The 139,357-nt window shown below is 52.3% G+C and overlaps 5 protein-coding genes, 1 long non-coding RNA gene, 1 other non-coding gene and 1 pseudogene across 13 annotated transcripts; 5 read left to right on the top strand and 3 right to left on the bottom strand.

Moving 5' to 3' along the window:
- The first annotated feature begins 1,278 nt into the window (after positions 1–1,278).
- LOC138419451 (interferon lambda-3-like) lies at positions 1,279–3,656 on the top strand. 2 transcript variants are annotated; one of them, XM_069552330.1, is made up of 6 exons: positions 1,279–1,563; positions 1,667–1,854; positions 2,126–2,203; positions 2,969–3,112; positions 3,218–3,301; positions 3,389–3,652. In XM_069552330.1, exons 1-6 carry the CDS (start codon positions 1,554–1,556, stop codon positions 3,485–3,487), a joined length of 603 nt encoding a protein of 200 aa, XP_069408431.1. In that variant the 5' UTR covers positions 1,279–1,553; the 3' UTR covers positions 3,488–3,652. The 2 variants fall into 2 exon arrangements, with proteins under 2 accessions (XP_069408431.1, XP_069408430.1); XM_069552329.1 differs by having other exon boundaries at positions 1,331–1,563; positions 2,969–3,301; positions 3,389–3,656.
- Positions 3,657–23,261: 19,605 nt separating this feature from the next.
- SYCN (syncollin) lies at positions 23,262–23,720 on the top strand. The gene has a single exon (XM_069552413.1). It carries the CDS (start codon positions 23,262–23,264, stop codon positions 23,718–23,720), a length of 459 nt encoding a protein of 152 aa, XP_069408514.1.
- A 2,171-nt stretch (positions 23,721–25,891) lies between these two features.
- NCCRP1 (NCCRP1, F-box associated domain containing) lies at positions 25,892–29,781 on the bottom strand. The gene is made up of 6 exons (XM_069550754.1): positions 29,433–29,781; positions 28,422–28,484; positions 28,282–28,333; positions 27,355–27,450; positions 26,613–26,751; positions 25,892–26,479 (listed from the first exon to the last, which is right to left on the bottom strand). Exons 1-6 carry the CDS (start codon positions 29,722–29,724, stop codon positions 26,339–26,341), a joined length of 783 nt encoding a protein of 260 aa, XP_069406855.1. The 5' UTR covers positions 29,725–29,781; the 3' UTR covers positions 25,892–26,338.
- Positions 29,782–42,272: 12,491 nt separating this feature from the next.
- On the top strand, positions 42,273–44,060 carry LOC138418118 (uncharacterized). Its single transcript, XR_011248416.1, has 2 exons — positions 42,273–42,630; positions 43,636–44,060. It is a non-coding gene; the product is annotated as an uncharacterized lncRNA (long non-coding RNA).
- Positions 44,061–45,070: 1,010 nt separating this feature from the next.
- On the bottom strand, positions 45,071–92,855 carry PAK4 (p21 (RAC1) activated kinase 4). Of its 6 annotated transcripts, none has more exons than XM_069549044.1 (11): positions 92,643–92,785; positions 61,761–61,870; positions 57,031–57,101; positions 54,981–55,235; positions 52,043–52,504; positions 51,424–51,861; positions 49,453–49,586; positions 49,101–49,227; positions 47,879–48,004; positions 46,531–46,665; positions 45,071–46,044 (listed from the first exon to the last, which is right to left on the bottom strand). In XM_069549044.1, exons 4-11 carry the CDS (start codon positions 55,182–55,184, stop codon positions 45,889–45,891), a joined length of 1,782 nt encoding a protein of 593 aa, XP_069405145.1. In that variant the 5' UTR covers positions 55,185–55,235; positions 57,031–57,101; positions 61,761–61,870; positions 92,643–92,785; the 3' UTR covers positions 45,071–45,888. The 6 variants fall into 6 exon arrangements, with proteins under 6 accessions (XP_069405145.1, XP_069405146.1, XP_069405148.1 ...); XM_069549045.1 differs by lacking the exon at positions 92,643–92,785 and adding an exon at positions 65,209–65,438; XM_069549047.1 differs by lacking the exon at positions 92,643–92,785 and adding an exon at positions 65,209–65,395 and having other exon boundaries at positions 61,761–61,907.
- Positions 81,311–81,383, top strand: TRNAG-CCC (transfer RNA glycine (anticodon CCC)). The gene has a single exon. It is a non-coding gene; the product is annotated as a tRNA-Gly (tRNA).
- Positions 92,856–106,012: 13,157 nt separating the features above from the next.
- On the bottom strand, positions 106,013–121,222 carry ACP7 (acid phosphatase 7, tartrate resistant (putative)). Its single transcript, XM_069552327.1, has 13 exons — positions 121,109–121,222; positions 119,852–120,128; positions 115,659–115,859; positions 115,161–115,343; positions 113,923–114,046; positions 113,631–113,693; positions 113,416–113,530; positions 113,212–113,319; positions 113,039–113,096; positions 112,876–112,943; positions 112,680–112,751; positions 108,039–108,176; positions 106,013–106,397 (listed from the first exon to the last, which is right to left on the bottom strand). Exons 2-13 carry the CDS (start codon positions 119,970–119,972, stop codon positions 106,332–106,334), a joined length of 1,317 nt encoding a protein of 438 aa, XP_069408428.1. The 5' UTR covers positions 119,973–120,128; positions 121,109–121,222; the 3' UTR covers positions 106,013–106,331.
- Positions 121,223–127,849: 6,627 nt separating this feature from the next.
- LOC138419447 (ferritin light chain pseudogene) lies at positions 127,850–128,554 on the top strand (annotated as a pseudogene).
- The last annotated feature ends 10,803 nt before the right edge of the window (positions 128,555–139,357 follow it).

Here is a 139,357-nt window from a genome sequence, read left to right as displayed (position 1 = left end):
TACCTTTGGAAGCATAATTATGCATTGGCGCTCATAGATATTCCCAGATGAGGGCTGTGGTCCACCCTCTCCAGGACTCCACACTTTCTGTTGGAGAAGTGCATTCCCTCCAAGTCCAGATCTAGCAACACTGGGGCTGCTGAGTGCAGTAGTTACTCGTCTGCTGTCAGACAAAACTCAGTTCACATCCTGCCCTCACTAGTTATTTGCTGTGTGACCTTGAACAACTTTCTTAACCTCTCCGAGTCCCTTCAATATCTTCTGTATTTGAAATGTAGGTAAGCATGGATGTCTTTGGATGCTATCACGAGCAAGGCCACATTGCAGCAGAGACATAGACAGGCTCACAAAAGGAGGAGGTTCTCTCTCTTTTCCTTTTGCACTGACTGTTCCCTTTTCTTAGAAGGCTCCCTCTCAGATCTCCACAGAGCTCCCTCCCTCACTTCCTTTAGGGCTGCCCTCAAGTGTCATTTCATTACCTTATTTAGCGCAACTTTCTTTTCCATTCTACTCTCGACCCTGGCTCATTTCTTTCATTTTCCATTATCTGATGTTATCTAACATAATACATCCCACATGCCTAATCCCCCCATCCCATACTCTCTGGTACCTTTTTCTTGTAAATGGCTCTGTGAAGGATCATTTTATGTCTTTCATTTTTTTCAATCCTGTTTTCTTGGCACCTTAAAAAGAATCTGACCGAAAGTGAGGAGTAAATAATTACTTAGTGAATGAAGGCATTTTTCTCAAACCCGTCTGATTTCTCTGAAGTCTTAGTCACACCCCAATCTCAGCAGATCCTCCTATTCCAGGGTCCCTCTGTGCCTGAAAATCAGAGAACAGGTTCGTGCAGACTCCACCCCTCCCCCATTCTGTCACTATCCATAGGTGGGGAGGAACTGGTCTCTCTTAGTTCTAGAGTGTTTCTGCCTTTCTGACTCCCTCTCCCCCCCCTCAACAGCACCCTTGGATCTTCTCTCATCCTCTGAACAGCCTCCCTCTTGGAAGGTCCATGTTGTTCAAGGTAACACTTTCTACGAGTGCCTTTTCCTTCTATTCCCCACACTGGAGCATCTGCAAAAAAGAAAATCCCTCTGTCCCCTCCCCACCCAGTCCTAAATCAGCCTGGTCTCTGCAGGAGACCCGCCCTTGTGGGGCTGAAGCTACTCCAGTCCTGATTTTGTCTTCATTACTCACTTCCTCGGAAGTGAGCACCAATCAATGTCAGTTTCTCTTTCGCTCAGTTGCTCACCTGGCTCACTGGCTCCGCCCTGCTCTGGGCTTTCCAGGGTTAGCCTGTAGCTGTGTTTTCACTTTTCCTACATCAGCTGGGATTGCCCAACTGCACAGGCTAAAAGCTGCACCATGGAGCTCAGGCAGCAGTTACACCTCAGACCAGACAGAGCTGGAAGTTCAGAGACACGAACGGAGCAACGAGCCGAGATCCAGAAGAGGAGGCTGAAGTCAGAGACGCCAGACAAGACTGAGATCCCAGGCAACAGCCTCCGAGTGGACACTTGATCCCCGATTCTGACAGACACCAGAGAGCAGGAATGAAGCTGGGTGAGCCCCCGCATCACTGTCTGGGACCCTCACCTCCCCAGAGCCTGCACCCTCACTCCCTGACGCCCTCCCTCCCCTCACCTTTCTATCCTTCCTTAACCAGACATGGCCCCAGGCTGCACGCTGGTGCTGGTGCTGATGCTGATGACTGCGGCGCTGAGCAGGACAGGAGCAGTTCCTGTGCCCTCTGCACCCAGGGCCCTCCCACCTGCCAGGGGCTGCCACATGGCCCAGTTCAAGTCTCTGTCCCCTCAAGAGCTGCAGGCCTTCAAGACGGTCAGGGATGCCTTTGTGAGTCTCCCCACCCCTCCTGCAGTGGGTGAGCCCCCAGCCGCCTCCTGTGGGCTCCTAGACCACCTGGGCTGCAGGCGGGTCTGCCCCCCTCCACGGGGCTGACCTCCCCCCTCCCCGCAGTGGGCGACCCCCTGTCCTGCACTGGATGAGCCTCTACCATCCTTTGGGAAGTGAACCTCCCGCCTCTGTTGCTGGCCATCCTCCGGTCTCCCTGCCCCGCCCCCCACCGTCCCTCCCGCTGTGACCCGACCTTGCCCTTGCTCTCTAGGAAGACTCGCGCTTGCAGAAGGACTGGGACTGCGGCGGCCGCCTGTTCCCCAGGACCCGGGACCTGAAGCACCTGCAGGTGAGCAGGGAGAGTCAGGCCCGCCTGCCCTCAGCTGCCCTGGCTCCGCAGGTGCCCCCTCACCTCCTCCTTCTCTCCCTGCCCTCCCCAGTCCTCTCCCACCGCTTCCCCTCAGCCAACCTCGTGGACTGTGTCTCTCACCTGCCCCTGCCTCCCCTCCCTCTGTCCCTTCCCCTGCCCCCCTCAGCTGCTCCCCCTCCTGCCCCCCCACCTATCCCCTCACCTGCCCCCCTCACCTGTCCCCTCACCTGCCCCCTCACCTGCCCCCTCACCTGTCCCCTCACCTGCCCCCTCACCTGCCCCCTCACCTGTCCCCCCACCTGCCCCCTCACCTGGCCCCCTCACCTGGCCCCTCACCTGCCCCCTCATCTGCCCCCTCACCTGCCCCCTCCCTGCCCCCCACCTGCCCCCTCACCTGGCCCCCTCACCTGCCCCCTCCCTGCCTCCCTCAGCTGCCCCCCTCAGCTGCCCCCTCACCTGTCCCCTCACCTGCCCCCTCCCTGCCCCCCTCACCTGCCCCCTCACCTGGCCCCTCACCTGCCCCCCTCACCTGTCCCCTCACCTGTCCCCTCACCTGCCCCCTCCCTGCCCCCCTCACCTGCCCCCTCACCTGGCCCCTCACCTGCCCCCCTCACCTGGCCCCTCACCTGCCCCCTCACCTGCCCCCTCCCTGCCCCCCTCAGCTGCCCCCCACCTGCCCCCTCACCTGGCCCCCTCACCTGGTCTCTCTCACGTGCAGCTCTCACGTGTCTTCTGTCTCCTCAGGTGTGGGAGCGCCCCGTGGCTCTGGAGGCAGAGCTGGCCCTGACGCTGACGGTCCTGGACGCCATGGCTAACTCGTCCCTGGGCCGCAGCCTGGAGCAGCCCCTTCTCACGCTGCAGCACATCCACTCCAAGCTCCAGGCCTGTGTGAGTGCTGGGGCCCCAGGCCGGGTCTGGGCTCTGACCGCCTGGGCGTCCCCCTCGGTCCCCGGCTCCACCTCACAGCCTCACCCCTCTCTCCTCTGCCCCCAGGTCCCAGCTCAGCCCACAGCAGGCCCCAGGCCCCGGGGCCGCCTCCACCACTGGCTGCACCGGCTCCAGGAGGCCCAAAAGAAGGTGAGTGAGCGGAGAAAGCAAACCGATGTCCGGGGCAGCTGGGATCCCAGGCGTGGGAGATACTGAGCCGTCCCCCTCTTCCCTCAGGAGTCCCAGGACTGCCTCGAAGCCTCCGTGATGTTCAACCTCTTCCGCCTCCTCACCCGGGACCTGAAATGTGTTGCCAGTGGAGACCAGTGTGTCTGACCCTGGAGACCCGCCTGCAACCTGTCCCACCCTTTTAGATATTTTTTATGCACCAACTACCTCCACTGAATTACTGGTTCTAGATTTCTATATTTTTATTAAGCCCCTAAATTATATTTATTCTTGTACTTTTTATACAATGTGTGAAAATAAACTATTTGTTCATGACATTGACCTTGTTTATATGTGTCTGAATACGTGACTGCGTATGTGGCAGGGGGAATGGGAAGAGAGAACCGAAGAGAATATGAAAGAACAGGGACTGGCCTGGTGGCACAGTGGAAAAGAATCTGCCTGCTAGTGCAGGGAGTGTGGCTCAGTTCCTGGTTGGGGAGGATTCCACGTGCCATGGAGCAGCTAAGCCTGTGGGAGCAGCTCCTGAGGTAGCACTCTACAGCTCACATGCTGTGGGCCCTTGAGGTGCAACTGCTGAAGTACATGCTCGCAGGGCCTGTGCTGAGCCACAGAGAGACCCCTGCAATGAGCAGCCCATGCACTGAAACAAAGAGTGGCCCCTGTTTTCTGCAACTAGAGAAACCCTGCATGCAACAGTAAAGACCCAGTGCAGCCAAAAATAAAGAAGTAAATCATATTTAAAAAGAGACTATAAAAGAATGAATGAGCAAGGAGTGCAAGAATCACTAAGGATTTTTCCAACCACCACAAGGGGAGATTTTATTGCACCATAAGCTGTCATTACATTAAGAAATAAGATGTCTAGAGGTGGCTGGGTCTGGGTCAGATCAGTGGGACAATGTCTTTATCATGGACCTACAGTCTGTATCTGTGAGTATGTCTAAGGATATGTGTTAAAATTGTGATTATGGTTCATTCACCCCAACTACCTGTGGTTCTGAACGTGGGATGGCTTGTCAGATTGGACATTTGCTGGGAGAATTATCACAGAGGAAGTTATCATCAAAAACTATTTAGTTCCACTGTGAGCATTGTTCTATGTAGACAATTGTGTTGGCTACAAATCATTTTGGTTTCTGATCTATGTGTCTTTCATTTCCTTTTCTTGCCTTATCGGAATGGATAGGACTGCACTATTATGTTGAGTAAGAAGGGTGAGAGAGAACATATTTTCCTTCTTCCTGATCTTAGGGGGAAAGCATTCAGTTTCACCACTGAGTGTAAATGTCAGCTGTAGGGTTTTTTTTTTTTTTTGTAGATGCTCTTTTCTTTCTTTCTTTTTAAAAAATTTATATATTGATTTGGCTGTGCCAGGTCTTAATTGCTGCATGTGGGATCTAGTTTCTTGACCAGGGATCAAACCCTGGCCCCCAGCATTGGGAGCATGGAGTCTTACACTGGGCCACCATGGAAGTCCCAAGATGCTTTTTTTTTCAAGTTGAGGAAGTTCCTTTTCATTCCTATTTTTTCTAAGAGTTTTCAAAAATCATAAATGAATGTTTGTGTTTGGAAAATGTTTTTTCTTCATTGATATGATCATGTGATCTTTTTTTTCTTTAGCCTGTCTTGGTGAATTGTATTGATTGGTTTTCAAATGTTGAACCAATCTCGTATGCTTGGAATGAATCCCTTAGGTGGTAGGGTATAATTCTTTCGATGTGCTGCTGAATTCTATGTGCCAACATTTTGCTAAGGATTTTTGTGTCTGTATGCATTACTTTACTTTGTGTAATAACAAGTTCAGACTATTCTTTAAGCCAGTCGAGTTAAAACTTACTGTGTGCTCTGCTGTCACTTCAGTCACGTCTGGCTCTGCGACCCTATGGACTGTAGCCCGCCAGGCTTCTCCGTCCATAGGATTCTCCAGTCAAGAATACTGGAGTAGGTTGCCATGCCCTCCTCCAGGGGATCTTCCCAGACCTGGGATTGAACCCACCTCTCCTGTGTCTCCTGCATTACAGGAGAATTCTTTATTGTTGGGCCACCAGGTAAGCCCAAAACTTACTGTTACTTGCAGCCAAAAGCGTCCTTAATGATACACGTGGAAATGAAAGGCAGGTTTCCCACAGAGCTGACGAATTCTGGCTGTATGAGATTGTTATGCCTCCACCATACCCAAGCCTGTAAAGAGCCCTCATAATCAGTATCATGGAAGCGGGGCAGAAGATGAATAACCTGGAGCTACAGTCCAGGTGAACAGGCTCTTCTGCCTACCCCAGTCTCTATGACATCGCTGTTCCTTCAAACCTCTGTTTCTTGAAAGTTTCACTCCAACTCTTTCAAGTCTTCTCTGCTTCCTCTTATCAGTGACTCCATCATGTCTTTTCTCTCTCTCCAAACAGATTGCTTTGCTCTCTTCCTCACAGAAGCTACCAGGTAAAAATTCCACATCATCTATACCACACCCTACCTGTCCCCACCCTCCTCTTGCTTCCCCATCAAGATCAGTGAGCCGCCTTTCTTCCTAACTTGGACCAGTGCCTGACCCTGTTCCCTCTTATGTCCTTCCTCCATAAATTATCCTTCTCTTAGCCTCCATTTTCTCAAACTTCCTTTCTACAAGTACCCGCCCATTGGTAGTCTCCTCTTTTATTAAATCCCTTTCTTAATCTGTCCTCTTTTCTGCAACTGTTTCTCCATCTCCCTTTACCGGCTCCACCTCTTTCTCGACTCCAGGTCTCTGTAACCCCTACCGTCGGCTTCTGTTCCCAGATCTGCACTCCCCAACAACAATCTCCTTACAGCTAAATCCTGCATTACTTCTCCAGTTCTCACCCTAGAAGACTTCTCAGCAGCAGCTAACCCATTCCTCAGTAACTCCTTCTTGTAACTCTCTCCTACTTTGACCTTCGCGATACCACGCTCTTCTTGTCTTCTTTCCATGTCTGCCTGCTTCTTCTCAGTCACATTTTCTGGTTCTCTTTCTTCTTCCATATCTCTTGAATACTGGAGTGTCTCAGGGGCCTATCCTAGATTCTCATTTCTCTTCTCTATACTCTCTTTGGGGTCTTCTCACAAATCCTCATAGATTCACCAACTATATTCTCATTGACTACTTTTGCATCAGCCTACTTAACCTGGGTTATGCTTCAGCAACAAATGACCCTCAAACCAGATGCTTATAACAACAAAGGTTTATTGCTTACTCATGCAACACAACCGTTGTGAGTAGGCTGACTCTCAGCTTCTCACTGGGATCCAAGATGAAGGTGCAGTTCTATCTTGGACTTTGATGGTCTTAGAGAGAGTAGAGAGACAAGAGCACATGATGGACTAGTCACTGGCTCTTAGAACTTCTGCTCAGAAATGATACAGATCACTTCACTTCCATCCCCATTTCATTGGCCCAAGCAAGTGACACAGCCATGTCTGAGGTCAATTGGGTAGAGATTAATAGTTTCCCACAGAAATGGATTCCTCTCTTTGGAAGGTGAGAAGATATATTTATTTACTTTTGACGTGTGTCTGGTCTTAGTTGTGGTGCAGGGGCTCTCATTTTGCAGAGTGCAGGCTTAGTTGCCACACAGCATGTGGGATCTTAGTTCCCAGACCAGAGATCAAAACCGCATCTGTTGCATTGGTAGGTGGGTTCTTCATCATTGGACCACCAGGGAAGTCCCCGGGAAGAAAATATTTTGAATGATAAGGCAATATAAAACATCTTAAGTTCTTATCTCCAACTCTGACTTTAAAGACAGGATAAATTAGCATTATTATTGTGCATAGAAATCAGCTCAAGTTCAGATCTAAACTGGACCAGCTGATAAGCCAATAGTAACAAAGACTGTCCCTGAAAGTTCCCTTGCCATCTTCTGAATAATGGTCCTTAGAAAGGGATTGACTGGTGGAAACTCCCATAAGAAGAGCTAGTCCACAGGGCTGAGAAGGCAGGATCAGCGTCCACTCTCCATGGTTCTGAACACCACTGACAGCTAGAAGAAGGTGGTTTCTTCCATCACTGGGAGCTTGGTGACTGCCTGTTAACTTCTTCAGCACTTACAGATTTTTTAAAATGGCATATTGTCATATCACATGTGGTTGGAGAACAAATGGAACAATCCTACTGTGTGTGAAATGCAAATATGTTTACAGGGATTTTTTCTTTTTCCTTAAATAACAGAAAACTTCAATTCAACTTGCTTAAACAATCAGGACATTGTAATTTCATACAACAAGAAACCTGATGGTAAGATAGATCAGGAGTTGGCTCATTCAAAAAATCACACTAATGTTATTAATAATTCAAATTCTTCCCATCTTTCAGCTGTGCATTTCAGCTGCCTCCTCAGGTTTGATCATCTCAGGTTGTAAGGTGGCTACCACAGTTCCAGACACTAAATCCTTGGGGCAGAAAAAGGAAAGAATATCCATGTGTCCTGCTTATCACTAAGGAAAACCTTTCCCAGAAGCCTCCTAGCAGACTTCCCTGTAACCCCACACCAACAACTCATTAAGAAGAACAAATCCCAGGACTTCCCTGGTGGTTCAGTGATTCACAGTCTGTTTCGCAGTGCAGGGGATGTGGGTTCAATCCCTGTTTGGGGAACTAAGATCCAACATATCTCAGACCCTGTGTGATGCAACTGCTGAGTCTGCAAGTCACAGCTAGAGAGCTCATGCACCGCAACAAAAGATCCTGTGGGCCAAAACTAAGACCCGACATAGCCAAAGAAGTAAATAGTTTCCAAAATTTGCAATCCTCTGTGCTGTGCTTAGTTGCTCAGTTGTGTCTGACTCTTTGTGACCCCGTGGCCTGTAGCCTGCCAGGCTCCTCTGTCCATGGGGATTCTCCAGGCAAGAACACTGGAGTGGGTTGTCATGTCCCGGTCCGGGGGATCTTCCCAACTCAGGTATCAAATCAGGGTCTCCTGTATTGCAGGCAGATTCTTTACCAGCTGAGCCACCAGGGAAACCCCAGTGGTCCTGATATCCCAGTGCCTGACTTTCCACCTCTCCCCCCAGCAAATATCTCCTTCCAACATATCGTAAATGTGCTTACTTACTGGAACTTCCCTGGCAGTCCAGTGGTTAAGACTTTGAGCTTCCACTTTAGGGGGCATGGGTTTGATCCCTGGTTGGGGAACTAAAATTCCACTTGCTATAATGTGGTCAAAAAATAAATAAATAAATAATAAAAATAGGGACTTCCCTGGTGGTCCAGTGGCTGGAACGCCATGCTCCCAGTGTAGGGGGTTCAAGTTTGATCCCTGGTCAGGGAAGTAGATCTCAGATGCTGCAGCTGAAGATCTCCCGTGCTGAGATGAAGACTGAAGACTCCATGTGCTGCAATTAAGAACTAGCACAGCCGAATAAATAAAATAAATATTTTAAAAATTAAAAAAATTCCAGCTCAATCCTATACCCACTCCAGCTACCACATTTTTCTGCCTCCTTGTATTAGTCAGGATTCTTCAGAGGAACAGAACTCTGGCTGGATACAGATACAGATATAGACTATATATATATAGTTGTTTAGTCACTAAGTCATGTCCAACTCTTTTGTGACCCCATGGACGGTAGTCCACCAGGCTCCTCTTTCCATGGGATTTCCCAGGCAAAAATAATGGAGTGGGTTGCCATTTCCATCTCCAGAGGATCTTTCTGACCCAGGAATTAAACCCACATCCCCTGCATCAGCAGACGGGTTCTTTACAGCTGAACCAGCAGAGAAGCCCTAAATATATACACACATATATATTTATTATAAGGAGTTGGCTTATGCACTATCGAGGCCAAGTCCCAGGGTCTTCCATTGGCCACCTGGAGACCCAGGAGAGCTGATGTGTAGTTCCAGGCTAAGTCCAAAGCCCTGAGAACCAGGAAAGCCTATAGTATAAGTTTCAGTCCCCAAACCAGGATGCTCGCGACTCAGCAAGAGCCAGTGTTCATCTCGAGTCTGAAAGCCAGAAAAGAGCACAATCTCAGCTCAGTGCAGTCAGGCAAATGGAGTTCTCTCTTACTCAACCTTTTCCTTCTATTCAGGTCTGCCATTAATTAGATGAGGTCCACCCACTGTAGGGAGGGCAATATACTTGACTTACTCTACCACTTCAGATGTAATTTAATCCAGAAACACACTCACAGGCATACCTTGAACAATGTTTGGCCAAATGTCTGGACACCCCATGGCCCAATCAAGTTAACATATAAAGCTGACCATCACATGCCATTTTCAGCAATGTTTGTCAAAAGAATTGTCTAGGGACTTCCCTGGTGGTCCAGTGGTTAAGAATCCACCTTCCATCGCCAAACCCAGTGGTTGATACTCAGACCAATGTTTCCTGATGTTTCAGCAGTAATTGACACGGGTGCTCATTCTCTGATCTATGAAACACATTCTTCTCTGGTTCCCACTTTCCTGGTTTTCCTTCTCTCTCTGGAGGTTCCTTCTCAGTTCCTTTTCTGATTTTCCATCTCCTGGAACATCCAGGGCTCATCACAGTGCTTATCTCTCATCTATCTGTGATGCATGTATTTATTCTCATGGCTTAGAACCCAATCCCATCTCTATAGTCACGGCTTTGTGGCGGATTGAATTCTTGGTACATATTCTTCCCCTTTCCTGCATTTAACCCTTCCCATGGTCTCATTGAAGGCAGAGTTTACTTCTCTGTCCCTTGATTTTGGACCCAGCCATGTGACTTTTTAAAGCTAATGATATATATATATATATATATATATATATATATATATATATGCAATGATATACAACAATGTGCCTATTCTCAGTCCAGTCCTCAAGAAGCCTCATGGGTTTCCTGTTATCTCCTGGGGTTTTGCTCTGATGCTGAGAAGAGCTCTCCTGGCTTGCTGCTCTCCTTTAGCTTGGCCTCAGACCTGAGCCATCCAGACCCTCAGCTTGAATCAGAGCCACCCAACTGAACCCAATCGGAATCATCCAACCCCAGAGGTCAGCAGAGCCATCCCCAGCTCATCTGCAGAGAGCTGAGCTAAGTCAATGGTTACTGTGTTTTTGTGGTTGTTTATTACACAGCACACACTGACTGATACACCTCCCAAACTTAGCTTTCCAGACCTCACTCCTGAACTCCAGGCTTACACATCAAACTCACTACTGAACAACTCCATTTGGATATCTAATGGGCTTCTCAAACTTATCATGCCGGAAATGTAACTCCTGCTCTTCCCCACCCTAAACCTGTTTCTTCTGCAATCTTTCTTATCCTAGAAAACGGAAGCTCCATGTTTCCAGATCCCCAAGCCAAAGACCTTGGAATCATCATTGGTTCCTGTCTTTCGCCCATCTCCCACATCCAGTTAGTAAGTCCAGTTGATGCTACTTGTAAGAATATACTGCACTGGGCCCTTGCTTACTTCCTCACTGGCCCCACCCTGCTCCTGTCCACGCTCTCTCAGCTGGACCATGGCAGCAGCCTCTTCCCTGTGCTCCCCAGTCCTGCTGTGGACCCTTAGTCTGATCCCCACATGAAGCCAGAGGAAATCTGCAAATACCTGAGTCAAGTCAGGCCCCTCCCCTACCCAGAGCGCTCTTCTGGCTCCATCTCACTCACAGTGTGTTCACTGACCAATGAATAAATAAACCAAGTAACCACATACACGCCAAAGTAAAATCAATCTTTAAAAAAAACCAAATGGGTTTGCATTACCCTAATGATTAGCGGCCATCTTTACACGTGCTTATTAGTCATTTGCATAAAAATGAGTCTTTAAAAAATGTTTTGCCCATTTGGCTGCATCAGGTCGTAGTTACAGCACAGAGACCTTTGTTGCATCACGTGGGACCTATCTGCTGCAGTGCATGGACTCTCTAGTGGCAGCACTGAGGCTCAGTAATTGTGGTGTGCGGGCTTAGTTGCTCCACAGCAGGTCTTATCTTAGTCCCTGGACCAGGGAATGAATTCCCGTCCCCTGCATTGCAAGGGGAATTCTTAACCACTGGGCCGCCACGAAAGTCTCTGAAACGAGTCTTAGAGGGTCAAAATCAAGGTGTCAATAGGGCTGACTCCTTAGGGAGAATTCTGGGAAAAATTTGATTCCTTGCCTATTTCAACTTCTAGTGGCCCCTATATTCCTGGGCTTGTGGCCTATCTTCAAAGAACATCACTCCAGTCTCTGATTTAGCAGGCATACAGATAATCCAGGACAATCTCCTCATCTCAAGATCCTTAATTCGATTACATGTGTAGTTTCTTTTGCCAAGTAAAGGTCACATTCACGGGTTCCAGGATGAGGACCTGGATATCCCTGGAGGCCATTATCAGCCCACCGCAGTCAGAATTCCCTCTACCGTACACAGGTGGGGCCCCGATGCTGGGAAAGACCCTGATGTTGGGAAAGATTGAAGGCAGGAGGAAAAGGGGACGACCGAGGATGAGATGGTCCGATGGCATCACCGACTCGATGGACATGAGTTTGAGTAAACTCCGGGAGTTGGTGATGGACAGGGAAGCCTGGCGTGCTGCAGTTCATGGGGTCACAAAGAGTCGGATGAGACTGAGTGACTGAACTGATACCGATCCTGATCAGCCTACCACAGTCAAAATTCCCTCTACCGTATGCAGGTGGTGTAAAGGCTGAATTCCTCTTTCCTCCCTGGAGATTTGTGTCCTATGTGACTGTCTCTCATCCCTCAATCTGCCTCTTACCCAAGCAATGTGACTCTACCTCAATATCTAATCAGTATCTAATACATCAATATCTAATCTTCCTTCAGGAACAGGAAACTTGACTTTCCACCAGGCATACGGCTGATCTTTTTAAAATTTTTAATTAATTAATTTTTGGCTGTGTCGGGTCTTCATAGCTGCACATGGGCTTTCTCCGGTTGCAGTGGGCGGGGGTTACCCTCTAGTTTCAGTGCACAGGCTTCTCATTGCGGTGGCTTCTCTCATTGCAGAGCTTGGGCTCTAGGGCACGCGGGCTCAGTAGTTGCGGTGTGTGGGCTTAATTGCTTCATAGCACGTGGAATCTTCCTGGACCAAACCAGTGATCAAACCAGTGTTCCCTGCAATGACAGGCGGATTCTTCAACACTGGACCACAAGGCAAGTCCACGACTCGATTTCTCATGGCATCGTAGGCTCTCCTATAACTAAGTTCTGACAGTAGGGTGGAGACAGGCGTATCATGTGTCACTTCTAGAAAGAGCTCTTTAAGAATGGAACATTCTCTTCTTCCCTCCCTCTTATTCTTCATCTGTGGTCTGGAGTAAGGATGCAAAGATGGAGTTCAAGAAATCATCTTGGACCATGAAGAGGAAGTCACATATTGATGATGGAGCAACAAGATAGAAGAAGCTTGGTTCTTCGCACTGTGGAGCCCTGGACAGCTTGAGTAGCACCTATCTTCACATGAAAGAGAAGGAAACTTATTTTCAGGAAAATCTCATACTAATTTGTGATAGACAGCCTAACACCCCCGCCAAAGATGCCCTTCCCAGTCCCTAGTCTCGGTGGATATGTTATATTACATGGAACGGGGGAGATACAGTGGCAGATAGAAGAAAAGCTGCTGATCAACTGACGTTAAGGAAATTATCCTGCATTATCTGGGTGAGTTCAATGTGATCACAAAGATCCTTCAAAGTCAGGGAGAGCTTTGAAGATGCTATGTTGCTAATTTTGAAGAAGGAAGGGGCCACAGGCTAAGGGATGTAGGTAGCCTCTAGAAACTAGAAAATGCAAAGAAACAGATTGTTTTCTAGAACCTCTAGAAGGAGGCTTGATTTTAGCCCAGTGAGATCCATTGATTTTAGCACAGGAAGATCCATTTTAGATTTCTGATCTCCATGTCTGTCAGATAACAAATCTGTATTTTATTTAACTATTAAACTTACCTCTTGAAATTGGCTTCTTTTTTTTAAAGTATTTATTTATTTATTTTTGGTTGCACCAGGTCTTACACGTGGGATCTTCGGTCTTTCTTGCAGCATGTGAGATCTTTATTTGCTGTGTGTAGGATCTAGTTCCCTGACCAGGAATCGAACCCAGGCCCCCTGCATTGGGAGTGTAGAGTTTTAGCCACTAGACCACAAGGGAAGTCCCTGTATTGCTTTAAACCACCAAGTTTGTAATCATTTGTTCTGGCATCAATAGAAAACTAACACATAATTGATCCTGTTTTCTTCTCCTGAATCTTTCTCTGTTTTTAAGGGAGAAAATAATGATAATTATCTCATTAATAATGATAAACAAAACCAGCATCAACATTAATAGTCAACAAACTGAGAATTTTTGTGTGCCTGATATAATCTTGGCACACAACACATTATCTTATATAAGCTTCACCACAATTTCACGGAGGAAGTAGGAAGCGTTAAATACAAATGTGGGAAAAGAAAAAAAGGCTGAAAATTAGCAAGCTAAACATCAGTCTCAAACGTTAGGATAAGAACAGCACAATACATTTAAAAAAAAAGAGTAAAAACCAAATGTACAATAGAAATGAATGTTATGTGTTATTGTTAATGAAATAAGAGCAAATTAAAGAAAAACCCTAAGTATACAATAGAGAGGATCTATAAAGCTAAGTGTTGGTTATCGCTAGTAATTTGAAAAAAAAAATTGCAATTGCATCTCAAAGATGGTGAAAAAAATTCAGCCATAAAAAAGGAAAGAAATCTTGCCATTTGAAACAGCATAGATGGCATTATGCTGAGTGAAGTAAGTCAGACCGGGAAAGACAAACGCTGCGTGATTTCACCTTTTTTTTTTTTTTTTCTGCACTGTGAGGCATGTGGGATCCTAGTTCCCCTGTATTGGGAGCACAGAGTTTTAACCGTTGGACTGCCTGATCTCACTTTTATATGGAATCTAAAAAACAAACAAAAAGCTGAACTCATACAGAAACCAAGAACAGATTGATGGATGAATGAAGGTGGTCACAAGGGACACAGTTCTAGTTATAAAATAGGTAAATCCTGGGGATGTAACGTACAGCATGGTGACTATGGTTAACAATACTGTATCGTATATTTAAGAGTTGCTGGATTCCCTGGTGGCTCAGTGGTAAAGAATCCACCTGCCAATGCAGAAGACACAGGTTCAATCCCCCATCCGAGAAGATCCACATGCCTCAGAGCAACTAAACTCGTGGGCCACAACGATTGAGCCTGTGATCGAGAGCCTGCAAGGGCAACTACTGATACCAGAGGGCCCTAGAAAGAGCCATGTTCCGAAGTGAGAGAAGTAACTAGAGAGTAGCCCCTGCTTGACACAACTAGAGAAGAGCTGGGGCAGGAACAAAGACCCAGCACAGCCAAAATAGATAAACAAATTTTTAAAAAAAGCTAAGAGAGGAGATCTTAACAGTTCTCACCACAAGGCAAAAAATGTAATTATTTGAGGGTATGGATGTTAACTTACTGCGGTAATCATTTCACAATATATACATATACCATTAAGTTGTAGATCTTAAACATATACAATGCTATATGTCAATTATGGGCTTCCCTGGTGGCTGAGACTGTAAAGAATCTGCCTGCAATGCAGGAGACCTGGGTTCGATCCCTGGGTGGGGAAAATCCCCTGGAGAAGTGAATGGCTACCCATTCTAGTATTCCTGCCTGGAGAATCCCATGGACAGAAGAGCCTCATGGACAGGGGTGGGGGAGCGCCAGCCCATGGGGTGACAAACAGTTGGACAGGACTGAGCAACTAACACTTCCACTTTCATGTCAATAAAACTAGAAACTTATATCTCAGTAAAACTAGGAATGAGAAGAAAAGAGAGAGAGAATGTACCAATGACCAATATAAGCAACAGAGAAGGAAACCTTCTGAAGTTTTGCCATTTGCAGCAACAAAGGTGGACCCAGCGGGTATTTTAGGCTAAGCAAAATAAGACAAGAGAAAGACAGCTACTGTACGGTATTACTTATATGTGGAATCTAAAAAATACAACCAACTAGTGAGGATAACAACAACAAAACAAGAAACAGGGGATTCCTTAGGCGTCCAGTAGTCAGGAAGATCTCACAGCCGAGGTGTCAAAAAAAAAAAAAAAAAAAGGGAGACAGAGAGCAAATTAGTGGTTACCAGTGTGGGGAAGCGGGAAGGGCAATATAGGGGTGGGAGAATGACAGGCACAAACCGCTGGGTGTAAGATAGGCTCAAGGACGTACAGAATGGGAAATATAGCCAGTATTTTATAATAGCTGTAAATGGAGTGTAACCTTTAACAATTGCACAAAAAATAAATAAAACAAAAGAAAACTCTCCTTTACAAGTCTCAGAACTAGAAGAGGGAACTAGCTTTTGTGTGTATTGTCTCGACTTCACACGAGAGGAAACTGAAGCTCCCAGATGCTGAGGAGCTTCCCAAGTTCAGGCAGCCCGTAAGTGGCAGAGTCGGGGTTTGAACCCAAGGCTCCAGCTCTCCCCAGCCGGCTCCAGGAATCTCTGCTTGGGCGCCACCTCGCGGGTACGCCCAGCCTCCCCTCGCCCGGCCCGCAGCCCGCGAGACTCCGCCCCCTCCCCAGATTTGGTTTAGGGTTTTCACTGGGTGGGGCGGGGTGGGGGGGCGGTCTCTGGGTCAAAAGTGTTAACAGCCCTTGGGAATTTCACACTCTGCTTCCTCCACGGGTTGCTCTGAAATTTCATTAGATTTTTCTCTCTCAGTTTCAACGACTCCCCTATGGTGCCCCCGGGCTCCCTACGTCTCCTCCTCAGCCTTGATCGCCTCTGAATTCCTCCATACCCTCCTGGTAGCAGGTTGCCTGTCTGGAGCCAAATTCTTGGCTCTGTCTATCTCAAATGGGAATGTCAGGCTTGCTTAATGGTACCGGGAGCTGGTAGAAAACACGGAACCGAAATCCTACCCCAGACCTGCTGAATCGGATCAGTATCTTAACAGGACCATCTCCACCCCACCTCACCCCCAAGTAATTTGGGACGCAGTGAAGCCTGAGTGCGGCTTCCTAGGTGGCCCTAGTGGTAAAGAACCCATCTGCCAAGGCTAGAAACCTAAGAGATGCAGGTTCGATCCCTGGCAGGGGAAGATCCCCCGGATGAGGGCATGGAAACCCACTCCAGTATTCTTGCCTGGAGAATCCCATGGACAGAGGAGCCTGGTGGGCTGCAGTTCACAGGGCCACAAAGAGTCGGGCACAACAGAAGTGACTGGGGATGCACACATCAGGAAGTTTGAGTAGCCCTGGCCTACAGCACCAGGGGACCATGGGACCCAGGGAGGCTTCCAGATAGGTGCCTCGCCTGAAGCAGATGTAGCTGAGAAAATGGTCTTCAGCTGTGTGTCTTGAAGTTAGATGAGGGGTGACCTTTTGTCTGCACTGGAGAAGGTTCAAGTACATTCCAGAAATTTGGCTTCCAGGTATGGTCTAATGAGACTCCATCATGGAGCCCAAGAGATGTTCCCTTTTCTATTGCTAATGAAATTTGGCTTAATTTGTTTGGAAAAATATATGAAATAAACTTTCTAAGAGTTGAGCAAATTGAGCTATTAATACAGAAAATTCTAGATATAATAAACAGTGACATATGAAGTCTTTGAAGACCAAAGCCCCGACCCAGTGTTCTCAAACTCCAGCGTCAAGTCATCAGGAGGGCATGTAAAACTCAAGACTGTTGGAGGGTATCCTTGGTGGTCCAGTGGTTGAGAATCCACCTATTAACACACGGGACACAAGTTTGATCCCTGCCCAGGAAGATCCCACTTCAGAGCAACTAAGCCCGTTTGCTACAACCACTGAGCCTGCGCTCTAGAGCCTGGGAGCTGCTATTACTGAAGCCTCTACAACTAGAGAGTAGCCCCACTCACTGCAACTAGAGAAAAGCTGGAGTGCAGCAGTGAAGACCTAGCATAGTCATAAATGAATAAATAAATCTTAAACAAACAAACAATCTCCGAGTGTTGGGAATCCCTGGGGGTCTAGTGGTTAGGACTCTGTGCTTTTATAGTCCAGGGTGTGTGTTAGGAACTAAGATCCCTCAAGCCAGCCTGGACAACACCCCCTCGAAACAAAGCCACAAACAAGCAAGCTCAGACTGTTGGGCCCCATCCCTAGAGTTTCTGACTCATAGAACTGGGGTGGAGCTGAGAATCTACATCTCTCACTAGTTTCCAGGGAATGCTGATGGATGCTGTTGGTCCAGAGATCACGTTTTGAGAACTGCTGCTTCCAAACCAGTCAGGGTTGGTTTGGAGGGTTATATCAGCCCTTGAGAATTATATAGAAATGACCCCTCTCAGTGATCTGTCATTTAAAAAGTGATTCATTCTAGTGATCCAGTGTAAGTTTAAGTACTGATTTGAATATTTTCCTGTATTCATGCAGCAGATTTAGCATTTTCATAATGTTATTTATGTTCAGATTCTACCCAGATTGAGACAAAACTTTCTTTTTTCTTCTATTAGCAGTTTCACATGTATACCCAGATATTTTTTATGGTCTGATGAAAAATGTCAAATCAAGACATGAGATGTAAAAAGGGAAATTTTTTTCACATTGTTCAAATAAAAATATATCAGTGGATTTTTTTTTTTAAACCTGCTGTTCCTCCCACTGCATTCCCGGAGTCCTTTGCAGCGCCCCTGTAATAGCTCTTTTCATTGTGTTTGAATTATTGATTTACCATCTAACTTTCTCAAGGGCTCATGGGCTCCTCAAGGGCAGGACATTCTTTCGTTTGAAGAAAAAAAAAAAACGTGCAGTAAAGAGATGTTTATTTTTCTACCATTTGTCCAGTTTATGTTACTAACAGCAAGGAAATTGTTTCCAGAGGAAGATGCCTAGTGAGTGCTCACATGGGCATGTTAGATGTTTGCATGGAGTTTTGCAATTTTGAGATTTCATAGAGCATAGGGTGGGAGTGGTTGAGAACTGGGGCTTTGTCAGTGATGGTGGGCGTGTGATTCTGTTGGCAAGACTTTGTCTGAGGCCGTGTTTCTCTGGCACTGTGTATCAAGCGTATGCCTACACTTAATCCTCCAGGATTCACCAGTGAGTATCAGTGATCATCAGTGATACTGATGCTTGAAGGGGTATCCCTACCTTCCCTCAACTCGTGTGTGTGTCCCTGGATTGGGGATGCTGTGCCCATGCCCTGGGTTTCCGTGGACTCTCTCTGACTCTGTGCCCCAGAGGGTCCTGCGTTCCTGTCCCTGTCAGGGTCTCCTCACCATCCCCTGTTGCTCTCTGTGTCTGAAGTTCACGGCCCTCCTGGGTGGCTGGGGCTCTAGGTAACTGTGTCTGTCCCCAAGTCCAGCCCTCGCAGAGCTGGGAGGGTGGGGACTCTGTGTCCCTGAAGTTAAGGAGGCCCGCTGGGAAGTTAGCAGCTGGAGATTAGATTTCATAGTCACAAGAGGAAAGGAGGGAGAAGGATCCAGGTTTGATTTGGGGCCGGGTCAGGCCAGGGTACAGGGTCTCAGAATCATTGTAAGAATAGTCCTAACAGTTTCTGTTAATTGTGCCTTTACCGTGTGCCAGGCACTGTGCTTTGGACTTATATTTGTACTTTTTAAATATTACATTTATACTGTCATTTATAAACATATTTATATTTGGGGCTTCTCAGGTGGCTCAGTGGTAAAGAATCCACCGGTCAATGAAGGAGATGTGGGTTTGATCCCTGGGTAGGGAAGATACCTGGAGAAGGAAATGGCAACCCACTCCACTATTCTTGCCTGGGCAATCCCATGGGCAGAGAAGCCTGGTGGGCTACAGTCCACGGGGTCACAAAAGAGTCAGACCCAATTTATTGACTAAACCACAACATATTAATATTTGTACTATTGTATTTATTCACCATCACAATTAAGTACATATATTATATTTATAAATAATTATGTGCATTGTTCCTAATATTTTAAATACTATTTTATTGGTTATAAATTACTTTAGATAGTAATTCTATTATCATTTTCTGTTTCTATCATCATCTTGTATTATCCTTTGGAAGACAGGAGGAAACATTCAGAGAGATGAGTTCACTTGCCCAAGGTCACTCAGTAAGGTGACAGTCAAAACGTGAACCCAGTTCTTAGTGTCTCCAGCCTTTGGCTTTTAACTCCTACGCCACTCTGGGCAAAGCAGAAGACGGTGTCTAGAACAGGGGGGAAAAGGGTTAGCCGAGTGGCTGTGGATAACAGCAGATTGTTGTCAGTGTGGTGGGGTGCTGGTGTACGTTTGTTGAGTTTTTCCGTGTGCCAGGCACCATGCTAAGGGCTTTCATAATAAGAATATGGCAAGGACTTCCCTGGTGGGCAAGAGGCTAAGGACTCTGAACTTCCAAAGCAGGGGGCCCAGGTTCAGTCCTTGGTCAGGGAACTAAATCCCACAAGCCACAGCTCAAGATTCAGTATGCTGCAACTAAGACAGTAGATCTCATGTGCCGCAACTGGGACCCAGCGCAGCCAAATAAATATTGAAAAAAAAAAAAAAAGAATAGGCAAACACTCATATGGCACATAGCAAGGGCCTTACTTTAAGTGCTATTATGCGGATTATTGCATTTACTCCTTACACCAGCATCCTGAGGTGGATACTGCCCGTCCTTGTCTCCATGAGACCCTGAGATAGAGTCATTTGAGAAAGCTCATGGAGGTGCTGGGATCTGGCTCCAGGTGGCCTGGCTCCATAGGCTGTTCCTCTAGCCCCTGTACTTTTCTACTATCCCTTGTAATCTTCATAGCAATCCTATAGTGTAGGAAGAAATGTCACCCATTTTACAGATGAGGAAACTGAGACCCAGACTTGGACTCACCCACAGAGCCACAGACTTGAACCACTCTCTATCTGATCAGCTCATTCACACACCTGACCCTGTTCTCATATGGCAGGAGGCCAGGGATTCCAGAGTACTTCTGAAGGGCCTTGGCCAGACTCCCAGATGCCAGGGGCCTCATGTCCCTGAGGTCCTAGCCTCCCTAACCTTCCTGTAGAGCCCCTTAATTTTTCCTTTGGTTTGTACCATTTTGACTTGCTGATCAGTAAACATTCATGTTACAAAAATTGTCTATTTCCCCCCAGATTATGTTTTTCTATTTGTTGCTATACAAAATGTTTAAGTTTTATGCAGTTTAACCTATCCTTTTTTTATTTTATTTTAAAAAATATCTATTTATTTGGCTGTGCTGTGTCCTAGTTCTGGCATGTGGGATCTAGTTCCCTGACTGGAGATGGAACCCAGCGCCTCTGCATCGGGAGTGTGGAGTCTTAGCCAGTGGACCATCAGGGAAGTCCCCTGTTTATTTTATAGATGCAAGATTTCCAATCTTGGTTAAGAAAATCTAGTTCCCTGGGAGTGAGACTTCTGGGGTTGGGGGACAGTGGCAGCTTCTTCCTTCCCTCTCCCCTCCCTTGACTTGTCCTTCTTGGGGTATGTGGCAGAGGGTGTTGCTTGATATCTTGTCAGTTTGTAAGTCCTCTTTATATATGTTGTCGTTGTTCAGTCGCCGAGTTGTGTCCAGCTCTTTGCAACCCCATGGACTGCAGCACGCCAGGCCTCCCTGGCCCTCACTATTGACTGGAGTTGCCGAAGTTCCTGTTCTTTGCATCAGTGATGCCATCCAACCATCTCATCCTCTGACGCCTCTTCTCCTTCTGTCTTCAATCTTTCCCAGCATCAGGGACTTTTCCAGTGAGTTGTCTGTTTGCATCAGATGACCAAACTACTGGAGCTTCAGCTTCAGCTTCAGCATCAGTCCTTCCAGTGAATATTCAGGGCTGATCTCCCTTAAGACTGACTGGTTTGATCTCCTTGCTGTCCAAGGAACTTTCAGGAGTCTTCTCCAGAACCACAGTTCAAAGGCATCAGTTCTTTGGCGTTCTGCCTTCTTTACGGTCCAGCTCTCACAACCGTACATGACCACTGGGAAGACCATAGCCTTGACTATATGGACCTTTGTCGGCAGAGCAATGTCTCTGCTTTTCAACACACTGTCTAGGTTTGTCATTGTTTTCCTGCCAAGAAGCAATGGTCTTCTGATTTCATGTCTGCAGTCACCGTCCACAGTGATTTTGGAGCCCAAGAAACGGAAATCTGTCACCACTTCCACCTTTCCCCTTCTATTTGCCATGCAACAGTGGGGCCGGATGCCATGATCTTAGTATTTTTAATATACGTAGTCTTAAGCCGGCTCCTTCACTCTCCTCCTTCACCCTCAACAAGAAGCTCTTCAATTCCTTTTCACTTTCTCCCATTAGAGTGGTATCATCTGCATATTTGAGGTTGTTGGTGCTTCTCCCGCCTATCTTGATTCCAGCTTGTAGCTCATCCAGCCCGGCATTTCTCATGCTGTGCTCAGCATATAGAGTAAACAGACAGGGTGACAGCAGACAGCCCTGGGGTACCCCTTTCTCCATCTTGAACCAATCAGGTGTTCCATACAGGGTTCTAACTGTTGCTTCTTGACCCGAATATAGGTTTCTTAGGAGACAGGTAAGATGGTCTGGTATTCCCAGCTTTCTAAGAGCTTTCCACAGTTTGTCATGATCCACACAAAGGTTTTAGCGTAGTCGATGAAACAGAGATAGATGTTTCTCTGAAATTCCCTTACTTTCTCTATAAACCAGCGAATGTTGGCAATTTGATCTCTAGTTCCTTTTCCTTTTCTAAACCCAGCTTGGACATCTGGAGGTTCTTGGTTTGAATAATGCTGAAGCCTAGCATGCAAGGTTTAAGCGTGACCTTACTCGCATGGGAAGTGAGTGCAATTGTCCAATGGTTAGCACGTTCTTTGGCACTGCCCTTCTTGGGAATTGGAATGAGGATTGACCTTTTCCAGTCCTGGGGCCACTTCTGGGTCTTCCAGATTTGCTGGGATAATGAATGCAAAACCACCATCTTTTAGGGATTTGAATAGTTCTGCTGGAATTTCATCACATCCATTAGCTTTATTAACAGCAATGCTTCTTAAGGCCCACTTGACTTCGCACTCCAGAATGTCTGGCTCTGGGTGACTAACCACACCATTGTAGTAATCTGATTCATTAAGATCTTTTTTTTTAAATACAATTCGTCCCTGTATTCTTTCCATCTTTATATATGAAGTGAAGTGAAGTCAAGTCGCTCAGTCGTGTCCGACTTTTTGCGACCCCGTGGACTGTAGCCCACCAGGCTCCTCCGTCCATGCGATTCTCTAGGCAAGAATACTGGAGTGGGTTGCCATTTCCTTCTCCAGGGGATCTTCCCAACCCAGGGACTGAACCCGGGTCTCCTGCATTGCCAGCAGACGCTTTAACCTCTGAGCCACCAGGGAAGCCCTGGTATATATCTTTATATATAATAACTACTAATTCTGTGCTGTTCCAAGTGTTGCAAATTTCCCCCCAAGCCTTTTGTATATTACCTTGCAATGATTTTCGCCCTGCAAATATGTCATTAGCTAACTTCTCAACCTTGCTCTGGAAGATCTGCTCCTGGGGAGGTGGGGGCGACTCCCTTCTCATCTCCTCCCTCCCATCTCTCCTTTCTCTTTCAAGGTCTGTCTCTCCTTATCTCCAGCTTGTCCTTTCCCAAGGGCCTGCCTAGGGGGTAAGGGTACACGGCTGGCACGGAGGCCCAGCTCCCCTCCCTTCTTTGGGCCTCTCCCTATTTGGAAGTGGGAGGGGGTTGTCCGCTCGCTGTCAATTTTTAAGAGCTTCCCCCCCCCCCCCCCCAATAAGTATTAACCCTATGCTACCCTCTGTATTCCAAGCCACAGGTCCTGTCATTTGCTGCAATCCGTCTTAAGCAGCTGAGTTTTATGCAAATCAAGTCCGTCCTGTATGGGCGGTTGTGGGTTCTGATGTAGGTTGGGAAGTCTCCCTGCTCCCGGGCGCCCTCGCTTTCCCTCCCCAAGTCCTTATCTCGCAGCTTTTAGCTTCCCACGGGTCGGGCGCATAAAAGCGAGCTGGGGCTCTGCCTCGCAGCGTCACCATGTCCCCGCTGTGCCCACTGCTGCTGACCCTGGCCCTGTTGGCCGTCCCCGGCGTCCGAGGCGCCTGCCCGGCGGCCGCCGACCTGACGAACGCCGACGGGACGCGCACGTGCGCCAAGCTCTACGACAAGAGCGACCCCTACTACGAGAACTGCTGCGCCGGCGCCGTGCTCTCCTTGGAGTCGGGCGCCGACCTGCCCTACCTGCCCTCGGACTGGACGAAAGTCATCTCCTCGATCGTGGTGGGCCAGCGCTGCGAGCTCACCGTGTGGTCCGGTCGCGGCAAGGAGGGCAAGTCGCGCAAGTTCTCGGCCGGTAGCTACCCGCGCCTGGAGGAGTACCGCCGCGGCCTCTTCGGGGACTGGTCCAACGCCATCTCTTCCGTCTACTGCAGGTGCCTGCCCGCCGGCCCCAACACCCAGACCCCTGAGCCTCTGACCCAAACTGAGCGTCCTTAGAACCAGTTCCCGAGGTCCCCCTTCTCCTCCCCCACGCCCCCTTCCCCAAGCCCATGCCCCTTGGATCTCCCAGACCCAACTCTGAGATTCCCAGACTCAAACCAGTCTTCACTCTGGGGGCTCCCCCTCCCACCTCCCTGAACTGCCCACTTGCCTACCCACCAGACGGCTGCACTCTCAGGTGAGTGATCTCTGGTGACCTCCAGCCTAGTCTGGTGATGGGAAGCCATCAACCCCCTCACTTCGAAGCCCCAGAACCAAAGCTAGTCCTTCCTCACCCACCTAGATCATCAGATCCCAGGGCTCTCAGACCCAGCTCTGGGGCTCCCAGATTCTAAACCTGACTGACCCAGACCTCAAGACCCCAGACCTAATTCCAGGAATACCCTATCTAGCCCTCATGCTCCACTCTTCTCATCAGCATCAGCCTTGGCCCCAGAAACTGGTTCCAGTGCCCCCATTAAGGTTCTGAAGCCTCCAGGCCCAACTTTGGAGGCCCCTGAGCCCACCCTGGACACATATCCAAACTCACAGACCCCGCGGCCCTAGATCCACCCAGGGCACCCTCTAAAACCACCCACCTGTCCCTCTACCCCTAAGAACCCCCAGCCCCAAACTCCCAGGCCAGGATGCCTAGCCCCCGAATTTGGAGCCCAGCCCCAGCCCCTAACCCCATCTCAGGCTTCTAGAATCCCTCCTACCATAAATCTCTGAGGCCCTGGCACCCCCTGGCAATAATTTTCTATTCTGTTGCAGTTGCAAATGATACCTTACGAGATCGCTTATCTCCAGCCCTCGCAAAGTGCTGAGCCCCTCACCTGGCCTTGTCCATGGGGTCTGCTGAAGTCTGTAAGACCCAGGAGAACAGAGCTTTCTGCCTGCCCTCATATTGCCTTCCCTGTAATACAGCCTTTATGAAGCCATCTCTGTCTGCCATCTGCTTGTGTTTGGGCCCCAAGTCCACGCAGATGTGGGGTCGGGAACGGAGGAGGGAGCAGGGTGGTCAGGGCTGGGTCAGCCCATAGTACCTGCTGTGGGTGGGGACACATGCATAGACCCTGTGGGGGCACGTGCATGGATTTAGGTGTGCACACGTGCATGGATTTAGGTGCGCACACGTGTGCACATACCCATAGGGCATCTGTGTGACAAGTAATGGTACTGCTGGCTGATTTTTTAAAATATGACCTGTATCAGGTCATGGGATTTCCAGGTGGTGCAGTAGTAAAGAATCTGCCTGCCAGTGCAAGAGATGCAAGGACTGGTTCAGTCCCTGGGTCGGGAAGAGCCCCTGGAGTAGGAAATGGCAACTCACCCCAGTATTCTTGCCTGGAAAATTCCATGGACAGAGGAACCTGGTGGGCTATAGTTCACAGGGTTGCAAAGAGTCGGACATGACTGAGCATGCATGCTGGGTCTTAGCTGTGGCATGTGGGATCTAGTTCCCTGAACAAGGATAGAACCTGGGCCCCCTACATTGGGAGCCCAGAGTCTTAGCCACAGGACTACCAGAGAAGTCACACGGCTGGCTGATTGTTAAACACTGAAATGCTTTCCACACTTTTTGGTGGACAGCCATTTTCTGAATCCCCCCCTCCCCACACCAGATGTTCAGGCCTGCCAGGGACCTCAAGACTCTCTCAGGATTCATACCTACCATGGTAAGAGGCCTTCAAGGACTCTGCCCCATGTAGGTCCAGGGTCTGTTTTGTGATCTGCCCACAGTCCAGGACTCATGGGTTGTGAAATACTTTTAATGCCCCAGGCTCCAACCCATGGAGAACACTTTCATTCTAATTTGCATATTTCTGAAAATTCAAATTTGCAATTTACTACTCCTAAGGATAAGGACCCTTGATGAGTACCTGGGTTTGGGGGCTCTGGAGGAGTAAAAGAGGAGCAATGAGGGGTCTTGGGAGGAGGAGAAGCAGAGGGAAACTCTGGGGGATGATAACATGGGATTGGAGGGAGGAAGGAAATCTGGGGACATTCTGAGAGTTAAGAGGCATGGGAGAAGAGGGAGGTGAGTAGAGAGGCTACGAGGCCATAAGTTTGGAACATAAGAGATCTGAGGTCAAGGGAGGCACTGGAGATCAAGGATTAGAGGACGTGCAAGTGGGAAATGAACTTGGCGAAGTTCTAAGGAGCAAACACCAGGGAAACAGCATTCCTTGGGCACACGCATTTATTCATTCAGTCAACAAAGGTTTATTGAGCCCCTATTATCTTGTTAAGCACTGACTCAGGAAGAAGTGGCCACTGCCCTCATGCAGAGAGTGCAGCGAAAATCCCAGCCAGCCAGACAGTCAAAGATGTGTGAAGATGTCGAATGAGAAGCCAAGGCCCAGGCAGGATTACGGGGCACAGGAGGTAGTACGTGATCCGGGAGCAGCCAAGGGGACAGGAGGGTATACAGGGAGAATCGGGGTGCTCAGGGAACATGGTGGAGCTTAAGGGTCAGGAGGTACTAAGGGTTAGGGACTTCTAAGGCTTAGGGAGCTGCTAGGGGTTCAGAGAGATGCTAAGATATCAGAAGTGGTAAGGGAATAAGAAGTCACTGAGGGGTTGGTATCTCGTATCATCATATAAGAGGTCAGGAGGGGCCCAGGGTCAGCCAGTCACTCCCTGAATTGCACAGACACAGAAGAGTCGGTCACCCTCGTCCGCCGCAGCCCACCATGCTCCATCCGGTTCTTGGTCTTGTGCAGGAAGTGGACAAAGCGGACACCGGGGCCGTACTGGCGGAATACGTGGGACACCTGGGGCAGCACCAGGGCCAGGAAGAAGTTCTTATTAGGGACCCACAAGCCCTGCTCTCCTGCCTCCTCCCTCTATGAGGTCTTGGGACACGAAAGCACGTGTGGGGGTGGTGGCCGGGGTAGGGCGTCTCACCTGGATCCAGCGGCCGGGAGGGCCTCTCCCGGAGGTGCGGGGGGCCACATGGTGCTGGGCGATGACTGTGCTGCGGTCAGCCGCCAGCAGCCAGACGTGCAGCTCATACACACATGCGTCCAGCCTGCTGTCCTCGAACCTGGGGTGGGGGGCAGGCCTTCAGCTGCTACCACAGCCCCCGCTCCTGGTACGGTTGCCATTCCACACACACACCCACTGGCACCCACTACGTGCACTGGGGCTGGGTGCTGCTTGTGACACGGCGGTGACCAAGACAACCCTACGCCCTGCTCTCATGGGATTAATAATGGTCCAGTAGGGGAGGTGGACATGTCATTAGGAAGCGACAATTAGGCATGGTCAGGGGTGCGATAGGGGACATTTGGGGTACGGGAGCATAATGCATCTGACCCAGCTTAGGAGTGGTCAGGGAAGGCTCCCCGTGGCCTGAGTTCAATTCCTGGTTGAAGAACTGAGATCCTTCAAGCTGTGAGACGCAGCCAAATAGAGGGGGGAGTCCATCTCAAGAAAAGAGGGTGACCAACATCCAAGGAAGAAAGAAGAGGCTCTGGGCTGGAATATTTCAAGAACAGAAAGATTCAGACCAAAAGGGCCAGAGAGATGGAAAGGGCTGGGTCCCCCAGTGGCAGGAGGGTCTCAGGGAGCATGGGGTGAGGCATGCGCTTTGGGGAGCCCACGTGGGCCACCTGGCTGGGCAGGTGGGAGGGGCGGAGGCACGTACCAGTCCATGACCGTGATACGCGGCTGCTCATCGTCCAGTAGCTCCTCCCACAAGCCTTCGGCCAGAAGGTCCACGCACTGCTGCTTCACCGTCCAGCTGTGAGAGAGGGCACGGGGGAGGGCTGCCATCTGCTGGCATTCTCCCAGGTCAACCGGGCCCCCAGAAGTGGAACACCCTGATCGTTGTACCCTCCTAAAGACGTCAAGGGCGCTGGCCTATGGGGGCTGATCAGCCACACAGCACCTCACAGTCTCGGCTCCTATGAGCTTCTCTGAGGGTGATGCATCCTAAACCCTGTGCTGCAGATGGGGAAACCGCGGTGCACGCAGGGAAGTGACTTATCAAGATCGAGCAGCAAAGAAGTGGCGAGCTGAACCCAAGTGCCTGTGACTCGGAGCCCCTGAGTTGCGGCATCCCACCCACAATGCAGAAAGGGGGCCTGGTTTAAAGGCAGACAGCTGGTGGCCTAGGTGACTCTCCCATTCCCACAGAAAGAGGCTGAGTATAGGAACAGTATTAACTGCTAGGCTTCCCTGGCGGTTCAAGCGGTAAAGAATCCGCCGGCAGTGCCGGAGACCCGGGCTGGATCCCTCGGTCGGGAAGACCCCCTGGAGAAGGGAATGGCAACCCACTCCAGTATTCCTTCCTGGAGCATTCCATGAACAGAGGAGCCTGGTGGGCTACCGTCCATGGGGTCGCAAAGAGTTGGACGCGAACTGAGTGACTAAGCACGGCATGGAACACCTACTATGAGCAAACTGGCCAGACCCTATGCCATGTGTTTTACAGGCATGCTCTTAGGACTCATCCTGTTTACAGAGCCGGAGACAAGGGCCCAGAGAGGTCAACAGAGCTTTTCCAGGTCCCACAGCGAGGGAGGCCAGAAGAGGGAATCAAACGCAGGCCACGTGTGTCCCGGCCACTCACCTGAGGTTCTGCTGGAGTTTCTCAGTCCTGATGTGCCAGCCGCGGAAATTGCCTGGCGGGTGGAGGAGCAACAGATTAGAATTTGCCGCTTCTCCAGGGCCACCCCTTCCGCAGCATGGGGCTAGCCTCCGGGCGCTTACCCAGAGCCTCCAGGGGTTGCTGGGTGGGACCGGTAGGGGGCGCTGGCTCATAAATGTTGATGCCTGAAACGCGCAGGGAAGCGGAGCCTCAGGCGTGCTGAAGCTGCCCTCCTTTCTGCAGTCTCCCCACTCCCTGCCCGCTGGACTCGGCTGGAAGGACGGGAATCAATGCCCCGCCTGCCAGACCAGCCCAGCCAGGCAGCGGGGAGTGAGTCAGGGCCCAGGGAGAGCCCTGAGAATGTCCTGGGGTCAGAGGGCCAGTGCTCGGAGGGGGAGGGCGTTGTGGCGAGAGGGGAGGAACAGAGGGAGAGAGAGAGGAACCAGGAAAAAGAGAGAGAATATGGGAGGAGGGAGATAGCTCCAGGAGATAGTGAAGGACAGGGAAGCCTGGCGTGCTGCAGTCCACGGGGTCGCAAAGAGTCGGAATGACTGAGCAACGGAACGGTAACATGGGAGGAGGGTCGGAGAGATACAGGGTGAGACAGACCCTGTGAGAGATAGAGACACAAGATGTAGAAAGAGACAGAGATGCAAGTGAGACAAAGACACGCTGAGAGAAAAAGGGACCGAGAAGGAAGTGCTAGAATGCACGGCTGCTCGGTCGCTCAGGCGTGTCAGATTCTTTGCGACCCCATGGATTGGAGCCCACTAGGCTCCTCTGTCCATGGGATTCTTCAGGCAAGAATACTGGAGTGGGTTGCCATGCCCTCCTCCAGGGGATCTTCCCGACCCAGGGATCGAACCTGCGTCTCCTGCATCTCCTATAGTGCAGGTGGATTATTTACCGCTGTGCCACTGGGGGGCGGAGGGGGGGAAGCTCCAGAGAAGGACGCAGAGAAATAAAAACACAGAGGGAGACATCAAGAGACAGAGACCGAGAGCAGAGTAAGAGAGACAAGAAAGCAAAGAGAAGACGAGACCGACGGTCTAGGTGAGCGAGCCCGCGGGAAGGAGACGGAGGCGTGGCGGCCTCCGGGCTGCTCCAGCTTCGCGCAGACCATCGCCCCGCACCTTCGGGGTTGGGCGAGCGCAGTAGGTTGCGGTAGAGCGGCCGCCGCAGGAAGAGCAGCTTCCAGGTGAGGCGAGGGGGCAGCTCCAGGCTCCCTCTCGGCGGCGCCCACTCTTGCAGCAGCAGCTGCCGCGCGTGGGCCTCGGTTGGCGACTCCGGCGCAGGGAGCCCGGGGGTCTCAGGGGCCGCGGGCGAAGGCGGCGACGGAGGCGGGGGCGGCGACGCTGGCTCCTGGGGGCTCGCGGGTTCCTCCATCCCGCTGCCGAGCTCCGGTCCTTCCCGCACCTTCTCCATCGCTCGGGTCTGGGTGACTGTCCCGGCTCTTCCGCAGGGTTCGGGGTGAACCCGGGGCGGGAGAGGGCGGAGCGCCTCGACTGGCTTTTAAGTAGAGGGGTGTGTTGGGGGAAGGATCCGGGCTCCCAGGCCCTCCTCCCTAGGGCTGGGGAGCCCAGGTCCCAGCCCCTCCTTCTCCCAGCCTGCAGAAGTCCGGGTCCCAGCCCAGCTGGGTTTCCCAAGCCTCCTGCTCCAGTTTCCCCAGACATCAGCCCTGGAGAGGGGTGTGACCGAGGCGCTAATGCCAGGGCTCGGCTCTCTAATGAGGCCCATCCACCTCGTTAACATCCCGCGTGGCTGGAGGTAAGCTTAGTTAATGAAGCCCCCTGTCTCCCCCTCCCCCAACCTCCCGGTCAGCTGAGCATGCTGTAAGGGGTGGGGGTGGGAGGGGAGTCCCGCCTCTGATTGTTCCTCCTCTGCCCTCACTGGGACACAAACTTGGGACCTAAAATTTCTTGTCCCGGAAGCATAGTGGGGTGGGGTGGGGGAGAGAGAGAGACCCAGAGAGACTCTGAGCTAGAGATGGGGAGTCACAGAGATGGGGGACCCGAGGGAGACACTGAGATAGTGTCAGAAAGGGTGCCTTGCATCTCTTCCTGGGGTTGGGCAGGCGGTGCAGGCTGGCCAAACCTCCTCCCTGGGAGGTCATAGGGAGTTTGGAGTCAGGGCTGGAGCAATGGCGGGGGCAGGAGGTCGGGGGTGTGGAGGCAGTGGGGTGGCAGATGAACCTGAAGGGCCGGATGCCCACGCCCACATTCTGCCCTTGCCACATCCCACAGCCTGCCCAGGTAAGCACAGGCTCAGTCCCACATAAGTTACCAGTAACAAGCGCTACAGTGAGCGCTTTCTGCTTGCTAGATGCTGTCCTAAGCTTTTACAAGTTCATTTCATCCCCTAACAACGTAGGTGCTACTATTACAGGCATTTTATATGTAAAGAAAAGATAATAGTGAATGATTATGGAGTTGCGTGCCAGCCACACACACCCCAGCATCCAGCTTGCACACCAAGCCTGAGTAGGGAGCTGCTGTCATCCCCATTTCACAGATGAAAAACCAGAGGGCTCCCTCACAGGCCTGGTCCCACACCACCCCAGATAACCCCATACGCTTCCCGCCCCAGATTCCCGCAAGATGCTGACAGACACATTAGGCAGACATATGGACTGGAGCTCACACCCAAATGATGATGCTCGTGTAATTAACGCCTGTGTGCCAGGCATTGTTCTAAATTCTTTAGGTGGAGTAATTAATTTAATCTCCACATCTTCCATAGGAAATAGGTACTATTGTTATATCCATTTTGTAGACTTCTACTTTTGTAGAAGTCTCCATAACTGAGAGTAGAAGTCTCAGTTACTGAGACTCGGAGAGGTCTAGTAACTCACCCAAGGTTGCACAGCTGCTATGTGGCAAATTGGACATGGAGTTTCATGTGATACACAGGGATACAGATTCAAATTACCCCCAGAGACAGTGGCTCACACAGAAACAGATGGGAGAACATAGTTACATTTATTGAGTGTCTGCCTTTAACTCATTAAGTCTTACAACAACCCTGGAAGATGGGGACGGGTAATAGTTCCTCCATTGACTGGGGAACTGAGAGGCAAGAGGTGAAGTGACCTATCTTAGGAAAGCTGGGAATTAGCCAGGGACCTGAGGGGAGGAAGGACTCACAGAAGGAGAGAAACTAACTTATGTGCAGTATCCCTGCTCACCCAGAAGTCTTCAGGAGGTTTCCAAATACCTGCAGAGCCCGTGGTCCACGCATAACTGGAGACACTCCCACCGCCACTGCAAGCGCACAGACCCACACCCATGCCTGGCTGCCGGCCTGTCTTCATCGGAGGAGGAGGAAAGGACACAGTCAAGAGAAAGAGTGTCTGTCTAGTGGAGTCAGAGCTGTCCCCAGGTCAGAATCCAGGGCAGGGAGTGGCTTAGAGCCAGAGACCAAAAAAAAAAAAAAGGCAGGAAATCTGTAGAATGAGGATCAACACCCCTCCTCTGTTTGCCCCCCTCCTGCCATGGTGTCCACATTATCTCACTCCTGGGGGCCTCAGCCCCTTCTCTTACACACACACACACACACACACACACACACACACGGGCCACAGTCAAAGGGGTCTTATGAAAAGTTAAACACAGGTAGTCACTCCCCCGCTTAAACCTGCCATGGTGCCCCAGTGCCCTTAGGGGAAAAAGCCCAGCTCTCTGCCAGCGCTCGAGGCCCTGGATTTCTGGTCCCTGTTCTCGCCCATCTCAGGGATTTTGCTCAGAAAGTTCTTTCTACCCAGAATGCCCTTCTGTCTCACCCATATCCTCATACCACGTGATCCCCAAACTTTAGGGCTCACCAGATTCACCCAGGGAACTTACTTTAAATGTGTATCTTCAGGCTTCCCTTGGCAGTCCAGTGGTTAAGATTGGCACTTTCAATGCAAGGGGCATGGGTTCGATCCCTGGTCAGGGAACTAAGATCCCACATGCCTCATGGTATGGCCAAAAGAAAAAAAAAAGTGTATTTTCAAACCTTACGCCCAGGAGTCTAATTCAGTCCCTGCGGACCCCAGAATCTGAAATTTTAGAAACACCCACCCTATCACTCCATACTATAAGAAATATTTTTGCTTAAATCTGAGCAATCCAGGAGCCATACAGAGCCAAGTGTCTCTCAACACTAGATCTCCAGTGTCTCCTTTCTTCACCTTCTGATCAGCAAAGGTCCCAGTGTGGGGACTCAAGCTCCGAAACAGTGATCTAGAATCAAAGAAAGCAGGTTGATGGTTGTCTGGGCTGTAGGGCAGAGGGGAGGCCTTTCTGGGGTGAGAAAAAAGCTTTATCTTAATTGTGGTGGTAGTTATATGGGAGTATACACCTGCCAAAATTCACCAAACTATATCTTTAGAATGGGTGTGTGTGTGTGTGGGGGGTGACTTCCCTGGTGGTCCAGTGGTTAGGAATCCGCTTGCCAGTGCAGGGGACATGGGTTACATCCCTGGTCTGTGGTCTGAGAAGATCCCACATGTCTGGGAGCAACTAAGCCTAAGCACCGCAAATACTGAGTCTGTGCTCTAGAGATCCTGCTCCGCAACAAGAGAAGCCAGTGCAATGAAAAGCCTGAGCACAGCAGCAAAGACCCAGTGCGACTGAAAGAAAAAAAGGGTTTAGGGACTTCCCTGGTGGTCCAGTGGTTAAAACTTCATGCTGCAATGCAGGGGGCAAAGGTTCGATCCCTGGTTGGGGAACTAAGATCCTATATTCAGCCAAAAATAACAATAATAATTTTTTTTTTAATTAATGGGTGTATTTTCTTGTATGTAAATTATATCCCAGTAAAAAAAAGCCAAAAGGACATGGCAGTCCTGATACAGACAGGAAATAGCAACACACCTCCCTGCCCCGCCCTTGGTTGCTCAATGATGTCTGACTGTTTGCAGTCCCATGGACTGTATCCTGCCAGGCCCCTCTGTCTATGGGATCTCCCAGGCAAGAATACTGGAGTAGGTTGCCGTTTCCATCTCCAGGGCATCTTCCTGACGCAGTGATTGAACCCTTGTCTCTTGCATCTCCTGTATTGGCAGGCAGATTCTTTACCACTAGCCACAAGGCTATTGGGTGAAAAAGGCAAGATGTATTCTTTCAACAAATACTTATTAAACATCCACAGTGTCCAATCCCTCTGTGTTGGTGATATAATGGTGGAAGAACAGATTCCTATCCCTGTGCGGCTTCCTTGTGGGAGGAGGGATGGACTTCAGCAATTTAAGAATTTCTTTCTTTCTTTCTTTCTTTTATTGGCCAAGTCATTGGGCTCGTGGGATCTTAGTTTCTTGACCAGGGATTGAACCTGCACCCTAATGTGCACGGGGTCCTAACCACTGAACCACCAGAGAATTCCCTCAATGAGTAACTAATGAACGAGCAGCACTAAATGCTCTGATGGTGAAAAAGGTTGTAATGACAGGGAAAAGGAGTGGGTAGGAAGCCCGTTTTAGCTGAGGTGGTCAGGGAGGGCTTCTTGGAGGAGGTGACATTTGGGCAAAGACCTGAAAAGGAGGCAACAGCAAGTGTAAAGGCTCTAAGGTAGGACCAGGAGTGGTGGGTTTGGGGAACAGGAGGGAGGCCAGTGTGGCTGGAATGGAGGGAGCGCAGGGGAGATGAGATCAGATAGAGCATTGTGGGGAACAGCTCTGTAGGATTTATCTAAGTGTAATAAATTCACAGTGAAACTGCGGGGAAAGTTTCAGCTGGGAAGTGATGAACTAATCTCTAGCTGAGTGTGGGCAGAGGGTGCAGGAAACCAATAAGGAAGGAGCTGGGGGTGGACAAGACCAGAATGGCGCCATGGAGTGACTGCTGGGTCGAGAACGGATTGAATATCTTTGTTGATTTGACAGAGAGGAAAGGCTTGATTGGCCTTGAGGGCTGAGCAATGGGCAGAAGAAGGTGGTACCGTTTGCAGAGAGGGGAAGATGAGGCCAGAACAGGATTGACGGTGAGGAGGAAGCAGGAAGCAGTATTCTATCTCAGATGTCAGTCATTGTTGTTGCTTAGTCCCCAAGTTGTGTCCAACTCTATTACGACCTTATGGCCTGTGGCCCACCAGGCTTCTCTGTCACTGGGATTTCCCAGGCAAGAATACTGGAGTAGGTTGCTACACAAACCCATGTGTCCTGCACTGGCAGGAGGATTCTTTACCACTGAGCCACCTGGGAAGCCCCAGATGTCAGTACTGGACATCTAAAGGGGCAATACTGGGGACAGGGGCAGCTGGATGTACAAGGCAGAGTTCAAAGACAGGTATCAGGGCTGAGACACAAATCTGAGAGGCGTCACCATGTCAACACCTGAGGAACAGAATGAGATGATAAAAACAACAGTAACAGCAATCGTGGAGCAGTTACTGTGTGCCTGGCACTATGTGCTCCATGTCTATTAAATCAAACGCACCCTGGAAGGTAGGGATTATCATTAAACCAACTTTACAGATGAAGAAACTGAGGCACAGAGAGGTGAAGTGTCTTACCCAAGGTCACACAGCCAGAAAGTGGCAGAGCTGGGATTGGAACCTCTGCTGTCTGGCCCCAGAGTCTGCATCCCCTGCAAGGGTGGCCCAGGTTAGGGCCTAAGCTCCTTTTGCATCTTGATCCTTCTCACCAGCCATCTGGTGAGTCATCTCTGCTCTCCTGAAACCCTTCCCGGCTCCCCAGACTCTCCCCTACCCCAGATTCTGGTTTGCAGCCCCACTTCTAAGTCGTTGAGTTGGTCCCAGTTTACCTCATCCCCGTCTCTGTCCCTTTCGTTACATCCCGGCATCTCTGAATTCTACACATAAGAAGATTCTGAGTTCTCAGAAGCGGCCAGGGGGAAGCCTGGGTGGGCTCTGTCTTCTGCCCCAGGTGGGAAGTCGAGCTGGAGCCCGCTGCTCCGTCTGCCCCATCACACGGTGGATTCGTCTCTTAGGGCTGCCTCAGCATATTAGCACATGTGTGGTGGCTTACAAAACAGATCTATTCTCTAATGGCTCTAGAAGCCAAAAGTCTGAAATCAAGTTGGCAGGTGGCAACGCCTCAGAGGGGCTAGGAAGGATGCCTTTCTCGCCTCTCCCAGCTCCCAGTGGTGCCAGCATTCCTTGGCTTGTGGTGAAATCACTCCTGTCCCTGCCTGCATGGTCACATGGCCTTCCTTCACTCTCATTTCCTTGTGTCTCACTCCTTTAAAAAAATTATTTCTTTTGGCTGCATCGGTCTTAGTTGTGGCACAAGGGCTCTGTAGTTGTGGTGCAGGCGCTGGAGTTTGTGGGCTCAGTGGTTGTGGCGTTCAGCTGCTCTGCGGCACGTGGGATCCTAGTTCCCCAACCAGGGATGGAACCCATCCCTGCAGTGGAACTGTGGAGTCTTCCCCACCGGACCTCTAGCGAAGCCCCCACCCCCAGTCTCTGATTCGATGGTTCTGGGGTGGACCCAAGAGGCAATGCTGTGCTGCTGGTCTGGGCTCCCTCACCAAGAACCACTGTCCTAGTGGTGAGGAGCGGAAGGCTGCCTGCGTTCAGCAGTCCTCACCCTTACCCTGTGTGTTCTTGGGCAAAGGACTTGCCTTCTTTCCAAAGCTTAGCTTCTCATCTGTAAAATGGGTCTATCTCCTCCCCACGGTGCTATGTGAGGTGGTCCACACTTTCCTCTTCACCCACCGTAAGTCCTGTATTTTTGCTGGTCCTTGAGCCGCCAACTTCCTTCCACCTCAGGACCTTTGAATATGCCTCGCCTTCTGCCTACAAGGTCTTCCACTCCGTGCCTCCTCCTTCCTCTCCATTCAAATGTCATCTCTTCCTCAGGCACACACCCCTCTTCCTTTATTCTGTCTAACAAAGCGTCTCAGTGATTGTCCCTATTGGTTCATATAAAGCCACTTGGGCGCTCCCCCACCAGGTCAGCTTCCTAGCCCCTGCTCTCCTCTGTCACCACAGCCCATTCTTTCCTTCTCGAACTTCGTGTGGTCTTTAAATACCTATGAGTATATGGGTATGTTCACCTGGTCATGAACTATGTCACCTGGTGAGAATGTCAACCTCACCAGGGCAGGGCCTTGGGTGGGGGTTTGTTATTTGTCCCCAGCTCAGGGTTGACACAAACTGGTTGCTCTGTTTGTTGAGCAGGGAGGGCAAGAAGGCTGGGTCCCCAACAGGAGGACGAGGCTCTGTCTAGGCCAGAACCACATCCAACCTGCTTCAGTCTAGCTTCCCATGACTCCTGATGAAAAACCAGTATCACCCCCAGGAGTGCCAGTTGGGCCCAGGGTCCAATCCTGCTGGTACAGAGAAAGAAAGGGTGGGGGTGGGCACCAGGGCACCAGGGCTTGGACCAGCAGATGGTGGCTTCTCCACCAGGACTGCAGAGGATGGGAGAGCCCAGCCAGGTCAAGAGAAGCGTGAGGGTGGGAGAAAGGTGTGCTGGGAGGGGTACCACATCCCCAGAGAGAAACCACTGGGCTCTGAGGTGGGGACATGTGTTGGGCCAGCTTCACCTTGTAGGGGGCCACAGAGAGGCGGGATGAGTTGGGAGATAACAGGAGGGAAACAAGATGGGATGGAGGGAGAGAAAAAGGAAGACAAGGGAAGCTGGTAAGGAGGAAAACAAAGAGAGACAGAGATGAGGATGGAGACAGAAGGAAAGAAAGGCAGAGAAGTCTAGAGAGGCTGAAGCAGAGAGGCAGACAACAGAGATGCTATGGAGACTGGAATGGAGTTGACCAAATCCAGGGAAGGATCCAGAAGGTCAGAGATATCCAGAAGGCATCACCTGGGGGCAGCGGGCGGGTGGGAGTCCAGGGGCAGGCAGGGAAGGGGGCAAGATAAATTTGCCAGATAGAAAGTACGTGCAAGGTCTCTCCTGTGGCATTGCTTAGGAAACCACCGCAAGCTCCCTGAACGTCCATCAGCAGAGGCTGTTCCAGTGAAATCAGGGTTCATATGCACCACGGAATACTACTGAGCCATCACCATGGGCAAGGTTGCTTAGGTACCCCACCTGGGACCGACCACCAGAATACACCGTTAGGTCGCAATTAGAAGGATGTGCACATTTGGTGAACGTTTGTGCAAGGTAAAATATACGCCAGTATACGCATGTAGGTATTTCTAGGTACGCACATACATTTCTGGAAGGAGATGCAAGAAACTTGTCTCGGTGGCTGCCTTGGGGGACGGGGACCCGGGGGCAGGGCATGTGGAGGAAGGAAGGTTGACTTTGCAATTTAGTCTCTTTGGAATCTTTTATATTTTGAACCATGGGCTTCTGTTACCTGTTCAAATACTCAACACGATTAAATGGCAGAATAAGAGAGATAGAAAGTTGGGGATAAAGGTGTAGAGAAGAGAGGGGGAGGGGAAGAAAGGAAGAGAGAGTTTAATTCTGTCTAACCCTGTGGTCCCCAGACTTCTGCAGACACCTTTGGTCAACCTGGAAAAGGCTGTGAGCTGGCCCCAACCCCCAAGCAACAGGTCAGGACCCTGTTTGCTGCCCTGTCTTGTCCCCTGCTCCAGCCCAACACCTCTCAGCGTTTTCCAAGAACAGCCATCTCTCTTCTGGAGTCTCTTTTTGGGGGTCTGGCCTAGTTTGGTTGACTGCAGCCCCAGAAGACAGAGGCTGACCCTTTCCTGCTCAGACCTGTGGTCCCTCAGGTGCAGAAGGGAGAGAGTCTCAGTCTTCAGGAGGCTGTGGCATGGTGATGGCTTTGAACCCTGCCTTGACCACTTTCTTGCTGTGTGACCTCAGGCTGGTAACTCGGAGTCTCTGTTCCACAGGGTCCCAGCTGTAAAACAGGACAAGGAAGGTACTTCCTCAGAGGGCTGCTAGGAAGGTTGGTGAGCCTGGAGAGTTAGTCACTCAGTTGTATCTGACTCTTTGCAACCCCAAGGACTATAGCCCACCTGGCTCCTCTGTCCTTGGGATTCTCCAGGCAAGAATACTGGAGTGGGTTGCCATGCCCTTCTCCAGGGCATCTTCCTGACCCAGGGATCAAACCTGGATCTCCTTTAATGCAGGTGGATTCTTTATTGCCTAAGCCACTGGGAAAGCCCTAGGAGGACTGGGGTTGCCATTATGAATTGCCACACACTGGGGTGGCTTGAAACAGCATAAACGTATTCTCTCATGGTTCTGGAAGCAGAGAGTCTGAAGTCAAGGTGTCAGCAAGGACTTGCTCCCTCTGGAGCTTTAGGAGGAGATTTTTCTGCCTCTTTCAGCTTCCGGAGGCTGCTGGTGTGGTTTTACTCATGGCTGTAGGACTCTAATCTCTGCCTGTCTTCACAAGGCCTTCATGGGTGTCTCAAATTTCCCTGTTTTTTTTTCTTATAAGGACATTTGTCACTGGTTTTAGGGCCCACCCAGATAAGCCAGGAAGATCTCACCTCAAGGTCCTTAATCACATCTCAAAGTCCCCTTTTCCAAATAAGGTCACACTTACAGGTTCCATGGGGACGTATCTGGTTTTTTTCTTTTTTGGGGTTGGTGGGGGAAGAGGGGAACACTATTCAAGCCTCTACAGGGTTAAATGAGGTAACACTAGGAACTCAGCAAAGCGCTGGACACCGTAAGGTTTTGATGAATGCTAACTATTCCCTCGATTTTGCTTGGCCCACATGATACTGTTAAATGTTTTTAATTAGTGACCTACTTTGAGATTCAAGGACTTTCACACGAACATGGGGATTTCTTGAGGAAAATCAGAACATTTGGCATCATCAGACCAAACTTCTGCAAGGCTGTGGAGCCCTGAGAAGTCACTGACCTTCGAAGGGACCTGTGTGTGGCCACTTCCTCCCCCTGCCCCATGTCATTTGCCTGGCCCTGGGGTGTCAGAGTCGGAACGTCCTGCTCACTGTTGCAGCCTCTCTGCCCAGCCTGAGGCCTGGCTCAGAAAGTCAATGAGGGCATCCTTGGTGCCTCAGTGGTAAAAAAAAAAAAAAAAAAAAAATCCGCTGCTAACGCAGGAGACCAGTTCGATCTCTAGTCTGGGAAGATCCCACATGCCGAGGAGCAACTAAGCCCACGTGCCACAACTACTGAGCCTGTGCCCTAGAGCCCGGCAGCCACAACTACTGAAGCCCGTGGGCCCTAGAGCTCGTGCTCTGCAGCAAGAGAAGACACCACAATGAGAAGCCTGCACACCACAGCTGGAGAGTAGCCCCGTTCAATGCAACTAGAGAAAAGTCAAGGCAGCAAGAAAAACCCAGCACAGCCATAAATAAATAAACAATCTTTTTTTAAAGAAGAAAGCCCATGAGGGACTCACGGCTTTAGGCCTGGCCGTTGTAGGCCATGTGACCTCAGTCTCCTCATCTGTGAAATGGGGGAAGGTGTGGAATGATTCCTTGGCCTTTCCCCTGTGGGACGTGGCGGGAGGCAGGCACGAAGTTTGAGGTCAACAATGACTTACAGTGGCAGATAAACTGCCATTCTCATTCCTGGCTGCATGTTAGAATCTCCTGGATAATTCTCATTTTAAATACCTGTAACCAGACCCCAACCCACACCAAAGGGGGTTGCCCTTTGCTTACAAAACAGACCTTCATTGTGGCCTTCAAGGCCTTTATTCCTCCCAAGACCTCTCTCTTCTTTCATTCCTTCCTCTATGCCCCTCCTTTCCCCCATTCTTCTCATGGGAGTCATCCTATTGTGCGAACAAGTCTCTTTTTTGGTCTTGCAAAATGTTGCTGTTTAGTTGTGTCCAACTCTTTTGGGATCCCATAACTTTAGCCCACCAGGCTCCTCTGTGCGTCGAATTTCCCAGGCAGGGATACTGGAGTGAGTTGCCATATCCTTCTTCAGGGGATCTTCCTGACCCAGGGATCAAACCCAAGTCTCCTGCATTGGCAGGCGGGTTTGTTACCACTGAGCCACCTGGGAAGCCAGGATTATTTTATATACACAATTTTTGATTTGCAGACTTGGTTGGCTTCGCTTTTTGCTATGGGCACAGGTGGGCCCTGGCTCCTGATGATGTCGCAGGAACCTTGCCTTGTGCCCTCAGCTCCCACATAAATACTGCTGCCACGAACATCCTTGGGCACGCCCCATCACGGTCCCAAGAGAGAATTTCTTTGGGAAGTCACCCAAGAGTGGAATTGTTAGGAGATTCGTACTTGCAGCACTTCATTTGACTAAGCCAGACATTAATTTTTACCAGATTCATAGTGTTAAAATGACAGCTCATTGTTAAATTTTGCTTTTTTTTTTTTGTAAAAGTAAATGTTTATTATTATTTGCGGCACTGGGTCTTAGTTGCAGCGCTTGAGATCTGTCTTCATTACAGCACATATGATCTTTAGTTGCAGCAAGTGGCCTCTTTTTTCTGTTGCAGCATGGAAAGTTACTTGCGGCATGCGGGATATATTAACAATTCCCTGACCTGGACCCCCTGCATTCTGAGCTCGGAGTCTTAGCCACTGGCCCACCAAGGAAGTCCCTGGAATTTGTGTTTGTCTGATTACTAATGAGTTTGAGCACCTGTGCACATCCTTGTTGGTTTTTGGAATTTTTTTCTTCGTTGCTTGTTTATACCATCGTGTATGCCCATTTTTTCTGTAAGGAATGCTCTTTTTCTTGTTTAAAAAATATATCTTAAAGATGTTAGGATTTGCAAATATTTTCTCCCATTCTGAAACCCAGTACATTTGCCCATTTTGTCCTTCCATGAACAAAATAAATTTTGGCATAATCAAACTGATATTTTTTCCTTTGTAATTTATTCCTTTGGGGTTTTCAGAAGTCCTTCTCTGCCCCTAGGTTATCAATTATTTTCTTCCATCAGCTTTATAGTTGACCTTTCATGGTGATGTTTAATCCAGCTAGAGAAACACTGTCCGATAAACTAAGGTAATAGTTTTCACATCTCTAATGTGTAATTCTCAGCCACTGGCCAGAAGCAGCAACTGAACGTCTGAAATGTGGGTAGTGCAACAGAGACTAAATATTTAATTTTATTTCAATTTAAAAGTAAATAAGCACATGTGAATAGCGGCTACTGCCCTGCACAGTACCGACCTCAGGTTCCCTTGTGTTGTATTTGGTAAGGAGTCAGGTTTTTTTCCATCAGCTCAGTTGCTCAGTTGTGTCCAACTCTTTGCGACCCCATGGACTGCAGTGCACCAGGCCTCCCTGTCCATCACCAACTCCTGGAGTTCACCCAAACTCTTGTCCATCGAGTCGGTGATGCCATCCAGCCACCTCATCCTCTGTCGTCCCCTTCTCCTCCTGCCCCCAAACCCTCCCAGCATCAGAGTCTTTTCCAATGAGTCAACTCTTTGCATGAGGTGGCCAAAGTATTGGAGTTTCAGCTTTAGCATCAGTCCTTCCAAAGAACACCCAGGACTGATCTCCTTTAGAATGGACTGGTTGGGTCTCCTTGCAGTCCAAGGGACTCTCAAGAATCTTCTCCAACACCACAGTTCAAAAGCATCAATTCTTCGGCGCTCAGCTTTCTTCACAGTCCAACTCTCACATCCATACATGACCACTGGAAAAACCATAGCCTTGACTAGACGGACCTTTGTTGGCAAAGTAATGTCTCTGCTTTTCAATATGCTATCTAGGTTGGTCATAACTTTTCTTCCAAGGAGTAAGCGTCTTTTAATTTCATGGCTGCAATCACCATCTGCAGTGATTTTGGAGCCCCCCCAAAATAAAGTCTGACACTGTTTCCACTGTTTCCCCATCTATTTCCCATGAAGTGATAAGATGAACCAATTTCCTCAACACTGTTATTAAACTATCTGTTCCCCCCGCCCCTCATCCGTTTGCTCTTGCGTACACTTGGGTCTGCCTCTGAGTTTTCTGGCGTGAAGCCTGGCGCACCTAGTGAACAGCAAGATCTTGTAGTGACAGAAGTTTTAGACACACAGCCGCCCAGAATAAAGACTACATTTCCCAACAGCCTTTGCTTCTGGGCGTGGCAGTGTGACTTACTCAGGCCAAAGAGGCCACGGGGAAGAGGCGTGCCCTCCTATTCACGTGGGAGGGGCCGCGATCCTAGGATGGAGGAGCCGCAAAGTGGTAGGAGGCTGGGACCCTGCAGACTGAGCAGGGCTGCGTCCCACGCTCCTTGGCCTTTTTACCAAGAGCAACTGTGGATCTCAGTGGTTCTCAGACTTGAGTGGGCATCCGCGTCCCCTGGAAAGCTTGTTACAATACAGATTGCTGGCGCCACCCAGAGTCTCTGATTCAGCCTGGCGTGGGGGCTAGCAATTTGCATTTCCAGCAAGTTCCCAAGGATGGTGCTGGTCCAGGAAGCACACTTTGAGAGCCACCGGTCTGACTTGTTTCAATCACTCATTTTGGGTCGGTGTAAACACACCGCTGATCCACAGGTGAGTACATCCCTGACTCCCCTTCCTGGGCGTCTGCAGTTCAGACCGGCACCCAGAGCGCCCCCTGCTGCAGCGGAGGTAACGTTCACTCGGTGCCTGGTCAGTAGCATGTGGACAGAGGGAGTCCTCCAGGCCACGTGGCCGGGAGGGACGCGTCCGCTGCTGCTCTGCCCCACTTGCGCTTCTAAGAGCTCCCTTGTTCTGTAGAGGCTGCTGCTGCTGCTAAGTCGCTTGAGTCGTGTCTGACTCTGCGACCCCATAGACGGCAGCCCACCAGGCTCCCCCATCCCTGGGATTCTCCAGGCAAGAACATGAGTGGGTTGCCACCAGGCTCCCCCGTCCCTGGGATTCTCCAGGCAAGAACATGAGTGGGTTTCCATTTCCTTCTCCAATGCATGAAAGTGAAGTCGCTCAGTCGTGTCCGATTTTTAGCAACCCCATGGACTGCAGCCTACTCCTCCGTCCATGGGATTTTCCAGGCAAGAGTACTGGAGTGGGGTGCCATTGCCTTCTCCTCTGTAGAGGCGGGAAGCCTGAAAACTCGTAGAACTCCCTTGCCAGTGAACATCAGTGAGGTCCTGGCGGTAGGAGGCACTGGAATGGGAGCAGAAGGCAGAAGTGGGGAAAGCAATCCCGTTCCAGCCACGGCAGACCCATTCTGGGTCTGACTGACTCTGTTACTCCAGCCTCCAGGAGGCGGCGGCCTCCCGCCTTTAAATGACTGCTGGCTGGGTCACTGGCTCAGCGGTAAAAAATCTGCCTGCAATGCAGGAGATGCAGGTTCGATCTCTGGGTGGGGACGATCCCTTGGAGGAGGCAATGGCAACCTGCTCCAGTATTCTTGTACAGACAGAGAAGCCTGGCGGGCTACAGTCCATGGGGTCACAAAGAGCGACACAATGGAGCAACTGACCACCGCACGGCTGGCTCCTCTGGCTCCTCCAGTCTTCCCAGTGCCTTGGTAACCAACCCCCTGGATTAAGCCCTGCCCCTCCCTGCTTCCAGACCCCACTGGAAACAACTGGAGAGGCTGACTGATACCCTGGGACCGCTTCTGCATGGTACCTGGAGGGAGGTCTGGAGGAGATGCCCTCACACCACCCAAGACCCTTCTTGATACAGCAGTGATGGTGACTGAAGGTCTCCATGGAACCATGCAGAGCTGCCCCCACCACGCAATGGACGGGCAAGTGATTCTCGTCCTGAAACCTAGAGCTCTCTGGGCATCGCGTGAGCTCATCACACAGGACTGTCAGAGACAGCCATCTTCTCCACTGGCCTTAGCTGGCTCTTGGCTCACGGGTGTAGCAGCTTCCGCAAGGAACCAGGAGCTATCCTCTTTTTCTATTTTCTGGAACAACCTGTATTGGTGGGAATTACCTGATCCATCTGTCGGGTGGAATTCATTTGTAAAAGCACTCAAGTTTGAAGCTCTGCGTGTGTGTGTGTTGTCATGGGTGGGTGTGGAGGGCGTATTTCAGTCTTTTCTTGTGCTGTTTCTCCCCACACCAATTTTGGCATATATATTTTTTTCCCCCCACAGAAAATGTATCCATTTCACCCAGGCCTCAAACATACTCATACAGAGCAGTATGAGTTGGCTGTACTGCTGTTTTAAATCTCTATGTCTGTCTATCATGCATGTGTTCAGCCAGGCGGTCACAGAAACAGAGCCCTGATTCTTGGGGGACTCAGGGCCTGTGGAGAGGGATGCTCAGGGGGCAGGTGCTGACAGCTGGGGGGAGACAGGACTAAGCTGGATTCTCTGGGTCTTCTCCACACTTTCTGACCACACACCAGCTTGGGGTCCCTGGTGCCACTGATGCCTGGAGGGCTCTGGGTGGGGGGTTCCCTCCTTGCTCTCCCAGGTGCTGGAGAGGGCATGCGCAAAGCCCACCCCAGCCTGGGGCGGTCACTGCCCAGAATGCAGAAGCAGCGGTGTCACCTGTCAGCCGGCTCTTCTCCTGAGACCCAGCCTCAGCCTGGAGGGAAGGACTCAGCCAATGGAGTGTTTCTGAGGCTGGGAGCCCTGAGTCCCTCCGTTGTAGCCGATCCCCCCAAAGCCCATCTGCCTGCTGACCAGTTTCCTAACGTCAGCTCTCAAGGATCAGTTCTCCATTGAATGCACTCCACCCAACCTTTATGTTTCCAGCAAATCGCAGACATTGCAAGCATGTGGCATGTGGACTGGTAAACTGGCTGCCTTTCCAGGCCTGGGTCGTCGATCCGGTCCCCATGAGAAGGCGCTACTGGCTGCTGGGCTGGAACTCACTCCCCACCACCTCCTTGCCAGAGGCATGGCCCTGGCCCTTAGTGGGGCTGGAATCCTGGGGTCAGCCAAGCCTCCCCCCAAGCCTAGAGCCCCACCCCATCAGCTCTCCCCACCAGCAGGCCTGGACCTGGGGTGGGGGGGAAGCTCCACACACACTGCACACACACAAAACAAGAAAATGTTTTAATTGTAAAACTAACTTGAGGGAGGGGAGGGCGGGGCTGCGCTGAGGGGCCAGGAACCTGATTCTTCAAGCGGTGGTTCTGTCCCTGGAGCCACCCCGCGGGCCAAGGACCGTCTGTCCCCAGATGGGGGCTAGAGTGTTATAAAATGACAATATAAATAGACTTCTAGAAAAGAGGAGGCTGTCCAGGTGCAGTAGTCATGTTCTGCAGAGGCTGGGGGTGGGTGGGAAGCCCTGCCCCCTGGATCCCAGGTCCAGCCACACAGAGGGGTACGGGGCGAGGGAAAAGGCCACTCTTCAGACATTCATGATCGACCCCTGCAATGGCTCGGGGGGAGGGGCTGCGTGTCAGGTGAGGTCTCAGACACCCCCACTTGTAGGCTGGAAGACACCGGAACTGGACCTTCCACATGCACACCCACACACGCGCACACACACAGATACACACACACACCTTTCGTAGTGTTGTCTCCACCCTGGCAGTCCCCACAGCGGATTTCCAGTGATGGGAGGCCGCCTGCCCTTCCTGGAGACAGGAAAACCTCGGGGACGGGCCTGTCCCAGAGGGTGGGGGGTCTTGGGAGCCTCACTTGCTCCCATGAGTCCCTGTGTTTCTTTCAAAATCACAAAATCAAAACCGGAGCTCAGTAGTAGGGTCCCGCACACCCCCCGGCAAGGAGGGCGGCGCCACACGGAGTGTCTCCGGGGCTGGGAGGAGCGGGGCCGGCCCCCCACTGGCCTCTGGCCAGGCAGGGGTGACCCAGGGGGCTCTTTGGTTCAGGGGTGGGGGTGGCACCGGGCCTCATCGGGTGCGGTTCTGACGCATGAGGGGCACGATGCTGGCGGGTGGGCCCGCTTTGGCCAGGAACGGGTGTTTGAGCAGCTCGGCCGCTGTGGCCCGCTGGGCTGGGTCACGCACCAGCAGGCGGTCCAGGAAGCCCTTCAGGGACGGTGACACCTGTCGGGCGGGGCGAGAGGGTCGGTGAGCAGTTCCACTGCTCGCTTGCCGACAGGCCCCCGGTTTCCTCCTGCCAGACGGGCCGATGGCATTTACTCCCCAGGGAGGGGCAGAGAGGCCCTCAGCACAGACAGCTTGGCCCCAGGGGCTCACCGCCCCACTTTTGTGATTCAGCAGGAGCTGGCAACAGCTGGGCCCTGGAGGCACCCCTTTTTCAGCAGGCAATTTCCCCACCAGGAAGGTCCCTCTGCTGGACCTCGCCAGCCAGCCTGAGCGCAAGCTCTGAGGGGCAGAGGATGCAGAGTCCACATGGACGCTCGAGGCCTGGGGGCGACTTGGCGCGGCATGCAGTAAGCACCACCTCAGAGCCATCGGCGCCCGAGCCCCACCCACACCCAGCACTCTCCTTGGGTTTGGGCTGGGCGGTGCCCTCCCCCCACCCATGTGTGGCCTCCCCCACGCCCGCCGCCTGCGGGAGGGGCCCACCTTGTGCAGGTTCTTCAGTCGGGGTGGCAGGTTGTCCCGGATCATCTTCATGGCTTTGAGGGGTGGCTCATTGAAGTAAGGGGGCTCCCCGTCCACCATCTCGATCACCATCACCCCCAGAGACCAGATGTCCACCTGTGGTGGGGGCAGGGCAGCAGGGCTGAGCCGTGTGGGTGCGGCCAGCGCTCGGGGGGCACCCACAGGCAGGTGGCCCTGCTTCCATCTTTGCCTCTTCACTCTGGAGTTTTTGGGCCCTGAACACTGATACCCAGCCTGCCAGACTCTATGCACTCCTCTCCCAGGAAACCCTGCATCCATCCCCTTCTTTTTGCTACCCCCTCCCCCTGCCCCTGGACTCCTCTGGAGAACCCCCTCCTCGCTACTTCAGTCCATGCTGCATGCCCAAGCTGTCTTAATCTGCAGAGTGCAGAAACAGTCATTGGTTCAGGAACGGACGCGTGACCCAAGCTGAGCCAGTCACAGTCGACCCTGAGACTTGCAACAAGATAGTCAGGAAAACAGTCCTCATTTCTGCTCTGATGGGGGGAGCACTGCCTGAGTGAGGGCTACACGGGGAAAATCAGAGCCGGGAGGGATACTGCACACAGCTGGGCATGAAGCCTGCGCCCCCGCCCAACTTTACAGTCGTAGGGACCAGTTTTCCACTTTGCTAAATCCTTCTTGAGAAGGGTTTGTCACAGGCAGTCCTGGTGGAGATGGTCCCTCAGAATCTCCTACCAGCCTCCCCTCCCAATGTGACCCCACTCCTGCCTGCAGTTCCCCAAGCAATGCTTCCACGGGCACCCTGGCCAGGCACTGGGTCAAGTCTTATTGACTGACTGTCCTCAGAGCCACAGGCCACAGCTGGAAGACCTCAGGGCCAGGCAGGGAATGGCAGGGAGTGAAGCAGGTCAGTGTAGGCAACACAGACGGGTTGGGGCTGTGACCAAGACCACTAGGGTTCCCCTGCTCCTCGGCACCTGACTGTTGCCATAAGGGAACGCGGCCTCCTTGTGCCCAGATCACTTGGCTTTCCACCAAATTCAGACTCACGTGAGAGCTCTTTTTTAAAAAAATGCTTGCAAGAGCATCTTCAGAGCACATCAGCCAGTTTGAAGCCTCCGCCCCAGGCTGGCAGACAGGGTCAAGGGCTGCTCCTGCCCAACCTCCTGTTCCCGTTGCCAAGCACTGGCTCCGAACCAGCACTCAGCCAATGAGGAGTGCACGCAGGCAAGCCTACTTCTCCCCCCAAACTGTCCCTGGCAACCAAGCCCCTCACCCCAACACTCTGGACTGCAACAGTGTAAGCCAGTGCTGACAGCAGGGCGACTGGCTGCCTCTGGCTCACCTCTGGCCCATAGGGCAGGCGGGAGATGAGCTCTGGGGCCATCCAGTAGGGTGTGCCGACTAGGGACTTCCTCCGAGGCACCTCCTTGCTCACCTGGGCGCAGAACCCGAAGTCTGACAGCTTCACCTGGAGCAGGGCGCAGAAGTGGGGGTCAGAGATGCCGGCGGGGCAGAGTGAGCAGAGGCAGTCGCCTGTTTAATCCCTCAGCCTCTGACACGCTGGGTTTCTACGTGCCGCCCAGAAGTTAGAGCCTGACCTCGGCGGAGCTCTGCCATCTCCTGGCCGGGGCCCTCAGCGGTGTCAGCTGCCCGAGATCACCCATCTGCCTCCTTGACAGGGTCTGTGCTGGGGCTCCCGGGGGAGGCAGCCCGAGTCCCATGAGTACCAGAGGCTGGGCAGGGATTCGGACCGGGCTGGCTCTCCAGGCCGTGCCCGGGGCCCTGGCTTCCCGGCAGGAGGCATGTCTTTAGTTGGCAGGGGGTGAGATGGATGCTGCCTGTCCCTCTGCAACAACCAACTCCTCAGAACCAAGGATTTACACCTTCTTGGGAACTATGGGCCCTACTGAGACTCCCGAGGATGTCAGTGGACCCTCCAGAGAGCACGTTCACACACTGCACATACAGTTCTGTGCTCACCCGTGTGCCCCAAACACGTCTGTAGAATCTTCAGGTGTCCATGACCCCAACCGAGACTCCCTGGGAAGCAAAGCCTTCCCCCAATCCCCCGCCTCTGTGAACTGGCTTAACTTTCCTGGGGGAGGGCAGGCAGATCACCAACCAGAATCTGGTGAAAGTCAAGGGCCCCCTCCCCCTGAAAAATCACATCCGCTCTTGGAATACGAATGCAGGTTCTGGGACCAGGAGGCTTATCCATGGACTGCAAGCTTGGAGCTTCAGTCCAGAAGACAGGACCGGGAGTCCACAGCCCAGTCCTGGACACCAGGCCAGGGGCAGGCTGCCACATGGCCGAGAGCTGTGGCTGGCCACCTGGATGCAGTCTCCCCGCTCTGGGTCCGGGGCTAGACTCCAGCTCTCAGCAGCTGGGGCTGATGATGGCAGAGCCCCCCACTCACCTGGACCCCTGACTCTGGACTGATGCACGAGGAAGGAATACACGTACTGCTCCTCAAGGGACTGAACTGGGCGCTGGGCCCACCCCACCCACAGGGCGAGAGCTGGGCAGAGGCCAGGGGAGGCCAAGCCACCCCACCACTGCTCACCCTGCCGTCATGGGTCAGCAGGATGGAGTCACTCTTGATGTCCCGGTGGATGACTCCCTGGGCGTGGAGCACGGACAGGGCCTGCAGCACGGCCAGGCACACAGCAGCGATCTGCTCCTCGTTCATCCTGGGAGGGCAGGGCAGGTGGGGGGGCGCGGAGTGAGTGGGGAAGACAAGGGCCCCATCCTGGGGTCTGATGGGGACACGGCCCCACCCTGGAGGAGTGATGGGGACAGTGTGTTGGTTCTGAGACGTGGCCCCACCCCAAGGGGTCTAGAGGGGAGCAGTCCTGATATGGGCGAGGTCTGGGGACACTCTGGGGACCCAGCAGCGTCCAGCTGCCCGGCTGTACCTGGTGTGCGTGACGATGTCGGTGAGGGCACCTCCCTCCAGGAACTCCATCACCACCCAGAGCTCGTCCCCGACCAGGTAGCTGTTGTACATCTCCACCACGTTCTCATGCTGGTAGTCCCTCATGATCACCACCTGCTTGCGGGAGGCGGGGTTGGCACAGTGCGGGGAGGACCAGCAGTCCCTGCCGCCAGAGCCCGCCCTCTTGGCCTGGGGGGGTGCCCTGCCAAACTGCAGGTCCAGTTCCACCTGCCACTCTTGCTCCTCGGGGTCCAGTCCAGGGACTGTCCTCCCACGGCTGAAGCCAAGAGGCCCAGAGGCAGCGAGGGCCTGATATCTGTGTTCTATTCCGGGGTGCTCCCACCCCATGCACACCTCACACTGCTGACGCTGGCCTCTGGCCAGCCCTGAGTGGGTCTGCGAGCAGCCCTGAGTGGGTCTGCGAGCAGCCCTGAGTGGGTCTGCGAGCAGCCCTGATGGCCAGGCTGGCACTGGGAGAGGGCGCTGGGACGAGAGCACTGAGCACAGGGCTGAGACCAGAAGGACAAGCAGGCAGCTCAGACACAAGGCGGGGCTGGGGGTTAGATTCCAGGGGCAGGAAGGCCTATCGAGGCAAAGCCTGGAGGTGGGGACATGACGCTCACCGTGTGCAGCTCCGGCAGGCCACGTTAAACGTGCGCCGCTGAGTGCTGCATTGGGGGAAGGGCGACAGGCTCAGGCCTGAGGGGCTGGAGTGGGAATGGGGAGGTTCAGGGCCCCAGCCTGGGGACAAGGGGTGGTGGGGCCTCTCTGAGATGGGGAACCAGGAAAGGCAGGTGTGGGGTCAACAGTGTGGGGCCAGTATTGGACCTGGTGGTGAGGGGCCTGGAAGGCACATAGAGAGTCAGTGGGGCCTGGCCAGGACAGGACGGCATGGCAGTGGGTATCATGGGGACAGAGGACACAGCCTGGGGAGGCGCAAGGAGCGGGGACAGGAGCTGGGCTCGGAACTCACGCCTGGCAAACCCCAGCCCCACAGGACCTCTCCTGGTTCTCAGCCCTGCATGCCCTCCAAACTGTGGGGTAGGGGAGCCCCGGGAGGAGTGGGGCAGCGGCGGGGGGCAGGTGGGGAGGCGGGGAGCCCCGGGAGGAGTGGGGGCAGGTGCGGGGGGCAGGTGGGGAGGCGGGGAGCCCCGGGAGGAATGGGGGCAGGTACAGGAGCCCTGGGGGAAACAGCGGGCCCTGAGAGGAGCCGGGGGCCCTGGGAGGAGCCGGGGGCAGGGGGGTCCCAGGGGGCGTGGGGTAGTTGGGGGGGGCCCTGGGGGGAGTGGGGCAGGTGGAGGGGTGGGGGAGCCCTGGGGGGAGTGGGGCAGGTGGGAGGGTGGGGGGGCTCTGGGGGAAGCAGGGGGCCCAGGAGGAGCACGGGGGGCAGGGGGCCCCAGGAGGAGCACGGGGGGGCAGGGGGCCCAGGAGGAGCACGGGGGGGGCAGGGGGCCCAGGAGGAGCACGGGGGGCAGGGGGCAGGGGGGCCCAGGAGGAGCACGGGGGGCAGGGGCCCCAGGAGGAGCACGGGGGGGCCCCAGGAGGAGCACGGGGGGGCAGGGGGGCCCAGGAGGAGCACGGGGGGGGCAGGGGGGCCCAGGAGGAGCACGGGGGGGGCAGGGGGGCCCAGGAGGAGCACGGGGGGCAGGGGGCCCCAGGAGGAGCACGGGGGGGGCAGGGGGGCCCAGGAGGAGCACGGGGGGCAGGGGCCCCAGGAGGAGCACGGGGGGGCAGGGGGCCCAGGAGGAGCACGGGGGGGCAGGGGGCCCAGGAGGAGCACGGGGGGGCAGGGGGGCCCCAGGAGGAGCACGGGGGGGCAGGGGGGCCCCAGGAGGAGCACGGGGGCCCCAGGAGGAGCACGGGGGCCCCAGGAGGAGCACGGGGGGGCAGGGGGCCCCAGGAGGAGCACGGGGGGGCAGGGGGCCCTATGGGGACGGGGGGGCAGGCCCACCTCGTTGAAGAGCAGCTCCCGCCGCTGCTGCTTGCGCAGGTCCATCTTCTTGACGGCCACCAGCCTGCCGGAGCTGCGCACAGTCGCGATGCACACGATGCCGGTGGAGCCCTCGCCAATCTTGATGAAGTTGTCCAGGTAGGAGCGGGGGTCGCCGGGGTCCACCACCAGCTGCAGGGCAGCCCGGAACTGCTCGTGGGACACTCGCTGGGGCTCCCGCTGCGGTGAGCGGGGGCCGGGGGGCCCGGGGGCAGGGGGCCCTGCGGGGGCGGTGAGGGTGCGGGCTGGGGGGGCCAGCTGGGGCTCAGAGGCGTGGGGGCCCAGCACTCCAGGGCTGGGGGCGCCATGGGCTCGGGCAGGGGGCCGGGAGGAGGAGGACTGGGGGATGGCAAGGCCCCCCACCGATGGCCCGTTGGGGGCCATGTTGTGAGGCTCCGCCTGCAACAGAAAAGAGAGGTGGCTGTCAGAGGAGGGGCTGGGGGACAGGGACCCCGGCTGCGGGACAGACAATGGTGGTCAAGATGGAGATGGACAGTGGGCTGGGGCAGGCTGGAGTTGGGGTGTGGGAACAGGGTGGGCAAGGTGACAGTCAGGGGTCCTGGGGTGGGGGAATGGTTACCTGGGTGCCCCGGGACGGGTGGTCCGTGTCGGCCCGCGGGTACGTGTTAAAGGGCCGGCCAGCCGCCACTTTCGCCCCGCTGGCTAGACTGGCGGGTTGGTGGGGGGTGCCGACGTCAGGCCCAGAGAGGGGACGCTTGTCCCGGGAGGACTCCTGGAGACCTCCCGAGCCCTCCCTGGAAGACTTGGGCCTCTTGTCCGGCCCCGCCCGCTGCCTGTCTCCACTGCTGCCACCCGCCTCGCCATGACCGGCTCCCCGGCCTTGGCTGCCCGCCTTCTCTGGGGCCCCTCTGGCCGTAGCGGCCTGCTCCGCGGGCATCCCGTTTTCCTGGCGGGCACGGGCAGGTGGCGGCGGGCTGTCTCTCCGCAGGGAGTTGGAGCGCGTCACCGACATGTTCTCGAACTCGTCGAGCAGCAGCGTGAGGGCCCCATCCTTGGCGCCTTTGCTGCCCCGCACGATGGTCTGGGGTCCAGGGCAATGGCAGGGTGGGGGCCGGGCACAGAGGAGGGGGACACAGGACGTGCATCCAACACAGGCGGACAGGACAACACAACACACAGAGACAAGACAGAGACGGGATGAAGAAATGCCACGGGGGACGATGGGGCCGGGAGGGCGGGGCGGCCCAGGGAGGCCCCCAGCCCCGCCCCCAGCACCGAGCCTGGCAGGAGGGCTGTTGCCCCCGGGCTGGGAGCATCGGTTCTCAGGATGCCCCTTGGAGAAGCACCCCCCGCCTCTTCCTTGTTCTCTAGGCTTGCGGGGGAGGGGGTCCCTGCCGTACGGGGTGCAGGGGAAGGAGGGCAGAGGCCACACCAGCCCATAACAAGCCCTGGAAAGCTGCAGATTACAGGATGCGGGGGCCAGGGCGCAGCTTGGCACCTCCTTCCCTGCAGCCTGGCAGGGCTGTGAGCCCTGAACACACCCTCCGTTCCTGTGGAGGCTGAGGGTGGGGTGAAGTTGAAGTGAGAAAGGTCTGGGCCCGGAGCAGAGGGCAGGAGTGCCCGAGGGCCGGTCCCAGGTGCACCCTGCCTGCCTGCACCATCCTGATCCAGCTCACTGCCTCCAGGGCTCCCCCCAGGGGCCGCCACCCACCAGCTCCAGGCACTCGGGGCCTCTTAACTGCTCCTCAAACACACCAGACATACTGCAGCCTCAGGCACTGGCTGCTCATCCTGCCTGGAGTCCTTTGCCCCTCGTCTGCCCGGGGCTCCCCTCCTCAGTGCGCCCCCTTCAGATCTCGGCTGCTGGCTCTCCCTGACTTCCTGAGGTCTAAAACGCCAGCCTCGAACCCTCCCTATTCCGCTCTCTTGCTTTCCTTTTCTCAGAGCACTTAGAAGCAGCGGACGTGACGCAGGCGCACAGCTGTCTGTGGCCTGCTCCCCACGTGCAGTGTTCATGAGGGTGGCCCCTGGCTGCATCTAAGGCCTACAACAGTGGCTGGTCTGCAGGAGGCTGAGCCCATGAGTGAGCGAGTGAGGCGGGCAGGCTGGGAAGGGGCTGCCAGCGCAGAGCACAGGCCCCAGGCCTGTGCGTCAGTCACTGGTGGGCAGGGCCACGGGCTGCCAGACATCCTGAGGCCAGCACTGCCTCAACTGTGCAGAAAACTCGAGCCCCGCAAAGCGCACCGACAGGCCACTGTGCCCTGTGGGCGGCCCCTGCCCCTGCCCCTCCTGGACCCTGGCTGTTAGCAGGGCAGCCTGGCCTCGCCCCCGGGGCCCAGTGAGATGAGGGAGACGCCTGCTCAGGCTCTGGTGCTGGAGTAAGAGGTCAGGAATCCCTGGGGGCCGGGGAGGATTTTTTAGGAAGTGCCTGAATGAGGGCATAACCAGCAGGCATGCAGCCACAGGGCCCGGCAGGGGGAGGTGGGCTGGGTGATTCATCAGAAGGCAGAAACAGACTTGGATGTAAAGTCTTGCTTTTCTAGGCAGTGGCAAAGAATTCAAAGTATCCAAGACCCCTGCCTGGGGCGCACAAACACCTCAGTGGGAGACCCTGGAGGAGAGGTCTGCCTGGGGCTCCTCCCGCCAGGCTGGGCTGGGCATGGCATCCAGGGCACCAGCGGAGGATGAGTCAGCCCCGGGCCTGCTAACTAGCCCTTCCACCCCCACCCCCACCCCTCGGAACAACCCAGGCTGCCCTTCCTGGTTTACACTGCCCTCCGGGTAAAGTCTGTGCTCCAGGCCGGCTTTGCAGGCTATGGGGGCCACACCCCCTGCCCCCAGACCAGCCTCACCACAGGCCACGCCCGGGGAGCCAAGACCGTGGAGACAGGAATGGGGTTAAGAGCACGGGCCTTGGAAACGGACCTTGATTCAAATACCAGCTTGGCACAGTTTGCTTAAGATGGCAGGGAAAAAACTGAAACCACCCCCCACCCTCCGCGCTTCCTGAGGGCTGTTTCCTCCACTACAAGCCCTGGCTCTCCACCATCTATCTGCCTGAATGACACCTCCTGGCCTCTGCCCTCAGGGCTCAGCTCAGGTGACCCTGACTCCAGGAAGCTGGCCTGGACCCCGGGGATGGGTCAGACGGCCCCTGGGGCCTCTCCTGACCCAGCTCTGACCACTGGGGCGGTCACCATGTGGGAACCGGTCTGTCCCTCTGCCTGCAATGGGAGGCCTGTCAAGACCCAGGATGAGTCTGTGGTCCTGGGGACAGAAGCACAGGGCTCAGGACAGACAAATGAGTTGGGGCTGGCGTGGGGGATCGTCAGAGGGTCAAGGTCAGCAGGGGCTTCTCAGGAGGGAAGGTGGGTTGGCGCTGGTGCCTGGTGAGGGATCAGTGGTGGATGGGTGAGTGACAGGTGAGGATGGGGGGTGTGGTTGGGGTGCGCCTGTTTGGCGGGCAGCAAGGGCGGGTCCAGTGTTGGGCTGAGGGCTGGGGTTACCCCACGGGGGCCGGCGCAGGTCAGGAGAGGCAGCGGCAGGCGCCAGCGTACCTTGGGGGCCCCAGGCTGGATGGAGGTGATGCAGGCGGGGTCGATGAGGGGCTTGGGCCGGCGGGCCGACTCCTCGATCAGGCTCTGCCATTGGCGGGGCAGCCCCGTGAACCTCTGCTCATGCTGGTCGAAGCCCGTGTGCACGCGGTGCTCGAAGTTAGACGGCGCAGAGATCTCGACCCGCTTCTTCTTCTTCCCGAACATGGCGCCAGGCTCTCCGCGTGGAGAGTGCAGAGCGGGGCTCCGGCCGGCAGCCTGCGGAAGGGCGCAGCTCGCCAGGACCTGCTGCTTCTCCTCCAACCTCCGTTCCTCCCGTCTCCCCACACCCCCACCCTTCCCACAGCCTGCACCCCACCTGCAGCCTGAGGGACCCTGTGAGCACCCGAGTCAGGCCCACTCAGGTAGAAAGGCGAGCACTCCCCGTGGGCTCCTCTGCTCTCAGCTCCTCCTCTGGCTCACAGTGGCTTCTGACCTCAGGGCCTCCACCGCGGCGGTTCCCTCTGTGGGGCTGGCGCCTGACTCCCGCCCGCTTCAGGTGGCAGGCACTGGTGGCCCCTCTCCTGAACATATACCCCAGGGCCCCTGTCCTTCCACCCCGTCTCACAGCATGTCTAACTTCTGGAAACTATGCTGCTCAGTCTTACGTTTGGGCTTCCCTGGCGTCTCAGACGGTAGAGAATCCGCCTGTAATGCAGGAGACTTGGGTTCGATCCCTGGGTCAGGCAGATGCCCTGGAGAAGGGAACGGCCACCTGCCCCAGTGTACCTGCCTGGAGAATCCCATGGACAGAGGAGCCTGGCCAGCTACAGTCCATGGGGACACAAAGAATCGAACTTGACTGAGCGACTCACACACACAGCCAGTCTTGTGTTTACAGTTCAGCGTTTGCAACCCCCATCGCGACTCCTGGTGCCATGGGCCCAGTCTCATCTGCCCTGTTTCCCGGTGTGCTGCCACCTGTCCCAGCCCCCGCCCAACACACAGGATGTGCTCTGTGACCCGTGCCTAGCGGCGGCCACCTCTGTGCCTGCTTTCTCAGCCTGGACTGTGGGCTAGAAACAGCACGTACCTCTGGTTACTTGTTCAACACATGGTTACCAAGCCCCTGTCCGACGCGTGACTCCTAGGCAGCCTCACTAATATACTCCCACTTTACAGGTGAGGAGACTGAGGCTTGGAGGAGGCAAGTTGCTCACAGAGTGGTGCAAGACCCACTTCATGAAGGATCCTAAAAGACTAAACTGCCCCTGTCTTTCGGGCCTGTGATTTCCAGGCCGGCACTCAAAACAGTACTGGCAAAACAGCGGTAAATGCTCAATGAAAGTAAGTCGCTCAGTCCAACTCTTTGTGACTCCTATCGACTGTAGCCCGCCAGGCTCCTCTGTCCATGGAACTCTCCAGGCAAGAATACTGGAGTGGGTACCCATGCCCTTCTCCAGGGGGTCTTCCTGAACCTATGAAAGCTGAACTTAAAAACCGAAGGGGCTGAAGGGGACATGCGGAATAGTGGTGTCCCACAGCGGGGGCCAGAGACATGAAGAGCAGGGAAACCAGATGGCCAGAGTGCAAATCTCTCTCTGCTGCCTGCTGTGCGACCCTGGGCAAGTGACTTGGCCTGTCTGTGCCTTGGCTTGACCCCTGCGGGCCGGCTGCCAGGAGAATTAATGAGCTAACGATCAGGGCTCGGTGCGGGCACGGAGGGAGGGCCCAGTCAGCGCTTGCTCTTCTGATGCCGAGGATGACTCCCAGCTGTGTCAGGAGCCCAGGTGCAGCTCCCCAACCCCGGCCCCACATGCATGCCCCTGGAGCCCAGGTGCAGCCCCTGACCCCGGCCCCACACGCACGCCCCTGGGGCCCAGGTGCAGCCCCCTGACCCCGGCCCCACATGCATGCCCCTGGAGCCCAGGTGCAGCCCCCCGACCCCGGCCCCACACGCATGCCCCTGGAGCCCAGGTGCAGCCCCTGACTCCAGCCCCACACGCACGCCCCTGGGGCCCAGGTGCAGCCCCTGACCCCGGCCCCACACGCACGCCCCTGGAGCCCCACAGACCTGCTTTGCTGGCTGTGCTAGAAGTGCCCTTGGGTGGGTGATGTCTCCTCTTGGGGCTTTGGGTTACTCATCTGTAAAGTGGGAAGAAAACATGCTTTGCTTACTCTTCCATCCAGCCATCAGCAACTCACTCCTTTGTGCCCAGCCTTGTGCTGGTCAGTGTGAGGGACACAGTGGTGACCCAGACAGCCTCTGAAGGCCCAGGGTGGTTGGGGCTGGGGTCACAGGGTGCCAGACCCAGCCTGCAGGGATGGCAGGGTAGGGATACGGAGGCTTCCCAAAAAAGGGCTCCTGTGAACTGAGACCCGAAAGGCAAGGGTAAGTGCCCTGAGTGGGGATTTCTATCTGGCTCAGGCTGGCTCCTCAGCACCTGGCATGGTGCCCGGCGCGGGGTTGGCCCCAGCGCAGTGAGTCTCGTGACCCGGAGAGGACACCCATAAGAGGATCCGTGATGAGGTCCCAGTAGCCCCTAGTCATCCTCCTGGCTCCTTTCCCGCGGGAGCAAGGCGTGAGGGCGGAGAGGCCACCATCCCCAGCCCAGAGGTGGGACCGTGGGTGGGCAGCCATCCAGGAGAACCGGTTTGGCGGCGGGAGCCCAGTGGGAGGCGGGTGGGGACCCAAGCAGCCAACCTGTCTCAACTGGCCTGGGCCTCCTGGCCAGCAGGTGGCCAGAGCCTCGGCTCTGCCTGGGGAACAGACCTGGCCAGGGTCGGGGGGCCCTCTGCCCCAGCCCCTTCTCTACCCCCACCAAGCCAGGAGCCCCTTCAGTGCGGCTCCCCCATTCCAGAACCCAGAACACTGTCCATTCCACCCTCCCAGGCCTCGGGGACCCTGACCGACCCCGTTTCTCCCTCCAGGCTTCTCTGCCTTCGCCTCCCTTGCAGCCCAGCTCCTCTCCTCATCCCTACATCCCGACTCTCCCCCATCTGCCCAGACGTGCGCCCCCCTCACCTCACCCCTGGTCCCAATGCCTCCTGTCTGCCCAGATTTGCCCCTGTCTGGCCTCAGGCCCAGCCTCACTCCTCACCTTGGCCTCTCTCACTCTGCCAGCCCATCCCTGCCCCCCAGCCCGTGGCCTGTGGGCCCCAAGTCAGCTTGGAGCCCTCTGCAGGACAGGATTAGCCGCATGACCCCTCACTAAACCCAGGAGAGGGAGGAGCTTAGGATCCAGACAGGGTGGGCAGGAGGCAGCCTGTTAGAGGGGGCAGCCAACCCAGGATGCCCACCCGCGAGGCCCCAGGCCACCCAGCCCCCGCCCCCTGAGGCGGGTGACTGCAAAGGATGGGGAGAGAGGGGCACACCTCCGGATATTTGCCTGGGGCCACCCCTTCCCTCTGGGCGCTGCACAGAGGGCAGGACAAACAGAGGAACCGGCCGTGTTTATAGTGGCCAGGCGGGAGCCCCACCCCAGGGCAACTCTGAGCACCGCTGGCTCCCCTGACCTCTCCATCAGTCCCCAAGCTCCTGACTTAACTGGAGCCACAGAGGGGAGAGAAAGGAGCTGCTACATGTGAAGGGAGGGGCCTGGCCAGGAGCAGCGGGGCGTCAAGGAGTGGGCGCTGGGTTCCCAGGCATGCCCAGAACTCAGGAGTCAGACAGCCCAGGGCCCGGAGGCCGGCTCTGCTGGGAGGCTGAGCCAGCCCACGGTGGAAGCACGCTGTGTGGCCCTGGGCCAGCAGCTCTGTGCCTCAGTTTCCTCTTCTGTTAGAAGAGGACCGAGACGGCACCTGCTTCCAGGAGTTCTTGCAAGCAGTCACAGAGAACCCAGCGTGATGGCCTGGCCCCAGGGCCGGTGCACACAAGGGGGCGGGCGGGAGACATCGGTCACCGTGTCAGTACCAGCCCTGCTGGCATCTCTGCTAGGCACTTGACCCGCAATCTGCAGGCCCGACCCCGGAGGAAGGGGCCAACTTGGGCCTTGTGTTACACACAAGGAAGAGGAAGCACAGAGAGGGCACCCACTGGCCCAGGTCACACACAGCTTGGGAAGCAGAGTGGACTCAAGACACCAGGCTGGTCTAACCTGAGTCCAGGCCCTGCCAGTTCTCGGAATGATAGCAGCCACATCCTTGGAGACACGTGTGTGCCCGGGCCTGCTCTGTGTCTAACCGCATTCCACCCTCGCCCCTAACCCGGGAGATAGGCATGCCCATCATCCCCAATTCACAGGTGGGAAGACTGAGGCCCAGCGAGGGGAACCCTAAGACTTGAACCCGGGCAGTTGGAGACTCGCCTGTCCTGTGGTTGTGCTTCTGTGTCATTATCATCATCAACTCCCAGGCTGTCCCTGGTCTCTGCCCCATCCTCCCTCCATCCCCTTCCTCTGTTCACCCAGACACTGCTTTTTCTCTCCTGCCCTGACCCGTCCTGGCGGAGAGGGTCCCTCCTCCTCCGACCTGCCCAGGCCCCCAGTGGTAGGTGGGAGGTGGCATAATGTGGGGACCCACCCTACCACCACCCTCCACCCCCCAGGGCTCCTCCCTCGCCTATTCCACAGGCCTTCAGCATGTCCGTCTGCAGCGAGAAAGCAGTCCAAGAGCCAGTGCCAGCCACCAAACGTGGTTTACCACGGCTCAGCCCCAGGGCTCACACCACCACCTCCACCACCGTGGGGGCCCCTGAGCCTGCACAGACGCCGATGCTGAGCTCACTGCCTCCCAGGACTTCGTGAAGTGGCTGACCTCACTCCCATTGTGCAGATATGGAAACTGAGGCTCACAAAGGTGAAACCTCTTGCTACGGTCATGAAGCAGAGGTGGGCATGGAAGACAGTTGCTCCACTGCAAAGTCAACATTTTTAAACTCTGGCCCGTGGCCCATGAGGTCTTGCATGATCGGCCGGTCGGCTCTCCTTCCACAGGCCCCCTAGCCCCCTCGCCCCCTCTGGCCCAGCCACCTCGGCCTCTTCACACCCTGGACGTGGCCCATTCAGGGCCTTTGTTCTGGCAGCTGGCCCCCACCAACTCTCTTCTCACTCATCTCCACAGAGCTCCCTCCCTCCCTCTCTGTCTCCGCCCAAGTCTATGCTCGAATGTCCCCCTTCCCGTCCTCTTCGGCGCCCTCCCTGCTCTATTTTTCCGCACTGTACTCTCCACGTAACTCTGTGTGTGTGGGCGAGTCTCCGGTGTCTGCTCCTACGAGAACGCCAGCTCCTGCAGGGGAGCGGGGCCTGGCCTCTGTCGAGCGCCCCACTGCCTACGACGCGGCGTGGCAGGCACTCGAGGAACATCTGGTGAGCGAACAGTTCACCTGAACCCGCTCCGCGGCACCCCTGCTCGGACACCTCAGGCTCTGCCCGGGGTCTCTCTCTGGCGGAGAAAGGCCTGGAATCCAGAGGCAGAGGGTGAAGCCGTGACCCCAGCGACGTGGAACACGGGAGGGCAGGGCGCAGCTTGCAGCCACCGACCTGGGCAGAGAAGCCTCTGAAGCTCACTGCTCATTGCTCCCCCAATGCAGACACAGGTTGATACTACGCTAAAATGTTTATTTCAATTAAAAAACCCAAAAACTTCTGAATGATTTCACATGTGGGATGGGCAGTTTCCGACCTGTCCGAGCAAAACCTTCCCATTTTCCAGTCACCCCCTGCGCTCACAGGCTCTACCCGTTGACCTTCCATGAGAAAAATGGCACCACTCTGCGGCTCCCCGCACCAAGGAAATGAGTGTCTGTGGAGGAGCCCAGTCCACGAGTATGATCGAGCGCTCGGGAGTGTCTTGGGTACACGTGTGTGTGTGCGTGCAGACTTCCTTTCCTCCTGCCCTGCCTGCAGTCCCGAATAAAACTGCCCCCACCCCACAGGGCAATGGAGGGGGCTGACTCGGCCAGGGCCCTGGGGCCCGAGCGGAGGACGCAGCAGGGGCCACGGCCGCCCTTTCCTAGTCACTGAATGAAACTAGAGCAGGAAGCTGGTGAAGGAGACGCGCTCACCGGGCCCCTCACCCTTCTGCCATCATCTGCAGCCACTGGCTCCAGAAGCCCCCTGGCTGCCTGCCTCCCTGCGCTGTGCTGACGCTGGACGGGGGTCTGCCTTACCTTGGCAGCCCCGGCAGGCTCTCACGGTCCCCCTGAAACCCCAGACCATTCCCCCTCACACCTCTGCTCACCCCATCCACGTGCCCATCACCCCCCCTTCACCGTTCTCCTCCTGCCTAGTCCTTGCAGGGAATCCTCAGGTACCCTGTCCCCAGACCCCGCCTCAAGCTTTGGGACTGACATGTGCCCAAGCTCTCTCCTTGGCAGACACCTGCTCTCCCCACAAAGGGCCCATCATACCCACTCGCCATCTATTCCATCATCCTTGTCGGGTGAGAGCTGAGCTCTGCCAGGCCCGGGGCAGGGCCCACAGCAGAGGCCAGGAGAGCCAGGGATGTCCCTGCCCTCGCCAAGCTCACATTCGAGGGGAAAGGAGACAGCTCACGGCAAGATACACCAGAAAGCCAGCTAGTGAGTCAGATGGTGAGCGCTGAGAAGGAAAAGAGCAGGGGTCAGCTGGGTGTGCAGGGTGAGGGGACGTGGGGAACTTCAGCGAAGCGGTGAGGGAGGGCCTCGCAGAGGAGGTCGCACTAGAGCAGGGTGGGGAGAGGAGTGGGTGCCTGGGGGAGGAGGACCCGGCCGCGAGAACAGCCAGCGCAAAGGCCTGGGGCCGCAGTGTGCTTGATGGCCAAACAGCAGAGTGAGGCCGAGTGGCTGGGGCGGGGCGGGGGGCACGGGGAGGACTCGGCTCTTACCTGCATGAGATGGAGCCGCAGGAAGGCTGTGAGCAGGACAGGAGCAGGGAGGCCCAGAGGAGGAGGACGCCTGAGGCCAGCAGGAGGAGGGTGGATGGGACACGTGGGGCCTGTGGAAGCGGGAGCAGTGGGCAGGCTCTGGGTGCGCTGGACAGGTCGAGAAGGCGGGAGGCTTTGGTCTGGTCTTGCCCATGGCTGCATCCCCCCAGAGCCTGGCACCTGATCCGTTCTCTCCCAGCCCTTAGCATCACCTAACGTGTCACATGGTCACAATCGTGTCAGCTGTCTTCCCGCTAAGTTGGTGGCTCGGCATGGGCAGGAACCGTGTTCCGGCTGTTACAGCTGCATCCCAGTAACAGGGTTCTGCCCTGTGTGGTTACTGGGTGGGTGGAGGGGATCCACGGGTTTCAGCACTGACTTTGACCACGATAAACCCTCTGGGCAGTTCCTGGGTATATGGGTGGAGAGGCCTTCCTCTCCTGTTTCCCAAACTAGGAAACTGAGGCCCAGAGACAGGAAGTCCCTGCCAGGGCTGCCCAGCGCCGGGGCACAAAAGTGTCCGCTCTGCCCCCTGGAGAAGACCTGTCACTGCCCCCTTAGCCTCCTGCCTCCCAGCAACCCTGGCTCCTGCCAAAGCTTCTGCTCCAGATGCAGGACCTAGAGGCATATGGGACAAGAACACTCACAAGAGACAGCTCAGCCTCCGATGACCAGGACCAAGATCAGAGAGGCCGTGTGGTTAGGAGGGAATCTGAAGAAAACAAACCCCTTCACCGGGATGAGACTCCCCACTGGGACTGAGCAGGGCCCTGCCCACCTCGGGGCCTCACCTCCTCCCCACACGAGCGCCTCCTTTCCAGGCCTAGACACGTGGAGCTTGCTCCAGCCTCAGGGCCTCGGTGCCCACTGCGCCCTTGGCCCACAGCCGCGCGGCTCACCCATCCTCGATCATCAGGTCTTAGTGCAAACACATTCCCTGACCCCCTGACAAAATTTGCACCGCAGCTTTATACTTCTCCGTGGCACTTATTACCATCTGGCATTTCATACACCGGTCGATCCTAAGTCCTGCCTCCCGCCCCTGCCCCCAGCAGGGGAGCAGTGGCTCCCCAAGAACAGGGGCCTTCGTCTGTCTTGTTCTCGCTGCACCCCGGTGGCTGGAGCGGGGCCTGGCGCACAGCAGGCACTGGCAATACCTGTGCTGTGACTGAGTGACGCCATTGCCGCGGTGATGAGGCTGGACCCCGGGAGGAGCAGGGCAGAGGGTTAGACAGGAGTCCCCAAGCCCTGTCCACACCGCCTGCAAGTCTGACCTTGACGCCTGCAAAGGAACTGGGCCTCCTTAGAGTCTGAGTCTGGCTATTTAGCAAATAACCTGGTGTTTGTTCCAAACACAGGAGGTGCCCAGCTGTGAGCCCACTTCCCCAGGCCCTCCCACCACACAGCCTAGGCGGGGAATTTGAGCAAGCGGCAGTAAATCTTGGCTAGAGGCACATCACACAGGGGGTATGCCGTCAGAGATCCGTGAGTCCCCACGATGGGTGAAATCCCACAAAAAGACACAGATCCGGGGCCACCCTGGCCTGGGGGAGCAGGGCCTGGAGCTGGCCGGGTAGGGATCGAGGGGCACCCTGCTCTCCATGTTCCAGCCACACCGCAGGCCTCTGCCCACAAGGACTCCAAGGGCAGCTGGTGAGGAAGAGTGGACACCCAAGCTTGTGGCTGCTCTACCACCGTCAAGCTGTGGGCCGGGAACTCGTGACTCTGGGCCTCTATGTCCTTGTCTGCAAACTGGGGGTCATGACGGTTCCTCTCTCCCCTGGGGTGTTTGAATGATCGAAAGAGATGACCTAGCAAAGCATTCAGAGCAGTGCCTGGCGCCTAGTGGGTCCTCACCGCTACAGGCTGACTGTGGTTATTAGCGCTGCTGCTGTTTCCGTGCAAATAAAGGAACAGATGAAGGAAAGACGGTCCCCAGAGCAGGGCCCCCCGAGCAGGGCCCCCAAGCTGACATGCCAGTCCTCCTGTCTCTGTTAAGACGCTCCCTCTCCAGGGCTGGGATGGAGCAGCACAATGGTCCCCCTTTATGTTCCGAGGGCCAGTCTGCCTCTCCCACCAGACTGTGTCCCCCCGGAGGACAGGCCCTGGGGCCATCTCGGCCACCCTGCCCAGCACAGGTCGGGGCACAGCTCAGAGAATGTGGCTGGATGAAGAGACGGTGCTCTGAGCCCCCGGGAGGCCAGGCGGCTCCTGTGGCAGCCCCAGGCTTGGCCCCCTGCCACCCGCCCCCCGGGCAGGCTCCACGGGGCACAGACACAAAGGGCGCTGTTGGAGTCCCTCAGCCCCCCAGGGAGGGGAATGGATGCCGTAACAAACCTGAGAGTGTGGGCGAGCCCCCGGAGACTGGGGAAATCAGACCGAGACTTCATTCGTTCCTCCCCTGAGGTGGGGCAGGAAGGAGGGAGGGGGCGGGAGGCAGAAAAGAGACTCCAGAGGCCTCCCTGGCCCCCCTTACGCAAGTCCTCCCCCGCAACAGACACACGCGCACCCCCAAGATACAGAGCACACGAGGTCGCGCCACAGTGCACAGAAGCTGACACAGACACGCAGCACGGGCGTCCAGCCACACAACCCCAGACCACAGGAACACATACTCTTGTCACACGGCAAAGCGCCTGAGACGGGACAGCGGGAGCTAGGCGCAGGAAGGGCCGGCCTGCCCTGAGCCTCAGCTCCTGCCTCGGGAACGCGGGCCCAGGAAGTGGCCGGAGCCGACTGTGCGGCGTCAGTGGGAGAAGGTGGGGAGCAGTCTTAAGAGGGGCCTGGCTCAGAGGAAGCCCTGAGAACGGAGGGTCGCAACACTGGGGACCCACAGTCGGGACCCCAAGAAGTTAAGGACCCAGAAAGCCCTTCCACAAACAGTGTAAAGAGCCATACACTCCAAAGATGCAAGGGCTCCGGAGAGACCCAGAGACGCATACAAAGATCCTGGGGGAAGCCGACAACACAATCCCAGACACTCCGTGACGGCTGGACTCCCCTAGGAAGGCAGAGCCCAAGACCCCATCCACCTAGGAGCCCTCCTGATACAGAGGGAAACCATGGAAACCACACACAGTGGGCAACGAGACCTGCCACAGACCCAGGCACACACACCACCAAGTCCGAGGCCACCCAGGGACCCCTCGGAACCACCCCCATGCAAACCAGACCCTGAGAACACACTCCCACAGAGACGCTCGGAGGAGGGGTAGGTGTGGAGGGGGAGCCCGTGCTGAGACCTGGGCTAAGTCCCAGCGCACAGACACCTGCCATCTCCACCTGAAACACACACGCGACCCCGCCCTTGGCCCCGATGAAGGTGTGGCCCCTCGCATGCGCTCAGGTGGCTGCCCTCCCCCACACCCAGGCGGCCCGCCCCCTCCTCCTCGAGGCCGGGCCAGCTCACCTCCACCATCCTTGGCCCTCCCTCAGGCCTGGGCTGCCCGCAGTGGGGCAGGCCAGCAGACAGGGGGCTCCCAGCTGAAACCAAGCAGGGAGCCAGGATCGAGGGGTTCCCCTGGCCCACCGAGGAGAGCCGGCTGGCCTCTGTGCCCCAGCCGCCCTGGCAGCGGCTGGCAACTTGGCCCTGCCCTGGCAGGAGTTGAGCTTGGCTGTGGCTCTAACCCCCGGGAGGGGGAGGGTGGAGGGCGGGGCGGAGGGAGGCGGGGCTGAGCCTGGAAAGCCTGGGCCACGTGGCCCACAACTGGCCCCGTGGAGGGGAGGGGACCCAACCACTGCCCCTGCTCATGCAGGGTCACTCTCCCACCACACACGCACGCCCGCATCTCACATCCAGGCCAGGCAAGGTGCCAGGGGAGCAGAGGCTACCCAGCCCGGGGCTGCGCGTCTGAGAGGGGCAGCCGGGCCAGTTAGGTGTGAAATACCGGCCAGGGCTGCGGTGCGGGACAGGGCGCCAGGGCGTAAGCGTCCTCTCTGATGGGGAGGGTGGCGGGAGATCTGGGGCTTGCTGCGTCCCCTGACACCCAGGCTGCGATTCTAGCAAGAGCTCCAGAGGGCACAGTGACCAGGGCGCTCCTGCTCTGCCGCCCTTGCCCATCAGGATGAACTTGAGACTTGCAGGCTCACCAGGGGAGATCACGGTGAACCCCCCTCATTGCCATATCTAGGTGTGAGGCGGGCTGGAAGACCATGACGGCGATGGGGAGAGAGAAAGGCGGAGACGGCCAAGACTTCTGTGTGCCATGCTGGCTGGCTGGCCAGGATGTAATTAACCCTTCTGAAAATAAGTGGCCTGACTTTCTGGAGAACCTCCTCTGGGCTGGGGCATGCTCTTAGCATGCATGAAGTTTTAGCTCAGCACTGCCCTAAACGGGCGGGTACTTTATCAGGCCATTTTATCATGTGGACCAGGAGGCCTGACTGGCCTGGAAACCCTATCTACACCTTCTGTCCACCACCTGCCCACTAAGCCTGGGGCTTCCAGCTGAGCCTGGGGCCGCCGCAGGGCAGGTCTCAGGGCCCCTCCCCAGGTCCCAGGCTACCTACCCCCTCCGCTGGCAGCGTGAAGCACCTGTCAGGCAGCCACCCAGACAGGAGCCAAATGGGGTGGGTCCCCAAACCGGACTGGCTGGTTTGGGCTCTGGTGAGGGAGGCGGTCAGGACTGGGTAGGTCTGACCTAGGGAAACTAGGTCCCATGGGAAGGGACGGGAGGGGAGGGAAGGAGGGAGCACCCCTTCTCCAAAAGGAAGTCTCCCTGGAGACAAGGGGTCCTCCTGGGGACAGGCCTCAGGGGCAAGGAGAGGTCCGTTCAAGAGCCTCTCACAGGGACTTCCCTGGTGGTCCAGAGGTTAAGACTCCATGCTCCCAGTGCAGGGGGGCACTGGTTTGATTCCCAGTCAGGGAACTAGAGGCCACATGTCAAAACTAAGAGCCTGCATGCCACAACTAAACACCTGGAACAGCTAAAGGGGGAGAAAAGAGAGTCTCTCACGCCAGAACAGATCTTCATAGCAAAAGTTTTAAAACATACTCCCAAAGAGAGACTAAACTAGCGAAGCCCCATAAGATCCATCACTCAGATTCTCAGCCATCAAGTTCTGCCATATTTAGGCTTCATCTCTCCCCTCCCTTTCTTTCCCTTCTCTCTGGCTCAGTCTCTGTCTCTTTATAACATGGACACAGTTCAAAAGCCAGTGGCACCGAAGGGTAACACGGACAGGGCGGCGCCCCCCTGCTTGGCCCCAGCTCGGCGTGGAGTCACCTCTACTGGAGATTCTGCTGTCTTCTGAGAGCCTACGCACACCTGTGCGAGTGTGCATGTGCACACAGGCATGTGCACACACAGATGCTTTCGCACTTAAACAATCATAAACGGCAGCACACCACACACGCCACCGCACTCTGCTTTTCTCAAGGCCGTTCCTTGGCTCCTCTGTGCCGCGGGCACCAGGAGGCGTTTGGCAGCGACCGGTGGAGGTGAAGACACGCTGGGGACCTGGTGTGCTCTCCCGGACGCACCCCCAGGGGCACGTACGGGGAGATGCACACGGCACAGTCTGAATGGTCGAGAGACTGGGAACACCAGCAACGCTCGCCCACAGCAGGCGGATCCACTGACCCACAGCCAGGTGTGGACGGACATCAAACGTGATATCAAACAGAAGCAGCGAAACAAACCCAACACATCCTAGGACTTTGTTCAGAAGCAGTTCAAAACCAGGTAAAATGAAATATGCTCCTTAGGGATGCACACAGAGGGGGCAAAACCAAAGAGAAAAGGGAGGGAGCAACTGCCTCGAAGTCAGAGAGGGGCTGCCTCCAGGGGCGGGGGCGGGGGCTGGCACCATCTGTTACTTCAGCTGGAGGAAGTGGTTACGTAGGTCTTCCCCTTAGAGTAATCGGTCATACTGTACATTTCTACTTTATGCGCTTTCCACATGTAGGCTAACCGTGATTTTTAAATGAAAAAAATAGATATGTCTAATGATCTTTCCAGGCTTCCATCTCTGCAAAGCACAGCCCTGCTGCTTCAGCAGCTGCGTGCAAGGGCCACGATGCCTTGAGCCAGTCCCCACGGGGCCAGGCCAGTGGCTTCCAGCCATTTGCTCTTACACATTGTGCAGCAGTGAAAACCATGGGCAGAAGTCACTTCACAGGTGTGCCAGCATGTCTGCGGGCCAAGTGCCTACCAGCAGGACTGCCGGGCAAAGCACAGCACTGCCAAGCTGCCGCTCTCAGCCCTTCCCTTGGCCTCAGGCCCAGGGTGTTGTCACACCCTCCCATCTTCCCCACTCAGACAGGTGAAGTCTGGCCCCTCTTGGCCTTGTTTTCATCCGCCTTTTGGTGCTTAGTAATTGCCGGCTTCCCAGATGGCGCAGCACCTGGGAAGAATCTGCCTGCCAGTGCAGGAGACTCAGGTTTGATCCCTGAGTCGGGACGATCCCCTGGAGAAGGCAATGGCACCCACTCCAGTATTCTTGCCTGGGATATCCCATGGACAGAGGAGCCTGGTGGGCTACAGTTCATGGGGTCACAGAGAGTCAGACACAACTTAGCGACTGAGCAAGCACACAGGCACTTTGTAATTGCGCATCCTTTTAAATTTGTAAAAGTCACCAGAACTCCTTTTCTGCTAACAGTCTCCTAAAAGCCTCTGCCTCCTACATGCCACATGACGTAGACAAAAAAGAAAAAAAGGTTGATTTTGGGACTTCCCTGGTAGTCCAGTGGTTAAGCCTCCACACTTCCACTACAGGGGGTTCAAGCCCTGGTTGGGGAACTAAATTTCCACATGCCACACAGCGTGGCCAAAAAAAGAAAAAGCCTTTGTCTGTTTTTCTGTGAGGGTCAAGATCTTTGTACACCTACCCCAGCTCCCAGCTCTTCCCACCTCTCCAGCCTCATTTCTCCACCACCACCCCCAATCACGGGTTCTATCTCGCATTCATGTATTTTGTCAACAGAAACAGAACACGTGTCCACCATGTGCCATCCAGGCTGGGACAGGGGTGCAGCATGGTCCCTGCCCCCTGGGGCTTACAGTCCAGGACCACCCAGGGAAATGTGAAACTCCAGCTGGGAAGGGTGGCTGGGGGGATGAGGGCACAGCGGCGCCGAGCCGGAGCAGGGCAGGGGCCAGGCCGCCAGGGGACTCAGGGGAGCCAAGGCAGGCGCTGAGGAGGGCCTGCGTCTGGAAGACAGAGCTCTGGCTACGGCCTGAGTGGGCGTGGGGACAGGTGACGAGACCGAGGCGCTGCTCCGGGCAACTGTTGAAGGCGGCCACGGCCGGGCATGCAGGGAGGGCCCCAGACCAGAGGTGTGTCTGCCCGCAACGTGCAACTCCTGTCCATGAGTCACATGTGGGGGCCGAGGGCAAGGCAGGCACCAAGGGCGACTCTGAAAGTCGGTAAGTCACACTGCTGTCTTTCACACAAGGGTGCGCCAGGGGGGCTCCAAAAATGCCAGGCCCCAGAACTACTCAATTGTGGAACAGATGAATAAAGCCCGAAGACTCACTGTCCCTGATGGTAAGGCCTGGGGTACAACCACAGTAATCAAGACAGTGGGAAAAAACACAGAAGTCAGCGAATAGAATAAAGAATCCAGACAAAGACCCAAACAAATACACCCAGCTGGTTTTTAAAACACTGATTTTTTTTTCATTGTGATAAAATATACCTTGTCTGTTCTTCAGTTGCTAAGCTGTGTCTGACTCTTTGTGACCCCATGGACTTTAGCACGCCAGGCTTTCCTGTCCTTCACTATTCCCCAGAGTTTGCTTAAACTCATGTCCATTGAGTTGGTGATGCCATCCAACCAGTTCATCCTCTGTCATCCCCTTCCCTCCTGTCTTCAATCTTTTCCAGCATTACCATCTTTTCCGATGAGTCGGCTCTTCGCATCAGGTGGCCAGAGTATTGGAGCTTCAGCTTCAGCATCAGTCCTTCCAATGAATATTCAGGACTGATTTCTTTTAGGATGGACTGCTTTGATCTCCTTGCAGTCCAAGGGACTCTCAAGAGTCTTCTCCAGCACCATAATTTGAAAGCACCAATTCTTCAATGGTCCAACTCTCACATCTATACATGACTATTGGTTAAACCACAGCTTTGACTATATGCACCTTTGTCAGCAAAGTGATGTCTCTGCTTTTTAATATGCTGTCTAGGTTTATCATAGCTTTCTTTCCAAGGAGCAAATGTCTTCTAATTTCATGGCTGCAGCCATTGTCCGCAGTGATTCTGGAGCCCAAGAAAATAAAATCTATCACTGTTTCTACTTTTCCCATCTATTTGCCATGAAGTGATGGACCAGATGCCATGATTTTAGTTTTTTGAATGTTGAGTTTTAAGCCAGCTTTTTCACGCTCCTCTTTCACCCTTACCAAGAGGCTCTTAAGTTCCTCTTCACTTTCTGCCATTAGAGTGGTATCATCTCCATATATGAGGCTGTTGATATTTCTCCCAGCAATCTTGATTCAAGCTGTGATTCATCCAGCCTGGCATTTTGCATGATGCTACATACAAGTTAAATAAGCAAGGTAACAATATACAGCCTTGTCGTACTCCTTTTTCAATTTTGAACCAGTCCATTGTTCCATGTCCAGTTCTAACTTGCTTCTTGACCCGCATACAGGTTTCTCAGGACACAAGTCAGGGGGTCTGGTATTTCCATCTCTTTAAGAATTTTCCAGTTTGTTGTGATCCACACAGTCAAAGGCTTTAGCGCAGTCAATGAAGCAGAAGTAGACGTTTTTCTGCAATTCTCTTGCTTTCTCTATGATCCAAGGGCTCCCTGGCGGCTTAGACAGTAAAGAAGAATCCACCCACAATGTTGGAGACCTGGGTTTGATCCCTGGGTTGGGAAGATCCCATGGAGGAGGGCATGGCAACCCACTCAAGTATTCTTGCCTGAAGAATCCCATGGACAGAGGAGCCTGGCGGGCTACAGTCCATGGGGTCACGAAGAGTCGGACACGACTGAGCGACTAAGCACATACATACTTTATGATCCAATGGATGTTGGCAGTTTGATCTCTGGTTCCTCTGCCTTTTCTAAACCCAGCTGGTACATCTGGAATTTCTCAGTTCACATGCTGCTGAAGCCTAGCTTGAAGGAGTCTGAGTATTACCTTGCTAGCATGTGAAATGAGCACAATTGTATGGTAGTTGGGACTGGACTGAAAACTGACCTCTTCCAGTCTTGCGGCCACCACTGAGTTTCCCAGATGTGCCGACACGCTGAGTGCAGCACTTTAACAGCATCATCGTTCAGGATCTGAAGCAGCTCAGCTGGAATCCCATCACCTCCACTAGCTTTGTTTGTAGTAGCACTTACTATAAGGTCCACCTGACTCCACACTCTAGGATGTCTGGCTCTGGTAAGTGACTATCATGGTCATCCAGGTCATTAAGATCTTTTTTGTACAGTTCTTCTGTGTATTCTTGCCACCTCTTCTTAGTATCTTCTGCTTCTGTTAGGCCCATACTGATTCGGTCCTTTATTGTGCCCATCTTTGCAGGAAATGCTCCCCCGGTATCTCTAATTTTTTTGAAGAGATCTCTAGTTTTTCCCATTGTATTGTTTTCCTCTATTTCTTTGCACTGATCACTGAGAAGGCTTTCTTATCTCTCCTTGCTATTCTCTGAAACTCTGCATTCAGTTGGGTACATCTTTCCCTTTCGCTTCTCTTCTTTTTTCAGCTATTTGTAAGGCCTCCCCAGACAACCACTTTGCCTTCCTGCATTTCCTTTTCTTGGGGATGGTTTTGGTTACTGCTGCCTATACAGTATACATAACGACTTCCCTGGTGGCTCAGACGGTAAAGAATCTGCCTGCAATGCAGGAGACCTTGGGCCAGGAAGATCCCCTGGAGAAGAAAATGGCTACCCACTCCACTATTCTTGCCCAGAGAATACCATGGACAGAGGAGCCTGGCTGGCTATAGTCCTTAGGGTTGCAAAGAGTCGGACATGACGGAGCTACTATTATATATCTATCTATGATTTTAACCAGCCTTAATCCTAGAGTGTGAACTACAGTAGCACTGAACGCATTCACAACGCTGTGCAACCACCACTGTGACTCATGCTCCAAACTATGTCATCATCCTCAGCAAAGACCCTGTGCCCATGGACGCTAGCTCACCACTCCCTCCTTCCCCTCAGCCCCTGGCAACCCCTATTCTACCTTCCTTCTCTATGAATCTGCCTGTTCTTTGTGGAATATATAAGTGGACTCCAACAATATCTTTCCTGTGTGTGGCTTATTTCACTAAGCATAATGTTTCAAGGTCCATCCATTTTGTAGTATGCATGTAAACCCCATTCCTTTTTATGGCTAAATAATATTCCATTGCATGTAGACACCAAATTTCGTTTACCCATTCATCTGCTGGACGCCTGGGTTGTTTCCACTTTTAAGCTATTGTGAATAAAGCAACTATGAACATTAAAGTGTACAAATATCTGTTCAAGTTTCTGCTTTCAGTTCTTTGGATACATATCTAGGAGTCGAATTGCTGGGTCATATGGTAGTTCTATATTTAACCTTTTGAGAAATGACCAAACTGTTTCCCACAGCAGCTGCACCATTTCGCATCTCCAATAGCAGTCCATGAGGGCTCCAATTTCTCTATCTCCTCACCAACAAGTTAGTTTTCTTTTTTTTTTTTTAAGATAATAGCCGTCCTGGTAGGTGGGAAGCTGTGTCTCATTGTTGTAATTTATTTTTGACAAAGAACTGTAAGCAATTCAATGGAGGAAAGACAGCATTTTCAACAAACAGTACTGGAACAACGGGACATCCATATGCTAAAAAAATGAACCTGTATCTGAACTTCAGACTTACACAAACCTTAACAAAACTTTTAGAAAACAAACCAACACATCTGCACGATCTAGGGCTAAGCACAGGCTTCTTAGACTGGATACCAAAAGCACAACCCATAAAAGGAATAATTATTAAAGTAGGCCTCATCAAAATTAAAAACTTCTGGTGGATTTCCCTGGTGGTCCAGTGGTTGGTTAAGAAGCCGCCTTCCAGTGAAGGGGACATGGGTTCGATCCCTGGTTGGGGAACTAATATCCTATACGCTGTGGGGCAACTAAGCCAAAGCACCCCAACTAGAGGCCACACGTCACAACTCCTGAGCCTTGCACACTAGAGCCTACGCTTACAACGAGAAGCCTGCAAGTAGGGAAGCCCAGTCTAATCTGCAAGTGGAGAAGCCCCCAGTCTAATCTGCAAGTGGAGAAGCCCCCAGTCTAATCTGCAAGTGGAGAAGCCCCCAGTCTAATCTGCAAGTGGAGAAGCCCCCAGTCTAATCTGCAAGTGGAGAAGCCCCCAGTCTAATCTGCAAGTGGAGAAGCCCCCAGTCTAATCTGCAAGTGGAGAAGCCCCCAGTCTAATCTGCAAGTGGAGAAGCCCCTCGTGTAAGGCCATACCGCCCTCAATGCACCCGACCTCGTCTGGTCTCAGAAGCTAAGCAGGGTCGGGCCTGGTGAGTACTTGGATGGGAGAAGCCCCTGTGTCCCACACTAGAGAAAAGTCTATGTGCTTCAACGAACACCCAGAGCAGCCAAAATTTAAAAAACAATAATAAATTTTTTTTAAAAATTAAGAACTTCTGGTCTGCAAAAGTCCATGTAAACAATATAAAAAAGTAACAGATTGGGGGAAAATATTTGCAAGCCACATACCTGACAAAGGACTAATATTTCGAAAGACATAAAGAATTCTCAACACTCAACAGCAAAAGAACCCAAACAATCCAATCAGCAAATGGGCAGAAGACATGAAGATGATTCACCAGAGAGGATACACAGATGGCAGACAGGCTCATGAAAGGATGTCTGACAGCATTAGCCATTAGAGAAATACAAATTAAAGCCACAGAGAATTATCATTACATGCTCATTAGAATAGCTAAAATAAAAAATAGTGATAACACCAAATGCTGGCAAGGACGCAGAGAAATTGATCACTCATTCGCTGCTGGTGGGGATGTAAAGTTGTACAGCCATCCTAAAAAATAGTTCGGCAGTTTCTTTAAACATGCATCCACCTACATACCAGCAGCTGCACTTCTGGGTATTTGTCCCAGAAAAAACGAAAATTTACATTCACACAAAAACCTGTATGAGATTGTTAACAGCAGCTTCATTTCTAACAGCCAAAAACTGGAAACACCCCAGATGCCCCTCAGTGGGTGAATGGTTCAATAAACTATGGCACATCCACTACTCAGCAAAAAAAAAAGGAACCAACTGTTGACACAGGCGACAACCTGGATGAATCTCCAGAGAACCATGCTGAGTGAAAAAAATGCCAACACCCGAAGGTTATGTACAGTACGATCTTATTTACACAACACTGTTGAAAGGACAGAATTATGAAAATGGGGAACAAACAGATGAGTGGCTGCCTGGAGTGAGGGGCAGAGCAGGGACGGGATGCGGCTGTAAAAAGGGCACGGGGGATCCTTGTGAGAGAGTCTTCTCCATCCTGACTGTATCTGTGACAACGTCCTGGTTGTGATCTTGCACTGATTCTAATTCTGCAGAATGTCACTACTGAAGGGAGCTGGCTAAAGGCTACAGGGGCTCTCTCTGTGTTGTTTCTCACACCTCCAGATTAAGGCACAATGATCTCAAAGTGAAAAGCTTCATGAAAAAATACTAATATTGTTGTTCAGTCTCTAAATCATGTCTGACTCTGAGACACCATGGACTGCAGCATGTCAGGCTTCCCTGTCCTTCATCAATCATTTCCCGGCGTTTGCTCAAACTCATGTCCCTTGAGTCAGTGATGCCATCCAACCGTCTCATCCTCTGTCACCCCCTTCTCCTCCTGCCCCCAATCTTTCCCAGCATCAGGGTCTTTTCCAACGAGTTGGCTCTTCATATCAGCTGGCCAAGGTATTGGAGCTTCAACTTCAGCATTCAATCATTCCAATGAATACTCAGGGCTGACTTCCTTTAGGATTGACCGGTTTGATCTCCCTGCTGTCCAAGGGACTCTCAAGAAGTCTTTTCCAGCAACACAGTTCGAAAGCATCAATTTTTTGGCGCTCAGCCTTCTTTTTGGTCCAACTCTCACATCTATACATGACTACTAATAATTTATTAAAAATTTCAGACCCTTTCCCACCTTAGAACATGCTGTTCATTTTCCTTGGAGCACACAGGCTTCCACACACTGACTGCTCTTACAGCCCTCAGCTCCGATGTCTCCTCCTCCAGGAAGCTTTCCCTGATTTCCCAGGCTGGAGCCAGGGCTCATCTCAGTCCTCAGGGCTTCCCCCACCCAAGCCATGACACAGGGGCCTGTGCTTTCCTCAGGGTCACTCTGGGGCCGTCACTGCCTGGTGCCGTCACTGCCTGGTGCCGCGTCTGTTTCTATCCCTGGACATGAGGGCAGGGTCGTGGTGGGGAGACAGGTCAGAGGAGGAGCGTAGTGATTATCTACAAAGTGCAAGAGAGAGTGGCACTGGCAGTAACATTGGCAGCTAACTCTTGTTAGAGAGATTTCTATGTGCTAGATCTGTTCTGAGAGCTTTACATGGATAAAATAACCTGTATAACAACCCCATTTTACAAATGGGGAAACTGAGGCCGCCGGGGGTGGTGGTGGAGGAGGGATGAGGGAGGAGCTATGAGCCCAAGGTCACCCAGCTAGCAGGTCGCAGAGCTGGGAAGCAAACCCACGCCTCCAGATCAGGGCTTTCGATAGGATCACTATCCACAAGGTTCTCCAGGAAAGGCTGGATGAGACCAGCTGAAGGGGAAAGCCAACGGGCAGGGGGGCAGGGGAAGAGACCCTGCTGCCTCTTCCCTAGTCCCTAGTCCATTCCCACATGGAGTGGGGGGCGGGGCGTGCTTACCCTCCTCCATGGAAGGCCCCTTCTGTGGAAATGACATACCCAGAATGGTACCAGAACCCCCTTCCCACCTAACAGGCATCCGGGAAGGCCTCTTCCACGTCAAGGGCCTGTAACTGAATCCCATTTATCAACCTGGGAAGCCAGTGGTGCCCTCTATGGAGAGGAGTGCCCACCTTCACTGGACGCATGCCTGCGTGCGTGCCAAGTCTCTTCAGTCGTGTCCGACTCTTTTGTGACCCCATGAACGGCAGCCCGCCAGGCTTCGCTGCCCATGGGATTCTCCAGGCAGGAACACTGGAGTGGGTTGCCATGCCCTCCTCCAGGGGATCTTCCCAGCCCAGGGATCAAACCTGCATCTCTTATGTCTCCTGCAGTGGTATCAAACCAGGGAGTGGGGCGGGGGAAGGGGGAGGGTGGTGAGCCAAGAGGAGCCCCCAGGCGCCCTCCTGAGGCTCCCCCAGGGCAGGGCTGCCTTCATCTGGCTGTGGGAGGGGCTTCCCTCTGCATTCCCACTGGCAGGCGACTTCATCTCTCCACTAGAGAAGTCTCCAGAGCACAATACTGAGAGCAAGCTGCAGCTGAGCAGGGAACCATTTACATCCAGTTTTCAAACCTGCAGCACGATATGATATGGATACTGTTTGGGGAAGCAACGAGGAATCACAGCGAGGCCGGGGTACCTGCAGGAGGGGACCCTGGGGACTCTAACCACGGCAAGTGTGTTTCCTCTCTTAGTTGGGCAACAGGCCCAGGGGAGGCCATCAGGTGGCTCTCTGATCTCTTTCACACACAGTCTCTTTCGCTCTCTCCCTGTCCATCTGTCTCTAACACATACACACTCTCTCTCTCCACCCACCCCACAAGGCTGTAACTGGTCCTGTGATCAGAGCAGCGGCTCTCCTTGGTCCCGTGCAACTCTTGGGAATGTGCTGTGTGACTCAGGGAGCTCACACCGGGGCTCTGTGACAACCTAGAGGGGTGGGATGGGGTGGGAGGTTCAAGAGGGAAGGGACACATGAGTACCTATGACTGAGTCATGCTGACGTAGGGCAGGAACCAGGGCTTCCCTGGTGGCTCAGACGGTCAAGAATCCACCTACAATGCAGGAGACCCCGGCTCCCTGGGCCAGCAAGATCCCCTGGAGAAGGGAATGGCAACCCACTCCAGTATTCTTGCCTGGAGAATGCCATGAACAGAGGAGCCTGGCGGGCTACAGTCCATGGGGCTGCGAAGAGTTGGACACGACTGAGCGACTAACACACACACACATAACAGAAGCCAACACAATATTGTAAAGCAATTATTCTTCAATTAAAAGTAAATTAAAATAACCAGAAAGAACCAGGATTCCATGGCAGGTCTGACCCAGGCCGGAGTCCCTCACTTAACCATGTTTACACTCTCATTCGGCCATGCACTCAGCAACTCTTGATGATACACTCAGCGTATGCCAGGCATTGTTAGGCACTGGGGACACAGTGCATAAGACAGTCCCTCCTTCCCGGAGATGACATGCTAGTGACTGAGGGAGATAAGATAACATAAAAGCAAACAAAAAAGCACATGACCAGTGGGAGGGGGAGCAGAGCACCGCGTGAGTGTGGGGGACGGGGTGTCTAGGGGGGTGGGGGTCCCTGAGCAGGAGCAGGGGGAGTGAGGGAGCCACGTGGGGAACCCAGGGAAATGCTTTCAGGGTAGAAGGAACCACAACTGCAAGCTCGTTCCAGAATGCCTGAGGCTGGCCCAGGAGGCCGGTGTGGCAGGAAGGGAGGGAGGGTGTGAGGGGAGAGTGGCGTGGCTGAGGTCAGAGAGTCTACACTGAATGCAGAAGAGCTGCTCGGAGCCCAGCCCTCCTGAGCACAGCCCTCCCTACCGCCATCATGTTATGTTGAGGAGGAAGCAGGTGGGGGGATGGGAAAGCTCCCCGGGGGCCCAGCTGGCCAAGGGCGGAGCTGGGGCAGGAGCCCCTAAAGATAAGCAGAGGGGAGGGTGAAGAGCGAGGGTTGGGGAGAGGGATGGCTCTCAGCTGGGGGCCTCTGGCCCCAGAAGAGCGGGAGCCCAAAGCTACGGTTCAGTTTGTGAAGAAGGCTCGCTGGAAGCCAGGGGCTCAGCACAGCCCTGCGCCCCCAGACCCCGGTCGCCTGTTCTGCTACACCGCTTACCAGCCTCACTAAGAGCAACTTAAGAATTTCCATTTTAATCCACTCACTTGCAAAAAAAAAAAAGAAATTACTTCAAAATAGTCAGCCAGACATGAAGGTTGGCCTGAATTCCTACAAAGCACCATCTATGAAGTAGCGGAACCCGAATCCAATCGCGCCTCTAGACCTAAGGCCCAACAAACAGGAAGCATGGGGGACAGAGGAACCCGTGAAATGACACCACGAGGATGCCCCGGTGAGACCCAGACCGTGGGGAGCTCCAGAGGACGGAGGATCGGGCTTTTGGTAGGTCAGTGACCCAATCAGCGGGCACAGGGAAGAGGGGCCTGTCGGCCAAACACGGAGCAGACCTTGTCCAGACGCCAAGTCAGACACACATGCTGGAGAAAACGATGACGGGACAACTGCGGAAATGCGAGGCTACTCAGAAAGTACTGGTTCTCTTTCTCCTGTGACCACGGTATCGTGTGTGGGGTGTGTTTAAAGACTCCTTATCTCTTATATGCAAAAAATCTGAGATATTTATGGCTGCAGTATACCGATGTTTAAGAACTGCGTCCAAAAAAAAAAAAAAAAGAACTGCGTCCAAAGAATCAGGGAGGTGGGGTGGGGTACAGATGAAAAAGCCAGGTGGTGACAGATAACTGCTGAAGCTGGGGCAGGGGCCGTGAGGAGGGCGGCAGGCCATTGTTCAGAAGAACGTGTGGACACTTCCATCATACAGAGGTTTTAAATAAAAGGGAATGTGACCTAGTCAGAACAGTGACGAATTCGTGGGTCGCTCACCTTGTGGACACGTATCCTGCCTCTAGCAGCTGTAACAGACCTCACGGCAGCAGCAGCTATAGCGATGGCAGACCTGGGCCGAGAGTCGCTCTGAACGGGAACCAGTGCAGAGACACCCGGGGCTCAGGGCCTGGCCCCGGGTCACAGAGGAGGCTGGGGCAGCCGGGTGAGGCCAGCAGGAAAGCTGGATGCCCAGTCGTTGCCCGGAGGGGATGGGGGAGAGGACGCCAGGGGGCCCTTGGGGAGCGGGGGCACAGGGGCTTCTGGCCTCTCAGCTCCCCTCATGCCCACTGAATGAATCATAACGGCTCCTGCGATGCCACAGTCACATCTGAGCACAAACCTTTCCTGAAATTAAACCATCAGCCACTCCATGGGAGCCTGAAATGGTAACCAGCAACGGATGACAACATCAGATTTGGCGGCCCACAGGATCTGGGGGGTCCACCAGCCTGGGCGCTCCTCCCTGCAAGGTTGCAGGGCTGGTCCCAGGACCCCAGGCCCTCCACGAGCAGGGGCACTCATGCCCTGCCCCCCACCCCCTCCCCCTCCAGGTGCCAGGAGCAGCCAGGGCGGCTGGCCTTCGGGGACCAGCACCGCCCCCTCGTCCTGGGTCTGCAGAAACCATCTCCCCTGTGTGGCTTCGGCAGGATCCTGCCTGCAAACAGGGAAGCCTCTGCAGGGGAGTTGAGGGAGTAGAAACTGAGGGAGAGGAGAGGAGAGACAAGAGGCAAAGACTCAGGAAGAGAAAGACGGGAGGAGGAGGGGACAGTCAGCTGCCCAGACGGGCTGGTGGGCCCAGGGATGAAGCAGCCCCGACACCTCCTCTGGGGCCTCAGCTCCCTTGTCAGTAACGTGGGAATAACAGTCACATCTTCCTGTAGTGAGGCTGTGGGGGTGACAGGGCTGACACGACTTAATTACCCCATGTCAGAAGCCTAGAAAAGTGTCCAAACACTGCGAAAGCTAATATGTGATTCCTACCGTTTCTGTAAGCCAGTGGCTCTCATCTCGGTTCAGAATCACACTACAGTCGCCCAGGGAGCTTAAAAAAAAAACAAAACACAAAACCCAGTGCTCAGGCCCCACAGCCAGAGATTCAGATTCAAGCAGTCTGACCTTTTGTTGTTTAGTCGCTCAGTGGCGCCCGACTCTTTGCGACCCCATGGACTGCAGCGCGCCAGGCTTCCCTGTCCTTCACCATCTCCGGGAGTTGGCTCAGACTCATGTCCGTTGAGTCAGTGATGTACACCTGTGCCAGGTAACCCTAAGGACCATGGGATGGGGGCGGAGAGGAGCCTGGACACAGAGTCCCAGGACTGAGTCCTCAGGGGGTGGTATAAGTGAGACAGACTGATGGGGGGTGGGGTAGGGGGCGGAAAGGAAAAGGAGAGGGAGGGGAAGGTCACGCGGCCCAGGAGGCCCCTCTCTGCCTGCCCACCGGAGTCTGGGGCCGGCTGAGGAATGCAAGGAATGAAGCCAGGCCTGGCACGGCCATCCCCAGGTCCCCTCCCCCCTCGCAAACTGCCAAGAGCCCATCCTTGGCCAGGTCACTGGCCAGGCTGTCAACCACCCCCTGCTCCCCCAAGGCCTGGGCAACCACTCAGTCCTCAGGGCCTGAAGCCTACTCCTAGCCCTCTCCTTGAGGTGCCCGTCCTGAGCCCCTTTCTCCTCTTGGGTCCCCCTTCCCCCCAGTGCTGGACCACAGAGTGCAGCCCAGGCTCAGAGCCCTGATCAGTGGCAGGTGCACGGTGCTGACTGCAGCACGTGGCGGGCAGAGTTCATCTCCTGCTCTGGAGGCGGGAGTGGCCTGAGAAGGCTGCCCAGAGGTGTGACCTTTAACCCAACCCCAGAGAATAACCAAGGTGAGAGCGTGAAACAAAGGCCTGCGAGGCTGGAGCGCAGGAGGTGAGTGGAGGGGTCAGGCCCAGCCCACTAGAGGGGACCTGGAAGGGTTTGGAGCCGGGAAGGGACGCACTCAGACAGCAACCACAGGCGCCGGCTGCCCTGCACCTGGTCCCCTCGCAGGGCTGGAGAACCGCGGCCGGCCTCCAAGGGTGCTCAGCTATCCCCACATCCCGCCACCACCCCAGGAGGAGCGCCCCGGCCCTGGCTCCCTCTGGCCACTCTGTGAGGAGACCCCAGCGAGCTGCTTCCTGCATCCCTGAGCCTGTTTCCTGATAATTAAACCGTAAGCTGATTAGTCAAGGAAAACCTTTAATTAGCCCTTGAAATCATTCAGGAAAATTACAACCTCCTCTCCGGGCAACCTGCCCGCCCTCTGCCAGGGCCCAGGGGCGGTGCCTGGGAGGAAGCAGAGCATGGGGGAGCCAGGCTCCTGCCTCTGCTCTGAGGGCCTCACCCAGCCAGGCCGAGCCCAGGGAGCAAGACGCCACGCAGGAGGGGCGGCCACGGGCTCCCCTCTGCCACGTCACCAAGTGCCCGGAATAAACCCCGCAAGAGGTGGGCAAGGCCCAGCTGGAGAAGTGTGACCCTCTGCTGAGTGACATCAGAGGAGACCTAAATAAACCGAGAGACAGACCACGTTCATGGACTGGGAGACTCAACGTCACGTCTGTTTGTGGGGCACGAGGCTTGTCTCATATCTAAGTGGTGGTACAAAAAGTCAACTGGCCGAGATACTTGGGAAGAAGGACGCATGCGTGGGAAGGCTTGCTCTCCAAGCTATCAAGACTAATTATCAACTAGTGGGACTTCCCTGGTGGTCCAGTAGCTAGGACTCTGCTCTCCCAATGCAGGGAGCCCAGGTTCGATCCCTGGTCAGGGACCTGGATCCCACACGCTGCAGCTGAAGATCCTGCCGGCTGCTAAAGAGACTGAAGATCTCTTGCGCCACAACTAAGACCTGGCTTGGCCATTTAAATGGAAATATTCAGAAAAAAAGACAACTATATGAATTAGGATAGCGGGGTACTGATACAGGAATAGGCAAACTTGAGCACAAGAAAGCATGAGAGCACCCAGAAACAGACCCACTTACAGAGACATGACTTTACAGCCCAGGCGGCAGAGGAGAAACGACGGCCTGTTGCCACAATGGTGTACGAATGACTGGGGATCCAGGTGGAAAATGTGAAACTGAGTGAACACCTCACACCACACGCCTGCGTGCGCGCACGCACACGAATTCCAGAACAAAGAGCGACTAAATGTGAAAAGCAGAACCATGAAACTATAAACGAGGTGGGTGATAAATCTGCCTACAGTAAAATTAAAAGCTTCACCAAAAGACACAATTTAAAGAAACTGAAAAGACAGGCCACCAAATGAGAGAAGATAAGGAGGACCAGCTTAGAAACACAGGTTCTGGTCCAGACTCTTAAGACTTAACTCACAGAAATTCAAAATGAAAATGCAGACAGCCTGGAGGAGAAAGAGGCAAGCGGCTGGAATGGGCCCTTCACAGGGGGCGCTCCAGATGTGCACTCCAGATGTGCACAGAGCGGGGAAGGCTGCTCTGGCCCGGGAGGAGACGCCACCACGCCAGCTCAGCACCAGTGGGCAGGACGGGCCCAGCACTCAACACTGGCGCTGCCCTCACCTCCCTCATCTCTGAAATGGGTCGAATCCTTCCGGGAGGACTGAGCAGAAGTAGTGTGGGAGTTCTGTATAGGCATTGGGCCTGGCACGTGCAAACCCTCAATTAGTTCTCCCTATTAATCAGCCTCAGGAATAAGGACTCCCCAGGCTCAAGGTCATTTGAGGCCTTCTCTCGCCTCCGAGATGGAGCTGGGATATGTCAGGGGTGTGGCAAGAAGGCTGAGAGTCCAAGAGACAGGCTCCAACTGGGTAGCCACTGGGTTTGTTTATCAGCACAGTGTTCCTGGAGGCCACAAAGGGCCAGGCACTCCTGAGTATTTGTTGGAAAAAAGATAATAAACCAGTCACATTCCTATTTCTCTGCCAGGCCCGAGGATAAGCGTGTTAGGAGCAGAACCTCAGATATGCCCTGGGACACCCAGAGGAGCCTTGGTTCTAGAGAGGAAGAAACTGGGACACAGAGAGGCCCAAGTGGCTGTCAAGATTCAATTCCAGAGCAGACAGAACAGTCAGTCTTCTCTCAGTTCCTCAAAGGTGCCCTGCGCTCTCCCGCCTCGGACATCAGCTCCCTCAGCCTTGAACCCACGACCCTCTACCTCCCCGAGTTCATCCTTCAAGTGGCAGCTCCTCGTCAGGAAAGCCTGCTCTGGAATCCTCACCTGGGGGGACTACCCCCCTCCCCCCCATCCAACATACACCCTGGCAGAGATACACTCCACTTCTTACACCGTCTCATTCATTCATTCAGCCCACCAGTGCTTAGGGAGCAACTAGTGGAAGTCAAGCCCTGAGGATACAGCAAGGGACACAGTAAGTGGCCCACCTGCCCCCGCCCCGAAGCTAAGTTATGGGGGTGGGTGGGCGAGGGGGACACCAAGCAACACACCCGGCCACCCTGGAGCAGTAGTGATGGTGAGTGGACCAGGGAAGCCAAGCAGGTGAAGGTGGGGAGTGAGTGACAAGGACCTGTAGACCTAGGAGGGGCCGCTGAACAAAGAGCCTGAGGCAGACTCGCCCGGAACGCTCCAGCGACAGGGCCGCAGAAGGTGCGTGAAGGCGAGCAGGGAAACTGGGCCAGAATCTTCCAGGACCTGGAAGGCTGCTCCCCAAAAGAGATGAAGCCAGGGAAGGGGTCCCCCGCAGGACAGCGGCGGGATCTGACCCGGGCTCCCTCTAGCTGGGCGTGCGGACCGACTGTGGGGCAGTGGCTGGGGGGGTGTGGGGGTGGGCTGCCCCCACGGTGGAGGCTGGAGTTGAGGGTGGCAACAAAGAGTGGGAGGTCCCGGGTTCTCATCTGAAGATAGAAACGCAGGCTTTCTGGACATCCTGGATGTGGAGGAAGAGGCCAAGAGGAGTCAGGATGACATCAGATTCCCAGCCTGATCAGGAAGGTGGATGGGACGCCCGTGAACGAGGCAGGGCCGCTGGGAGAAGATGGGGCCTGGAGTCTGGTCTATTTTCCGTGTCTCCGTGTCACTCTTGGTCCATACAGCGTCCCCTGCCAGACCGAGCCCAGTGAGGGAGCCTGTTGTGTTCACCGGGGTCTCAAGAGCCCAGAGGCAAGCATAAGAAGCAGGATGGGTAAGGAACCCCGGGGAGGAGAAAAGGACGAGAGGACTTATCTTGGCGATAAGCTTCTGCAGGAGATGAGAATATAAAATGCTCCAAGGTCAACTGCAGAATCTGACAGGCCCCGTGTTAGGGAGGGAGGCTGTGCAGCTGCCGACGGGCAAGGACAGCTGCGTGGCGGGGTCTGCTAAAGGTGACGAGACACACCCCCCACCCCACCCGAGCACTGCACCCTGGACGTGATCCCTGGGGAAGTGTAGGCACAGACATCCCGGCAGACATGTTCAAAGAGCACGTTCACACCCGGGCAGTGGGAGCGGAGAAGTAAGTTACGGTTAGAACACTGCACGGCGAACAGACCACTCGCACCCGCGACCCCAGGGATGCGCCTCCCAGACCAAGGATGAGGGAGACCAGACGGGGCCGTGCTGGAGGAGTCCGTTAGTGCAAAGGGCCCGAGCTGCCAAGGTGGCGGCTAGGACTCGGGATGCAGACCTGGTAAAACCGCCAGACAGGCAGGGAGCTGGTGAGCCCCAAAGTCAGGGAGGTGGCCGCTACTGGGGTTGCGGTCAACAGGGAGGTCCTGGGGTGGGGTGTTCTCAGTCTCCGCCTAGGTATGGGGAAATGCTGCTCACCTTATAATTACCTGTTAGACTGATATGTGCACTGATGCACTTTTCCGTAGGTATGTTAAGCTTCACAATTATTAAAGGTTGAAAAAGACGTGGAATTATCAAGGTACCTAAAACACACACACACATACACACACAGCGACCTGGGGCCAGGCTTCTGCTGAAGACTAGGAGGAGGGAGAAGGGGGCTGTGGAGGCGCTGGAGGGAGCAGAGGAGGGGGTCCCTAGGGAAAAAGAAAGCACCAGAAAGAGGGAGCGCGTGCGCTTAGGGCTTGATGGGGGAGGGGCCCTCACCTGGGGGAGGGCGGGAGCCCGGCCCTCTCCCGCCGGCCTACTTCCTCCCCATTCCCAGCACTGCGTGAGGAGGGCCGGGGGCGGGGAGGCGGCCCAGGCCGCTTCCCGTAGGGTGGGAGTGGCTGAAACCCGCTGGGGGAAGCCAGCCCGAAACTGCCACACAATGCCGCTTTATCAGGAGTTTCCAGGGCCGGGCTGGGGCTGGCGGAGGGGAGCAGAGGGCGGGGGAGGGAGGCTCTCTCTGTGGGGCCCCTGCCTAGCGCCCCCACCTGCCAAGGTGTGCTCTCCGAGCTCCGCTGCAGCCAGCCCTGAGTGGGCGCGGGGCGAGAGGGACAGCCTTCTAATCCCTTGGCTCAGTGAGGGGGGTGGCTCAGGGAGTGCCCCCCAGTGGTTAGGAGCCCCAGGCCAAACCTCAGCCCTGCTGACTCTGTGACACCCGGCTGGTCTCCTGGGATCTCAATTTCCTCCTCTTAAAAGGAAGAGAAGAACAAGTTCGGGGTTTTCCTGATAGCTTAGTTGGTAAAGAATCTGTCTGCAACCTGGGTCGGTAAGATCCGCTGGAGAAGGGATAGGCTACCCACTCCAGTATTCTTGGGCTTCTCTTGTGGCTCATCCACCTGTAATGCGGCAGACCTGGGTTGGATCCCTGGCTTGGGAAGATCCCCTGAAGAAGGGAAAGGCTACCCACTCCAGTATTCTGGCCTGGAGAATTCCATAGGCTGTATAGTCTATGGCGTCATCAAGAGTCAGACACGACTGAGTGACTTTCACTCACTTCACTCAAGAACATGTACACCTAGGGTTTCCCTGGTGGTCAGCGGTCAAGACTCCGAGCTCTCACTGCAGGGGTGCAAGCTCGGGTCCGATCAGGGAACTGAAGATTCCACATGCCACTCAGCGCAGCCGAAACAAACAACAACACCAACAAAAAGCCCTAAATACCTACATCTTGGGGTTGCTAGGAAGATGGGATAAGTTCATTTACTCAAAACACGCAGAACGGTACCTGCTAATACCAATAACATAGAGAACTCCTATGAGGACTAATACTAGCAGCTAACAGTCTTTGAACATTGACTATGCATTCTGCCTGATGAGCAGGCATCTACATCCTCAGAACAACCCCATAAAGGAGGTATCGTTATCATCCTCATTTTACAGATGAGGACACGGAGGTACAGAGAGGTGAAGCGACTTGTCTGGGATCACACAGCCAAGAGTGGCGAGCTTGTTTCCAGAGTCCGTGCCCTCAATCTCCACTACCATCATCCGGATTGGAGAGGGCAGGCCTGCCTGGGTTTGAGTCCCACATTTGCCTCTCACACGCTGTAGGGTGTCTAGCCTCTGCCTCAATTTCTTCTTTTTAGGGAAAGCAAAATATCACACATAGACAGGAAAGGAATTCCAAATGGCTTTCAACAAAGATGCTCCCCTTTGCTCATGTTAAAATTAGAACCACAGTGAGGACCACTCGGCACCTGTCTGACTGGCCGAGGTCAAAGCATCTGATGACACCCGTCCACAGGGTGAGCATGGGAGGAGACAGACCCTGGCGCCCCTGGACACTGGGGGTGGGGGTGCGAACCAGCACGGACTCTTGGCAGACCAGGACACTACTGCAGGGCTCCTGGGCACACATCTCAGACACCAAGCACCTCCAGAGGTGCGCACATCTCACACGCGTGTGCAGGAAGACATCACACCATGGAACCTGCCCCAGCCGTAGGAAGTGCAAGGGAGCCCCTGACCTCCTGACACAGAACTTGAGTGAAAAGTGCAAGGAGCAGGACAGAATACAAACGTGAAAAGTCAGCTCCATGTGAGCAAAACAAAAGTGGGAGAGAACACAGGCAGGAACAAATGTCCAGGAAAGAAGAGAAAGCAGAACAAGGCTGTCTCTGGGAAGGGGCCGACCACCACGGTGGGAAAGAGACCTACAGCTGCACAGCCTCTGTGCTCTGCGTAGCTTCTCAACTGCAAACAGATCATACATGCCGCTGGGGCAAAAATGGGCCTTCTTAAAATTAAAATGCAGGAAAAGAGAAATGAGGTTAATAACACCCCTTCCTCAGGGCTCCGGGCTGAGCTGCAGAGAGATGCTTATAAAACACACATCTAGCTCTTAGCACTTGGGAGCTGGGGGCTCGCACAGTGTCCTGAGGGTATGGGAGCAGGTGAAGAGGAGGCTGCAGCCCAGAGGGGGGCACATCCGATAAGCTTACTCTGTGCCCGGCAACATGCAAGCACGTCGACATCAGTCTCCTCCAACCTTCCCAATAGCTCATTTAACAGCTGAGGAGGGCATCCCCGGTGGCTTAACTGTAAAGAACCCGCTTGCGATGCAGGCGATGCAACAGATGCGGGTTCGATCCCTGGGTTGGGAAGATTCTCCTGGAGAAGGAAATGGCATCCCACTCCAGTGTTCTTGCCTGGAGAATCTCATGGACAGAAGAGCCTGGCGGGCTGCAATCCACGCGACCTCAAAGTGCCGGACACGACTGAAGCAACAGCATGAGCACCATGTGAGGAAGGAGAGGCCGGGGCAGCCCTGCCTTCCGCCCCCTGCCCCGGGGTCCCCGCTAGGGGGTCGGGCTGCGGGGTGCGGGGAATGCGTGGCCCTGGCAGGGAAGCTGCCACTGCTCCCAGGATGGCAGCAGAGCACCTGGCACCCTGGGGAAGGGCAGGGTGGGACCAGGGGCCCTGTGACACCGGCAGCGGTGAGTGGTGGCTTCTGATACATCTGCCGTAGCTGGCTCCCCTGGGACCTGGGAAAGCTCCCCTTCTGACCCTCCTTGCCTCCCCCGCAACCTTCCTGTGGGCCAGAGCAGCTGTGAGACAATAAGCCCCAGCCCCGGATGGGTGGCTGGGCCGGGAAGGGTCCCATTTCCCTGGCCGTGACTTGGAAGGAGACCGCTTCCTGCTGGCAGCATCTGTGGCCGCCTGGCTGGGGTGATGGGAGAAACAGCTGCTGGGGACACCCCAACCGCCGTCTGGCCAGGAAGTCTGGCTCACTGGGAGCCAGCAGGACAAGGAGGGGTGACGCAGTGGACCAGAAGGGGAAGGAGCTGTGGGAGGTCCTGAGGGAGTCGCGGGCCCAGGGCTCAGAAACTACCCAGGCTGCCCCTAAAGAGTTTCTGTCCAAACAGGAACCTGGGTTAAGAACAGGAAGTAGCCTGCCCTTATCAAAACCACTTCCAAATCACTGGAGGGCCACTGTGAAAACAAGCAGTGACTCTGGAGCCCAGAGGCCTGGAGTTCAAGTCCTGCCTCTGCCACCTGCCTGCTGTGTGGCCCAGGCAGGTCACACACCTCTCTGGGGCTCATTCTGTCATCTCTAAATGGGTTAATAACCGTACCTATGGGCTTCCCAGGTGGCACAGTGGTAAAGAACCCGCCTGCCAATGCAGGAGATGAAGAGACATGGGTTTGATCCCTGGGTCGGGAGGATCCTCTGGACGAGGAAATGGCAACCCGATCCAGTATTCTTGCCTGGGGAATTCCATGGACAGGGGAACCTGGCGGGCTAGAGTCCATGGGACTGCGAGGAGGCGGGCACGACTGAGCGAATACACCCCCCACAGAGCGGTGCCTGCCTGTAGGCTGCTGTGAAGATCAAATGGGTTCATACGAGTAAAGGACTCAAAACCTTAGCCAGCACTCAGGACCCTTCTCCATCTCCACCAGTCTCATGCTGCCCACCCTCCCCGGCATGGACTATCCCTCTCCCTCCCCCGCCTTCCCTGATCTGTTCCCCACATGGAGCGATCTTTATAAAAGGGAAAGCAGATGCTGCTTAAAGCCCTGCGATGATTCCTATCACACACAGAAAGAAATCCACACTCCTTGTCTCAGCCCGTCGACCCCTGCTGTATCCTGTCTGCCAGACCTCCCCATGTCCTTGGCCTCGCTGCTGACTCTGCCACCCTGGCTTCTTTGGTGGGACCCAAACATCCCAAGCTCCTTGGGACCTTGAGGCCTTCACACTTTCTGTACCCATTACCTGCTCTGTTCTTCCCAGTTCTCCCTTCTCCAGAAAGCCCTCACTGGATCCCCAGGTGGAGTGAGGAGCTGCCTCCGGGCTCCTTTAGTCCCTACCTCGTCCCAGCCCTGACCATTCTGCTTGAGCATCCCTACCCAGCCTGACCACTCTGGGCTGTCACTCTGGGGCCAGGTCTGTCTCCTTCACGGTCCTGCGACCCCCGAGGACTGGGCTTTGACTGCGTTGGTCGCCATGGGGACCGATGAGCAGTGTAACACACACACACAGTGTAACCAGGTTTTCCTCATCCCCTTCCGAGCGGCACTTCCTTTCTCTTTGCCTCCTTCCTGAGGAGGTTTAAGTCAGTATGTTTCCCTTTCCAAAGGCCAGCCCTGGGAGATGATCCCCTATGAGAGGTGGGTCAAAGTTTCAGCCACTGTCCTGGATGCCCTGGAGGGCAAAGGTCAAAGCCTTTCCCAGCCTACCTTCTCCTCTGGGTATGGGGGTTCAACAGGTGTCAGACCCCAGCTAAGCTCATCACATGAACCATACCCCTGTCTGCAACCAGACCGGGGAAGGGGTACAGGTGGCATAAAACCCACCACCTCAGGGCTGAGGAAACTGTTTCGGCAAGGACTGCAAGCTTGCCGGAAGCAGCACAGAGCCCAGGGAACCCTCAGGCACTGCTGGGAAACACGCTGGTACAAATGCTGAACAGAGCAATTTGGGAAGGTCCAGCCTTTCCACTGTGCGGCATATGCCTGAGAGACTGGCTGCAGGACACAGGGAAACACGCTCTAATGTTCGTGGCAGCGCTGTCTGTCCAGTCCCAGTGGAAACCACCTAAACAGCCACCAAAAGATGGACGGGTAACTCTGGTGCAGCACCATCACGAAAGGAAACACTCAAGGGGGAAATGAACAACCTGCGCCAGATCTACACTCGTCCACCTGAGAAACAGCCGCACTGACGCAGAGGAGCAGCAGCAGGCTGTTTCCATGGCGCCATTTGTGACGACCTGTGAAACCGCGGACAACCCTGGCCGGCCATTACCACCACGTGCTGAAGCTAGCCCCACCCCAGACCAAGGGCGCCCAGGCCAGAGTCTAGGAGGAGGCAGGGGGCTGGGGCAGCAGCGTTCTGGAAAGCTCTCCAAGTGACTGCAGCGTGGAGCCAGGGTTGAGAGCTATTACTCTGTCGTTTGCGAATCCCTCCGAGGGTAGTAACAGTAGGAAAACCTGTGAGGGAAGGCTGGAGGCCAAATCCAGCCCAGCGGCTACCATCGGAAAGGAGGGGCAGAGAACAGGGACCTGTAACTGTATCCACAGTCCCAGGCTGGACGCTGGAAGCGTGGGTGTTTTGCTTTATTGAAGCTCTACTCTTTCCACTAGTCTAAAATGTATCATAAGAACAAAACTGGCACACAAGACATCACTTGCCCAAGGTCCCATGGCTGGGAAGTGACGGGGAGGGAACCTGAATGTCGGTGTCCAGTGCCAAATCCCTACCCAGCACCAAAGCCCGCCGTTATCTGTGCGGAGCCCTGAGACGCCGCTGAGCGAGCTGCCACTGCGGGGATTGGTAGTGCTCCCTGGCCACGTGCCCACCCAGTGACCCTGCCAGAGCAAGCCAGGAGGCAGGTGGAGACGGACGGACTTCACCTCTGAGGCCCTCCCCAGGCAGCAGTAGCTGCAACAGCCTGAAGACTAGGGCTGACACAGCCGCTACCGTGTGCCAGGCCTTGGGCCAAGCTCTTTACGCTCCACATCCTCACAGCAGGTCTGAGGTAGCCACTATCATTATGCCCATTTTGCACAGGGGGAAACTGAGGCCCAGAAAAGTTAAGCGACTTGCCCACGATCACACAGCCTGTGAGTGATGGAGCTGGGTGTGAGCCAGGCATCCTTGTCCCAGCGTCCCCTCTCTGAACCACTCCCAGGTACTGCCTCAGAGCTCCACACACACGGGGCGGCCACTCATCTGCCTCTGCTCCACTGCCCGCCCCACTCCAAGCCGGGAGCCCCAGGGGTCTCACTCAGGCTCCATGCTGCCCACAGCCCCCAATTCTGCGCCCCTGACCTCCACGTACGCCTTTCCTTCTGCTTGGCACACTCCTTCCCATTCCTCCTACCCATCCTTCAGAGACTGCCCAGGGGACTTTCCAAGTCTGGGACCCCGTGTCGGGGCTTTTTCCTCGCCCCCGAGCATGTGTTCCCAGGTCACATCACCCTGGGCGAGATGTAGCCATGTCTCACTGGCTAGGGGTCTGCTCCCAGTCTGCTCCCACCAAGGGACACTGAGGGCCCCTGGGGGCCAGGGGCTCCCCGCGGTCCTGTCCACTGCTGCAGACCCAGCACCATGCCCAACATTCAATCGCCACCAACCCTGTGGGGATTCAGGGAAAGAACATGGGAAAACTCCTGCCTGTGAGGGGCCCACCTTCTAGCGGAAGGCAGATCAACTGCGCTCTGATAAATAAGTTAAGCACAGAGTGAAGCGCTGGCAGAGAACAACAGTGAGATAAAGAGTATGTGGGGACAGGATGGTACCGGTCAAGCTGTGAGCGACTGGTGACTGAGAGGGTACAGAGCAGAGACGAGATTCCAGGCAAGGGAACAGGAAGGTCAAAGACCTGGAGACAGGCATGAGCCTGCAGAGCCGAAGAACAGCAAGCAGGCCAGCGTGGCTGGACCTCCCGGAGGGGTGGGGAGAGCAGCAGAACAAGAGGTGGGAGCAACTGACGGCCGTGATGAGAGGTTGCGGTTTTAAGTACAGAGAACACCCAACTTTGTACAGAGTACCACCCAAGGACACCCTCCCTAGCCAGTAGCCTGCCAGACTCACTTGGACTCTGGGCCACCCACAAACACCGCATCCCATAGGCCCAGGGGAACCTCTCCTCCCAGATCACACCCTTCCACGGAGGCCAAAGAGACAATCTATTCCTGCCCAAGGAGTGGCCCAGCCTTGCCCAGCTCCCTGCTTCCAGGAACAGACCGCCAGCAGTTTACAGTGTGGCGACTGGAGGCTGGAGCTCTGGAATTATTCAGATCCAGCAGGGAATCTTCCTCCATTACTTAGCAGGAGCTCTCCGTGCCTCACTTCTCCTGGCTGTGAAGTGGGTCTATCCAGATTGTGCTATAGTAAGACTAGGCACACAGGGTGCTGAGAACAGCCTCAGCACTCATTAAGTATTAACCAACAGAATGAGTATTTGAGAGTCAGCAGAGCATAGAACTCTGAGCCCAGGACCCCAGAGTTCAAATCTCAGCTGCAAAACTAACTCATTAGGCGGCCCTGTGCAAAACACTAAGCCTCTTAGTAATGGCACCAAGCCCATAAGGTTGTGGTCAGGATTAAATACACGGGAGGCGTTCAGAACAGGGCCTGACACACAGTAAGTGCTTTCTGAGTTTGTTATTCTTTTCATCATCTGGGGGAGGGGAGGTTCCTTCTCCCCCTTCAGAATGCACCTTTGACCTCTTTCTTGAGTGTCCTCTCCCTCCCCTCCAGCAATATGTCCCATTTGGGTTTTAACTTTTGACCCTTGGGACCACCACCTGTGATCTTTCTACAATTTGGTCACGTTCCACCTTTGGTCCCATAAAGATGCCCCCCAAGCCAAATCTCATTCATTTGCTTCACTGGCTGCTGCCTTAAATCCCCAATCCGCCGCCCCCAAGGCTGTGACCTCTGACCCTCATGGGCACATCCTGCCATCAAATTATTAATTTTGACCCCCCCTTTTTGACATTCACCCCGTGCCCCTCCAACGAGCTCCCGCTTCAAACTTTGAATTTTGCGCCCCCCTCGCCACGCCCCCTTCGTTAGTTTGACCTCTGACCTCCTCTACAACTCCCTCCCGCTCAGCGTTGACCCGCGACCCCCTGGAAGCGACCCTTCCCTCCAAGAGTGAACTTTGACCCCAGCGGCCCCGCCCCCTACTCGGGTAAACGCTCTTCCACCGCATTGCCCAGAGCACACCAACCCCCCGGCCAGACAGCTTATCCTACCGGCTCGGCACCGCAGTCGCTCGCGGCCTGGCCGCTCGGCCTGGAACTCGGCGCCCTCCTGCTGCCCTCAACTCTCTGGCGCCGCCACCGCCACCGCCACTGCCGCCGCCATGTTGAATCCCCAACGAACATCCGGGGCTTTCCCCCTTCGCCGCCCACCAGTCCCCATAGCAACGGGGCTGATCCGGCAGGGGGCAGGGTCGGCTCAGGGGCGGAGCTGGACGCCTGGCAGCGCCCTCTCCAGCCTCTGATTGGTGCATGTTGTCCAATCGGAGACCTTCGGGCGGAAAATGCCAAGCCGGGATTGGAAAATTTGGAAAGGGTGCGGGTAGGCTGGCTCCAAGCCTACTTGGATTTTTAAAGGGGAAAATGCCTATTCTCTTGTAACTGCATCCCACCTTCCACCCTAAGGAATTAGGGAGTGGAAGCCAGTAGTGGGTAATAATGGCCAGAAACGGCTGTGAAGCATGAACTATGTGTCGGACACCCTGCCAAGTGAAATTTCTTGGTGAATACTCAGTGCAACCGTGTTGTATATTAATGCCCATTTACGGATAAATTGAGGTTCAGAGGGGACAAACTAGCTGCTTGGGGACCACAGAAAGTAAATAATGAGTTTTGAACGACGTCTGTCAGTCTGAGCCCGAGAACTTCACCCCGAACCAAGACACTATTTTTGGTAAGTTTTATGTTTCTTGCAAAGAAATAGAGGAAAACAACAGAATGGGAAAGACTAGAGATCTCTTCAAGAAAATTAGAGATACCAAGGGAACATTTCATGCAAAGATGAGCTGAATAAAGGACAGAAATAGTATGGACCTAACAGAAGCAGAAGATATTAAGAGGTGGCAAGAATACACAGAAGAACTGTACAAAAAAGATCTTCACGACCAAGATAATCATGATGGTGTGATCACTCACCTAGAATGTGAAGTCCAGTGGGCCTTAGAAAGCATCACTACGAGCAAAGCTAGTGCAGGTGATGGAATTCCAGTTGAGCTATTTCAAATCCCGAAAGATGATTCTGTGAAAGTGCTGCACTCAATATGCCTGCAAATTTGGAAAACTCAGCAGTGGCCACAGGACTGGAAAAGGTAAGTTTTCATTCCAACACCAAAGAAAGGCAATGCCAAAGAATGCTCAAACTACCGCACAATTGCACTCATCTCACACACTAGTACAGTAATGCTCAAAATTCTCCAAGCCAGGCTTCGGCAATACGTGAACCATGAACTTCCAGATGTTCAAGCTGGTTTTAGAAAAGGCAGAGGAACAGAGATCAAATTGCCAACATTCAGTGGATCATTGAAAAAGGAAGAGCATTCCAGAAAAACATCTATTTCTGCTTTATTGACTATGCCAAAGCCTTTGACTGTGTGGATCACAATTAACCGTGGAAAATTCTGAAAGAGATGGGAATACCAGACCACCTGACCTGCCTCTTGAGAAACCTATATGCAGGTCAGGGAGCAACAGTTAGAACTGGACATGGAACAACAGACTGGTTCCAAACAGGAAAAGGAGTACGTCAAGGCTGTATATTGTCACCCTGCTTATTTAACTTATATGCAGAGTACATCATGAAAAACACTGTACTGGAAGAAGCACAAGCTGGAATCAAGATTTCTGGGAGAAATATCAATAACCTCAGATATGCAGATGACACCACCCTTATGGCAGAAAGTGAAGAGGAACTAAAAAACCTCTTGATGAAAGTGAAAGAGGAGAGTGAAAAAGTTGGCTTAAAGCTCAACATTCAGAAAACGAAGATCATGGCATCTGGTCCCATCACTTCATGGGCAATAGATGGGGAAACAGTGGAAACAGTGTCAGACTTTATTTTTGGGGGCTCCAAAATCACTGCAGATGGTGACTGCAGTCATGAAATTAAAAGACGCTTACTCCTTAGAAGGAAAGTTATGACCAACCTAGATTGCATATTGAAAAGCAGAGACATTACTTTGCCAACAAAGGTCCATCTAGTCAAGACTATGGTTTTTCTAGTAGTCATGTATGGATGTGAGAGTTGGACTGTGAAGAAAGCTGAGCGCCAAAGAATTGATGCTTTTGAACTGTGGTGTTGGAGAAGACTCTTGAGAGTCCCTTGGACTGCAAGGAGATCCAACCAGTCCATTCTAAAGGAGATCAGTCCTGAGTGTTCTTTGGAAGGACTGATGCTAAAGCTGAAACTCCAATACTTTGGCCACCTCATGTGAAGAGTTGACTCATTGGAAAAGACTCTGATGCTGGCAGGAACTGGGGGCAGGAGGAGAAGGGGATGACAGAGGATGAGATGGCTGGATGGCATCATTGACTGGATGGACATGAGTCTGAGTGAACTCTGGGAGTTGGTGATGGACAGGGAGGCCTGGTGTGCTGCGATTCATGGGGTCGCACACGACTGAGCTACTGAACTGAACTGATGTTTGTTTTTAGCAGGCATTTGTTAAAAAAAAAGGGTAAAAAAAAACCCATAAACTAAACTCGTACATCTTTTTCTGTGATTTCACTCATTGGGTTCTAGCCAATGAGTTTGTGTGTGTGTGTGTGTGTGTGTGTGTGTTAGTCTCTCCGTCGTGTCCAACTCTGCAACTCCATTGACTGTAGCCTGCCAGGCTTCTCTGTCGATGGAATTCTCCAGGCAAGGATAATGGAGTGCATTGCCAGCCCCTTCTCCAGGGGATCTTCCCAAACCAGTGATCGAACCCAGGTCTCAGGCAGTGCAGGCAGTTTCTTTGTTGTCTGAGCCACTGGGGAAGCCCAGTCAATGGGTTTGCTCTTCCCCATCCCCACAAAAAACTCAGGTGCTCTCCCACTTCAAGAACATTACATTGATTATTCCCTTTTTCTGGAATAGACTTCCCCCCAGGTACCCTCATTTCAAAATGGGGAAAATCAGTGTGATAATGCATGCAAAGTGCTTGCTGGTACCTGGAATTTAGTAAGCGGGCTTCCCAGGTGGCATCAATGGTAAAGAACCTTCCTCCCTGTGCAGAAGACATGAAAAGACATGGGTTCAATCCCTGGGTTGGGAAGATCCCATATTCATTTGGGATCGCCTGGTGGCTGAGACAGTAAAGAATCTGCCTGCAATGAAGGAGACCTGGGTTTGATACCTGGGTCAGGAAGATCCCCTGGAGGAGGAAATGGCAACCCACTGCAGTATTCTTTCCTGGAGAAGTCCGTGGACTAAGGAGCCTGGCAGGCTACAGTTCATGGGGTTGCAAAGAGTTGGAGAGGACTGAGCGACTAACACATTAACACTTAACACAGGTACCCTCATGGCTTCTTCCTCCCTTCTCTCCTTCAAGGTTTACTCATATGTCACCTTAACAGGGGAACTGTTCCAGCCCACCCTGACTAATGCAACAAACACCCCTCATGCTACTAAACTCCTTACCTTGTCTGGTTTTATTTTCTGTTGCTCAGATCACCCTCTAATATACTATCTAATACACAGAATTAGCTAATCGTAGTTATCGGGTTTTGGCCACCTGCCTTGCTGGCATGTCTCTCCGTGAGAGCATGGAGTTTTGTTTTGGTCACTGTGCATGCCCACTAGTTGAATGGATGGTTGGATGAGTCGTGAATCCACCTCTGCAGAAGTACTCTTAAATGTTTAGCGCATATCTCTTGCCCCGGCACAGTGTCTTACAGAGTAGGCATTTAATTAATATCTGCAAACGCAGTGAATGGATGATGCATAATTTCTTTTTTTTTCTCTGTACTTTCAGTGTGCGTGCTCAGTCACGTCTGACTCTTTGCAACCCTACAGACTGTAGCCTGCCAGGCTCCTTTGTCCATGGGATTCTCTAGGCAACAATACTGGAGTGAGTGGGTTGCCATTTCCTTCTCCAGGGGATCTTCCAGACTTAGGGATCAAACCCTTGTCTCCCGCATCTCCTGCATTGGCAGGTGGATTCTTTACCACTGAACCACCTGAGAAGCCCTGTACATTCACCTACCTTTTAAAACAGAATCAGAAAAAAAAAAAGATAAAATAAAAAAAACAGAATCAGAAACACATTTATAATTTTATATCTTTTTAAAACAAGACTGTAAATACCACTAGTATCTTTCCATGTCATTAAATATTCTTCAAGAACATTTGTTTTAATGGCTGCATAAGATGCCATTCTGTCCATGAACTCTAATTTGTTTGAACCACTCGTTGAACATCTAAACTGTGATAAATATTTTGCTATTATAAATAACCACCCCCCCCAATTCAAGTAGCTGAATATTTGTGCACATCTCTAATTATTTCCTTTGAATAGATCAACACAAATGCAACTGTTGGGTCAAAGGAAATGTACATCTTCAAGATATAATAATAGCTGTTCCCATGCCTCAAACATTTCTATGCACTATGCATGGTGCTAAGCTGTGTAATTTAAACAGCAGGGACTGTGATTATCCCTGCTTTGCAGAGGAGGAAACTGAGGCTCAGAGAAGTAACTTCATTTGCTCAAAGTCACACACCGGCAGGGCTCTCGCTAACTGCCCTCTGCTGCCGCCGTATGGCCTGGGACTCACATTGCAAGTTGTGCTGTAGGTTGGTTCAGTGCAGTCTCTCAGCTGTGTCGGATTCTTTGTGACCCCATGGACTACAGCATGCCAGGCTTCCCTGTCCTTCGCCATCTCCCAGAGTTTGCTCAGCTTCATGTCCATTGCGTCGGTAATGCCATCCAACCATCTTATCCTCTGTCATCCCCTTCTCCTCCTGCCTTCAATCTTTCCCAGCATCAGGGTCTTTTTCAATGAGTTGGCTCTTCACATCAGGTGGCCAAAGTATTGGAGCTTCAGCTTCAACATCAGTCCTTCCAATGAATATTCAGGACTGATTTCCATTAGGATTGACTGGTTTGATCTCCTTGCAGTCCAAGGGACTCTCAAAAGTCATCTCCAACACACAACTGGAAAGCATCAAATCTTTGGCCTCTTGATGAAAGTGAAAGAGGAGAGTGAAAAAGTTGGCTTAAAATGATATTCAAAAAACAGATCATGGCATCCAGTCCCATCACTTCATGGAAAATAGATAAGGAAACAATGGAAACAGTGAGAGACTTTATTTTTCTGGGCCCCAGAATCACTGCAGATGGTGATTGCAGCCATGAAATTAAAAAAAACACCTGCTCCTTGGGAGAAAAGATATGACCAACCCAGACAGCATATTAAAAAGCAGAGACATTACTTTGCCAAAAAAAAGTCCGTGTAGTCAAAACTATGGTTTTTCCAGTAGTCATGTATGGATGTGTTAGACTATAAAGAAAGCTGGGTGCCCAAGAGCTGATGCTTCTGAACTGTGGTGTTGCAGAAGACTCTTGAGAGTCCCTTGGACTGCAAGGAGATCCAACCAGTCAATCCTAAAGGAAATCAGTCCTGAATATTCATTGGAAGGACTGATGCTGAAGCTGAAACTCCAATACTTTGGCCAACTGACTCATTGAAAAAGACCCTGATGCTGGGAAAGATTGAAGGCAGGAAGAGAAGGGGACAACAGAAGATGAGATGGTTGGATGCCATCACCTACTCAGTGGACCTGAGTTTGAGAACCTCCTGGAGTTGGTGATGGACAGGGAGGCCTGGCGCACTGCAGTCCATGCGGTCGCAAAGAGTCAGACATGACTGAGTGACTGAACTGAATTCTTTGGCGCTCAGCCTTCTTTATGGTCCAACTCTCACATCTGTACATAACCACTGGAAAAATTATAGCTTTGACTATGCGAATCTTTGTTGGCAAAGTGATATTTCTACTTTTTCATACACTGTCTAGCTTTGCCATAGCTTTTCTTCCAAGGAGCATGTGTCTTTTAATTTATGGCTGCAGTCACCATCCACAGTGATTTTGGAGCACAAGAAAATAAAGTTTGTCACTGTTTCCATTGTTTCCTCATCTATTTTTCATGAAGTGATGGGACTGGATGCCATGATCCTAGTTTTTTTGAAGGTTGAGTTTTCCATCCAATTCATACTTCCGCCAGCGCTCAGAGGGAATACCCTCTTTAAAGTATCCTTGCCAGCATTAACCATTCTTGTTCTTCTGCCCTTTTGAAATCTTTCTGCCTTACTGGGTCTCCATGTTTAAAATACCAAGTATTGGAAATTCCCTGGTGGTTCAATGGTTGGGACTCTGCGCTTCTAGTGCACGGGGCCCAAGTTCAATCTAATCCCTGGTTGAGGAACTAAGATCCTGCAAGCAAAACAAAAAAAACAAACACCAAGTCTAGAAGCTGAGATGATGGCACTTTATTCAGGTCACAGTGATGGGAGGATGGCCAGGTGCAACCTTTGCCTTTTAAAAAAAATTTTATTTTGTAATGGACTATTGTTGGTTTAGGCTTCCCTGGTGGTTAGATGGTAAAGAATCCACCTGCCATCTGGGAAGCCTGGGTTCGATCCCTGGGTTGGGAAGATCCTCTGGAGGAGGGCATAGCAACCCACTCTAGTATTCTTGCCTGGAGAATCCCCATGGACAGAGGAGTCTGGCGGGCTATAGTCCATGGGGTTGCAGAGAGTCGGACACAGCTGAACAACTAAGAACAGAAGAGCACAGCACAGTTGGTTTACAATGTTTTGTTAGTTTCAGGTATACAGCAAACTGATTCAGTTACACATATATCTAGCCTTTGCCTCTTTGGGAGAAGGCGATGGCACCCCACTCCAGTACTCATGCCTGGAAAATCCCATGGGTGGAGGAGCCTGGTAAGCTGCAGTCCATGGGGTCGTGAAGAGTCGGACATGACTGAGCGACTTCCCTTTCACTTTTCACTTTCATGCATTGGAGAAGGAAATGGCAACCCACTCCAGTGTTCTTGCCTGGAGAGTCCCCGGGATGGGGGAGCCTGGTGGGCTGCCATCTATGGGGTCACACAGAGTCGGACACGACTGAAGTGACTTAGCAGCAGCAGCAGCCTTTGCCTCTTTAATGTCCTGCTCACACTGAAGACTGTCAGATTCTAGAACCCATATGTGGGGAAGCCCTCTTGCAATTTAGTTGGGGATCCCATTAGCAATCAGAGCCCTGGAACAAGCCCAGTGGCTGATCTACTCCAAGGGTTTCCCCAGGATGGGCAATCAGGTTCCCCTATGGCAGTGCCCTCAGAGGGGAAATCAGACCCCAAAGAGCTTCAAGTAGAGGACTTCCTGGAGGGGTTTGTGAGGAGATGACCCTCCAATGGATCAAAATAGATGAGAAGAGTGAAGCAGATTTGGCCTCATGAAAGTTATAAATTTCAGTACATCAAAGACAAAAAGATCAGTGACAATATATAGATGGCAAACAAAGCTTTCTGCCCTTTATATGTAAAGAGCATTTACAAATCAATAAGAAAGATGAATATACAACAGAAAAGTAAGCAAAGAATGTGAACAAAAATTTGAAAGTACAGACAATAAGGAAAAACGGAACTGGTGAACAAGAAACTAATAAAATGGATATCAGACTCTTAAAAAGATCTTTTTTGGTCTCTCACAAAAATATTTATTTAATATTATAATCAATGCTGATGAGAAGATAAGATAACAACCACTCTCATACCCCACATGTGGGACTATGATCCTGGACAGGTTTTGACAATATTCATCCAGAGGCTTAACCAGTGGTAAAGAACCTGCCTGCCAATGCAGGAGACTCAGGTTCAGTCCCTGGGTCAGGAAGATCCCCTGGAGCAAGAAATGGCTACCCACTCCAGAGTTCTTGCCTGGAGAATCCAAGGAATGGCGGAGCCTAGTGGGCTGCCATCTATGGGGTCGCACAGAGTCGGACACGACTGAAGCGACTTAGCAGCAGCAGCAGCATGACCCTATGGACTGAGGCCCACCAGGCTCCTCTGTCCGTGGGATTTCCCAGGCAAGAATACTGGAGTGGCTTGCCATTTCCTCCTCCGGGGCATCTTCCTGATCCAGGGATCGAAACGGTGTCTCCTGCATTGCTGGGGGATTCTTTACCACTGAGCCATCTGGGAAACTATATTTAGGCTGCGCTGTGTCTTAGTTGTGGCATGTGGGAGCTAGTCCCCCAACCAGGGTTTGAACCTGGGCCTCCTGCACTGGGAGACTGGAGTCTTAGCCACTGGACCACTAGGGTAGTCCCCTGGAATGTATACTTTAAATCATCCCTGGATTACTTGTAGTACCTAATACAATGTAAATACTGTGTAAATAGTTGTAAATGCTATGGAAATAGCTGCCAGGATCCAGCAAATTCAAGGTTTGCTTTTTGGAACTTTCTGGAATTTTTTTTCTGGGTATTTTCCATCCACGGTTGGTTGAACTGAAGGATGCAGGACTGTAGCCGACTGTGTACAGTTCCACTCAGAGCATTCCAGGAAAAGCAAATCTAATCTACAGTGACAAAGAGCAGATGAGTTGTTGCCTGAAGCGGAGAGAGAGAGGGAGGCACTAGCTGCAGTTATGGGGGACGCTTTGGGGTGCAGAGATGTTCTGATTCTTGATTTTGATGGTGGTTTCACGGGAATACACATCTGTCAAAACTCATCATGATGGGAGGAGACCTATGGCTGATTCATGTTGATGTTTGGCAGAAACTAACACAATATTCTAGGACAATTATCCTCCAATTAAAAATAAATAAATTTAATTATTAAAAAACTCGTGGCTGTTTCTCAAACTCACAGGTTCAGTCCTGCCTCGGCCTTTGCACCTGCTGGTCCCTCTTCCAGGTCTTTACTTTGACCGACTCCCTGTCCTCTGGCTCAAATGTCACCTCTTCAGAGAGGCCTTCCCTGGACACCACATCGAAAGCACTCTTTCCATTCCCACACTTTAATTTCAGTGTATTTTCTTCACAGTGCTGATCACCATCTGGGCTACCCTGTGATGGCATTTTGGTTTTCATGATTTCTTCGCTACACCCCTCCCCCCAGTAGAAGTCAGCCTTCACAGGGGCCACCACCGTGTCTCCAGCGCGTGATCATAGTAGGTGCATAGTGGTTTTTTGTTTTTGTTCTTGTTTTTGTTTTTTTGGCTATGCCATGTGGCATGTGGAACTTCCCTGCCCAGGGACTGAACTCTGCCCTCTGCATTGGAAGTCTGGAGTCCTTACTATTGGACCACCAGAGAAGTCTCGCATGGTTCTTGCAATCCACAGAAACCATGTCTGGCTGATTTAAGCAATGCAGGACTTTATTAATTAAAATATTTGTCAATGACTGAATCTAGAGACCTGCAGCTTCCTCCTTCTAATCTCTCCATAGTGCCCCCGCACCCCACAACCAGACATCCCAGGAGCGTTCCAGGCCCTGATGCCCTTTTTTGGGAGCACGCACAGCCCCCTTCCCATTCCACCTCCCTACACCTCCCTCCCTGCCCCCACCTGCCAGGCAGCCATTTGTGTAACTTGACCCTTGCTCACGCTTTGCCTCCTTGAAGCCTCAGGGTCTCCGGCTTGCAACCTGTCACTTCCTGTGACACACTTCCTGTGTGTGTCAAACGTCACAGGTGTTGCAATGAGCCGTGCATGCCTTATCTCCTATGTACCCAGCCATGGCAGCCCCTAGGGCTGAGCCACTTTATCTGATTCACCGAAATAACTTTTCTGTCATTCACCTGCTCCCCCAGCATCAGGTGCCCTGCCTGCCTTCCTTCCTTCAACCAATGTTTATTGAGCAACTACTGTGAATCAGGTGCTGGGGCTACAGGGGTGAACAGAACCAGGAGAAAACCCTGCACCCTGGAAGCTCACATTCTGAAGGAGGAGGTAAAGAATAAATGGTTAGGGACTTACTTGGTGATCTGGCTAAGACTGCTCCCTCAGTGCAGGAGGCCTGGATTTGATTCCTGGTCAGGGAACTAGATACACACACCACAACTAAGACCCAGAACAGAAAAATAGATACCACAACTAAGACCCAGAACAGAAAAATAGGTAAACAGATATGTTAAAAAAAAAAAAAAAAGAAGAAGAAATGGTTAAACATCTATCCATATAGTAGGTCACAGTGTCCAAGTGCGCTGAAGGGAAATAAAGCACGGAGAGTTCTCTGATGGCCTAGTGGTTAGGACTCCAGGTTTTCACTGCTGTGGCCTGGGTTCAGTTCCTAGTCAGGGAACTGAGATCTTGAAGGTTGCATGGTGTGGCCAAAATAGAAAAGAGAGCAGGGAAAGGAGATGGGAGGAGGGGCTGAGGATGCTGGTTTTGACAAGGTGGTCTAAGAGGGACCAAAAGGGTGAGATTAGAGCAGAGCCCTGAAGGAGGGCAGGGATGGAGCCAAGCAGATCCCTGGGGGCAGCCTCCCAGGCAGAGGAACAAGCCGTGCAAATGTGAGAGGGTGACCTGATGTATTTGAGGCCAGCCTCCCAGGTGGCGCTAGTGGTAAAGAACTTGCCTGCCAGTTCAGGAGACAGAAGAGATACGGGTTTGATCCCTGGGTCAGCAAGATCCCCTGGAGGAGGGCATGGCAACCCACTCCAGTGTTCTTGCCAGAGAATCCCATGGACAGAGGAGCCTGGCGGGCTATGGCCCATAGGGTCGCAAAGAGTCAGACACGATGGAAGGGACTTAGCACGCGTGCACGCACGGGGCTGGAGCAGAGTGCCAAGGGGCGGGTGGTGGGAGATGAGCATAGGGAGGGGATGGCAGTAGGCTGATTGGGGTGGGCTGTGGGGAGGGCTCTGGCTCCCCAACTCCAGTGACCACAGGAATGTATGTAGGGAACAGACTATGGCATGGGGATGGTGTGGGTGGGGAAGCAGGGGAGACCAGGCGGGAGGTGGGGGGCAAGGTGACAGGACAAGGGTGGGAGTCTTGTAGGTGGGAGGAAAAAACAAATTCTAGATAGATTTTAAAAGTCAAAGCCAGGGGATTTCCCTGGTGGTCCAATGGTGAAGACGCCATGCTTCCAACATGGGGGTGCGTGGGTTCAGTCCCTGGTCGGGGACCTAAGACCCCACATGTTGACTGGTCAGAAAAAAAAGCCAACAGCGTTTACTACCTAATTAAACCTGGGATGAGAGAAAAAGAGGAGTCAGGGACAACGCCAAGGCTTTCAACCTCATTTAATCCCAAGGACACCGCACAAAGTACGATCACCCTTTTGTAACAGGTGAAGAAATAGAGGTTCAGAGAGGGGTGGCGATTCCACACCCCACAGGACGTGGCAGAACGGAGAATCGAACCCGGTTGCTGCCTGGTGGTCAGTGCCAGGCCAACAGAACGTGCCAGACCCACACGGACATCAACTCAGTCTTTGGCCACAGCGTGCAATGAATGACCACCCCCCCCCCCCCCCCCCCCCCCGCCGCACTGGTCACTTGATGGGCTTGGTGCCTCCCTCTGCGGCGTTCTCTTGCTGCTTCTCATCCGTATTGTGTAACCATATTTCCCTGCCGGCCCTCGGGCTCCCAGAGGATCTTACCGGGCTGATTCATCTCTGTCCCTGACATTGCCTGGCTGGAGCCTGACACATGGCAGCCTTCATTAAGGCACAAGTATTTATTAACCTCAAGAATTTATCTAGTGCTGGGCTGTGCTGGAGTGAGCCCTGAACATCGCCCTCGTGGGGTTGACAGTCCAGTGGGGGAGACAGACCCACCCCTAGACAGTGACAGTCCAGACTGGGCAGGGCCCCCACTCAGCCTGAGAAGGGGTCTGGGAGGAATTGGTGGAGGTGAGTGTGGAGGTAGGGACCCATGAATGAACAAGATGGCCTTGGTCTCCACCCTCACAGACCACCCCCAGCCCAGTGAGGCAAACTGCCAGTGAACGAGGTAACCAATCAGTCGATGAGTGAATAGCAGAATGCCAAGAGCTGGACATGAAGCAAGACAGGATGAGACAGAGTGTGACCGCGACCCCTTTAGCTGGGGTTGTCGGGGAAGGCCAACCCCTGGGGCTGAGCAGATGCAGCCCCGAATGAGCGGAGGGAGGGCACTCACAGGGTGAAGAGCCAGTGCACAGGGCCGGGGGCCGACAGTGAGAGAGAGCTTGGTGCTCAAGAAAGTGCAAGGAGGGAATTCCCTGGCCGTCCAGGGGTTGAGACTCCATACTTCCACTGCCCAGGGTGTGGGTTCTATCCCTGGTCAGGGAACTAAGGCCTTCCCTGGTGGCTCAACAGTAAATAATCCACCTGCCAATACAGGAGATAGGGGTTTGATCCCTGGGTGGGGAAGATCCCCTGGAAAGAAAATGGCAATCCACTCCAGTATTCTTGCCTGGGAAATCCCATGGAGAGAGGAGCCTGGTGGACTAGTCCATGGGGTTGCAAAAGAGTCAGACACAACTTAGCTACTAAACAACAGGGAACTAAGATACCACGTGCTGTGCAGCCAACAAGCAAAAACTAAAATAAAGATAAATAAATAAATAGAGCCAAGATTTAAAAAAAAAAAAAACACCACTGCAAACAGCCTTGGGCAGAGTGGGTGCTGGGTGGGGAAAAGATCTGAGGAGGCTGAAACCGCACAACACAATGGACGAAGTGATGTGCCGTCAGCCTGCAGAGCTAGGAACTCACCGGCTTCACTCAGGAGAGCCCTCATCCTTGAGGCCGGAGCCCAGCATTTGCCTAGGACCTCTGGAGTCAGGGCCTGCCCATCAGCAGCTCAGAACCCTCCTGTGGCTCCATGTCACTCAGGATGAAGGACAGAGACCGCCTCATGACTCACAGTGTCCCATGGGATCTGCTGTTCTCACTTCTCTGTTTTCATCCCTACTCTTCCTCTTCCTCTGGCTCCATCACACTGGCCTCTGCACGGATGCTCTGCTGTGTTTCTGCCCCAGGGCCTTTGCACTGGCTCTTCCTCTGCCTGGACCGCTCTGCCCATGTGACTCCTCCACCCCCTTCCTGCCTTTGCTGTGTGCTTGATCACCATTTGCCCTGTTATGTGTTTTACTTATCTATTGTGCTTGCTGTCTGACACCCTGGATAGAATTTCACCTCCATGAGGGCAGACATCTCTGTGCTGTTCACAGCATGGAGAACAGGTCCTGGCACATAATAGGCGCTCAATAAATAACGATTGATTACACAAAAGGAAGAGGCGAACAGAGGGAGGGGGGAAATTTTTAAAGGGAGGAAAACCGCAGGTCTGTGAGCTCCTAAGCTTGTCAGCTGTCCCAGCTGGCAGTTTGGAGTGTTAACACTTGCTCGCTTCCAGGATAACTCGGTGGCAGACTGGGAGACTGCGGCATGGACCACACTGGCTAGCTTCCCTTGGGCTGTTGGAGCCAGGCCCCTGATTGGAACGGAGGGCCGGCCTGGAGGAGAAGGTCGCTGGCGCCACCTGCTGGACGGTGGTGTCATGACAGCTGTGCCCACCCTGCGGACTTTAGTTAAGGGTCTTTTGCTAGGCGTGCAGAAGAGACAGCCCAGAGGGGCCATCACCAGCAGAAGTTCAGAGTCCAGGGAGACACAGCCATAAGCCTCTTTATTCCCGAGGCCCTGTGGACACTCCGCCCAGTTAGTGCTATGCAGGAAGGCAGGGTGGTGCCACCCACAACCTGTCTTGCTTCACTCTGCCTGTACATACAACTGCTCTCCCAACCCAGCAGGCTGGGACCCCCAGCTCTCTGGGAGGTGAGAGCTGCTCCACCTCTCTCGGGGCTGCATCCACCCTACATGGTGCCAAGGACAGCAGAGGAGTCGAGGCCCCCCCCCCACCCCCGCCGACTCCCCTCTAGGGCCTGGCAGCAAGGCCCGGGGTTCCTGATGAGAGCTGTCTCCACTCCTACGGGTACATCGTCCGGCCAAGCAGGGGTCTCACCACCCAGACGTCGTCCACAATCTTCCCATCCTGCAAGGGACCAAAAAAAAAAAGGAGGAGGAAATCAGGGCCGAAAGCCCAGATTCTGGGGCCAAGTGGCCGGGGTTCAAATCCGAGCTCTGTCGCTGATAAGCTGTGTGACTTTGAGCAAGTGGCTAGACCTCTTTGAGCCTCAGTTTTCCTCATCTGGAAAGAGAGGATGATAGAACTAGTACGCACATCATAGATACCGTGAGAATTAAGTGAGGTATTTGGAAAAGGCTTAAAAGGGAGCCTGGCACATGGCAAGGACTGGGTAAATGTAGGCTGTTACTATTAGAGCACAAACCCCAGAGTGAGACAAAACTCACTTTATATGCCAGCAAAGCCACCCTCTGTGGCTTCCAGCACATGGTCCAACTCAGCGGGACTTTCATATTCTATTGGGTTTGGGTTGGCCGGAGAGTTTGTCTGTGGTTTTCATTAAGATGTTTAGAAAAAGCCCAAATGAACTTTTTGGCCAACCCAATACAAAGTGGGGAGAACTGAATAGATAATACACACAAGTGCCTGACCCTGTATGGGCCACGCAATAAATGGTAGCTATTTATCGTAAAAAGAATATGGTCTTTGTGGTCGTATCTCAGCTCCGCAACCTCTGGCTGTGCAACCCTGGGAAAGTTACTTGCCCTCTCTCTGAGCCTCTGTTCTCTTAGCTGTAAAATGGAAAGAAAATGTGCCCCATAGTATTATTGTAGTGATTAAAGGGACTAAATATAAGGCATTGAGCTCAGGGTTTGGTGCACAATAGGTGTTCAATCAATCATAGTTATTAGTGCTATTTTAAAACTACGATGGCAAAAATACAGAAAGGTGGGCCATGATTATATGGGTCCATCTAAGCTTAAGCCACTGTTTCCCCATCTATTTCCCATGAAGTGATGGGACCGGATGCCATGATCTTCGTTTTCTGAATGTAACAGAGGTTGAGATGGCTGGATGGCATCACTGACTTGGTGGACGTGAGTCTGAGTGAACTCCGGGAGTTGGCAATGGACAGGGAGGCCTGGCGTGCTGCGATTCATGGGGTCGCAAAGAGTCGGACACAACTGAGCGACTGAACTGAACTGAACTGAAGCTTAAGCCATGGGGCTTCCTAGACGGCACAAGTGGTAGAGTTTTCACTTGCTAATGCAGAAGGCACAAGAAACTCGGGTTTGATTCCTGGGTCAGGAAGGTTCCCTGAAGTAGGAAATGGCAACCCACTCCAGTATCCTTGCCTGGGAAACCCCATGGGCAGAGGAGCCTGGCGGGCTACAGTCTGTGGGGCTACACACACATCATATTGGTTTCCCTCTGCCTGCCTCCCACCACCTAATTTTTCCTTCCCCTGCTTCATATTGATAAATCCCTTTAGAACTGACCATGTTTTAGAAACCATTCTGAGCACTTTCTATATAATAAGTCATTCAACCCTCATTCAATCCTCTGGGGCAGAAACGATTCACATCCCCATTTTGCAGATGGGAAAACTGTGGCTCAGAGTTGCTTGAGTTTATCCAGCTGGTAAGCAGCAGAGGCAAGATCTGAATGCAGGATCTCCAGCTCTCAAGCCCACTTTTTAAACTGCTTGACTCCAGAACACACCGGGCCTGCTTTTACAGGCAGGTGATCGGGCCGCTGCTCACTGACCTGGTCATCAGACACCTGCTGGATGTGGACATGGGTCCCATTGAGAATATGCAGCCGTGTGTACCCGTACTCTTTCACACGCAGGGCGCTCCAGGGCCGCGGGAAGAGGGTGAAGGGGGTGAGCAGCTCCTCACAGCCCTGCTGAAAAGAGTCATTTAGCCCCAGGGCTGGGGCAGGTGAAGTACCCACCAGGGAGCAGAAAAGACCTGCCAGGTGGGATCCTGCCACCCCCAGGGAAGACAAAGCTGGTTAAGACGTGACCTTGGTAACACACACAACTGGGGGTTTTGACCCAGCCAGGCTTTCTGTGCCCTGAGTCTTGGACTTAGACAACAGTGTGTGGTTGAACAAGACTGTCCACTGAAGCGTTTTCTGTAAAAGCTCTGAGCTGGAAGTCAGCCAAATGCCCATCAGTAAGGGTCAGTTAAATAAATTAGAGCGTAGCCATCACAGAGAGGGGCAGTATAGAAAGATGGCCAAGATGTATTGTTAAGGGGAAAATGCAATTCACAGAATAGAAGAAATCGGTGGCTTTCAACCCTCGCTGCAGAGTAGACCCTCCAAGAAAGCTTTTAAAATCATCATTGCCTGGGAGAGAGGAAGTGTTTATCCTTGCAGTAGAAAACTAGGTGATGTGAGCAGGAAGGATGAGGGAGCTTAAAAAAAGAAAAAAGAAAATCCCCATGTTGCAGCCATCTCTGTAATAACTGCTGGAAGCAAGAACCATCAATGGACGGTCACAGTAGCAGGGAAAGTATGAGGAATAGCAGGATATCTGCATAGTCTCCAAGTAGACACTCCAGGAGACACTTGTTAACTTTAAAAGGGAAAATCATAAGTATGGTGCAAGAGGTGCATAAACTGAGGCTTAAAGAGATACCATGCACTTCCTCATAGGATACACTGAAAAGAACACAGTACTGGAGACTTCCCTGCTGGTCCAGTGGTTAAGAATCTGCCTGGCAACGCAGGGGATGCATGTTCAATCCCTGGTCAGGGAACTAAGACCACCCCCTCCCCCATGCCGCAAAGCAACTGAGCCCACACATCACAACTAAAGACTCAGTATGTAACAAAAGGTACTGTAGGAGGCAATGAAGATCTGACTGTGGCAACTAGGATCTGACGAGGCCAAATAAGTAAATATTAAAACACACACACACACAGACAAAACCAGTATCACTTTTGTGTGTTCTTATAAAAAATGTGTAACTTCAATCTAATCAAACCCACACTGAGAATCTACCAAACAACGTTGCTGTGCTCTTCAAATTTTTCAAAGTCTTGAAGAATGCAGAAAGAAGGGAAAATGTTTCTGATTAAAGGAGGGGAGAGAAACAAGACACAAAAATAGAACGTATGATCTTAAACTAGATCCTGGATCAGAAAAAAAATCCTTAAAGGACATGAATCAGACAATTGGATAAATTTGAATGAGACTGGATGATGGTATATTATCAATTGTTAACTACTTGACTCTATTATATTGTACTGATGTAAGAGAATGTCCTCATTTTTTTAGGAAACACAGATGGAAGGTTAAAGGGGCATCATTTCTGCAACTGAACTCTTCATTGGATCTGCAAATGATAGTCAAACTGTACACACACATACACACACACGCACACACACACATATCAAGAGACAGACAGACAGAAATAGAGATTGAAACAAGAATGGTTAAATGTTCACAGGCCAAGGCCAAGCCCTCAGCTTCTGGTGTTTGTCCTGGGGTTAGGCCAGGGCATCAAAGATTTAAAACCTCCCTAGGTAATTCTAACATGCATCAAGGCTGAGAACTGCTAGGGTATGAAGGATGATCTGAAATGTTTTTTAAAAGTGGGTGATGAGACTTCCCTGGTGGTCCAATGGTTAAGAATTTGCCTCCGATTGGAGGGGATGTGGGTTCGATCCCTGGTCAGGGAACTAAGATCCCACGTACTGTGGGGCAACTAAGCCCACATGAAAGGGGAAGCCTGAAAGTGAAAGTGAAGTCACTCAGTCGTGTCCGACTCTTTGCGACCCCATGGACTGTAGCCTACCAGGCTCCTCGGTCCATGGGATTTTCCAGGCAAGAGTACTGGAGTGGGTTGTCATTTCCTTCTCCAGGGGATCTTCCCCACCCAGGGATCGAACCCAGGTCTCCTGCATTGCAGGCAGACACTTTACCATCTGAGCCACCAGGGGAGTTAGGCACTGCAACTAGGGAAAGCTTTCATGCTGCAATGTTGAGCAACACCGCCCCCCCCCGCCGCCCCACCATGCACTGCAACAAAAATCCAGTGTAGCCAAAAAAAATGAAAAGAGGGTGATGCACTAATATGTCTCTGTTGAGACACTGACTAATTTGCATACACACAAAATATTCTCAAATGCCACCCAAGAGGCGTAACCATTGAGAGCGGGACTCAGTGGTAAAGAACTTGCCTGCCACTGCAGGAGACATAAGAGACATGACTTCAGTCCTTGGGTCTGGAAGATCCCCTGGAGGGGGCATAGCAACCCACTCCAGTATTCTTGCCTGGAGAATCCCTGTGGACAGAGGAGCCTGGCAGGCTACAGTCCATGGGGTCGCAAGGAGTCAGACACGACTACAGTGACTTAGCAAGAGGGACGTGGATGGCTTCATCTCGTGTCCTCTGTACTGTCTGAATTTTTATCACGAGAAGTTCTTCCTTGGATCTCACTAATTTGTTGTTGCTTAGTCACCCAGTCGTGTCCGACTCTTTACAACCCCATGAACTGCAGCACGCCAGGCCTCCCTGTCCCTCACCATCTCCTGAAGTTTGCCCAAGTTCATGTCCATTGCATCGCTGATGCCATCCAGGCATCTCATCCTCTGATGCCCTCTTCACCTTCTGCCCTCAATCTTTCCCAGCATCAGGGACTCTTCCAATGAGTTGGCTGTTGGCATCAGATGACCAAAACATTGGAGCTTCAGCTTCAGCATCAGTCCTTCCAATGAGTATTCAGGGCTGATTTCCCTGAAGATTGACAGGTCTGATCTCCTTGCTGTCCAAGGGACTCCCAAGGGTCTTCTCCAGGACCACAGTTCAGAGGCATCAATTCTTTGGTGCTCCACCTTCTTTATGGTCCACCTCTCACAGCCATATGTGACCACTGGGAAGACCACTAATTTGTAAAATCAGCTTAAAAAATAAGCCCTCACTTCTTGTGGAAGTGATTGACTCCAAGGCTGCTGGTGGTGGGAGTGGAGGGGACACAAGATGGTCCTGGAGCAACTTGTGGAGCCAAAAAGTAAGAAAGAGCCCACTAAATGACAGGGACACTTTGAAAGGATGCGGGACCTGATCTGAAGAGCTCCCAGTGGCCAGAGTGAGAGCTTGTACACAGCAGCATCAGTAGCAGGAGAACTGGATTATAACCCACAGGAGGAAATAATTCCCCATGAGGCCACACTGGTGCAAATCCATAACTAACCAACCAACTAAATGGAGCAGAAGGGACAATCCTTCCTCACAGGAGGTTGCTAATTAATAAATCAGGGAGAAATGAGGGAAATAGACGATTCCCAGCCGAACGCCCCAGTGATCACTGTTGCAGGCAAGACCCACTGATGGATTCAAATATTAGTAAGTGGAGACCTCCCTGGTGGCCCAGTGGCTAAGACTCTGAGTTCCCGATGCAGGGATCCTGAGTTTGATCCCTGGTCGGGGAACTAGATTCACATGCCGCAACCAAGAGCTCAAATGCCACAACTAAAAATTCCAAGAGCTGCAACTGAAAAAAAAAAAAAGAAAAAGAAAAGAAAGAGTCTATGTGCCACGATTAAGACCTGGTGCAGGCGAACAAATTTAAAAAAGAAAACAGTGGGTGAAAGTCAGAGGAGAAACAACTTTCGCAGGGTCTAAAAGCATCTCCCCCAAGATGTTTATCCGCCAAAAAGGGAAACACAGCAAGTTGATGGTGAAAGAACATCCTTACACAGGTGATTCAGAGAAACTCCTCCAGGGATGAGACACTGTGAGGGCCTGGACCCCTCGGTCCTGAGGACACAACCATCACTTGTGATTGTCTGGCCCCAAATGCGTAACCTGCATCTTGGCATGAGAAAGTATCAGACAAACCCAGATCCAGGGGCATTCAGGAAAAAGACCAAAAGCAAACAACTGGCCAGAATGATGGAGGAATCGTCACAGAAGGGAGGAGACTAAGGAGACACATGGAGGAGGAGATGGCAACCCATTCCAGTATCCTTGCCTGGAAAATTCCATTGACAGAGGAGCCCGGTGGGCTACCGTCCACGGGGTCACAAAGAGTTGGCTGCAACTGAGCACAAGGAGACGCAATAACCAAATACAGTGGAGAATGAGCTGGTGCAATGTGAATAGAGGCTGGAGTCCAGTTACAAGGATAATAATAAGCCCTCTGTCCTCGATCCGACCAGCAGACCTGGGCAAGCACCCCCTGCCCCTGCCACTTACTGAACCTGTGACTTCGAAGGAGTATTTTACCCTTAGCTTCTGTTTCTGCATCTGTGCAATGGGCATACTACTAGGTACATCTAACCCTCTAAGAGATGCCAGCTGTATAAAGCAGGAGGCATCCAAGCTGGCACAGGTGCCACCCTCAATAGATCAGAGGTCAAAGGCAACATCCCACCCCCCCCGCCCTGCTCACGGCGGATCCTGTGATGATGTGGACAGGGCCTCGAGGGTGGGTGTAGGGCATCTCTTGGCTGCCATTAAGTACCTGGAGAAGTGACAAGGTGGAGAGGGTGTGTCACACCAGCCAGGCCCCCAGGGATCTGACTGAAGGGTCCACTGACACCACCAGCTCCATGGGTCTCAGCCCTCCCGGGGGGGGTCTCCCTCACCTGGTAGTTGTAAATCGGCCACAGGCGTTCATATGAGTGCTCATGGGCCCACAGCTCCAGGTCGACCCCTGAGACAAAGCAAGAGGGGTTCAGGCCTCCGAATTCAGGAGAGAAAGGAGGCGGGGCCTGGCAAGTCCTGGGGTGGAGGGGGGGGGTCACTCACCATATTTGTAAAAAAGATCCTCCAACCCATAGAATTTGCCACGGAGGCCTTTGCGAACCTAAGCAAGATGAGCAAGGAGGGGAGGCGTGACTCGGGCTCACCCCCGACCTGGATTTCAGGGCTCACCCCCGACCTGGATTTCGGCATCTTGTTCCCAGGGAGGGGGTGCTCACCTTGCTTTCATGCCAGGTACAGTCATCCAGGTCAGCATTGGAGCAGTACATGGGCCGGTGGCCCATGGTGATGATCCACGGCCGGACTGCCCTGTTCTTATTGGCTTTCTGCAGAGATGGGTTCAGAGTGAGGGGCGGGGGGTGGGGGGCGGTGATGGAGGAGGGGTTGGGGGGGCACATCCCAGGGGGACATCCACAGGTTACCTGGAGGTCGCTCTCCAGCCAGTGAAACTGTCTCTCTACCAGGTGGCGGCCATAATGGAGGAAGAAATATACCTCGGTGGAGAAGGAGATGATGTGTGCGGGTCCCAGATCCCAGCTGGAAGGGTCAAAGGGCAGGGGTCAGAGGTGAGGGTCTCCTCTGCATCCCCCATCCTTCAGGGGAGGGAGGCCAGTGTTCCTGCTCTCCCCCAGATTACCTGTACCACAGGCCTTCGGTGTTCCCTGGCATGCTGAAGCGAGCTTTGTAGTTGGAGAAGTTGCTGGATAAAAGGAAGTAAAAGGGTAGGAGGGAGGGTCTGGGTGCCCACCCCAACCCCCGCCCCCCACTTCCCACCGTCAGGCCAAGCCTGGCTCTGAGCCCAGCCCTCATCTCCTCTCCTCTCACATCCATCAACAAGCTGCTGCAGTGTGAGAAACTAAGGTGAGACACTAGGAAGGACTGGTTTTGTTGGCCAGGCCCTCGCCCACCCCAAAGCCCTCGGGCCTCACTAGCGTTCCTCGTGATTCCCAGGGCAGGTCATGTAGGGCAGGCTGGCAGCCACGGGTTCGATGAGTTTCATGAACCTGTCCCCGACACGTGCATTGTCCTGATCCATGTTATAGGCGAAGTCTCCTGGGTGGGGGTGGGGAGGTGGGGGGTGGAGGAGAGGATGAAGACCCAGACCCAGCTCTGCTGTTGCCAGAACTGAGACCTGGTTGATCAAGTCCTGGCTCCCCCTTCCACTCAGGCATCTTCAATCCCTACCTCACATCCAAGTGCATGAGCATGTGGAACCGTCTCCTTAGCCTCTGGTCCCTGACATGCCTGCAGGACCCAGGATCTCACTGGTCTCCTGTGCCCCAGCACCCCAGCCCCATCTCATCCCTTCCCAGAGTAATGACAACATTGAGACGGACATGGTCTGCTCTGGCACTGGTTTTGTACCAGGCAGTGTTCCAGATGCTTTACTTGATCACCCAGATCTTCAAAACACCCTGTGAGGTGGATGTTATTATCATCCCCATTTTAGATGGGGAAACCGAGGTCCAGGGAGGTGGAGAGCTGACTCAAGGTCACAGAGCTGAGCTTAAGGATCCAGAAATCAAACCTCCGGAGTCTGATTCCAGCGTCTACTACAGCTTTGAATCATATCAGCCCGTTTCTATCTCCCATTTGGTTCCTGGCTCCCAGATCACAGCAGAATCAATCATGACAAGCAACACTTATGTAGCACCTACAGCGTGCCAGGCAATGTCGACTTATTTCATCATGGTGCCTGCGTGCTAAGTCGCTTCAGTCGTGTTTGACTCTTTGTGACCCCATGGACTGTAGCTCGCCAGGCTCCTCTGTCCATGGGATTCTCCAGGCGAGAATACTGGAATGGATTGCCATGCCCTCCTCCAGGGGAATCTTCCTGACCCAGGGATCGAACCCGCGGCTCTTACATCTCCTGCATTGGCAGGCAGGCTCTTTACCAGTAGCGCCCCCTGGGAAGTCCGTATCGTCATTACAACAGTCGGACGACTCTAACCTAGTCCCAGCTCTTACAACAGTAATACAGAGGAGAAAACCAATGTACGTAGCTCCAAGTGCCAGATTGATTTTAAGCCGGGAGCCCGGTTAACCGCGACAGATCTGCATTGCCAGTCTCCTCCCCCGTCCCTTTGGAACCACGCTGGCCTCGGCTCCCAGCCCCTCGCAGTCCTGGCGTTACCTCCCACCCCATACCTAGCCGATGCCTCCTCACCCACATGAAGAACAGCGTCGTACATGCCCTGCTGGGTGTCCCGGCGCAGTCGGGGGAGGGCCCTTGGGTTGTCGGCCCCCAGATCCCCAAACACAGCTAGGCGCGGGCTCCAGTGGGGTCCGTTCTTCAAGGCCTGGAAGCGGAAGCGACGGCTCCAGCCCTGAGCACTGCCACAGCGGTAAACTGAGGGGAGAGGAAAAGGTCAGTTTGCCGGGGCTGGGTGGTGGTGGTGGGGGGGGGGGCAGGAGTACCCCAGGGTGTCTCCTTCACCCTCATCCATCTTCAACTGGTGGGGGGACTGAATGGGTCTAAACCAGGCCCCTTCTGACCACCTCACCCCAAGTCTCCAGCCTTCTGTTTTCATCCCAGGGTCTCATACAATAGGCTTGCAGGAAAGCAGAGAGGGTACCAGCCCGCCTGAGCCACCCGCCAGTAGTAGCTGTTAGCCCACATCCCACTCCTCCTCCCATTCGCCCTGGGCCCCGGGGCGCCTCTCACCATACTGGACCCCTGGCAGCAGCCCCTGCAGGGAGACTCGGTGTATGTAGAGCTTCCGCCGGAGAATGCCCCCATCCACAAAGGGGCTGAAGGTGCCCCGAGCCTGGAAGGGCAGGGGCCCAGAAGGCTGCAGCCCATACTGCACTTCAGAGGGCACTGGGACCCATGTGGTCCAGGTTACAGTCATGGAGCCTGGCTCACCTGGAGAGAGAGGCAAAGGAGGTTCGGCAGTGAGGCCTGGGCAGAGGTGGGGAGGGATGTGCAGAGAGTGAGAGGCTGTTGAACATTCAGGAGTTAAGGACACAGGTTCTGGAGCGTCCCAAGTTCAATCCCTGCTTCACCATTTCCAAGCTGTGCTTTCCTTGGGCAAGCCACTGCAGCTCTCTGAGCCTCAGTTTCCTTGTCGGTAAAATGGAATGATAATAGTATCTTCCCTATAGGGTTCTTTGAGGCTTAGATGAATAAATAAGAGGAAAGAACTTGAAACAGTGCCTGGTACAGTCAGGGTTACATGAGTGGATGGATATTATTATAAATGGTGTTACTGTGTGCAGGCTTGTGCCACATACTTTACACATGACACTGTTTAGGGGTTGTAAACTCAGATGTCTGGAGGCCAGTTAGGTCATATATATGGGAACAAGGGCCAGCTGTAAGGAGGAAGGCAGCAGGGAGGGGTGGACTCTGTGGCTGAGCGTAGAGCCTGCCCTGTCTCAGAGCGGAAGCCACTGTTCAGCTCTAGGGATGGCCGCCGTGCAGGAAGCAGGCTTGGTACCAGCCAGTCTGTCAACTTATAGAGCAGATCTTTATACTGCTAAGTGCTGCTGCTGCTAAGTCACTTCAGTCACGTCTGACTGTGAAACCCCATTGACGGCAGCCCACCAGGCTCCTCCGTCCCTGGGATTCACCGGGCAAGAACCCTGGAGTGGGTTGCCATTTCCTTCTCCAATGCATGAAAGTGAAAAGTGAAAGTGAAATCGCTCAGTCGTGCATGACTCTCAGCGACCCCATGGACTGCAACCTACCAGGCTCCTCCTTCCATGGGATTTTCCAGGCAAGAGTACTGGAGTGGGTTGCCATTGCCTTCTCCAAAATCTTTACACAGTGGTTTATGTATCCCAAGAGCACATACAAACTTTTAAGTAATAGCTTCTAATTCTTGAATGTCAGCAACCAGGGACTTCCCTCAAGGTCCAGGGGTTAAAACTCCCGCTTCCAATGCAGGGGGCCTGGGTTCGAGGGTTCAATCCCTGGTGAGGGAACTAAGATTTCTCATGCCACAAGGCATGACCAGAAAAGTCAATTTGCAAACAAACAAACCCCATTAGCAACAAAATCAAGGTTTTAAAAATACCATGTGGTGTGTGTGCACGTGTGCTAAGTCGCTTCAGTCGTGTCTGAATCATTAAGACCCTACGGACTGTAGCCCACGGGGCTCCTCTGCCCATGGGGTTCTCCAGGCAAGAATACTGGAGTGGGTTGCCATGCCCTCCTCCAGGGGATTTTCCTGACCCGGGGATTGAAATGGAGTCTCTCATGTCTCCTGCGATGGCAGGCGGGTTCTTTACCATTAGGGCCACCTGGGAAGCCCACCAGGTGATTCTTTTTCCTGCAACTTGTGTACAAAAGGCACGAGCACAGGTTATTCATGGCAGCACTGCTTGTAACTGCAAAATATCAGAAACCACAGACATGCCCCTACATAGGAGCGTGACCTAAGGAACTATGTAACATCCGAACCAGGGAGCACTTCACAGCTGTTGGAAAGGAAGACGATGAGCTCTAGGAACCAGGACAGAATGACGTCCAGGACACAACGTTAAAAGAAGCAATGTACACAAGAGTGTCTGTAGTCAGCTACTCTTCACGGAAGAGGGTGTAAGAGAATACAAAAGTGTCTGCTCATTTATTTGTACAAGAAAAGTACACCAGAAACTGAACAGCTGGATTTCTTACATGGGCTGGAATGGGGAAGGGGTAGAAAAAAGAGGGGAAGGGAATGGAGTAGTTAGTCGAGATGCAGGGGTAGGATGCTTCTCGAATCTGTCTTTTTGTTAAAACCCTGAGTCCTAGAGCTATAGTCCTGTTTCATCTTTCCTTCACACACCCCAAGAAATGAACAATTAAAGCCTTCCTAGGTTGTAGGGGGGCTAGTGTTCCCTGCCAGTGCAGGAAACATAAGAAGTAAGGGTTCAATCCCTGGGTCAGGAAGATCCCCGTGGAGGAGGGTATGGCAACCCACCCCAGTATTCTTGTCTGAAAACTCCCATGGACAGAGGAGCCTGGCTGGCTACAGTCCATAGGGTTGCAGTGAGTCAGACACAATTGGAGTGACTTAGAACACACGTAGGTTGTAGGGGGAAGTCAATACGGAATAGAAACACTAACAAAGGGCTGTAAGTATATTAAAAAAACAGGGACCTCCCTGGTGGTCCAGTGGTTGAGAATCTGCCTTGCAATGCAGGGAACTCAGGTTTCATCTCTGGTCAGGGGACTAAGACCCCACAGGCCACAGAGCAACCCCTTTATGCTTACTTTAGCACTGAACAAATAAGCAAGTCTATTGTAGATAGAGGGAGCTTGGTTTCTCAATGTTGGAAAAAGAAGTTGCAAATGAGGAAAGAAGGCTAAAGTACACCCTTGTTGGTGGACTGAAATACTGTTGGTATTAGTAAGATCTCATGGTATCTAAAATTAGTACAAAATTTACAGTTTGAAGACCAAATATGGCAGACTCTTAAGCCAGCCTGCCTGGGTTCAAATCCCAGAGTGTGTGACCTGAGGTGAGACTCTTCATTGCTTTGGGCCTAAGTTTATCCTTTTGTAAAATGGAACTAACAATAGTACCTACAGCTTAAGGTCAATAAGAGGTTAAATGAGTTTTCCATCTGAATCACTTCTAAGAGTATATTTGTTATTATTATCATTATTGTGTAGGCCAAACAAAGGACAGCTATGATCTCACTGGGTTTTCACAGCAGCCCTGTGAGATGAGTTTTATTTTTGTTCCCTTTAACAGAGGCTTCCAGGCAAAGTGCCTTGTCCGAGGTTACTTATCCAGCAAATGCCAAAGCCATTTCATTCACGAGGTTTCAGATTCTCAATGCAACTAACCTTTAAGAAACTACCTTAGGACTTCCTGGTGATCCAGGAGTAAAGAATCATCTGCCAGCCAATGCAAGGGATGCAGGTTCGATCCCTGGTCCAGGAAGATTCCACATGCCACGGGGCAACTGACTGAGAGCCACAGCTTCTGAGCCCACGCCTGCCCTACAGCCCATGTTCTGAAATAAGAGAGTAGCCTCCTCGCTGCAACTGGAGAAAAGCCTGAGCAGCAGGGGAGACCCAGCACAGCCAAATAAATAAATAATGAAATAAATGAAACTACCCCAAAAGTGTCAAGGATCCAAAAACAGAAGAAAAGTCTGAGAAACTGTTACAGGCAGGAGAGGACATTAAACAGACCACTGATTTCATAAGTCAATGCCAATTTTCTCACAGTATTGCTTTTCTTTTTTAAAGTGTAGTTACTTTTCATGAAAAATCTCATTTACCTTACTACTGAATAGGTTTACTATTGTTCATTTTTATTGACTGAATCAATATTTTTAAATACCTCCATTTTAGTTTCTGATATGGTGACTATTATGGATATAACTCACATAAGCTAAAGCTCTCTGAGGTTCTCATACTTTTTTCAGCTGTGCCAAAGCGTCCTGAGACAGAAACACGTGAGAACCACTGCCACATGCCAAGTTCCCGTTTGCCACTTCACAGGTTAATATTTCACTTACTCTTCACTGGGAGGTCTCACTAATATTACCCCGCTGTCCAGATGAGGAGGCTGAGGCCAGAGAGGTTAAGTCACTCGCCCAAGGTCACACAGCAGATAAGCAACAAACCTGGGGTTAGAACCCGGAAGTCTGGGTGCAGAGGGTCCAGAGGGTCCAGAGTCCAGGGTTTTATTACCCCCTTGCACCTCCACCCCAAGATCAAGGACCAGGAGGTAGTTTTGTGACAACAGAATGAGCAGTTACACAATGAATAAGGACAACTCCAATCGTCCAAGGAGAATGCTCACTATAGGCTGAGAACCAGAATCATTTCCCACACAGCCACATGCCCTACTGCTTACAATCCCCATTTAACAGTCCTCACTGGGAAATGCCCAGGGAGGGGCCACAGACACTTACCTGAGTAGGACAAGTGCACTTGCTCGGGGGCAGCGCTGGGAGGCTTTGGGGACCCCTGGACTTCCAGGGAGAAGAAGAGGAGCAGACAGCAGCAGGCCCAGCAGGGACGAAAGGAACACATGGTAGAGGGGAGGTGGGGAGCAGGGGAGGCGGAAGGGTCCTGCAGGCATCAGCAGGAGGGGCTGAGAGGATGGGGGAAGGAGGAGGATCCCGGCAGAGAGGGAGCGAGGCAGTGGGGATGGCAGGGAGGGCTTCGCAGGGAGTGCTTATCCAGACGCTGGGGAAAAAACAAAAGCAAGCGTAGTCACTCACGACTGAGAGACAAATACCCTCTGAGCCTCACTGAGTGCTAAGCACTTTGCATAGATGAACTCGTGGGAGCCCGACAACATTCCTGTGTGTGGTGGCCTCTGTGATCATCAGCCCCGTATCACGGGTGAGGAAGTTGAGCAATGGAGTGATTCAGTGGCATGGCTCAAGTGTGAGGGAGCAGAGACTGGAACCCAGGGGTCCTGGCTGCAGAACCCTTGCTCTTATCCACCGTTCACTCCCAGTGCAAGAGGTTTGGGAATGGGATTGGGGGTGGGGCTCTCAGTGTAGGAGGTTGCCTTTGGCAACCCCATCGCCAGCATTCCACCCCCACTCAGAGGCCTCATGGTCCTCTCCTCCATCCTGCAACCTTCCATTTCCATCTTTGTGACCCCAATACCTTCTCCCCAGCCCTTCCCCTCCCGCTTCACTTCGGATCTCCTGCTCCTGGAGGACCTGCCTGCCAGGGCAGAGGCAGGTGGGGACTGTCAATCCGGGAACCGGGAGCTGGGGCTGGGGACTCCCTCCGGTCCCGGCTCACCCTCTGGGACGCCAGCTCCCAGCATGCGCGTCTCGAGCACCAATGCGATGGTGGTATTTATGAGCCATCCCACCGCCCACAGCTGTCCCAGTCCCGGAAGAGCCTGCCTTCTCCAGGTGACGGCCTCCCCAGACAGCTGGGGCCCTGCGTCCCACTGGTCTGGCCGGTCCCAGGCGCCCCACGCCCACACGCCCCCCGCCAAGGGCGGAGCGAAGGAAGGGGGACCCAGGAAGGTTTGGTAAACCACCGCCGCCACCTCCAAGCTGACCACCATGTGAGCGCCCGGACCGGGAAGTCTGTGCTTGTCTCCAGGAGCCTCACCCTGCAGCTGCGGAGCCCCCAGGGCACTGACACTGGTCCCTATCTCTGGCCTTTCAGGATCCCGAGGTACTCAGGTGTGCAGGCACCTTCCTCCGCGACCTGGGTTGGCGTGGGGAGTTTCCCCATCCCTTTCCCTCCTCGCAGGCTTTGTATTCTTGGCAGTTCCTTCCTCCTTCTCTCCAAGCCTAGCTCACGTCCTCCGCAGCTGCCGCCACGCCCCCCACATGCTGAAAACAAAATCGAGGTCCGCCGAATGACAGTGCTGCTCCCGAGCTGTGCGACCTCGGCTGGTTACTCAGCCTCGCTGGGACTCGGTTTCTTCGCCTGTGAAATGAGGGTGATAACAGTTGGAACGCTGTGGGCTATCCTGAGGTTTAAACCAGTTGACACATGAAATTGCATGCTGAGAACAGGGCCTGGCCCAGAGTAAGGGCTGGATAAGAATCAGCTGTTATTTTTATCATTATTAATGTGTGAGTTCCAGAAACTGCCTTGGGATGTAGGTGGGACCTTGCTTCCCTAGTGGCTCAGACGGTAAAGAATCTACCTGCAGTGCAGGAGACCTGGGTTTGATCCCTGGATGGAGAAGATCCCCTGGAGAGGGGCATGGCAACCCACTCCAGTATTCTTGCCTGGCGAATCCCATGGGCAGAGGAGCCTGGTGGGCTACAGTCCAGGGGGGCGGACTAAGCACTAACTAACTAGGTGAGAGCCAGTGAGACTTCTCTCTGTAAAAGGTTTGTGACCTGTTTGAAGGTTGTAAGTGGCTTGCCACGATAGCCTTGGGTATTTTCCCGGAGCCTGGCTCAGACGGTAAAGAAGACCTGAGTTCAATCCCTGGAGAAGGGCATGGCTACCCACTCCAGTATTCCTGCCTGGAGAATTCCATGGACAGCTTGGCAGGCTACGGTCCATGCGGTCGCAAAGAGTCAGACACGACTGAGCGACTTTCATTCACTCATTTTGGCAGAGCAGCAGGAAAAGTCAGAGGGTCCAGGTTTTCTTTGCTTCTTCTTGTCTGACAAAATGACTCCACAATTTGGCTTTGTAAATTCAAGCAGAGCTGTGTCTGCTGACTGTGGACACCAGTTTCCGAGAACACTGGGGGCGTGGTTCAAGATGGGCTTTTGCACTTCTTGGATTTTTCTCCATCTCCTGGAGTCTCCATTGCAGCTTAAAATGGAAAAAAAAAAAAAGCAGCCCTTTTAGTCAAACTCAAATAACCTCAAGACCCTGCTCACCCTCAGCAATTGTTTTTGCTTTTAATTTTTTGGCCGCTCAGCGGGGCCTGTGGGCCAACAGTTCCCCTATCCAGGGATTGAACCCTCTGCCTCTTCATTGGATGTATGGAGTCCCACCCAGTAGACCACCAGGGAAATCCTACCCTCAGCAAATTTAGCTTCCTCTTGTGTGTGTGCTGAGTCTTGTCTGACTGTTTGTGACTCCATGGACTGTAGCCACCAGGCTTCTCAGTCTGTGGGATTTCCCAGGTGAAGAATACTGAAGCAGGTTGCAATTTCCTCCTCCACCAGATCTTCCCAACCCAGGGATCAAACCTGCGTCTCTTTCGTCTCCTGCATTGGTGGTTGGGTTCTTTGCTACCAGTGCTACCTGAAGTTTTTTTGCTAAAGTCACCTGCGGTAGGTTGGGGAAGCCCTTCCTCGAATCATGTTTTTACATGCATTAAGAAAAAAAAAAATAGCTTGCCTTTCACTTTCCTGAAAGTAAGCTTCTAAGAGAGGAGACGAGAGAGAGAGAGAGAAGAAAAAACAGATCAACATTCACACACACAATAAAACCTGAAAACAGAAAAAAAAAAAAAACACAGGATACAAAGGAAATGGATGCTATTACACAGATGCAGGAAATTTTTTGTATATGTGATACCGTAATATATGTACTTCTTTATCAGTGCATTAAAAATAATAGTAATTTAGAAGCTTTGTTGAGTGTATTGATGGTGTTTGAGTCTTGTGACGACTATAATAGGGATGACTATAATAGGATGTAAAAACATCTGTAATTTCTTCTCATGACAAAGCCAGAAATCTGCTGTGTCCTGGGGTTGGTCCTTCCAATCCCCCACCATGTTAGAAGCACCTGGTAAATTTCAATTACAGCAGCAGTTTGTAAACTACCCTCTTAAAAATTATTGAGGACCCCAAAGAGTTTTGTTATATGTGGGGTTATATCTATCAATATTTACCATGGAAGAAACCCTGAATATTTATTGGAAGGACTGATACTGAAGCTCCAATATTTTGGCCACCTGATGGGAAGAGCTGACTCACGAGAAAAGACCCTGATGCTGGGAAAGATTGAAGGCAGGAGAAGAAGGGGACAACAGAGGATGAGATGGTTGGATGGCATCACTGACTCAGTGGACGGGAACATGATCAAACTCTGGGAGATGGTAAAGAAAAGGGAAGCCTGGCGTGCCGCAGTCCATGAAGTTGAAAAGAGTTGGAAATGACTGAGGGACTGAAGAAGAACAATGTAAGAAAATAAAATTGAGAATTTTTTTTTCTTTTCTTTCCTTTTTCTTTCTTTGGGCCATGTCTCAAGGATGGTGAGATCTTAGTTTCCCAAGCTGGGCTCTCTGTAGTGAAAGCACCGACTCCTAACCGTTGGACCTCCAGGGATTCCCAGAACGAGGACGTTTTTGAAACTCAAGGACACACATGCATACGTTTCATTAGCCACCACAGTGACAACGTCATCACAGGTCAGGTAGCTTCTAAAGAGTGAAAATGACAAACACATCTTATGAAAATCGCTTTCTTCCCAAACCACAATGCTGAGGATCATTGAGTTGAACGGCTGTCAAAGCAAAGTTGTTTTTCCAGTCCGAATTCACAGGGCCCCTGAATTCTATCACTGAGTCAGGTTAAAAAGCCCCGCTGGGGGTCTCTCTGGTGGCTCAGTGGTAAAGAGTCTGCTCAACCCCTGCTCTGGGAAGATCCCACAGGCCACGGAGCCACTAAGCCCGTGAGCCTGTGCTCTGGAGCCCATGAACCACGACTCCTGAGCCTACTCGCTGCAACTGCTAAAGCCTGCGTACCCTCAGAGCCTGCGCTGCGCAACAAGAGAAGCCACAATGAGAAACCCGCACACCACAACCAAGAGTAGCCCCTGCTCGTCACAACCAAGACCCCAGCCAAAAAAGAAAGGAAATAAAAGGAAAACCCACGGGGCCTTCCTTGGTAGTCCAAAGGTTAGGACTCTGCACTTTGACCACTGGGGGCCTCAGGTTCCATCCCTGGTCAGGGAAATAAGATCCCACAAGCTGAGCAGCCAGAAAAGAAAAAAGCCCTACTAGAATTGTACTTTTTGGTCCCTGATGTGGCTGATAAAGGGGTCATAGCTCACTTATGAACCCCTCTCCTCTGTCCTGATCATACGCAGGCCTCTTGCCCACTCAGGACAGCCATAGAATTATTTCTAGTTTCTCTTTTTAGATGCTTTTGTGCTTTTGAGCAATAGACTCCCGTTTCCCTATTTCTTATTCTCTCCTTAGAATAATCTTGTGGTGGCGAACAGAACATCTACTCTGGTGTGAGTTGGCCTGTGTTTAGGTCTAGCATTGACCAGCTTAGGGAAATGATTGAACCTCACCGTGCCTCAATTTCTCCATCTGTTAAACAATGATACTATTAGTGGCCATCTTAGAGGGTTATGTGACAATTAAATCAGGTAATAGATATAAACTACTTAGAACAATGCCCAGCACAGAGCCAGCGCCACACACAGTGCCTCCCAGTTATTTACCCTAGACTTCCAGTCTGCCCAGTTTGTAAGGTAAGGCTATGATAAACCTATTTTTCAAAGTCATTTTAAATTATTTATCCTTCACCCCCACCCCCCAGGCTGCTGGGTGTGCCTGTGCTTGCTCAGTAGGAATGATGGACTTGGCTCTCGAGAGAATAGTCTGGATCTCTTCCTGGGGGGGGGGGGGTCACCTCTCTTTGAAGAGCGGTCTGCAGGCTGGTACCCTCGGTGCCTGTTATAGGATGACTGTGGTGCTCCTCCCCAGGCCAGAGATCAGGGGAGCAGCGAAACCCTCCACCTGAAGAGTCCTGCCATCCTAGATGTCAGTTCAGTGGCCCTGACCACAGGGTAGCCCGTCTCTGTCACTCACAGCCCCGCAGAAGTAGGTGAAGGGAAATGTTTACCTCCATCTCCTCCCCCGGCAGACAGCAGAAGTCTCTCAGTTAAAAAACCACGTAAGTCTTCCGCACTGCAGCAGTGTGATCCGTAATCAAGTGAAGTAACAAATTTTAAAAATATATTTTGCAATCTTTTATTGCAAAATATGACATACATATAGAAAAGTACATGAAATATAAATGTTCTACTGAATGAATTATGACAAACACACTTGTGTAACCACCGCCCAGGTGAGGAAACAGATCTTCCCAGGTTTCTACAAATTCCCTCCAGCCTCCTCCCAGGCACGGCTTCCTCCCTCCCCATGAAGGTAGCCACTTCACTAACCTCTACCCAATTTAGGTTACCGCACCTAAGTATGTCTCTTCATGCCTCTTTCATTTTGCCTGCACCCCACATGACATAAACAGAACTATACACTGTGAGCTCCTGTGTCTCTGTTCTTTCTCTCAACGTTCAATTCAGTCGCTCAGTCGTGTCCGACTCTTTCTGACCCCATGAATGCAGTGCACCAGGCTTCCCTGTCCACCACCAACTCCCAAAGCTTGCTCAAATTCATGTCCATTGAGTCAGTGATGCCATCCAACCATCTCATCCTCTGTCGTCCCCTTCTCCTCCTGCCTTCAGTCTTTGCCAACATCCGGGTCTTTTACACTGAGTCAATTCTTCACATCAGGTGACCAAAGCATTGGAGTTTCAGCTTTACCATCAGTCCTTCCAACGAATATTCAGGACTGATCTCCTTTAGGATGGACTGGTTGGATCTCCTTGCAGGCCAAGGGACTCTCAAGAGTCTCCTCCAACACCACAGTTCAAAAGCATCAATTCTTCAGTGCTCAGTTTTCTTTATGGTCCAACACTCACATCCACACATGACTATTAGAAAAATCATTGCTTTGGCTAGATGGACCTTTGTTGGCAAAGTAATGTCTCTGCTTTTTAATATGCTCTCTAGGTTGGTCATGGCTTTTCTTCCAAGAAGCAAGTGTCTTTTAATCTCATGGCTGCAGTCACCATCTGCAGTGATTTTGGAGCCTAAGAAAATAAAGTCTCTCACTGTTTCCATTGTTTCCCTGTCTATTTGCCATGAAGTGATGGGACTGGATGCCACAATCTTAGTTTTTTGAATGTTGAGTTTTAAGCCAGCTCTCGACATGACAACTGCAGAATTTATCCAGGTTGGGTCTATACATACAGTCCATTCCTTCTTGTGGTCAAGTAGCATTCCATCCTGTGAATACTCTACAGTTTATTTATTTACTGACTGTAGATGGAAATTTGATTTCTTTCCATTTTTTGTCTCTTACAAATGGTATTTGTTCTTAACATTCTAGTACATATTTTCTCTAGTACATTTACAGTATATTGTGAACATATGTAAACATTTCTCTTGCGTATGAATCCAGGAGTAGACTAGCTGGCTCATGGGAGATAGGGATAGACAGACAGACAGACAGATACATAGATAATAGATAGATACTACCAAAGAGTTTTCCAAAGTGATTGTAATAATTTATTCTCCTCCCTCCAGCCATGTTGGAGCATTTCTACTGTTCCACATCCTCACCAACACTTGGCCATGTCAGGTGTTTTATTTTTAGCCATTCTGGTTGATCTGTAGTGGTAGCTCATAATAGCTTTAATTTGCATTTCCGTGATGAACAATTAAAATTGACCATCTTTTCATTTGCATGCTGGTCTTGTGGATATCCTTTATCTTGATGTGTTTGTTTATGTGTCTTGCACAATTTTCTATGGGTTGTTTGTTTTTAAAATGAATTTGCTCTTTATATATTCTGAACACCAGCCATTTGTTAGTTATAGGAACTATGAACATTTTCTACTTTGGCTTGCCTTTTTTTTTTTTTTTTTTTTTTTGCTGTTCTGGGTCTTAGTTGCAGCATGTGGGATCTAGTTCCTTGACCAGGGACTAAACCTGGGCCCACTGCATTTGGAGCATGAAGTCTTAACCACTGGACCACCTGGGAAATCACATCTTTTTACTCTCTTAATGGCATTTTTTAGATGCTTTTGAACTGTGGTGTTGGAGGAGACTCTTGAGAGTCCCTTGGACTGCAAGGAGATCCAACCAGTCCATTCTAAAGGAGATCAGTCCTGGGTGTTCTTTGGAAGGAATGATGCTAAAGCTGAAACTCCAATACTTTGGCCACCTAATGCGAAGAGTTGACTCATTGGAAAAGACTCTGATGCTGGTAGGGATTGGGGGCAGGAGGAGAAGGGGATGACAGAGGATGAGATGGCTGGATGGCATCACTGACTCAATGGACGTGAGTTTGAGTGAACTCTGGGAGTTGGTGATGGACAGGGAGGCCTGGCGTGTGGCAATTCATGGGGTCGCAAAGAGTCACACACGAATGAGAGATTGAACTGAACTGAACTGAATGGAAAGAAAGTCTTAACTTTAGCACCACTCAATTTCTCAATTTTTTCTTTATGGATTTTTTTTAAATCCTATTAAAGCTATATCCCTGAAGTGTGCCCAGCAGCCCTGCGGATCTGTCTCTTGCTTCAACAGTGCTTGGATGGAACAGACCCAGGAACGTCCCTTGCTCCAGCCTCCGACCACCCTCCAACCTTTTTTCCAGTCGCAATCTCCGGAGTCAGCCACTCAGCTGTCTGCCATCACCGGGACCAGCCACCATTTTTTAACTCATTATTACTGACCAATCATGAGCTCCCAGATTCGTCAGAATTATTCTACCGAGGTGGAGGCCGCCGTCAACTGCCTGGTTAACATGTAACTGCTGGCCTCCTACACCTACCTCTCTCTGGGCTTCTATTTCGACTGCGATGATGTGGCCTTGGAGGGTGTGGGTCACTTTTTTCGTGAATTGGCCAAGGAGAAGCGCAAGGGCGTGGAGCGTCTCTTGAAACTGCAAAACCAGCGTGGCGGCCGCGCCCTCTTCCTGGACGTGCAGAAGCCATCTCAAGATGAGTGGGGTAAAACCCAGGACGCTATGGAAGCCGTCCTTCTCATAGAGAAGAACCTGAATCAAGCCCTGTTGGATCTGCATGGCCTGGCTTCTGCCCACGGAGACCCCCACATCTGTGACTTCTTGGAGAACCACTTCCTAGATGAGGAAGTGAAATTCATCAAGAAGATGGGTGACCACCTGACCAACCTCCGCAGGCTGGCTGGTCCCCAGGCTGGGTTGGGCGAGTATTTCTTCGAAAGGCTCACCCTCAAGCACGACTAGGAACTTCTGGAGACCAGTGGCCATTGAAGAACCCACCTAACATCGGGGCTGCCTGAAGCCCCTCTCTGCAGCCACTAGGCAGCTTGTTAACACCCTGGAGCCCTCTCTCAAGCCTTGGACCAAATGGAAACAATAAAGCTTTTTGCAACATAAAAATAAATAAATAAATAAAGCTATATCCCCATGTCTCTGAATCATATTGATATTCTTTTGTTATTTTCCAAAAGTTTTATCATTTGCATTACATTTAGGTTGGCAATCTATCTGGAACTGATTTCTGTGTATGGTGTGAGGTGGTGGTGTTAATATTTTAAAACTAATACACATGGCTAATAAAATAAAGATAAATGAGTCTGCTTTCTTAAGGGGACTTCTTTCTAAAATATTCTTTCCTTTTGAAAGTAAATCATCTTATTACTGAAAAATAAGAAAGTAGAAAGAGTCAGAAAAGGATAACCAGCTTAAATTCAGCTGACAAACCTGAATTTGAATGCTGGTTTTGCCATTTCTTGGCTGGGTAACCTTGGACTAGTTCCACTCTTCTGTTAGTCTCAGCGTCCTAATCTCTAAAATGGGTTCAGCAATGGCTACTTCCTTTTTTTAAGATTTTTTTTTAATGTGGACCAGTTTTTAAATTTTTAATTTATTTTTAATTGGAGGATAATTGCTTTACAATATTGTGTTGGTTTCTGCCATACATCAACATTGAACCAGCCATAGGTATACACATGTCCCCTCCCCCTTGAGTTTCCTTCCCACCTCCCACCCCACTCGGCCCCCTACATTGTCACAGAGCACCAGGCTTGAACTCCCTGTGCCATACAGCAAATCCCCACTGGCTGTCTATTTTACCTATGGCAATGGTTATGCTTCAGCGCTGCTCTCCCAGTTCGTCCCATCTTCTCCTTCTCCCACTGAGTCCAAAGTCTGTTCACTGTGTCTGCGTTTCCATTGCTGCCCTGCATACAGGCTCTTTAGTACCATTTTTCTAGATTGCATGTTGTTGTTGCTCATTCCCTGAGTTGTGACCAACTCTTTGCAACCCCATAGACTGCAGTACGCCAGGCCTCCCTGTCCCTCACCATCTCCCAAAGTTTGCCCAAGTTCATGTCCATTGCATCGGTGATGCCATTCAGCCATCTCATCCTCTGACACCCTCTTCTCCTTCTGCCCTCAATCTTTCCCAGCATCAGTGACTTTTCCAATGAGCTGGCCATTTGCATCAGGTGGCCAGAATACTGGAGATTCAGCTTTAGCATCAGTCCTTCCAATGAGTATTCAGGACTGATTTCCCTAAAAATTGACTGGTTTGATCTTCTTGCTGTCCACGGGACTGTCAGCAGTCTAGATTCCATATATATGTATTAATATATGATAGTTGTTTTTCTCTTTCTGACTTACTTCACTTTGTATAATAGACTCAAAGTGCATGATGTGGACCATTTTTAAAGTCTTTATTGAATGCGTTAGAACATTGCTTCTGTTTCATGGTGGTTGGTTTTTTTTTTTTTTTGGCCTTGAGCCATGTGGGGTCTTAGCTCCCCAAACAGGGATGGAACCACACCCCCGACATTGGAAGGCAAACTTTTAAGCACTGGGCCACGAGAGAAGTGGTGCTTGGTGGTGCTTCATAAGTGCTTGGAAAGATACAGCATCTAAAGCCTATAATGAGCCTGAGTGAGGCACAAAGAAAAAACTCAATTAATAGTAGCTGTGATGATTAAAAAAGCATTTCATTTAATCACACAGTGTTCATTTACCCTTAAGCTACTGCTAGTAACAGTGGGTGTCCCTCGTTGGAGCCTTTTTTCTTAGACACTGGATCTGAGTTGAATCATGATCATCTGACATACCAATGTTATTCTTCTAAACATTCTTTTATAATGACTGTGTGATATTTCATTGTGTGGTGAAATTCACCTGTTCTTCAGAGAAGAGAAATGGCATTAATGGATGAAAAACCGGGTGTTTGGAGCCAGGTGGCCAGGGTTCAAACCCAACTTCCACATCCAGTAGCTCTAAGTCCTTTGGCTCTCTGTGCCTCAGTGTCCTCATCTGTAAAATGGGGATGACATACTGCATACTTGACATGTTTTTAGAGAATTGCTGAGAATTAGACCAGTGAGTGGCTGTAGTGAACTAAGTACAGTATCAAAAGTAGTGTTTGGTGTAAGCAGAGTCCTCAGAAATCCTAATAGAAATATTTTAGGATTTTGCAACTCATTATAAAAGATAAAGTAGACTGATGGAGATAGTTAGATGAATCAATAGATGTGTAATAAAGCAAGAGTAGTAAAATGTTAATGGTAGAATCTAGGTGATGAATATGCGGGTTTCTTATAAATTCTTTTACATTTTTTGTATGTTTGAAATTTTTCATAATAAATTTTGGGAAAGTACTTGAGGGAGATCCATGTAGCTATTGCTATTGATGATCTTGGTGAAAACAGAGCGGCAGTTGCTAGGAACACTGCTGTGTGCCAGGTGCCCTGCTTAGGAAATAGCTCATGTGATGATCTGTAATGATTTGATCCTCTATAATGCAGACTCTAGGAGGCCCATTTTATAGATAGGAAAATTGAGGTTTGGCAAAGCTTAGCAACTCACTGCGTAGCCTTCAGGTCACTGACTTGGTGGGAGGCAGAGGAGGCCTATGGGATCCAGAGGAGATGATTGATGGAGGGACAGCTCCCTTCTAGGAGGGTGGCATACTCTTCAGGGACAGGGACCTGAGCAGACAGGCCTTGGGGTCCCACCTGGGGAAGGATCCTTATTATCACAGCTTCCATATATAAATGGAGCACTCCCCATGTGCAGGCATCACACTGAGTGCTTTGCATAAACAATCTCATTGATACTGAACCCTGGCTATTAACCTCATTTTAAAATTTTTAATTTTCACTTCGGCTGTGCTGGGTCTTCGGCTTAGTTACTCTATGGCATGTGGGATCTTAGTTCCCCAACCAAGGATCAAACCTGTATCCTCTGCATTGGAGGTGGATTCTTAACCATTGGACCACCAGGGAAGTCCTCTAGCCCCATTTTATAGGTGGAGAAACTGAGGCTAAGAGAGATTGAACAATTTACCCCACATCATACAGCCTGTATATAGTCAAGCTGGGACTAAGACCCTGATGCGTCTAATGTGAAAGCCTGGGATGTGAACGCTTTTAGGAGAGACTCTTCCCCAGTTAGGATATTCTCTATGGAGAAATACTGTCAACGCTACCCTCAGTTTTATCCAGGGTCTTCCCACTTCCCTCCCTTCCCCAGCAGCTCAGCTACCCATCAGCTCCTTCCTGGACTGTCCTAGCAGCCCCATCTCTTGTCTCCATGCTTCCGTCCTGTCTCCACTGTCTTCCCCACATGCAACCACAGGGACCTTGTTAACCCCTGAGCCAGGCCACAGTCCTCCCCTGCCCAGAGTCCTCCCCGTGGCCGATCCCACACCATCTGCCCCAGTCACCATTCTGTCCTCATCTCCTGCTACTCAGCCCTGGCTCAGTCTCCTCCAGATACAGAGGCTTCTGTCCTGTTCCTTGAGCACAACAGACACATTCTTAGCTCAGGGCCTTTGCACCAGCTATTCTCTCTGCCTTGAACATTTTTTCCTGATGCCCACATGCTGGAAAAGACTGTTGCGAGTCCCTTGGACAGCAAGGAGATCAAACCAGTCAATCCTAAAGGAAATCAACCCTGAATATTCATTGGAAGGACTGATGCTGAGGCTGAAGCTCCAATACTTTGGCCACCTGATGTGAAGAACTGACTCATTTGAAAAGACCCTGATGCTGGGAAAGATTGAAGGCAGCAGGAAAAGGGGACGACAGAGGATGAGATGGTTGGATGGCATCATTGACTCTATGGACATGAGTCTGAGCCAACTCTGGGAGACAGTGAAGGACAGGCAAGCCTGGCGTGTTGCAGTCCCCGGGTCGCAAAGAGTCGACAGGACTGAGAGACTGAACAACAACGTAACTCCCTCCCTCCCGCCTCCAGACTTGACCCAAATGTCACCTCATCAGTGAGGTTCTCCTTGAGTGTCTGATGGAAAATAACAGTCCACCTCCACACATCGTTCTGGATCCCCTAAGTCAGGGGTCTGAAGACTTTCAGTAAAGGTGGTTGCGGTTGTTGTTTAGTCGCTCACTCATGTCCGACTCTATGGCGACCCCGTGCACTGTGACCCACCAGGCTCCTCTGTCCAGGGGGTTTTCCAGACAAGAATCCTGGAGTGGGCTGCCATTCCCTTCTCCAGGGGGTCTTCCTGACCCAGGGACAGAACCCATGCCTCCTGCTTGGCAGGCAGATTCTTCACCATTGGGCCACCTGGGAAGATGCTAGTTCAGGCTTCAGTAGAAATATGCTCTGCATCATAGCTTCTCAACTCTGGTTATAACACAAAAGCAATCACAGACGATATGTAACTGAATGAGCATGGCCATGTTGCAATAGGATTTTATTCATGGACATTGAAACGTGAATTTCATGCAAATATTATATATCACAGGGACTTCCCTGGCGGGCCTGTGGTTAAGATTCCAGGCTTCCAATGCAGGGGGCGCAAGTTCAAACTCTGATTGGGGAACTAAGATTAAGATCCCACAAGCTGTGAGACACAACCAAAAAGAAAAACATTCTCTTTTTTTTTTTTTAAAAGGAGTGGATTATATTTGATTTAAGTGTTGTGACAAAATATTCTCTTGATTTCATTTTCCCAAGCATTAGTAGTTGTCGAGTTAGTCGTTCAGTCATTGCCATTTCCTTCTCCAGGGGATCTTCCCGACACAGGGATCAAACCCAGGTGTCCTGCATTGCAGGCAGATTCTTTACCTTTTGAGCCACATTAAAAGATATAAAAACCACCCTTAGCTTGGGAACTGTACAAAAGCAAATGACAGGCTAGATTGTACTTGGGTGCCACAGTTTGCTGACCCCTGTCCTAAGCCCACCCTGCCCAATGTTTTCACACAGCTTTCATCACCTTCTAACAGTCTGTAATATTTACTTATGTGTTATGTTTATTATCTAACTTCCTTGCTAGTAGTCTGTCAGCTTCAAAAAGGCAGGGACTGGGGACTTTCCTGGTGGTCCAGTGGTTAAGACTCTGCCTTACAGTGCCGGGAATGCAATTTCCATCCAAGGTTGAGGAATTAAGGTCCCATGTGCCGCAGGTGCACTGCAACAAAGATTCAACACAGCTGAATAAATAAATCTATCTATTTTTAAAAGACAGGAACTTTGTCTGGCTGGCACACGGTAGGTGCACAATAAAGATCTGTTGAATGATTGACTCCTTGAATGAATCCTATTGATTACCGAAAGCATGAACTGAAGCTTTATTTCCACCACCTTCCTCACCTGGGGTCACCATGGCCAGTGACCGTCCAGGAGGAACCTGCTAAATGATGAGTCCGAGAATTAGAGACTGGAAGCAAGAGATGAGCAGGGAACCATTTCCTCTCACCCTGACCTTTGGCCGTCATGGTTTCATCCTGTCTGTGATGTCATGGGTCAGGCGACCTGAGAGCCATTAGAGGTGAAGGGCATGCCGAGGGCACAGCTCATCTACTCGGAGATGCCACCCTGCCTCAGATTATCACAGGAAGGAAGAGTGACTCACCTCCTCAGATGTGGAAGCTTCTTGGGACAGAGCCAGGGCAACTCCCCATCCTTCCCTGCCCGTCTTCTCTGTTAACCTTCGGTCTCCCGCCCACCTGGGGCTTCATCCTGGTAATTATGGCGACAGCCAGCTAGGTGCTCACTATGTGTCAGTTACCACGAGTGTGATAATGTGAATTTCACAGATCTCCTCATATCCCCATTTTCTCTTTTTAAATTAACTTTTAAATTTTATTTATTGTTGACTGCCCTGAGTCTTCGTTTCTTTGGTGGGCTTTCTCTAGTTGCAGCGATTGGGGGGCTACCCTTCTCTGCAGTATGTGTGTGTCTCATTGCGGTGGCCTCTCCTGTTGCAGAGTGTGGGCTCTCGGCAAATGAGTTTCAGTACAGTTGTGGCTCGCGGGCTTAGTTGCCCCGTGGCATGTGAGATCTTCCCAGACCAGGGATCAAACCTGTGTCCCCTGCATTGGCAGGTGGGTTCCTACCATCAGGGAAGTAAGTCCCTATCCTCATTTTCTAGAAAAGTAAACTGAGGCTCAGAGAAGTAAGCTAACAACTTACTTAGAAAGGAGAGAGCTGGGATTCATTCCCAGGGCCTTCTGCCTCCAGGGCCTTGACCACTGAACTCCACGGTCTCAAATTCATCCCTCTGCCTAAGACATCAGCCGTCATATCCTGGATTTCAGGTTTCAACTCTAGGCCAGTGGCACCTCCTCATACTGTCCCATCATGGGATGGGATCAATGGTGCCACAAGATCCAGAACTGAGGCCTGGGACGGAGAAAACTCTCCACAAATGTGAGCTCTCACTAGTGTTTGCCCAACAATTTATCCTCCTGTTGTTTGGCTATATTTTCCATTAGAGTCATTTTGAGAGGAAGGGAGGATTTTAAAGTCACTATATAAGAGCTGAAAGCATATGTTATTTAAAACTGGCTTTTAAAAAACTCTCATATGTCTTATAAAAAACAAAACATTTCTGGAGCACTCGGCGGGTGTCAGGACAACATTCTAAGCACTTTACACATCCTTATAAAAAAGGGCTGTGAAATTTAGGACCTTGGGATTAACATGCACACATTACTATATATAAAATAGATAACCAACAAGGACCTACTGTATAGCGCAGGAAACTCTACTTGATATTCTGTAATAACCTACATGGGAAAAGAATCTGAAAAAGAATGAATATATGTATATTATAACTGAATCACTTTGCTATCCACCTGAAACTAACACAACATTGTAAATCAGCTATGCTTCAGTAAATTTTTTTTTAAAGGCTGTTGAGGTAGGGATTTTATTATACCCATTTCAGCAATGGGGAGAGCCAAGCATAAATTTCCTGTCTCTGGGTAAGCCAACACAAAGACGTTTTGGTTTTTTTTTTTTTTTTTGCAAACTTTGGAGTTGATCACTGAACAGTGATTTGAATAAAGCTCACGTTGAGGGTAAAACCTCTGACTAATGGGCTTCCCTGGTGGTTTAGCTGTTAAGGATACGCCTTGCAATGCGAGGGACACCGGTTCGATCCCTGGCCCGGGAAGATTCCACATGCCACAGAGCAACTAAGCTCGTGTTCCACATCTACTGAGTCCACACACTAGAGCCTGTACTCCACAACGAAAGAAGCCACTGCAATGAGAAGCCTGTGCACCGCAATGAAGAACAGCCTCCACTTGCCCCAACTAGAGAAAGCCTGGGTGTAGCAAAGACCCAGTGTAGCTAAAAATAAAATAAATACATCTCGAAAAAAAAAAAAAGAAAAAAGAAAAAAACTCTGAATAATGACCGAAGGCCATCGAACAGAGTTAGCTTGAATTGAGGATTCACGGTATCTTACAAATCCTTATTATTATATATGAGGGTCATACTATGAGAAAGATGGTCATACTATGAGAAGGAGCAACAAACTCATGAAACTCATGCTTATTGAGTGGAATAGCCTTTCGGGATTTGGCTCTGTTTTGGAAGGAAGGGTTTTTCCTGAGAACACAGAATTGAATGCCTGTGATGTGTGGGCTCCCCCTGACTAGGAGCATTACGGGTGATAGTAGATTGCAGTCAGGTAATGTATTCTGTTGTGTTTCAGAAAACATGCTGTGCTGTGCTCAGCTGCTTCAGTCGTGTCCGACACTCTTTGCGACCCCATGGATTGTAGCCCACCAGGCTCTTCTGTCCATGAGATTCTCCAGGCAAGAATACTGGAGTGGGTTGCCATTTCCTACTCCATGGGATCTTCCCAACCCAGGGATCGAACCCTCATCTCCAGCATCTCCTGCATCGGCAGGCAGATTCTCTACCACTAAGCCACCAAGGAAGCCCTTTATCACTTTCGATTTACAGAAAAGCTGCAAATAGAGTACAGCAGTTCCCATATTCCGCTTTCCCAGTTTCCCCTCAGGTTAGCATCTTATAAAACCATGGTACATTTGTCAAAAGTAAGACATTTCTTTTGGTGTAATATTATTAACGAGACCACAGACTTTAGTTGGATTTTATGCAATTTTCCCCACTGTATGTCTAATCTAAATTTTCCACTGTATAGTTGAGTTTTTTAAAAAAACATTGAGAGAGCAAGGACTACCTGTCTATGTAAGGAAAGGGCAGACTGGCCCTTATAAGTGAAGATGAGCTGAACTGTGTCCAGGTTGTAATCTGGTGTCAGCTTTCTGAGAGTCTATGAAAACCCATTCTGGAGAATTCAGTGGGCGAGGACATGGGTAAATCTTAGAAGGCACACAACTAACCATCAGTGTGTGTAGCTGTTACGGCTGAAATGTGGTCAGCTCTGTGTCTTTGCCCTCCCAGAATGCCCCAGCCCTTCCACAAGCTCTCAGGTATGGGAGCCTTGCAGTACATTTATCGGGTGAGGAATGAGAATTCTCAGTGGACCCAACATCCCATCACGGAGCAAGAGTAAGATATCCATCCTGATGGAACCAAGTCAAGTACAGACGAGCATGTGGTTTGCCTTCACCCAGCCATTCTCTCTTAAGGTTAAAAATCAGAGCAAACTACAATGGCAATTGGCATACTGGTGGTGACAGCTCATCAGCACAAGTGTCCCTTGAGTCACATGGTTCTGTTTGGACTGGTAGATGTCTAACCGCGATACTCAGCTGCCATGTGGGGATTTCCGTCATCCTGGGAATTCTCCTCCCTCTGCCCTATATCAGGCTCCTTGTGTCTTGGATCCTGATTCTTCCTCCTTCCTGGTGATGTTCTCATTTTGGTGGAGCTCATCCTAAAGCTTCATGAGGAATGTAAATTTTTGAGAGCTTGCACATGAGAAAATGTCTTCAACTTCCCATTTTAATTGACTGATATCACCATCATCTCCATCGCCATTTTCTGTCACCTTCCCACCCTTCCAAAGCTTATTAAATCTTTCTGTCCTGAGTTCTGAAGTATTACTGTGACATATCCTGTCTTTCCCTAGTGCCTCAGTGGTAAAGAATCAGCCTGCTAATGCAGGAGATGCAGGTTCCTTCCCTGCTTCAGGAAGATCCCCTGGAGAAGGAAATGGCAATCTACTCCAGTATTCTTGCCTGGAGGATCCCATGGACAGAGGAGCCTGGTAAGCTACACAGCCCATGGGGTCATAAAGAGTGGGACATGATTGAAGTGACTTAGCATGCATGCATCCTGGGAAGGGCCTATTTTTATCAACTCTGGTGGACACAAGGAGGGGGCAAGTAGAAGCAAGAAGACCCAGTGGGGAGGCTGTTGAGATGGTCCAGACAGAAGACAGGGGTGAATAAGACCAGGTTTCGGGGGCAGTGAAGGTGGAGAGATGTGCTCATATTTTGGATAGATTTTGAGGGTAAAGCTGAGAGAATTTGATGTCAGATTGGATACAGGATGAGACAGAAACCGAAGAATCAAGGACAACTCACTCCGAGGCTTTGGGGCTTGAGCAACTGCAAAGACAAGTTGCCTTTCACTGAGATAAGGAAGAGACAAAAGAACTGGGCAAGAAAATCAGGAAATGGTTTTTTAATGTGTCAATCTGGAGATGCCTCTTATTCCATTGGAGATGTTAAACAGGCAATTGGATAGAGACTTTGGAGTTCATGGGGAGAAAAATTTGGGAGCCAACAGCTCATCAATGGTGTTTAAGGCTGTGAGACTGGCTGTGAACATCAACGGGAAGAGGTGAGGACCAGGACTGGAACTCGAGAGCCTGAGGGCCCACAGACACAGTGTCCTGGAAGCCAGAGGTAAAAGGAAGGACGAAGTGCTCAACCATGTCAAATGCTGCTGGCGGACCAAGGACTGAACTTTGGGTTTAGCAACATGAACGTCATTGGTGACCACGGCGAGCTACTGATAGATCCCTTTTTCATGCTTGCACGTCATGCTTTGTTAGGAGTACGGTGACTTATTTAACCAATCCCTTACTGAGGGATATTTAGACTGTTCCTTACTCTCGCCTGGAAAATCCCATGGACGGATGAGCCTGATAGGCTACAGTCCATGGGGTCGCAAAGAGTCGGACACGACGGAGCGACTTCACTTTCACTTTCTTTCACTCTATCTTTTGCCAGGCTTCCCTGATGCCTCAGTGGTAAAGAATCCACCTGCCAATGCAGGAATGCAAGTTCGATCCCTGGGTCAAGAAGATTCCCTGGAGAAGGAAATGGCAATCCACTCCAGTATTCTTGCCAGGGAAATCGAATGAACAGAGGAGCCTGGCAGGCTATAGTCCATGGGGTCGCAAAAAGGCAAGAGTTGGAACACGATTTAGTAACTAAACAACAACTGCTTTTCTATTTCAAATGCATTGCAGTGGAGAACCTAGTTATACATCTTTTTGTACCCTATACATGTGCCATTCTCCTGCACATGAATTTCTAGGGGAAAAATAGATGAGTTTCTAATTCTGACAGATGTTGAAAACTGTCCATCAAGAGATTATACCAATCAACACTCCCACCGACAGCACATGCCTTTTCCCCTAGGGTCTCGTCAGTATTAGGTTTTGCCAATCTTTTTGTCCTTTACCAAGTTGCTTTATTTAAAAAGGATCTCAGTGTTGGGTTTTTTTTTAATTTTTAAAATTGAAGTATAGTTGATCTACAATGTTGCGCCAATCTCTGTTGTATAGCAAAGTGACAGTTACACATGTATAGACCTTCTTTTTAAAAAATATTCTTTTCCATTGCGGTTTATCACAGGATGTTGAATATAGCTCCCTGTGCTATGCAGTAGAACCTTGCTGTTTGCGCATGCTACATGTAATAGTTTACATCTGTTAATGCCACGCACCCTGTCCTTCCCTCCCCTACCCCCTCCCCCTTGGCAACTACAAGTCTGTTCTCTGTG

The sequence above is a fragment of the Ovis canadensis genome, chromosome 14 (genome assembly GCF_042477335.2).
Source record: "Ovis canadensis isolate MfBH-ARS-UI-01 breed Bighorn chromosome 14, ARS-UI_OviCan_v2, whole genome shotgun sequence".
NCBI lineage: Eukaryota > Metazoa > Chordata > Mammalia > Artiodactyla > Bovidae > Ovis > Ovis canadensis.
Note: the sequence above shows the minus strand (reverse complement) of the source record. Positions and strands in the feature narration are given on the sequence as shown.

Excerpts from the sequence above, each read along its gene's own strand:
- LOC138419451 (XM_069552329.1), top strand. Across the intron at positions 2,204-2,968 it reads GGGACCTGAAGCACCTGCAG|GTGTGGGAGCGCCCCGTGGC; the intron begins GTGAGCAGGGAG and ends CTGTCTCCTCAG. Across the intron at positions 3,302-3,388 it reads TCCAGGAGGCCCAAAAGAAG|GAGTCCCAGGACTGCCTCGA; the intron begins GTGAGTGAGCGG and ends CTCTTCCCTCAG.
- SYCN (XM_069552413.1), top strand. The coding sequence starts at position 23,262 with ATGTCCCCGCTGTGCCCACTGCTGCTGACCCTGGCCCTGTTGGCCGTC.
- NCCRP1 (XM_069550754.1), bottom strand. The coding sequence starts at position 29,724 with ATGGAGAAGGTGCGGGAAGGACCGGAGCTCGGCAGCGGGATGGAGGAA. Across the intron at positions 28,485-29,432 it reads GCGCTCGCCCAACCCCGAAG|GCATCAACATTTATGAGCCA; the intron begins GTGCGGGGCGAT and ends TGCGCGTTTCAG. Across the intron at positions 26,752-27,354 it reads CGTATCACGGTCATGGACTG|GTTCGAGGACAGCAGGCTGG; the intron begins GTACGTGCCTCC and ends CCCCCACCCCAG.
- PAK4 (XM_069549043.1), bottom strand. The coding sequence starts at position 55,184 with ATGTTCGGGAAGAAGAAGAAGCGGGTCGAGATCTCTGCGCCGTCTAAC. Across the intron at positions 51,862-52,042 it reads ACCCGTCCCGGGGCACCCAG|GCGGAGCCTCACAACATGGC; the intron begins GTAACCATTCCC and ends TTTCTGTTGCAG. Across the intron at positions 49,587-51,423 it reads GGGAGCTGCTCTTCAACGAG|GTGGTGATCATGAGGGACTA; the intron begins GTGGGCCTGCCC and ends TCCCGCAAGCAG.
- ACP7 (XM_069552327.1), bottom strand. The coding sequence starts at position 119,972 with ATGTGTTCCTTTCGTCCCTGCTGGGCCTGCTGCTGTCTGCTCCTCTTC. Across the intron at positions 113,320-113,415 it reads GGCTGGAGAGCGACCTCCAG|AAAGCCAATAAGAACAGGGC; the intron begins GTAACCTGTGGA and ends CCATCTCTGCAG. Across the intron at positions 112,752-112,875 it reads GGCCGATTTACAACTACCAG|GTACTTAATGGCAGCCAAGA; the intron begins GTGAGGGAGACC and ends TCACTTCTCCAG.